Genomic DNA, 144179 nt, shown 5'->3' on the forward strand with positions numbered 1-144179 from the left:
AAAAAAGAACATTGAAGCTGGGTTCTGGTGGCTTATGCCTATAGTCCTAGCTACTCGAGAGACTGGGATCTGAAAATCATGATTTGAAGCTGCTCCAGGCAGAAAAGTCTATAAGACTCTTATCCCCAATTAACTAACAAAAATCTGAAAGGTCCCTGCGTGAGAGCCGCTCGGGGTCACAGTGTCAGCTCCCGAGTCTGCACTGTGTCCCTGGCGGGTCAGTTCTCCATCTACTTCCCTAATAAATTCACCTTTTTATATGAAAAAAAATCTGAAAGGTGCAGTTATAGCTCAGGTGTAGCTCAGGTGTTAAGAGTGTCAGCCTTGAGCAGAAAAAGTCAAGTGAAAGTTAGAGGCTCATATTGAAATATTAACATATGTCACCACATGGATAAATCTTTAAAACATGCCAAGTGAAAGAAACTAGTCACAAAAGCCACAATTTATGATTCAATTTATATAACATAACCAGAACAAGAAAAACTAGCTGGGTGCGGTGGCTCACACCTGAAATCCTAGTTACTCAGGAGGCTGAGCAATGAGGATCAAGATTCCAAGACAGCCTGGGCATAAAAGGACCTGAGACTCTTATCTCCAATTAACCTCTAGAAAAGCAGGAAGTGGGACTTGGCTCAAGGGTAGGGCAGTAGCCTTGAGCTGAAGAGCTCGGGGACAGTGCCCAGGCTGAGTTCAAGACCCATGACCCCCCTCCCCCCCACAAAATCCATAAAGGCAGAATGCTAATTAGTAGTTGGAACAATAACTAAAGAGATCAGAATTACTGATGAAGTATTGGAGCTGATGAAAATATCTAAAAGTACCTTTGGTGATGGTCGTGAATATCGATTATATGCTAAAAGCTATTGAATTATCTATTTAAAATAGATGAATTTGTGGTGGGTGAGTTACATCTTAATGAAACTTTTATTTTTAAAATTTTAATGGATGGGGAGGTTTAGGGAGCATGATGGGAAAGGAGTGCCTGATCAAGGTACATTGAATTCATACATGAATATGTCAGATAAAATCCCTATGTACAACTAATTAATGTTAACAATATAGAGAGGAGCCAGGCGCCAATCGCTCTTTTCTGTGATGCTAGCTAATTACTAGGAGGCTGAGCTCTGATGATAGCAGGTTGAAGACAGCCCTGGCAGGAAAATCCGTGAGACTCTTATCTCCAATTAATCACAGAAAAAGCTAGAAGTGGAGTTGGAGTTCAAGTGGTAGGGCACTAACCTTGAACCAAAGAAGCTCAGGGAGGACCAGGAGTTTGGCCTAGTGGTAGAGTGCTTGCCTGGCATGCATGAAGCAAAGGGTTCAATTCCTTGGTACATAGAAAAGGCCGGAAGTGGTACTGTGGCTCAAGTGATAGAGAGCTAGCCATGAGGAAAGCTCAAGGACATGTCATGCCCAGGCCCTGACTTCAATCTTAGCCAAAAAAAAATAGAGGAAAACAAAGAAGGAGGATCCTTAAGATGTTATCTGAAAATATATTAATAGAGATCAATGATCTATGCTTCATTATCTCATAGTCTACCATATGCATAATTAGTGTTCCAGGAGGAGATGGAGATAGAAATATATTTGTATAAGTAATTGCTGAAAATTTGGCAAACATAATTAAAACTAAAAAGTATAGATCCAAGAAACTCAGCAAACCTCAAGACAGATATAATTGAGAAATCAAACATAGGTATCTCATAAACACATTGCTGAAAATTACTGATAAAAAAGGTGACAAAAAATGATTCTGGAAAAAAGGAAACTCTACATCCAAGAGAACCATGCTAAAGATAACACAGACTTCTCAACCAGAATAGTGCAAGTCAAATTAAGTGACCTCTTTAAAATACTCAAAAAAACCTAAACTACCAGAAATGCTAAACTAAAAGTAAAATCAAATAAGACATAAATAAAGTAAAAATGATGAATAAAGATATATCAAGCATACCTATATTCATTTCAAAATAAGTTTTAGGACATGGGACATTAGATCTGAACACACTGATTATGATGAAAAGGTTACTACATTAGAACAATACAGCAATCTTAGATGTATGTGTTACCTAACAACAACCATCAAAATACAGAAAGCTAAAAGTAACAGAACTAAAGTGAGAAATAAAAAATACAATTTTAGTTGGAGGGTATTGAGATTCTACCTCATTCTAGTTAGAATGGCCAGTATCAAGAAAGGTAATAATAATAGATGCTGGTGTTAATATGGCAAAAAGTGAATGCTACTAAACTGTTGGTGGGGATGTCAATGTGTTCTACTACTCTGGAAACAGTATGGAGGTTCCTCAAAAGACTAAACATAGAGCTCTCCTATGACCCAGCAATTCCACTCTTAGGCACAAACCAGGCCACACTGAAGCTACCAGCACAGCCATGTTCATTGCAGCATTTTTTTAACCATAGACAAGAAATGGAATCAACCCAGACGCTCCTCAGTGGAAGAATGGATAAAGGAAATGTAATATACATACACAATGTAATTCTAAACTTACATTAGGAAGAATGATTTTGTAACATTTGTAAGGAAATGAAAAGACTTGGAAACAAATCATATTAAGTGAAGTAAGGCAGACCAAAAGAAACAGAGGTTGCATAGGTTCCCTCATTTTTAGTAATTAGAATGTGCCTATAATCTTCAAGTAAACACAATGGAAGGAAAAGATAAAAAAAATTACATCTGGTCATAAAAAAAAACAAAACTCTACAGAGTCACACAGTAATAACAAAGGAAGATATTCTTATTAGAGAATCACAAAGGCTCAATAGCTATATATATATATATATATATATATATATATATATATATATATATGATCATATAAGATGATGGGTATTGGGGCCGGGAGTTTGGCCCAGTGGTAGAGTGCTTGCCTAGCATGCACAAAGACCCAGGTTCGATTCCTTGGTACCACATACTTAGAATAAGAAGGAAGTGGTGCTGAGGCTCAAGTGGTAGAGCTCTAGCCTTGAGAAAGTCCAAGGACAGTGCTCAGGCCCTGAGCTCAAGCCCAGGACTGGCAAAAAACAAATAAATAAATAATAAATCAAGGGAGATTAGAAGGTTTTTTTTTTGGTCGTGGGACTTGAACTCTGGGCCTGGGTACTGTCTTTGAGTTCTTCAGCTCAAGGCTACTGCCCTACCCCTAAAGCCACAGCACCACTTCCGGTTCTCCGGTGATTAATTGGAAAAACAAGTCTTTGCAGATTTTTTAGTGCCCAGGCTGGCTGTGAACCGTGATCCTCAGATCTCAGCCTCCTGAGTAGCTAGGATTACAGGCTTGAGGCACCGTGCCCGGAAGAAAGTATTTTTAATTAATAAAAATGAAGAAAAGGCATAAAATTTGAAGCCAGCCCCGGCAGTAAAGTTAATCTCCAATTAAGCACCAGAAAAATGGAAGTGGCGCTGTATTAGAAATGAAGAATTATCTCACATCAATAATCTCAGCTTCAAATTTAAAAAACTAGAAAAAGAAGAGCAAGTTAAATCCTAAGCAAATAGAAGAAAGAGAATAATAAAGGCAAGAGCAGAAATCAACCAGCAAAATAGAGAAAAATAATAAAAACAAAATTGGGTGCTAGAAAATGACTGATTAAATTAATCAGCTTCCAGCTAGACAGTGCTGATTACCAGTTGCACAAAGTCCATTGAATTGTCTACATATAATAGATGCATTGTATTGCCTACAAGTTACTTCCCCAAATGGACAAAAGATTTAAACTGACAACTCTTAAAGGAAGACATACAAATAACACATGAAAAAAATCTCCATATCATTAGTTACCAATATAATGTAAAGTGGCCATGGGTGGGCAGTATACACAGAGTAGAATGTCTGGAAAATAACAATACCAAATGAATATGAAGTAAAATAACTCTCTTATGCTGCTGGCTATAGTATAAAATGATAGAACCAAGTGCAGCAATCAATGTGGCAAGTTTCTTATAAAATTAAACAGAACCCAATACCTGCAATTACACTTTGAGAAGAAAGGCAAATACTCACAACAAAACTTAGAAAAATGTTTATAGTAGTGCACTTTCTTTTATTTTTATTTATTTATTTAGTGGAGTGTGTGTGTGTGTGTGTGTGTGTGTGTGTGTGTGTGCAATGGAGTACGAATTCAGGGCCTTGTGCTATTGATCAATAGGGTATTGGGGTGAGCATGGGAAAAGGGCTAGGCTGTTTCAGGGGATTTGAACTAACAAGGGGACGAAACAGGAAGAATATGGTCAGAATTCATTAGTTGCAGCTATGAGATAGGGCAATGAAATCTGTCAAAATTGTTTTGGGAAGGGGAAGGGACAGTGATGGAGGAGGTCACATCGGTTGGAGTACATTATAAGCATGTGTGAAAATATAACAATGAAATCCTCTTTCTTCTCTGTAACTAATGTTAGCTAATAAAAAAAATAGGACAAAAAGAAATAATGGATTACAGTCTCCACTGACTCAGGCATACATACAAGATCCTATTGGAAAAACCATCAAAGGCAAAAGGGCTAGGTGGTGCATAAGGGAGAGCACCTGCAGAACAATCACAAGGCTGTGAGTTCAAGCCCCAGCACCACCAAAAATGTGGGTTGATGGTAGCTTTCTAAAGTGAGGGGGAAGTTCTCCCATATCAAACTGAAAATTCCTCTAGCGCAGATACTATGTCTTCAACCCAGTACCCTCTGGAGTTAAATGAACGAATAAATCAATAATTGAAAATACTCTCCCTTTGAGACCCTTTAATGGGAAACTTCAGTGAACAGTGGTTTCTTTACAAAGAGTGACCTATTAGCAAATAAATAAATCCTAAAAATAGGATGAGTAGCCGGGAGTTTGGCCTAATGGCAGAGTGTTTGCCTAGCATGCACAAAGACCTTGGTTTGATTCCTCAGTACCACATACATAGAAAAGCCGGAAGTAGTGCTGAGGCTCAAGTGGTAGAGCTCTAGCCTTGAGAAAGTCCAAGGACAGTGCTCAGGCCCTGAGCTCAAGCCCAGGACTGGCAAAAAAAATAGGATGGTCCAGAGAAGAATATTTGGTCGTAGATTATGCAGACAATATATTAGGCCTGGGACTTGTATTTGTGAGATGGCCAGGTCAGTGCTCATTCTATGGCTAGTGTTAGGTGTTGTGTATCCATTGTCATCATCATCATCACCTCTAATTTTTTTGGCAGTACTGAGGTTTGCTCTCAGAAACACACACTTGCCAGACTAGCACTCCATGTGTATGCCACACCTCCAGCCTTTTTTTCTTTTTCAGATAGAGTCATTTCCTGCCCAGGAAGTGGGCCTGCCTAGGATTTCAAATGCCATTAGCAGGGGGCTGGGGTCTGAGCTGACATAGCTTAGTGACCGTGTTTCCAAATTTGTTTTCACCTCTTCCTTCCCCAGAATCCACTTCCCCTACCACACACAGAGAGAAGGAAAAAGCCAAATAATTGACTCATACACCACAGCACAGTTGTCTTGACTTTGTTCACGTAGGCTCAGGGACAAGAAGCTCTTGCCCTAGCCTTGGGAGGTAACCTCAGCTGGCACCCAGAGGAGCCACTGCATTCTTCCCTTATTGTGCACATAGAGTAAGTGTTTTGCTTTGGAAGAAGACAGTTAGTTATGCAGAAGTTAGCAGAGGCTCAAGTTGGAAGTCAAAGGTGATTCCTGCCATGTGAAAGGGCACTGGTGGCAATGAGCAAGTCTAGCCAGGTGGGTCTTTGAGACTCAACAGAAGCAACATGAGGAAAATCACTCTTCCCAGGCTTGTTACATTGCTAGCGGGGCAAAAGACATGGCATTTAGAGGCTGGACTGGGCCATAGTACAGGAGACACGTATGGTGACTTAGTATGAGGTCTGTGACAGAGAAGTGCCTACATTAGAGACTGACGCAGAAAGGAAGAAAGAGACAAGGGACATGTAGAAGGGCAGAACCTCAGATGTCACCTCTGTGAGTCTGAGAGGTCTGAGTGAAGAACAGAATGAGAGAAAAGGAGGGAGGGAAGGAAGGAGGGAGGCAGCGGGGGGGTGGGGGTGGGGGGGAGGGTGGCTGCTGGGAAGTCAGAGAGACGTTCTAAAAGATTCCACCTTGAGATGAGTAATGTGGAGAAGAGTTAGGCTGGCTGGGATATTGGCCTTGGACCACAGGAGAAGAAAAGAACCAGAACTACTTCCAAGAACCCCAGAAATCTCTGGCATTTCCTGGTATAACTACAAAGAAACAGAGAGAGCCCCAGGCTCTCAATAAAAGATGGCTCAAAGATTTGGCTTCCTCTTTTAGCTCATGAAGGAATAGCCTGAGATGCTGAAAGGCAATGAGTGGGGAAGTGAGGAGGTCTGGGTGGAAGACAGTCCTTGCTTCCTGGAGCTTAATCCTTTCTGGGACTCAGTCTTCCCCATCTGTACAATGACGACACAAGATAGAATACAGGAGATAACTAGAATTATGATCTTCAAATTTATTCTACCTTGGAATGTGTTTTTCAAATAAAATCTGAGGTACCAACTCAAGATGAAAGGTGGATGAAAATGGAGCTGATCTCTCTAGACATTCAAGGTTTTTCCTCAGTGCAGCAGTGTTCAGAGGTGGGCCTTGAGGTCTGATTGGATTATGAAGGTTCTAACTTTGATAGTGGAGTAACCTGTTGAACTTATAGCTGAAAGGCCTATTACACAGCATGGTCCAGTTAACGGAAGTAGGTCATGGGGTGGGTTATACCTCGAATGGTATACTTTGTCCCCAGACTCTCCCTCTCTTGTTCTCCGAATGCTGATCATCATGACGTGTGTAACCTTCACAACATACTCCCCCACCATGGTAGTCTACCTTGCCTCACCCTCAAAGTAAAGGAAACAGCTGAGCAGTGACTGTGTTTGAAATCTCTAAAACTGAGCCCAAACAAAGCCTTTCCTCCTTTAAGTCATTTTTTTCTCCAGTATTTTGTCACAGTGACCAAAAGTGAACTATCACTGAGTTGATTTCATTCCCTGTCCTTTCTCAGATTTTTCTCCTCAGCATGTCTCTAGCAGTGTAGGGAGATCACTGCATTACATATCGGTGGTCCTCAAACTTGACCGTGCATCAGCTTTGCCTGGAGGCCCACTACTGAGTTTCTCTCTCTCTCTCTCTCTCTCTCTCTCTCTCTCTCTCTCTCTCTCTCTCTCTCTCTCTCTCTCTCTCTCTCTCTCTCTCTCTCTCTCTCTCTCTCTCTCTCTCGCTCTCTCGCTCTCTCGCTCTCTTGCTCTGTGCCAGTACAAGAGCTTGAATTTAGACTGGGAGTTTGGCCTAGTGGTAGGGTGCTTGCCTAGAACATATGAAGGCCCAGGTTCAATTCCTTGGTACCACATACACAGAAAAGGCCAGAAGTGGTGCTGTGGCTCAAGTGGTAGAGCACTAGCCTTGAGGAAAGCCCAAGGACAATGCTAGGCCCTGAGTTCAAGCCCCAGCACTGAAAAAAAAAAGAGCTTGAACTTATAGCCTTCCACTCTCACTTGGCTTTTTCCACTAACAACTGATGCTCTAACTCTTCAGCCACACCTCCATTTCCCACTTTTTGCTGACTAACTGAATAACAATCTGCCTCATTTGTCTGCCAGGCTGGTCCCAAGCTATATCTCAGCCTCCTGAGTAGCTACGATGACAAGCATGGGCCACCAGTAGAGAATTTGCTCGGTCCTTCCTTCCTTCCTTCCTTCCTTCCTTCCTTCCTTCCTTCCTTCCTTCCTTCCTTCCTTCCTTCCCTGAGCTTGAACTCAGGTCCTGGGCACTGTCTGTGAGCTTCTTTTGTTCAAGGCTAGCATTCTACTATTTAAGCCACAGTGCCACTTCTGGCTTTTTTCTATTTATGTGGTACTGAGGAACTGAACCAGGGCTTCATGCATGCTATGCTAGCACTTTACCACTGGGTTCCTTCCCAGCTGCAGAATCTGCATTTTTCTAACAAATTTCCAGATGATTTTGAGGTTGCTGGTCTAGGGACCACACTTTTCATCTTTCTTCAATCATCAATATTTACATGAAATTCACCTCAGCTAAATTTTCTATAATATCAAAGTTGTATGTACCGGGTAAACAGAAAGTGCTCAGTGAAAGCTGGTAGGATCTGAGTTTAATCAACCTACCTAGAAATCTCTTGAGGTATATAAATCCACTGGCCCAGGGACTGTAAGAGGCAGAAGCCTTTCCCATAATGAGTTTACAGTCTGTCATGGCCCTGTCATCCTCCACTCCTCTGCAACACCCCCACTAATTCCACCATTAGAGCTTATTTCATATTATGCTTTTCAGATATTTTTCCACCCCCTACAGGAAGGGGCTAGTTGTTTATTCCCTGATCTCTCAGAGTTTCTCAGCTGTTTTCCCCATTGGTAGCGAACGCATCCTCAATTCGCTTTGAGTTTTCTTGGGGACAAGAATCTTACCTGTGTCATTCTTCTAGCCTCTCCTTTGGTGCCTAGCCTAGTGCTTGTCATGATCAACCACCCAGTGCAAGTTAGTGGGCAGAAGGAAGCATGTGGGCCTCAGTTTGCCCACGTCAACTACCAGACCCTCAGGATGGTCCAGTCCATGCACATGAGAACTTTGGGAGAACATGTGGGGAGAACAGGATCCCAGCCACATTCACCTAGGATTCTTGCCCAAGGAGCTTTGACAAATTGGCTTCAGGAATACTCAGGGTCCTTCCACTCCCCACTTCCTCCTTGTTAGCCTCACCACTTTACTTAAACAAATTGGCACTGGCCCTGGTGACAGGCTTGATCATTTCCCTTTGCTTCATGATTGTGCTAAGTGACTGCCAAACTCCGGTTCCTGAATAGTCAGCACATTCCTCAGGACAGCAAGTGGGAGCCCATCTGCTCCCGGAGCACTTCCTTTCCTTTCTTGTGCTATTTTGGTTTCCATTTCCCATTTGGACAGGAGCATCTTCCAGCCAGTGGGGAAGGGAAGAGGGTGGAGAGAATTGTTACAACTTTCCTTCATTGCTCATTCATCTCCTTGGTTTCTTTGAAAAGCAATCAACAAATAGGAGACCATGTGCCAGCCACTGCTCTTAGCTCTATACCTGTGTCCACGTTGGTAATTCTGTAATACCCCTGTGAGGAAGGTAGAAACACTACTTATATTTTCTAGATAGGGAAACTGGGGCAGAGAGAGGCAAAGCAACTTGCCCAAAGGCACAAAATGTGTGGCAGAGCCGAGAGTCAATCCTAAGGAGGCTCAGTTGTTCTTATGTATTCTCTCTACCCCATCCCTATCAAAAGGCTTAAATTCTTGAAGATCTAGAAGTCTGGTAGTGTCTGAGGCTATAGCCATTGCCTTCATCACTATCTGACAGCAGACTGGAAGGTCACTTACATTAAAAGCAGAATTCCTTGTCAAGAGAAAGATTCCATCCCTTACCACTGGCTCACTCATTTGATGCACTGTTCGAACTTGAAGCTCGAAACTCCCAGACCATCAGGAGAATGAGGACTCTACCCTCAGGTTTGCCGTTAGTTGCTAATAAAATAACCCCAAGCAAAAGACCGGGTTTCAGTCCTTGGTAGCACATACATAGAAAAAAGCCACAAGTGGTGCTGTGGTTCAAGTGGTAGAGCTCTAGCCTTAAGAAAGCCCCAGGACAGTGCTCAGGTCCTGAGTTCAAGCCCCAGGACTGGAAAAAAAATAATAACCCCAAATAGGTACCAGGAATCTAATACTCACTGTGCACTCTTTGTCAGGCATAGCTGCATGGCTCACATCAACCCCAGAGTAGGTGGTTGGGGATCTGAGGTTCAAAGAACTGAGCCAACCACAAGCCGAGTTCTTGGGCACCATATTTCTCTACTAGGCGTTAAATAGTGGGGAATCCTCACTGGGTGACATTTATTGTCTAAACAATTTTCTGTATTAGTTCATCAAATGTTCACAGCACCCTGTGAGGTAGGTAGTATAATTATCCCTATATTTTATTTCACAACTGAGGAAGCTGAGCCAGGAAGTGGTAGATCTGAGATATAAACCTAGACTGTTGACTTAGACTATGAAATTCCCAGTGTTTGACCTTCACTCAGAGTACTTGAGGTGCCATGTTTCTATAACCCTCTTCTCTTCTTCTCTTTGCTCTTCCAGATGGACTCGATCTTCCTGGTAATCTTTTCTTGGTGGTTTGAGAATACAAACTGTATCTCAGCAACTTACCAGAAGGGTAAGCTCTATAGTTCCTTGTGCCTTGGTTTTCTGATTTGTCAAGTGGGAATGCTAATGCTAATGAACTCTTAAGGGCATTTAAGTAGGGTTGATTCTCCCTTTAGCACCAGCACCTCCTGCAGCATCTTCTCCAGCCCAGCCCCAGTATCCTGCAGAGGGAAATCATGTTTCACGCCCTTTCACTTATCAGTCTCACCCATGGCTGTCTCTTCCTGTCCCAAAAGAAAAGCAGCCCTCATTTATGCATTCCCTGGGCTTTTCATAACTTGGTAATTACAATTCCTCCCAGGAGATCAGAGAAACCCATTTCCCTGGCACTTAAAGCAGGAATTCCCATTGTCATTTCAGAAGTCAAATGTGACCCAACCCATCCCCTTTCTTCCATACTGTTAGCACAGGCAGACAACAGATAACTTACCTGGCACATGCCCCAGGGCACCCCAGAGCTATACTCCTGGATACACTTGTGACTATATCAATGAGCCTCTCCTCCCCCTCCTCCCCTTCCTCCCCCTTCTCCCCCTGTACCCCCTCCTCCCCCTCCTCTTCCTTCTCGTCCTCCTTCCCCCTTCCTCTTTTCTGCTTCTACCTACTCGTCTCCCTCCTACCCCCTCCTTATTTTTGTCCTGGGGCTTCAATTCAGGACCTGGGCACTGTCCTTGAGCATTCTACCACTTTAAGCCACAACATCACTTCCAGTTTTCTGGTAATTAATTGAAGATAAGAGTCTGACAGGATTTTCCAGTCTGGGCTGGCTTTAAACTTTGATCCTCCAATCTCAGCCTCCTGTTTTGCTATTATTACAGGAGTGAACCACCAGCATCTGTTCCTCTTTTCTTCTTTACACAAAGGGTTTAAGGTCTGGACAGGGAAGATGAATGACCAATATCTTTACCTATCTTCCTAAGTCTCATTGCCCTGTAGTTCCAGTATCCTCTAGTTACTACTCATATTGTGGGCCTCAAGCTCAGTAGGATATGGAAAAGAGCAACCTGTAAGCAACCAATCAACATTAGAAAAGGAAGCATTTTTGTTTAGTTCTTTATCCACAGACTCTAATTCGACTGAGCTCTACCTCTAGTCCTTAACCCTGTCCATACAGTGAACCCTGATAACTGGTGTCCTTCATCTCATTCAGAGGTTCAGTATATAATTACAGAATGAGCTGGGCATGGTGGCTGACACCTATAATCCTAGCTACTCAGGAGGCTGAGATCTGAGGATCATGGTTCAAAGCCAGCCTGGACACTAAAGTCTGTGAGAACCACTAGAAAACTAGAAGTGGTGCTGTGGCTCAAGGAGAAGAGGGGTTGCCTTGAGCTGAAGAGCTCAGGGACAGCACCCAGGCCTAAATTTCATGCCCCATGACCAATCCCCCCCACAAAAAAAATAGGAAAGAAAGAAAGAATAAAAAAAGGAAAAAAATTATAGAATGAAGCTAGGTAAGGTGGCTCATGCCTGTAATCCTAGCTACTCAGGAGACTGAGATCTGAGGGTCAAGGTTCAAAGCCAGCTACGGCACAAAAGGAGACTCATCTCCAAATAACCTATGGAAAATGAGAAGTGGGGCTTAGCTCAATGGTAGGGTGGTGGCCTTGAGCTGAAGACCTCAGGGACAACACCCAGGCCAAGTTCAAGCCCCATGACCCACAAAAAGAAAAAATATAGAATGAGAGGACTCAAACCTAGAGAAGTAAAGGCCACTTGGCTAACATCACTCACCACCAAATCCTCTCTCCTTCAAAGCCATGTACTAACCCTGTACTTCCACCCAAATTTTAGCCACTGAGTACAAGACTACAAGTATGTGGATGTAGTTGTGTAAAGGAATCCTTTTTACTGAGGTTTCAACTCACGGGCAAGTGAGTGGACACCGCATCTTTGTCTCTGAGGAAGACCCAGTGTTCCAGTCTTCACAGAGTATAGGAACTATTAAAAAGAAATCTTGCCCAGGAAGAGTGATTTGTCTGATGAAAGAAATCAATAAATTGCTATTGAAAGCAGTCCAACCTCACTTACTCAAACTAATTGAAGATAGCCTTTCAAATTAGTGAACCATCTGTATTCTAAGTTACTTATAAAGAAATGCAGCTTTGAAATGATTGCTTTGAATAACTCACAATAACTCGAAGTATACTAACAAATTGTAGCCTAATCAAAGTCTTGGGAGACTTGCCTTAATGAAATAAAAGGACTCCACAGCATCAGTCATTTGTATGCAAATGGTCCTGCCGAAGGAAGGACACTGTTTTGAGCCTTGAAGTTAAAAATCCCAGGGCTCAAGGCCCATTTATTCAATGCATTTGTTTGCTAATCATAATCTAAGTAAGACCTGCTAGAGCTTCTTCAGTACTCAGAGACGGTCTTATAATGAGGTTTTACTGTAAAAGGAAATAATTGGAGACAAGCCTTAGAAGTAGCAGGTGCACTCCATCCACTGATGGAATGAAAGATGGTTGAGGAATACTGTCACTTCCTTTCATTTTTTTCCTAAGAAGATATGAGGGGGAAAAAGTTACCAACATAGTCATGTACCTCAGTGCTTTGTCAAAACCGGAACAAACATTAAGGGGAAAAACAATCTGAAGGTCGAGGAAAGGAAATAAACAAGAAGAGTAAGTAAAACATGAATCATCCATTACCACCTGATGGCTCCTGAATAAAAATAAAACTACAAAAGGAAATCGAGTCCATGCCACAATGTGGCATTTTGATAGAGGACCTGGCACGTATTTGGGGCCCTTTAATTCCACAGAAGGAACTGACCTTTGACTTCTGATTTGTATTACCTTTTCCTCACAGCCTTATAGAGCACAAGCTCAATAATGCTCACCCAGAACCTTGTCTTCTGAAGAGGGAGGGAGGAAGGGGGAGAGAGAGAGAGAGAGAGAGAGAGAGAGAGAGAGAGAGAGAGAGAGAGAGAGAGAGAGAGAGAGAGAGAGAGAGAGAGAGAGAGAGAGAATACTAGGGCTTGATCTCAGGTCCTAGATACTGTCCCTTAGCTTTTTTTTTGCTCTAAGCTAGCACTCTACCACTTGAGCCACAGCTCCAATTCCAGCTTTTTGCTGGTTAATTGGAGGTAAGAGTCTCATGTACTATCCTGCTTGGCCTGGCTTTGAATCATCCAGAGTAGCTAGGATGACAGGTATGAACTACCAATACCCAGCTAATTTTCCATTTGTGTATTAAAGTTTAGTTGCCCCATCCTATCTCCCAAGCACTTTGAGGTGTTTACAAGAACAACACAATCACAAACTAGAAACAGATCATTAGAACCATGGAAAATGGCAATATAATTTTTACAATCAAGTGTTGAAGAATTGATAGGCCAGGTAAATTTGCACTGTAAGTTGATGAAAAGAGGAACAGCTGGAGTAACAGACCTTCCTTGTGAGAGAGCACAGCCTCCTCGGTGGTGGGCCTCCATATACATCTGGTCTTGGGTTAGATAACTAACTTTATTTTGTCTCTTTTCATGTATGGATGGTGGGCATAATACATGTTGTGCTCTACTTTGTATGGTGTCTTGGGAATTTGATGAGTATAAACCGTCTGATAGAAGACAAATGGTGGCTATATGGACAAATGTGATCACAGCTTCTTATTGGGAAATGCAAAGCATTTCTCCATGATGGCAACTTGCTTGATCCTCACACCAATTGGTCCTTGGGCCTAGGATCACAGAGAAGGGAAAGAAGACTGAGGAGAAGTACTGTTGAAGCTTCTGAAGACCAGGGTGGGTTTGAGATTTATCTGAAGGGGAGATGCTGACATCATATGGGGGACAGCCAGTAAACCCTCCCATGCCAAAAGTAAAGGGAAAGGACAGGTAGGAAATAGGTAGGACAGAGGAGAGGATTGGGCAGGACCAGATCTTGGAGCTGTTTAGATTTGTCTAGATGATGGAGTTTGGACGTCACTTGACAGGAAATTGGGGAGTCACTGAAGGATTTTGAGCATGTTAAGCTGCCGAAGGATGTGACATGTTGAAAGGGATGTTTTCAATAGGTGGAGTCTGACTGCCCCTGTCTGCTATTTGCAGGATGGTGTGGGGGGCTGGGAGGAACCAGAGGACAGGCAGATCAGCTGCAGTGATTCAAAGAAGTTGAATAAAACTAGCCCAAGGTAAGGCAATGGAGGTGGAGAAGATGGGTGACTCCCAATACCAGCTGAGGATAAAGGATAATTCAACATTCTTCCATCAGATGCAAAAGTTCATGATGGGAAGATTGTGCATACTGGGTTATTTGCTATACTCCCAGGATAATGTTTGGTACATGATTTCTCATTCCTTCATTAATGAATAAATGGAAGGAATGAATGAATGAATTCCTCCATGCAGACACTAAACACAACAATGGTAGAGGGTTCATGATCAAGAAGATTGTATGCACTAAACAGATTTGTTAATAAAATAAAAATGTACTAAAATTAAAATGGCTGCTTAATCAATAGGCAACAGCACACAGAAATCAAAAATATAAAATTGTCTAAAAGAATCTCATCACTGGCATTATTTCACTGACAAGCTGGTAGAAGACGGCAACCCAAGAGAGAACCAGAGCTAGCTGAGAAAGAAGCCATCCAACACAGAATACCAATCCTTTGTCCCCCTAACAGTTCACAAAATACAGAAACATCACAAAGCAAGAAAATTACAGATGAGAGAAGAGAAATGCTGGCACAAAAGGATCACTTGAGGATCCAGTTAGTGTATCAAATTGCCTTTCTATTTTGTTTACTTTGGGACTGGGATTTGATTTACTAAATTTAGATTTCTATCGAGGTCAGTGTAATGGCAAAATCCTTGATTTGGGAGTCTAGAATCCTAATCCATGATCTTAACAAGGAAAACAACGTGATGGCTAAGAACTCAGGCCCTAGAGTCGAGATCAGTAGGTACACACTCTGAATGCAATGCCAATTAACTATGTGGCCTTGGGCAGATGGCTTAGGCTTCCTGAGTTTCAGTCTCCTCATCTATAAAACATCATTGGTAATACAATATCCAATTCTGCCTCACGAGGTTATTGTGAGAATAAGTAATGCATGTAATGTGTTCAGCTACCTGTAAGTTCTCAGTAGAAATTAGCTTCTTGATTCTAACTATACAAACTTAAGGAAGACATTTGTCTCTGGGCTGTGATTTCCTCATGAGCCTGAGACCACATGCCTTAAGGATATGCATCCTACCTGTACTATAAACCCATCATCTATGGCACATAAAAACACCTATATCTGCCATCCTCCACTGGTAACTGGTAACTCTGCTCTTAGAAGGACTATTAACACTACTAGAAAAAAAAATAAGGCACAAACAGACAGGAGATTACTTACAGATTCATGTTCCTTATTATACTTCGCAAATATCCTAATTGTTTCTCCCTTAAATTCTAATCCCTTTCCCATTATCAAAAAATATCCTCCTCCTCCTCCTCCTCCTCCTCCTCCTCCTCCTCCTCCTCCTCCTCCTCCTCCTCCTCCTCCTCCTCCTCCTCCTATCCGTTTTGGGGCTTGAACTCTGGGACTGGGTGTTGTCCCTGAGCTCTTCAGCTCAAGGCTACTGCCCTACCCCTTGAGCCACAGCTCCTCTTCTAGTTTTCTAGAGGTTAATTGGAGGTAAGAATCTTAGGGTCTTTAGTGTCCAGTCTGGCTTTGAACCTTGATCCTCAGATCTCAGCCTCCTGAGTAGCTAGGATTACAGGCGTGAGCCACTGCGCCTGGCTTACCCTACAAGAAAGTGAGCCCCACAGCACTGTTATCCTCTAGAAAGTTCTCCTAAACTAGCCTCCCATTTAGAATTAGGTTCTTTGGTTAGGTTTCTATTCTGAACTCCCCACTCCAACCTAGAGACTGCAATCACATCAACCTCTGCTGTCCTCTGCTGGTGGGTTTCAAAAGTGCTGGTTCCAGTTGGGAGAGGAAAGTCAGCTTTCAAAGACATACATATCCTATGTGCTACTTACTTGCCACTCTAATCTCTGACACATCGTAATTGTCTTCTGCAATATGTAGTCTCTTCCTTGATGATCACAAATGCTAATTTTTTTATTCAGATTTGATCATCAAGCCCCGACTGTTGTGGACCTTGAGAGTAGAGCTATTATTTCTTCAGCAAAGGCAAGCTACTGTAGCCATCCGTATGCTAAAGCCTCTTTTCAACCATTCCACATGCTTTATTGTTTCCTATGTACATAGCACTGTATCAAATGCTGTACATGCATTATTTTAGGAGATGGTAGATGAAAAGGAGTGAAGTAAGGGGGCAAAGAAGTAGCTAGTATGATGGTATGGAGGGAGTTATTTGTTTGCAGTTATTTGTTCTATATAGTGAAGACTGTCTTCAGACTTGGGATTCTCCTGTCTCTGTCTCTGTATTTCTCCCTCTCTCCCTCTCTCTCCCTCTATCTCTCTCTCTCTCCCTCTCTCCCTCCCCCCCCCCCCCGATCTCTCCTGACTGCAGAATTACAGGAAAGTATTTCAAAGTCTAGCCAGACATAGCCATAGATGTAGGGAGAAAGCTAAGGTAAGAAAGTCCAAGAATGGGAGAAATTCAAGGAGGGAATACATCTATTACATTAATTACCAGACAGAAATCAGTACCCTTAAAAATAGTCTGTTAGATTTTATAATCACAAAGCTCTTTTGGTTACATATCGCAATATAATGGACTCTTAAGGTCTCTTAACAATATAAATCATTGCATGACTTTACTCTCATGGTTCCTATGGGTTTTGAATTGAGAAAGTTGAGCTGGATGACCCAAGGTTTCTCACATGGTTTCAGTCAAACAATAATGTTCCTGGCTAGAGCAGAAACACTGGGTGTGGTGGTTGAAACAGCTGGATATTGGGTAGGCATATCTTTTATTCTTCCTATGGTCTCAAAGTCTCTCCAAACCACCTCTCTCATGGGGTACCTTGAACTTCCTCACAACCTGGAGGCCCTAGGGTAGTTAGAGTTCTAGCATGGGAACTTACAGCTTCAGGAGTGAGGATCCCATGTGCTATGGACTGAATGTTGTACTTCCTAAAATTCATACAATAAAACTGTTGTCTCTAATGTGATATTTGGAGATGAAGCCTTTGGGCAATCATTAGAGCTAGATGAAGATAGATTCTTATGATGAGGTTAGTGGTTTCTTTCTCTATGAGTGTGTTTGTTAAGGCATTTCTTGTTTCTTTTTCTTTTTTCCAATGAAGGGCTTGAACTCAGGGCCTGTGCCCTGTCCCGGAGTTTTTTCACTCAAGCCTAGCACTCTACCAATTTGAACCACAATGCCACTTCCAGTTTTCGGGCAGTTAATTGAATGTTAAGTATAGTATGGACTTTCTTGTTGAGGCTGGCTTTGAACCACAGTCCTCCGATCTCAGCCTCCTGGGTAGCTAGGATCATAGGCATAAGCCACCAGCACCTGGCTTGTTAAGGGATTTCTAATTAATGCTTTTTTTTTAAAGAGAGACCACCACAAAAGTCACTGGTGACTTCTGCAACAGGACCTTTAGTGGGTTGAACAGTGCTAAAACAAGAGCACATATGGGGGAAAGGTGAAGACGAGAATGGAGAACATCATAGAAGGATATAAAATAATGAAATCAATGAAAAGACCTAGTTTGTTCCAGGACTTTTAAAAATTCCACTTTTACAATGGTAGATATTCTTCTGAGGTGAATCCAAGCATGTAAAGCAGTCTCCATTAGAATCTTTTTTTTTTTTTGCCAGTCATGGGGCTTAAGCTCAGGGACTGAGGATTGTCTTTGGGATTTCTCAAGGCTAGAGTTCTACCACTTGATCCACAGCACCACTTCCGGCTTTTTCTATGTATGTGGTACTGAGGAATTGAACTCGGGTCATCATGCATGCTAGGCAAGCACTTTACCACTAGGCCAAACTCCTGGCCCTCCATTTGAATCTTAGAGGACTTTATTGGCTGGTTGTCTAAAGAAAATATGAAACATCACCAAGATGTGTGTGGAAAAAATGGAGCCAAATGCTTACACTGTCAATTACTAAAACATCACACAAACTACAGTCAGTGAAGCAGTAAAAAAATGGCACAGTAACATAGTTCAATGGAACAAAGAAGTACAGCCTGGTGGGTATGTGAGTTTTCAACACACACCAAATAAGGCATTGAAAATCAAGGAGGAAAAGCTATAACAATCAATAAATGGTGTGGGAACAATTGCTTCTCAAAATGGGAGTATGAGGAAAGAAGGCCTAAGGGCATTGTTGCCTCTGTTCCTCTTATCAAATCCAAACAGAAAGTCTGCATGGGTTAATGAGCATGTAGGCACTCACAAAAATAATCTAAAAGCCAATGATGAAATCTAGGATATTTCCTTTTGAAATAAGTCACAAATTCTAGTAGTATAAAAGCATCTTGATAGATTTTTGGCTACATAAGAATCACATGTCTAAAATTAAAAACAGATGAATGAATTGATAGATATGACTAGGTCAAATTAAAAAGGTTCTGAAAGGCAAAATAAGCAATTACCAAAACCAAGAGATAAACCACAGAATGGAGGAAAATTCTTGCCAGCTATTCAGAAGATGTTAATGTCCAGAAATATACCAAGAGCCTACAAAATTGAGCAGCACATTATGTTTTCACTGATTTGTGGACCTAAAAAGCTTATATTCACAGCCATGTATATTATATATATATATGCCTACTATATAATAAATATTTCTACTACATATACACTCACACATGTTTGCCCATACTTGCATGTACTTGCACACATATATGGAACATGACTCTATCTTTGAGACTAATTAGGAGACTGAGAGGAAAGCAAGACAGAAAAGAGAGAGGGTGAGTAATTTTGCAGTATGTATGAAGATTGCATAGAGAATCTCAGTGGAAGTTGTGGCTCAGCAGGAGATTGAGGGGAAAAGGAAAGAGAAAGCAATAGCATCTTCTGGGCTAAACATAAAATGTGCATGTCTGGAATAACAAAAGGAAACCTCTTTGTACAATTAATATACACTAAAAAGAGAAGGAAAGAGAACGACAGGAAAGTAAAGCAGGTATTAGGTTATGAAGTGGAGTGAATGAGGATGATTATGGTCTAAGTAGTTTGCACGTATATAAAATTGAACAATGAAGCCAGATCCTGCCCTAAAACTTAATGAAGAAACACATCTAATCTATACTAACACATTTTTTAAAAAAGAAACCAGTATTCACCCTTCATTGGTAAAATGTTAAAACACTGGTGACATGCAGTGCTGATGAAGTTCAAGCAGATGTTTTCATTCCTTATTGGTTCAGACTGGGAACTGGTTTCACCTTTCTTGGAAGAAAATTTGGCAGAATCTATTGTAATGAAAAACATGCTTTTCTATTTCTAGATATAGATCTTAGAGAATTCCCCCTACAGGTCCACGGATTCTCATTGCACTTGTTTGTAATAATACAAAGTCAGGAACAACTTAAGGGTCCATCATGGAATAGAGTAGGGGTTTGAGGACACTGGTAACAGTCTTTAATTGCTAGTGAGGGCCATAAGAAATAGACGGAAGCAGAACAAGGAAAAGGGTTGCCAAGCAGCACCAAGCGGCCTGCCAACTTTGGACACTGTGATTTTGAATTGACCCCAATCCACTGAGCTGGAATATATTGTCCCATGGAAAAAACAGATGGTTCAAATGCCCTGAGATTTAGTCACTCATTCATTTTTTTGAGTTGGATACCTACTAAGTACCAAGCAATGTCCTAGATCCTGGGATATACGAGTGGACAAAAATAAACAGTTATAAAGAGAATAAAAATAGGATAAAATAAATTGAAATGAAAAATAAATAAGTAGCTATATAATGCAATACCAAGTAAGTGCTGTGAAGAATAATAAATGAAACAGAATACAAGATAAAGGCATACTGTTTAAATAAAGATCAGGGCAAGTCTCTCTGAAGAGGTAACATTGAATAGAAGTCAGCATGACATATTAATTTCTGGAAAAAGAATGCTCTTAATAGTAACAAAAGTTTGACAGTGCTCACCTTGGGGATAGGTATTGGCAGATGGATGTAATGGATGGTCAAAGGAACAGGAGGGTTAAATGTGTTTACAAAAGGAAGTTTGGACCAAATTGGTTTTTCCTAAAGTTCTTTTTTTAATGGTTGTGACTATTATTGTAACAAATCATATATTTATTTTCCCCAAATGTACCACTCAAAAGTTATTTTAAGCACAAGATAAGCTAAATAAAGGAAAGAATCCCACAAATTATTTCTTAGTCCTAAGGCTAAGAGTAAACATTCAATACTGGTACTGCACTATAAACAGCTGCTATCACGAGAAACAAGACAAAAGTGCAACATTAGTTACTTTTCACTTCCTAAATCTCAAAACTATCCACTTCATTTCTAGCACCATCTCCTTAGTCTCCTTACTCAGAGTGTTTCAGAGCCTTCTAATGGATCTCCCTAAAATCTCTCTTCTCATCTCTGACCTACGAATTCTATTGTGTATCTGAAGAAATTTGGGAGAGAAGAGATGCTGGGGATTGACTAGTCCAGGGGCCTTACACAAACTAAGCACACATTCTACCACTAAGCTATATCTGAGCCCTAAAGTCAACTTTTAAAAAATCTAATCCATTCTGTATTCTTAAAATTTCTTTTTATAAACTATCATAGTACCCATACTTCCTTCTTAACATTTATTGCTTCATGAGGAGCAAAGAAGCTTGATTCGTGGCTTTGCACACTCCCTGGGCTTTTTTTTTTAATGGCTGGCACTCTACCACTTGAGACACACTTGGAGCAAAGTGGGAGGCAAATTATCAAGAGAGGCTTGATAAATGGAGATGTCAAACACATAATGAGAGAAAGGAAGATCTGCTGAGGCCTGAAGTTGAGGTTATCGGAAGAGAAGAGGAGAAAAGTTGAATGAAGAATAAGAGACTGTACTGAGAGAATGGGAAGTTGGAATTCAGTAGGTCAGAGGACAGCAATCCCAGGCAATGACCAGGCTTGAGACGCTGCTTAAGGTATTAGGGTTGAGAAGGAGTAGAGAAGAAAGGGCTAGGGATAGATATTAGACAAGTCATCGGCAGGAACCTTAATGTCACCCAGGATAATGGTGGATGTCAGGGAGCACCGAGATCTCATTACTATGGTCTTCCTTATGACTGGAGAAGCCTTGAAAGGCATATGATAAGATCTGTAATCAGATCCTGCAACTAGAGGAGTGAGAGGGAGAGTTCATCTAGCTAAGATATCAGACAGGTCACTGCCAGATTAAGTGAATCTTGAGGTGAGACTAAAGGAGAAATTTGTAGGGCCAAGAGAACAAGGAAGGATATGTTCCAGGTGGAGTGAAAAAAAATAAACTAAGAAAAGACTTGTACTAGAGGTGTGGCATTGAAAAGGACAGAAGGGATAGTATGGCAAGAAAGAAGAAAGCAGAAAGCACAAGATGGATGAAAAATAAAGAGATCAGGCTACTCAAGACAAAAGATGGCTGGGAGAAGGCCTAAAGACCACCAAATAGAGGCTTGAGTGAAATCAGCTAGAACCTTGGCAAGCCCTAACTGTGCTTGAGTCATGCCTCCTTGCACAGTTCAGGGTCCTCGAGGTGACAGCACAGATTTGGAGCGTGCCTGGCTGAGCGTAAGTCTTAGCTGGAGCTCAGGATCTGACTCAGCCTCTGACCAGAGAACAGAACCCAGCCAAATGGCCCACAGAGTCTCCCTAAGTTTCTGGAACATAATCAACAACTTAGTCCATAAGGAGGAGGAGGAGAACAAGTAGGAGTTGAAGAATAACAGAAAGAGGAAAGAAGAGGAGCCAGGAATAGAGAAGAAGTTTCTCATTCCATTGACCAACTGTGGTAAAGGGACAATCAGGCCTCCTTGTGAGAGGATAGACTTCTGCTGCCTGGCTGTCTGGATGGGGAGGGAATGGGTCCCAAACTACCAAAGACCAACTTTCTTAAAATAAAATCATGTGACCACTGACCACTACACACATACACACACACACACACACACACACACACACACACACACACACGAGAGAGAGAGAGAGAGAGAGAGAGAGAGAGACAGAGACAGAGACAGAGACAGAGAGAGAGACAGAGACAGAGACAGAGAGAGAGGAAGAGAGACAGAGGAAGAGGAAGAGAGACAGAGAGGAGGAGGATGAGAGGAACGGGGGAGGGGGAGGGGGGAGGGAGGGGGAGGGGAGCAGCAGCACCATATCCAGGACTTGACATTTGCTAGACAAGCGCTCTATCACTGAGCTATATCTCCATTCCTCTTTCTTTCTTTCTTTCTTTCTTTCTTTCTTTCTTTCTTTCTTTCTTTCTTTCTTTCTTTCTTTCTTCCTTTGTTGCAAGAATTTGTGACAGGGTCGGACTAATTTGCCCAGATCAGCCTTAAATTGATGATCCACTGGAATATTAGGAGTGGGGGTGCCACTGTGTCCAGCAGCAGGAAGCTTCCATCCAGTGAGGAGGTATGATAGAAGGTACAACCATGAGGACCACAGCAGCTTTCTGGAACTGGAAAATCACTACCACCTGCCATTCACGACACTACTGTCAGGAGGGGGGTGGAGAGGCTGTGCCACATACTGTTGGAGTTGAATGTCAACTCCAACAAACTGCTGTTGATCCCATTATGTTCAGGTAGCTTTGTCCTGAATGCTTTGGTGAATCCAAATATCTGTAAAAGCAAGGTCTTGCTATCCAGGATGAATGACCTAAGAAGGAAAAGTCAAAGAAAGTAAGGGCTTAATGAGAGGCCTATAAAATATAGGTGAAAACAAAATGTTACAAGAGCCCCTGAGACGAGGGTTATGAATTTGAGGTGGTCTGGGGCTTGGTGTATGTAGTGACTCAAACTAGACTTTGGTGGATGGAGAGAATATGAACAAAAAGAAAGGGATCACGGAATGTATTAAGGATGAAGGCTTTGGCCGCTAAGATGCAGACATTGAAGCCATGGAAACCATGGCTTTGTAGTACATAGAGTAAGAGCCATGGAGAAGCTTCTGCTAGAAATAGCAGTGAAGACTAATGGAAGGAACAGACCCATGTCTGAGTTCCAGTTCTACCACAAGGTCATCTTGGACCTAGGCAAAGCTCCTAGTCTATATTCTCCTCTGCCAGTTAGAACTCCGATCGTCTCTGAATGTGGCTAAGCAACACAACGGAAAAGGAGGAGACACCAAGAGAAAAGGTGCTAGCATTGTCCAAAAAGAAATGTACTCATGGCTATGAATATGGCTTAGTGGTAGAGTGCTTGCGTAGCATTCCTGAAGCCCTGGATTCAATTCCTCAGTACAACATAAACAGAAGAAGCCAGAAGTGGTGCTGTGGCTCAAGTGATACAGTGCTAAATTTGAGCAAAAGAAGCTCAGGAACATCATTCAAGCCCTGAGTTTAAGCCTCAGAACTGAGGAAAGAAAGAAATGTACTTATTACCTGACATGTAACTGTCACCCCTCTGTACATCACCTTTATAATAACAATTCTATTTTTTTTTTAAAAAAGAAACACTATGCAAGAAGGAAAAGGGATTGGAAACTGGGGTCACATGTCATGCCCCAAAAGCAAAGGTTCTCCGAGGTCACATCATCAGTTAGGCCTAAAGTACATTACCTCGAAGGCCCCTTGCCACCTGCAGAACTGTAAGACCTTGGGGATCCTCTTACAGATTCCGTCTTCACTGAGCTATTCCAGCGAAGTTCCACTGGATCTCTGATTGTCCCATACCACAGCTCTCTTAAGCTATGGTGCTGTCCAAATGTGCTTTTTTTCCTCCGGCTGCCCCTGATATTGTTCTCACCATCTGTCCAAAGGCTAGAGGGTTCCATATGCCTACAGTGTCATTTCTGGGCCACTATTGCCAACATTCATGGCCTCTTGATCCTTACCTCCTTCTTCCTGGGCTTACCCCCTCCAGTTCTTCTGGCCCAGGGTCTCCCACAGGAGAGCAACTGTGGTCCTGGTGTTAGAGCTCCGTGCTTGCTCACTTTACATGCCTTTTCTCACTGATATATCTAATGGGTTGCTGTTTTTTTTTTAAACTATGTTTTGTCAGTTGTGGTGCTTGGACTCTGGGCCTGAGTGTTCAGCTCAAGGCTACTACCCTACCCCTTGAGCTACTGCACCACTTCCGGTTTTCTAGAGGTTAATTGGAGTCTCAGGGATTTTAGTGCCCAGGCTGACTTTGAATTCTGATCCTCAAATCTCAGTCTCCTGAGTAGCTCAGATTATAGGTGTGAGCCACCGCACCTGGCATTAAAACTTTTTATTAGCATATATTGGTTGTACAACAAAATGAAATTAATGGTGACACTTAGAGGTGGAAAGACACAGGAACTCAGTTGCTCTATTCCAAAGGAAATCCAGAGCAAAAGTCAGGATGACAAGCCTTGTGTGGACTCAAGATCAAAAGAAAAGATAAAGCCTGCATCAGTGGCTCACACCTATAATCCTAGCTAATCGGGAGGCTGAGATCTGAGGATTGCAGCTCAAAGTCAGCCCCGGCAGGAAAGTCCCTGGGGCTCTTATCTCCAATTAACCACCAGAAAACTGGAAGTGGTGCTGTGGCTCAAGGGGTAGGGTGGTAGCCTTGAACTCAAGAGCTCAAGAACAGTGCCAAGACCCAGAGTTTAAGCCCATGACTGACAAAAAGAATAAAAATAAAAACATGGAGAGGAGAAACCCTGAAAATCAATGTCTCCCCTTTCAGAATTTGACCTTTAAAAGTGAGAGGCAGAAAAGGTTAACTTGCCTTCGTGTGCCACAGTGAAATTGCAATGATTCATAGGCCTTCCAAGCAAGTCTGTTACAAGAACCTGTGGCCATTTACCCTGCTTATTCCAAATCATTCCTTTGGCTTCAGGCTTGTTGCCAACTTGAGTTCAAGTCCCCAAACTGATGAGCATGGTTTTGAGATAAGGAGATAAGGGAGGAGCTGAAGTCACCATCCTCACCAGGGCCAAAGCAAGGACCCAGGGGAGGGAACTGGAGGAGAGAGCCCTGTGTAGAGACCATCCCTAGGCAGAGGTCAGATCATGGGGGAGGGCTGTTTGAATTCTTTGTCTCAAAGTCCTGTGCACACGGGGGCCCCCACCCCGCTGAGCTTGACTTATATTAACTGCCATTTCAGCAGTGTTTGATGCCAAGGACAGTGAGGACAAGGTGCACATGAGACTTGCTTAGGTTCAAGTTATACATTTGTACTAATAAACACTTATAAACATTTAGCTTTTACTTTCTATCAGGAATGTTGTAGGAGCTTCCTAAGTATGAACCACTTAATCCTCATCACATCTCTGACACCTGAATATGAGTGTGCCCCACTTGAAAACCAAAAAACCTGAGGGCTCAAAGAGGTGAAGTCAGCTTTCAAGACCATGCAGTTGAATGGAGACAGAACTGGCATTGAAATGCAGGCAGTCTTGTCCTTGGAGCCTTTTTTAAGCATCCCTTCTCTGCCTGACCCCAACGGTTCTATTTCCTTGCCATTTGGGAGGGTGAATACAGTTGAGATGCAGGGCAAGGGCCTTTGAAGAAACAGTCCCTCAGTCCACTGAGCTCTGTGAATAACCTTATCATCAGTCCTGGAAGAGGTGGGAAAGTGTAGACAGGGCAAAGACAAGTTTCAGCAGTCACAAAATGACAACAGAGCTCATAGTCTGTGAGATAAGGCTCAGAGCTTCTGTCTTCTGCTTTTATTTCTGAAAGTAAAGTTCGCAAAACGTCCTCACTCATTTTGACTCTTCCCTGTCATGGAGTTCCATAAAGGTCCCCTTTCCCTCTATAAAACTTTTATTTTTCTTCGGTGGTTGTTTAAAACTGTCTGGAATTCATTACAAATAAGGACAAATATATTGAAAATGAAATCAAAGCCAGACGTGGCAGTAATGCCTATAATCCAAGCACCCAGGAGGTTGAGACAAATGGCAAATGGATGGCAAGTTCAAGGCTAGACTGGACTATATAGCTAGTACAAGGCCACATTGGACTTCATAATTTGACTCTCTTTCAAAAACTAACAAGTAGGATTTAGAGCTATAACTCAAAGGTTTGAGTTTCTCCTGCTGGAACTTCTTCCATTTTGAGTGATATCCCTTGATTCCTTGAAATCTAAGTGCCTATGTGACATTTCCCCTACCCCCAGCTGGATATGACTGTCCCTAAGTAGCTTGGACTTTTCAGCATACAGAATGTGCAGCTGAGGAGAATTCAAAGGCTCTCAAAGGAAGGGCTGATGGCATCTTTCAAGGCAGGTATACACACTTTCTAGCAGCTTCAAGACTGTTAGCTCATTCTGTAACACTGCAAAAAGGTAAACAAATAGACATATAAGTAAATAGGAATGGACTATGTACCTCTACCCTCTGTCTAGGTAAGAATCCATGCACTGGGTCTTTTTGCCTCTTGGAAACAGTCCAGCCTGAGCTCCTAGGAACCCAAAGGTTCTAGACACTGAGTTGGAATTGGTATTGCATGGTGCTCTGTAACACAGCTGAGTAGAGGGACAATGCTGATCTTAGCTTCTCCACTTCCATCACAGACAGCCATGCTGCTTAGGAGCAACCCACACTACAAGACATCCAAGTACCTGTTCTAGAAGCTACTGCAAGAAGCCATCTCCAACTAACTACATTGCTTGGAGCCTCCAAATTCTTCTTGCTGGAACTTCTTCCATTTTTAGTGATATCCCTTGACTCCTTGAAACCTAAGTGCCTGTGTGACATTCCCACCCCCCTTTAGGAGCATAAAGATGTGAAGATAGAACAGGGGGTAACGATGTGAAAATAATAACAATGAATATGATGTGAAGATACTAGAATAATGAATATGATGTGAATACTAAATGGATATGATGTGAAAATAAAAATATAGTGAATAAGATTAGAATGAAAAACAATGGAATGAAATAGAGCTAAAATACTTAAAGAAATATATTGTCAATGCCAACTTGTATCTAAGGGCATGTGGCCATAACAGATAAAACTGCTAGAAGAGGGTGTATGGCAATAACCATGGAAACCACCAGCACCCAGGCACACAGATAGAATAATTGTGAATGGCTAAGTGTCCAGACACCTGGCCATAGGAAATAGATTAAGACACCAGTGCACTCCAATCTGAAAGAGACTTTTCTGGGCCCTAACCAGTCCGAATCAAGCAAGAAGGAGTTTGGGCCAGAGAGGAACAGCCACGGACCACTATAAGCCAAGGACTCAGAAAGAGAGGCAGCATTTCTGCTGGCCTTAACGGAGACTGTGTTTGAGGATCTTTGGCCTGCAGAAGCCGCTCCTTGCCCTAGAGAACTGATGAGGACCAAGACTCGTGTAGCCCCGGAGCTCATGCCCTGACAGGACGGGGAACTGCACCTAACAACTGATGGGCAGGCCCTGTTCGACTTTGGGACTAAGAGATATCGGAGAGGTGAGTCCAGCAGATATGCTGGATAGGCAGGATAGAATTAGGCAAATTAGGACTAGAATATAACAACTAGGATATAGTGTTCACTCTGATAATCTATGTTAAATCAATAAACTATGTTGCATCATATTACCTTCCTGTTGGTTAATTACTTCATCTGCTCATGAACCCCCACCCCCCAAGCCAGGTATGACTGTCCCTAAGTAGCCTGGACTTCACAGCATAAAGAATGTGCAGCTGAGAAGAATTCAAAGGCTCTCAAAGGAAGGACTAATGACATCTTTCAAGGTAGACTCTCCAGGGGGAACTCTCACCAGCTCAAGAACATAACTTCCTCAAAGGGTGCAGAAAGAGAGGTCCCTGGCTTTTCCCTCTGGGACAACCATCTCAGAGAAGGAGGGTCAAATATTCCTTCCAAAGCAAAACTAGAGCTGAACCCAGTGCTTTGTGTTGGGGAACTAATGGGAAAACAGCTTGCTGGAGGGAGGGGGACCGAATCCAGGAATGGCCAGAGCAGGGCTGCTGAATGGGGGCTGGGAGAAGCAGGCTGATTGAGACCAGCTGTTGCTTCTCAGTCAGTCTCCAAGGTCCTTGGACTCTGCCCTGGGGCGGGCTCACGCCCTATCCTAGAAGCCTGCACCGGTTGTCTGGGAAGCCCAAGGCTCTTCCGCCCACTGGGATTCTCTGAGCCCTTCGGAACGGAAGAGGAAAGGGAGACACCTCCGTCCGATCCACAGCCCTGACCACTGTCTCCTCCTGCTCAGGAAAAGCCTGGAGGAAGAGACCAGAGAAACAGCCCTGTCCTCGCTCTCCAAAGCCATCTAACCCTATCCACTCAGCGTTGGCCTCTGGAAATCCCATGGCTCTGGCTCAATGGAGCTGCTGTCCCTGGCTTATCCTTCTCTGGGGTATGTACATCTTGGCCTGTCCTAGAGGCCAGCTCTGGCCTTTTCCTCCAGGGCTCATCAAGGGTTGGATTGAGGGCTAGAACCTAGGTTCTCTTTCTTGTGGTTACCTAGTCTGTCTTGGTATGCAGCCTCTGCAGGGACCATCTTCAGGTTCTTTAAGACCCAAGTTAAATCTTGGGTGGTGTCTTTCTGTTCCTTTCAGTTACTGATAAAATCATTGTGGTACTGGTAGGAAGAGTGACAAAGGCTTTATTAGAGATAACAGGGCCCTGGAGCATGAAGAACAGGTGGAGCTCATCTTTGAACTTGTCAGAGCACCCTGAGGAAATATTTCTAAACCAAGAGTAGCATGAGGAGCCTGGAACATGGGAAGTGAGTTTGAGGAATCATCCAGAGCAAGGAGTTTCCTGCTAAACTGATTGGGTGGTGCAAGAGCCAAGATGATCAGATAGCTAGGGTAGAGGGTAGAGCATGTGATCAGATAGTAGGAGGGATAGGTTAGATATGGGAGAGGGAGATCGAGTCTAAACTAAGCAATGAAGTCATATAGAGACTAAGACTGATACTGAAGGCCAAGGTCAAGACCTTGTTAAGAAAAGGGTGGAGAAGCCTATCTCAAGTCCCATCACAAGGAGCCTTTGAGGAGGACCCTGGTGGCTCCTGCCTGTATTCCCGGCTGTTCTGGTGGTTGACATCTGAGGATGGCAGTTCTGAGCCAGCCCAAGCAGTAAAGTTTGTCACTCTTGTCTCCAATAAACTACTCAAAACAGGTTGGAAGTGATGTTGTGGCTCAAGTAGTAGAGTGCTAGCCTTGAACACAAGGAGGCTCAGAGACAGTGCCCAGTCCCTGAGTGCTTGAGCCCTAGGACTGGCACACACACACACACAAAAACCACAGAGAAAAACATTTTCTTAGTGAATATTGGACTACTATATCCAAATTTGATGTCGAGCCCAAAGTGGCAATTAGGTCTCCATATACTATCCCTTCTATGGCAACTTCCTTTCCATGCCCACCTCACATAGATAGCAGACTAGGAGTATGGAAAGGGTACCCACTCCTTTTCATTGAACCTAGGGCTTGGTGCATACTAGGCAATTGTCTACCACCAAGGTACATTCCCAGCTTCTACTTTTTATATTTCTTTGACCTGGTTTCAAATACTTATTCAATCATTAATTTGCTTTGCAGAAACTTTGGCAAATTAACAAATTACCAGGCTTTAGCTTCTTCCTCTGTGCAAAGTAAATAATAATTTGTATCTCTTAGAGTTGAGTTATTGCAAGTACTAAATGAGATATTGTTGTATGTCACTTAGCAATGGGGATACATTCTCTGAAACATGTCATTAGGCATAACTATTGTCACACAAATATGGTGGAGTGGATTTCTGAAAACTAAGATGGCTGTGATGTCATTAGGTTGGTCATTATAGGACCACAGTGATATATGCTGATCTTTGTTGACTGTAATTGTGTGTGCCATATGGATCAATAGTAATCTTAGCTACTCAGGAGACTGAGATATAAGGATCTTGATTTGAAGTCATCTGGGAAAGGAAAATCTGTGAGACTCATCTCTAATTACCAAAAGAAGCTGGAAATGGAGGTGTGGCTGAAGTGTTAGAGCATCAGACTTGAGCAAAGAAGATAAGGGATAACATCCAGGATCAGAGTTCAACCCTAGCACTGGCAGAAAATAATTGTTTAAAAAAATAGACCTCTAGCCAGCCACTTGTAATCCTAGCTACTCAGGAGGCTGAGATCTGAGGATCACGGTTCAAAGCCTGCCCAGGAACTAAAGACTGTGAGACTCTTGTCTCCAATTAACCACTAGAAAACTGGAAGTGGGTCTGTGGCTCAAGGGGAAGGAAGGGTAGCCTAGAGCTGAAGAGCTCAGGGACAATGCCCAGGTCCAGAGTTCAAGTCCTACAAACAACAAAAAAGGCACATGTGAGCCTTGAATTTAAGTAAACCGTGTGTGTGTGTGTGTGTGTGTGTGTGTGTGTGTGTGTGTGTGTAATCTAATTATATATATACATATATATATATTTAGTGGATCCTCTAGAACATTTCAAAGAATATATGATTTAAAATTTTTCATTTAGGGCCGGAAGCCTGGCCCAGTTGTAAAGTGTTCACCTAGCATGCACAAAGTCCTGGGTTCAATTCCTTGGTATCACATATAAAGAAAAAGCTGGAAGTGGCACTGTGCCTCAAGTGGTAGAGCGCTAGCCTTGAGCAAAAAGTGTCCAAGGTCAGTGCCCAGGCCCTGAGTTCAAGCCCCAGGACTGGAAAAAAAAATAATTCATACCCAATGTTTCTACTTCCATAGACCCTGAAAAGACCCAATTAGATTTGAAGGAAAATTAATTGATGTGCTGACCACTAAAACCTGTCCAAAAGTAGCAATCACTTGTTGATATAACTAGTTACTTTGATTGTGCCACAGGGTGCCATCCAATTCAGCTTGATTTCAGCCTGAAATGTGATTATTTTTGTCCTCAAGTAGAGTTGACCAGCGTGGTGTCTTTCGAAGGATAGAGTCTCTGCAGGGTGGAGGAGGGGAGTGAAGGAGAATGTCCCTGCATTTTGAGAAATCTCTGGTTCCTAAATAGCTCTGGATTTTTCTCCTGGTTTCTAGCTTATGCCTGGAGTCACCCAAAGCCTATAAACCTTGGAAGAGAGGATGTGAGAGACTGTTCAACCAACCCTCCGGTGAGACTCCATCCCTATGTGGCTCTACCCTATGGTCTTCTCCCATTGGCTTGGTTGCTAGCACTTCCAACTATAGTCTTTCTCTTGATTCCACACTGGAAAGTGCTCTCTCGCTCTCGCTCTCTCTCCCTCTCTCTCTCTCTCTCTCTCTCTCTCTCTCTCTCTCTCTCTCTCTCTCTCTCTCTCTCTCTCTCTCTCTCTTTCTTTTTCTTTCTTTCTTTCTTATTTTGCCATTCCTGGGGCTTGAGCTCAGGGCTTCAGCATTATCCTTGGGCTTTCTCAAAGCTAGCATTCTACCACTTGAATCATAGCACCACTTCTGCCTTTTTTTTCTATGTATGTGGTGCTGAGGAATTGAGCCTGGGTCTTTGTGCATGCTAGGTAAGCACTCTTTCCACTAGGCCAAACTCCCAGCCCTGGAAAGCCCTATTTCTTATGAGCATCCCTCCAGAACACTCTGCAGGGTCTCAGGTGTCCAACATACCCTTCAGCTCTCTATGGATCCCTAGCCTCCCTCTCACTCTTCCTAACAGCCTGCTGTTTACTTCTACCCTGACTTGGACCTGGAAAACACCCAGCTAGAGGGAAGAAAAATAAAGGGGTGGGGAGGTCCCTACTGGCCTTTGATGAGTTAAGCAGAGGAAAGGAGGAGGTAGAAGAAAAGAAAATAGAAATTTTAGAAAAATATCTAAGAGTGAAGCACAGAGAAGATGAGGGAGGAAGTCAAGGGACTAGAAGAGACAATGGAGGGGCCAGACGGGGGACCTAGGGTGTGAAAGCCAAAAGGCCTGAAGATTGAAACCAACTGAATGATGTCTGGTGGCCAGCTTCCTAGCTGGGGACTCATAAATTCTTTGTATAGCTAAACTAGAGCTAAAGGACTTCTCCAGGCAAGGGTGTGCCAAGAAGTGTGATGAGTGGGCATGTATAACCCATTTTATAGGTGGGTAGGCAAACCACCTTGCTTTTTAAAAGTTAGTTTGCATTAATTATAGGGAGTTGGATTCCATTGTTACATTTCCCCATATGTTTACAATGTATTCCAATTTCATCCCCTCCTATGGATTTCCTTGCTCCCTTTTACTTTTCTCAAAGCAATTTCAACAGGTTTCATTGTTCTGGTTCATAGTTACACATAATCCATTTCAACCTTATTCAGCCTCTTTCATCCTCCATACTAGCCCCTTTCCTGCTAGTACCCCGTCTTGACACCCAGAAAACCTATTTCTTTTTTCCTATCCACTCTAACCTCTTCCTACCATCACTTTCATATGAATACAAATCTAGATATCTTGTTGAATAGAAAGCCAATCATTACAAATACAAAACATGGTTTTCCTTGTAAAGCTGAAGAGTCTTTTAAAGAAATACTTGGCTTGGAGAGGATAGCTCTCTAGACAACTGCTGGGGTATTGGGGAGGGGGTATATTCATGTACCCTTCTCTGTCATTTGGTACAAACAGGTGGCAACCTGAGAAGGAACCCACAAAGGAGGTTTCCAGACCGAATGTTAGACACTTGTTTGGTTACATTTGAATTTAAAATAATAAATAATATTTTACTTTAAGAATGTTTCAAATGACAAGCCAGGTGCCGAGGGCTCATGCCTGTAATCCTAAAATATTCTGGAGGCTGAGATCTGAGGATTGGAATTTAAAGCCAGCCTGAGTAAGAAAGACTGTGAGATTTATCTCCAATAAACTACTCAAATAAGTTGCAGAAGTTCCAGAAGTTGCACTGTGGCTCACATGGTAGAGCACTAGCCTTGAGCACAAAGAGGCTCAGGAATAGTGTCCAGGCCCTGAGTTCAAGCCCCAGGAACAGCAAATATATACATACATACATACATACATACATACATACATACATACATACATACATTCATATCCCAAATTGTACATGAGACATACCCAGAATAAAAGAGTATTCATTGTTAATCTGAAAGTTCAATGTAGCTGGATAGCATACTATTTTTTTTGCCAGTCCTGGGCTTGAGCTCAGGGCCTGAGCACTGTCCTTGGACTTTCTCAAGGCTGGAGCTCTACCACTTGAGCCTCAGCACCACTTCCAGCTTTTTTTTCTATGTATGTGGTGCCGAGAAATTGAACCCGGGTCTTCGTGCATGCTAGGCAAGCACTCTACACTAGGCCAAATTCCCGGCCCCAGCATACTATATTTTTATTTGCTAACTGTACCCCAAGGTATCAAAAAAGAGAATGTCCTCATGACTTGGCCCAGTACCAGTGTTCAGATTCCTGAGGTTCTCACCCACACTCCCATCCCACACTCAGATCCCATTACTGACTCAAAAGATTCTTCTAACTTTTCAACACTTCCCTCTGGGTTTAGCCCAGGCATCTTGATTACAGACTAAGCAATAACATCAGCTGCCACCCTACCTTTCCTTATAAGAGGCTGGTGGCTCTTCTGGAGGTAAGGGGACTAGGCCTCATTTTCTCTAAACAATGTATGTGCATTTGGGTGTTTTCCTGTCATCTTTTAGCACCTCCCAGTTACTGCGGTCAATACTACAGCACAGCTCACCGCTCTCCGCCAGCAGATACAGGCCTGGAATCTCTCTGCCTACATCATCCCAGACACAGATGCACACATGGTAAGCAACTGCTCCTCTTCCTCTGTGCTATGCTGGGTTAACCACTAGGCGTGGGCCACAAATAGAAGGCAGTACAGACTCAGAAGATGAAAGCAAAGAAAGCATTTCACAGTTAAAGGGACCAAAGTAGAGACCTTGAACGTGGCAGTTTGTTTCTGTTTGATTGTACTGGGGTTTGAATTGTTTATTTTTTTAACTTGCTAGACAAGTACTCTACGATTAAGATTTAAGCCATGCCTTAATGTCTTGTGTTTTTGCCCAAGGCCAGCCTCAGACTTCCATTCTCTTTGCTATGCAACACAGTAGATGGGATTATAGATGTTCACCACTATGCACGGCCTGTACATGATGGGATATTTTGTGTGTACAGGTCCTGGGGCTTAAACTTAGGACTTAGGCACTGTCCCTTACTCTTTTTGCTCAAGGGTAGCTCTCTACCTCTTGATCCACAGCTCCACTTACAGTTGTTTTGGCTGTTAGTTGGAGATAAGAGTCTCACATCCATTTCTGCTTGGGCTGTATTGGAACTCTGATCCTCAGATCTCAGCCTGCTGAGTAGCTAGAATTCCAAACATGAGCCAAAAGCACCTTGCCATATTATTGTTTTCTTTTTTGCCAGTACTGGGATTAAGCTCAGGGCCTGAGCACTGTCCTTGGATTTTTCTCAAGGCTAGAGCTCTACCACTTGAGCCTCAGCACCACTTCCAGCCTTTTTCTGTATATGTGGTACCAAGGAATCAAACCTGGGTCTTCGTGCATGCTAGGCAAGTACTCTACCACTAGGCAAAACTCCCCTTGTTTTCTTTTTTTTAATGATAATTTTAATGCAACTTAAATAACATATTCTGCCAGACATCAGTGGCTTATGTCTATAATCCTAGCTACTTAGGAGGCTGAGAATTGAGGGTTGCGGTTCAAAGCCAGAGAGAGCCAAGAGACTCTTATTTCCAATAAACTACTCAGAAAAAGCCAGAAGTGGCTCTGTAGCTCAAGTGGTAGAGTGCTTGTCTTGAGCAAAGGGAGGCTCAGTGAGTTACACAAGTGTGTACCCTAGTCTAATGGGATAGGCACACAATCTAAAACATACAACCATCTGAATAAGAACTACTTTCCCTAAAGTACCAATCCTTCCTTAGCAGCCCACCCTTTTCCATCACTGGCTCTATCTGCACCCTTTCCACCCACTCTACATCAAGTACCAGCCCAACTGGAAGAACAGACAGTTTAATGTCAGTTAAACTTCCTTAAAATACTTTTCCACTTGATGGGAAAGGCTAAGAACCTTAATCACATATCAGATGGTCTCTGAGATTGCTTTTTGTTGTTGCGTGGGTTTTTTTTTTTATTCTTTTGGTGGTACTGAGCTTCAAACTCAAAGCCTCATGCTCACTCAGTAGATGATACCACTGAGCCACACCTCAACTCTCCAGTTTTCCTTTTTGAAAAAGAAAATGTCAAGATGTGTGTCTTCAAGGATTATAAGTCAATTAACAGTCATCCACAGGAGACTGGCTCCAGAATCCACACAGACACTCAAATGGATGGATGTTCAACTCCCTTATAAAAATGGTGTAGTATTTGCACATAACATGTGCATACCCTTCCATTGCCTTTAAATATGTATAATACCTACTATAATGCACATTGTAAATAGTTGTCATACAGGATTATTTATTGAATAATGACAAGAAAAAGTCTATACATTTTTAGTAATTTTTAAAAATATTTTCAGCCTGTGTTTGGTGGATGCTACAGATAAGGAATCATGAGTACAGAGATCCAACTGGCCCAAAGTTTGTGATGCTCTACAGAAGTTGTTTTCAATGTACCCGATGGGCTAGTATAGACTGAAAAGGAAGAGAGGATATCTGAAGGGAAACCTGAAAGTCAAGATCCTAGATTACCCAGAATTTGCATTCTGGTTATAGGGGCCAGATTGCTTTGAAGAACAGTCTAGTGTAACCTCAAGTCCAGTGGTAGACAGTGGAGTTGAGAGTAAAATAGAATTGTCCAGAGGAAGAGAAGTTAATGGACTGAGGCAATTACAGAGGTGCCTTGTGGGACTGGTTGCAACTGACCACTCCAAAAACTGGGATATAGTTGGGTGTAGGATATAACTCTATGGTGTCCATTTCCTAGAGCGAGTACATTGGCAGACATGATGAGAGGCGTGCATGGATGACAGGCTTCACAGGAACTGCAGGTAAGAGCCATTACCTGCTACCTTTGCTTCTGTTGGGGGACCAACAAGGTCCTAGGTCCTATTTCTGCTGAAGGACCTAGCAAAAATAGTTCCTCAGCAACCAAGACCCCAAGATCTACTACAAAGAAGCCCTTTCTACTCTTGCCCTTTTCAACTTTCTCTTCTCCACCCTGAAACCATCAGGTTCTCCAGGGTACAAATCTGAGTACACTGGCCACATTTCTAAGAGTGAGGCATGCTCACTTTCCATGCTGCTTCCATAGTTAGGTCCAACCCAGCACTCCCTGGGCTCCATTTCTGACTTAGTTTCTACTTCTATATCTACCCACAAGGGATCTATTCATTCCTTCATATGATGGCTCACTAGGAGATAAGTTTTAATTTACAGGTCTTTTTATAGATATCACTTCACATAGCCAAACGAGACCCAGACCCAGAAGCTCTTAATAATGCCTCAGTTTCTGAAGAGGGTCCCACCTGGATTTCAGCCTCTTCAATGAAATCCAGGTTCTTTTGCTGATCCTTAACCATTCCTTCCTGAACATCAAGCTACATCCAGGCTTAGTGTCCTTACTAGCCATCAAGTCTCCAGACCAAGTCTCCTCTTTCCGAAGGGCACCTATATGCAATATCAGCTCTTTTCAACTCACAAAAAAACTACTTCTCCTGCTAAAAGAGTGGCTTCCTGTACAGGGCTACAACACAGAGAAGTCTCACTGCCAAGGTCCTCTTGTTAACACTACTGTCCCTCTTCCATCCAGCGGAGGCGATAAACCCTTTCTAGCAGCCCCTTGAAACATCCTCAGAGTCAGTACTCAATTTCACATCCATCAAAAAAGTCACATTCTTCACCTTCACCTTGCCCCTTAATTCCATATTTCTCTGCTCTGCCCAGGTATTGCTGTGGTGACCATGGGGAAGGCAGCTGTCTGGACTGACAGTCGGTACTGGACTCAAGCAGAGCGACAGATGGACTGCAACTGGGAACTCCATAAGGAAGGTAGAAAGCCCACATGGATTTGTGCCTCTCCCAGCATAGAATCCAGACTAGGTTTGGGAGGGCACAGGTGTGGGACTATATGCAAGGCTACACTGGGCCCATTTGTGAAGCTCTGATAATTTGCCCTCCTAGACTGATGGTAGAAACATGGAGGATTGTCACAGACAGAGACCTGGGTAGAGAAGTCCCAGGCTGGCCTTGGAGATAACCTCTGCATTTCTTGTGTTTCAGTGAGTGCTAATTCCCTTACCACCTGGATTGCTGCTGAAATTCCTACTGGAGGACGTGTAGGTGTGGATCCCTTCCTCTTCTCAGTTGGTATGTTCATCCCTGCATTCTTGGACTTGTCCAGAGAGTGTCTCAGCCTCCTAGGCAGTAAAGAAATGATCCTAAAGGTATCATTTTGAGCTGAACCCTGATGGTTCATGCCTATAATCCTAGCTGGTCAGAAGTCTGAGATCTGAGGATCATGGTTCAAAGCCAGCCCGGGCAGGAAAGTCTGTGAGATTCTTACCTACAATTAATCACCAGAAAACTGGAAGTGGAGCTGTAGCTTAAAGTGGTAGAGCCCTAACATTGAACAAAAATTGCTCAGAACAGCGCCCAGGCTCTGGGTTCATGCCCCATGACAAACAAAAAAAAAGATATTGTTTATATCCTTTTGAAATTTTGGTTGCAGAATATTTTGCAACACAGTTATATGGATGGCCTGTTAAATTGAGACCTGTAGTTGCAGACTATTTTGCTACAAAGTTACATGGATGGCCTGTTACATTGAGACCTATTAAAAAGAATGAATATAGAGTGACATCAAGGTGCATTGTACTCAGAATCTGATGCTTTCAGTTGAAACCGCTTTGTACAATTATTTAAAGATAATAATACGGATAATAGATTATGATTGTGGGCAGCTGATCAGTTCATGCCTCAAAGGTAGAAACCTCCTGAATATGTCAGGAAAGCTTCCAGCTTCCAAACTAACATTTTTACCAGCCTATCAAATATCTGGACGTCACTAAAAGTGGCATCAAATCATGGTGAAAATGATACTCAAAAAAAGGTTCACTCCCACCCATTGACACTTAAAAAAGACAAGGTTAGCCAGTTGACAGTAGAGATCATTGGGGTGAGCTCAGTACATTTAGGCTAAAAAAGTACAGAGAGAAGGATGAGGATTATATGCATTCCACGAGGACTAGACTGGGGGGAGGGGGAGGTTCAGAACAGCTGGAGCTACAGGAGTGGAGTGGTGGGGGGGGGGGGCAAAGTAAAGCAGAACTAACTTTGCTTGAACCAGTTTTCCCTAACTCCTGACTCTTCCTGTTTCTACAGCTACTTGGGACGTTTATGACCTGGCCCTTCAAAAAGCCAACAGACAGCTGGTATCCATTACCACCAATCTTGTGGACCTAGTCTGGGGATCTGAGAGGCCACCAGTACCAAGCCAACCCATTTATGCCCTACAGGAAGCATTCATAGGTGATTGAGTAAGCCCTTCCCCCTTTCCAACTTGTACCACAATGGCTCCCTCCTAATATGGATCCCCACTGCTGCTTCTTTTGACTGAAAAAGTTGTCACAGGGGTAACAACTGAATGAAATCCAAAACTTACCATGTGCCCAAATCACCTAAGAATGCTTGGCTAAAAATTTTTTTTGGTAATACTGAGGTTTGAACTTAGGATGTACAGTAGCTAGGCAAGCAGCATTTTACCATTTGAGCCATGCCCCCAGTCCTGAGGTGCTTGGTGAAAAATGCAGTTTTTAAACTTTTTCACAGAGAATCTGAGTCCATTGAGGCTCAGAACTCTGTTTGGAAAATTCTGGAATAAGTCACGTTGGGATATGAAGCATGAAATATCAGGAAGGGAGGAAAAGAGTGTCAAAGAAATGAAAAAAAACTAAAGAGGAAAGATGTGATGGGAATTGCTTCTCTGGTAGTAGAAATTAGTTTATAGGAAATCATTTGACCCTTTTTGCATCTTGTCCTTCTGCAATAAGGAATGAATTTAGTTTTGTGAGATGACTGACACGGGCAAAAGAAGTGAACAACTAAGGTAAGTCTGTGGCATAGAAGAAGATTTTGGTTTTGAATGGACCATAAAGAAAAGATAATTCACCTGGAAAAGCTGGAAAAGCTAATGTACATAACACTGACCTCAATAGCTCCATCTAAATACATCACAAGATAAGTATGCTCTAGAATTCTTTATGTGCATGTGCGCGCGCACACACACACACACACACACACACACACACACACACACACACACACACACACACACACATCATGGGGCTTCAATTCAGTGCCTGGTGCTATCTCTGACCTTTTGTGCTCAAGTTGCTCTAGGATTCTTGTAAGTAATAATAAAATCCTGACAGGAAAAAAAAAATCCTGACAGGACTAGGCTACTGAATGTGAACCAGTTTCTTGGCTGCCAACCACCCTGCCTTCCTATGAATTCTGAATAGGCCAATTCGTTTGGATTTTCAGTCACACTGGCCAATTTGAGAGGCCCCTTTTACTACATATGTACATTTCTGGTTTTGAAAGAAGTCAGAAAAGCAGAAGGGACATGTCAAAATTGTGCCTATGATGAAACCAGTAAACATTTTATCTAATTTTCTTTATCTGTTTCAATGTTCACTCTTTGTATATCTTGCCACCATTTTAGAAGAACTTGCTCTCCAAGACTGTTTTATCATAAATACAACTCATCATCTTATTCCCATAAGAAAGATCACACTTATGTCAGGAAAATGTGTTGAGGACAGAAAAGAAATATCAGAGAGATTGGTATAGGATTTGCATAGATGTTTGTCACTTCCCACAAGAGATGTTGAATGTTGCAGGCTGCCAGTCATCAGTGGGAAGCCATTTAGATCCAGAGCTGAACCTGGAAGCCTTCTCAGAGATCAGCTTCCAAAAGCTTACACAATGCAGGGCGCTGGTGGCTCATACCTGTAGTCCTAGCTGATCAGGAGGATGAGATCTGAGGATCGGGGTACAAAGCCAGCCTGGTCACTAAAGAATGTGGGACTCTTATCTCCAGAAAACCAGGAGTGGCATCGTGGATCAAGTAGAACACTAGCCTTGGTCTGAAGAGGCAGGGACAGCACCCAGGCCCAGAGTTCACGTCCCATGACTAGGAAAAAAAAAAGCTTAGACAAGAGAGATTTTCTTCCCATCCCCTTGCAGGTTTTAAAAGCAGGGTAGAAGGTGCATAAGACAGAACATGAAAAGTTAGCTACTCAAAGTTAGTGCTATGCCTCAGAACATTTAGGTTTTATTTTTCTCTAAAATGTATTATATTATTGAATCCTGAAGACATAATTCTAAGTGAGAAAAGCCTGTCAGAGAAGGCCACAGACTGTATGATTCCATTTATATGAATCCGCAAGCATTGGTAAATCCATTGACAGAAAATAGATTAGTGGCTTCCTAGGGCTGGAAGGAGGGGGGAATTGGGCCTGACTCCTCAATGGGTATAAGGTTTCTTTTTAGGATGATGAAAATGTCTTAGAATTAGATAGTGGTAATGATTGCAAAACATTGTGATATACTTAAAGCCAATCGGATTGTTTATTTTAAAGAAACTGGGCACTGGTAGTTTAGACTCTTAATCCTAGCTACTTAGGAAGCTGAGACCTGAAGATCAGAGTTCAAAGCCAATCCAGGCAGAAAAGTCCATGAGATTCTTATCTCCAAAAATCCAAAGTGGAGCTGTAGCTCAAGTGTTAGAGTACTAGCCTTGAATGAAAAAGCTAAACAAGAACATAAGGCCCTGAGTTCAAGCCTTAGTATGAACAAATTAAAAACAAGGCTAAAATGATGATGTTTATATTTGTTTTACCATAGGATATCATACCCAAATCTTTGGTTCTTATTGAATACATTTACCAGTTTACATGAAGGCTTAAAATGGCATTAATTTATCAGTTGTGCTCCTATCTGGACCCAAGTAGGACTTTTTTGTTTGTTTGTTTGCTTTTGCCAGTCCTGGGGCTTGAACTCTGGGCCTGGGCACTGTCCCTGAGTTTCTTTTTGCTCAAGGCTTAGCACTCTACCACTTGAGCTACAGCTCCATTTCTGGCCTTTTCTGTTTAAGAGGTACTGAGGAATCAAACCCAGGGCTTGATGCAAGCACTCTACCACTAGGCCAAACTTCCGGCCCTACTTTTTGCTTCTTTAAAGCAAAAGGAAGGGCTAGGTTCATGGCTTAGTGTTAGGACTCTAGCCTTGGCATCCATCCCCAGCACCAAAAAAAAAAAAAGCAAGGATACCATTATCCATTATCCTAAGGGAGAACTATTTCTCAAAGACAAGGTATGCTGCCTACACTTTCTTTTTGGCTTCTTTGCTTCTAGGGAGCACTTGGCAGGAGAAAGTATCTGACATCCGAAGTCAGATGCAGAAGCATAGCATGGCTCCAACTGCTGTTCTTCTGTCGGCACTTGATGAGACAGCCTGTGAGTCTGGATTTATGGGCATGCGTGTACACAAGCTCCTTGAGCCCTAAGCGCAGAGCCCCCTCCCCAAGCAGCCATGTGCCCACCAGTGGCTGTGAGCTCTGTGGCCTATGGGAACTCATGAGTAGAAGATCAGAAGCTCATGTCTACAGAGTAGGGGTGGGGGTGCTGAACAAGCTGCGGTTAGCCACAAGCCATGGGATGAATGGACTGATCCCAGCAGCAGAGTATTTCTGTCTACTTAAGTGGAAGCAAGCCAGCAAATGCCTCCCACCAGCCAAGTCACCAGCCCAGGACACTGCCCTCCAGCTTTGACACCCATGGTTACTGTACTCTGCCTCACCATGGCTCAGGGATTTTTGCCCAATTACTATGGCTAGACTATGTCTTAACTGTTCCATATCTGCATTACTCTGGTGGATAAAAGGTATCTAATTTTCCTCGGCACCCTAAAGACCCTCAAAACAGGCCTGAATTATAATCCCTATAATTCTTTTCCAGGGCTTTTCAACCTTCGCAGCAGTGACATCCCCTTCAACCCCTTCTTCTATTCCTACACTCTGCTCACAAACACTTCTATCAGGTATGGCTTTACCTTGGCAAGTTGTCCTGAATTTCCTTCAAGTTCTACCCTCTCTTTGTCCCCAGTATCCAGCTTTCAGGATGCCCAGAGCTTAATACCTGCTGTACAGGATCCCCACCCTGGGAAATCTATTGGGTATTTTTTAACTCCTCAACCTCTGTTCCTAACAAAGCTTAACGTGTTGTGCTTGACTCCCATAGCTATGCTGGCTTCCTCTGACTGCTAGGAACAGAGTCTGAGTGTGTGCTTGTAGGTTTTTCTGTTATCTTCAACTGATACTGAGGATCCTGCCCAGATTTTCTTTGTACACAGGTTATTTGCAAACAAGAGTCGTTTTAGTCCTGAGACTCTGCAGTACCTGAACTCAAATTGCACAGACTCCACATGTGTGCAAATTGAAGACTACAATCAAGTTCGAGCCAGTGTCCAGGCCTATACTATAGGAAATGTTAAGATCTGGATTGGGACCCAATATACCACACATGGGCTTTATGAAGTGATACCCAAGGTGAGTTTGCCAAGTACCATCCACTTTTCCAGATCCAATAAGTGTTAAGTTAAAATGGAATCAAAGCCTCTCTGCAATTTAGTCATCTGGTTAGTCAACAGATGTTTGTGTATTCCCTTCTAGGCTTCCCTGGGAAAAGATAAGAGAAAGTTCTCTGCTTGTGGAAAGTTCATGTAGTTGTGGAAAAAGCTAGAGACAATATAGCCTGGTCTAGTCAAGCAAAGATTTTAGGGACAGTTGAATGTGACTCTGAACCAACTCTCCTCTGCTGACTGTACAATGATCTTGTATAAGCAGCTTAACTAATGTGGCTATTTGTTTCTTCACCTCTAAAATAATACTAAGAGTCCTGACCTTATAGAAGGAGTTACTCTGAGATTTAAACAACATAGTATCAATGTAGCTTGGTGGCTGACACCTGGTAGGTGTTCAGCAAATGGCAATGAATGCAAGGATATGTACAGGAAATTCATAGTTATAACAGCCCTTGGAGGCCAACGGCCAGGCTCTGAGCAATGGCAGAGTTCCGTAGGGAATGAGTTGTTAATAAGCCTGCTCATTATAGAAGCCTTTCTGGAGGAAGGAAAGGTGAGTGGGTAGGTTGTTCTGGACTTGCATGCATAGGCAAGACCTGCAGAGGCAGGGAAGTAGCAAGCCTCACTTTAGTATGTACCTCTGCTTCATTTTCTTTTTCTTTTCTTTTCTTTCTTTTAGCAGTGCTCAGGTTTGAACTCAAGACCTCATGCTTGCTAGTGAGAGCTTTACCACTGAGACATATCTCCAGGCCTGGTTTATGCTGGCTATTTTTTAGATAGAGTCTTACTTTCTGCCTAGACACGTGCTTAAACCATGATTCATATATTTTTTCATATATTTTCATGTGACTCATATATTTTAGGCTTCCCATCCTAGCTTGGATAACAGGCACATACCAACATGTCCATATTTCTTTCCATTGGGATAGAGTCCAGACTTTTCTTCCTGAGCTTTCCTAAAACTGTGATCCTCTTAACCTCAACCTCTCACATAGCATAGCATCTGCCACTGGGCCTAGCTACCAGTTGAAATAGGATCTTGCAATTTTTCTGTCCAAGCTGGCCTTGAACAAGGTGATCCTATCATTCTTAGCCTCCCAAGAAACTAGGACGGTAGGTATGAACCACCAGTCCTGGCCCCTTTGGAAATATTACTGTGCTCTAGAGGTACTCCTCCTCCTCTTCTTCCATCTCCTCCTCCTTTACTTCTTCCTCCTCCTCCTTTACTTCTTCCTCCTCCTCCTTCACTTCTTCCTCCTCCTCCTCCTCCTTCACGTCTTCCTCCTTCTCCTCCTCCTTCTCTTCTTCCTCCTCCTCCTCCTTCTCTTCTTCCTACTCTTCCTTCTCTTCTTCCTGCTTCTCCTCTTCTTCCTTCTCCTCTTCTCCTCCTCCTCCTTCTTTTTCTTCTCCTCCTTCTCCTTTTCCTTCTCCTTCTTCTTCTCCTTTTCCTTCTCCTTTTCCTTCTCCTTCTCCTTCTCCTTCTTCTTCCCTAACAGGAGAAACTTCTGACAGACAACTACTCCCCAGTGATGGTGACCAAGGCAATGAAGAACAGTAAGGAGCAGACCCTCCTCAAGTCCAGTCATGTAAGCTCATATCCGAGCTAATGCTCAAGTGGTCTTTTGGGAGCTCTTGGTATAAAAGGGTTAGAAGGGGAAGCTTCCAGAGGAGCCTGAAGAAGATTTTCAATGAAACAAAGAAGCAGACAATAAACTCCTGGGTATAGGTCTTGGGCCCAGTATCTGAGGTGAAGCATCAGCTCCACCCACTGTCTAGATCTTGGGCAAGTTAATCTACTTGTCTAGGCCTCAGTATTCCATGTAAAATGTGGGTCAAGAGAGTTATTAGAAGGATAGGGAGAAGAGATGGTAATGGGGGTGAAGAAAGAGAAAGTACATTACATATATATTTTATATATACCACATACGCACATATGTGTATACATATTGTACATTGTATGTACATATTGTACACATATACCCTGATCAAACGTACCCCCTCCATCTTTCTCCCACATGCCCCCTCCCCCCTTTCTAAAACAATTTCAACAATCTTCATTGTTCTATTTTCAAATGTGTTTCTCTAGTACTTTGACCATATTCACTCTCATCCCCCTTTCCATTTCCTCTCCCCTCCCCCATCCTCTGATACTTGCCACCCAATAGAGCCTGGTTTGTTTTCCTGGGATTTATTTCCTTTTTAGCACATATTAAAGTAGGAATTTTAGCTGGGCATGGCGGTATATGCCTGTCATCCTCAGGAGGCTGAGACAGAAAGGTTGACATTTCAAGGTCAACCTGGGTTACATAGTAAGGCCTTGTCTCACAAAAAAGGTAATCTTATAGTATATGGTTATTGTGAAGATTTAGTAAAGTATGTATTGCTTTGAGCACTGCCTGGTACATTCTAAGTGTTCACCATAATGATTTCCTTACCCTAACAAGAAAGATGGCTCACTTTGGGGAAACAGTCTTGGTAAAATTAGGATAAACTACTTCATATTGAAAAACTTGTTCTTAGGGGAAATTTTAAACATATGCTATGGTAGAGAAAATAGCATAATGATCCCCTGTGTCCCCTATTACCCAGCTTCAGTAATCATCAAGCATAGTTTCATTTATAACCCCGCTTCCGTGCCCTGCACTCCCACTCTCGCTGCCAGATTATTCGAAAGCAAGTTCTGACCATCTTATCATTCCTCTGTCAACACTTCAGTAAGTATCTCTAAAGATAAGAATGCTTTTTTAAGCACAAGCACACTATAATCAGATATAAACATAAATGGAAATTCTTTGATATCAAATAGCCATCCTAGTTTTTAATAACATCAAATCCCAGCGTAGCTATGGGATCATCATCTTGAGCCCCTGTGGCTGCCGCTCTGCCCACACCCCCACTGCCTCTCTGCTTCCTGCTCCAGGTGCGGGATGCAGTGGCTGTGATTCGGTACTTGGTGTGGCTGGAGAAGAATGTGCCAAAGGGCACTGTGGATGAGTTCTCTGGGGCACAGATCTTGGACAAGTTCCGAGGGTAATAGATTGATTATCTTTCACTCTGTGTGTCGGGGGGGGGGCAATAAGGGGTAATTACTCCTTTTAATTAGGAGAAAGATCCTCCTTGTATTTAGAAGTCAGTTTGGGTGGTCTGGGAGGTGTGCAGGGGGTGTTGGATGACATCTACTGCCTCATCGAAAAGCGGGACAACCCAACAGCACCCCCTAGCGTGTGCTTCAGACACAGTTCCCTCTCCCTAGGGAACACTGACTTTAGCCAGCAGTCCTAGACTAGAACATTTCCAGGAGGGGTTCCTGAGACACATTTGGCCCAGGCCAAAGGCACACTTCAAGTTTGAGATGTGGTCTATTGGTCCATGGTTGGGGTTGTGCTCGGATCATGAGGAACTAGTTTGATTTGCTCTCATCTTTAAATGGAGTAGAAGAGGGCAAAATGGATGTTCACGGTGTGCCTGCTGTTCTTGATTGCTGTTCAAGTAATAGAACAGAGCTGGCAAAGAAGGAGGCAGAGAGTGGGAGCAAATGGAGTCAGGCTGAGGTGAAGACAGTGGTGGGTCCTCATGTGATCTAGTGAGAATCCTGTTGATCGCCTAGTCCCTAGGCCCATTCATTCACCATTCTTTGCTTTGTATGTCCAGAGAAGAAGAGTTTTCCTCTGGACCCAGTTTCCAAACCATTTCTGCTAGTGGCCTGAATGCTGCCCTGGCCCATTACAGGTATTTCAGGACACAGTTTTCTAGGGTTCAAGGTGGTAATGGTTGTGGGTACAGGGGGATGCACTGGGCCCCGAGTCACATTTAGGGATTGAGTCCTTCAGCTCTGGGCACTATGAGGTTTGAGGGGAGGAGCTTAGTCTAGGATTGGGAGTGCCTTGAAACAAAAAGGTCTAGGTGATTTTTCCCTACAAGATGCTGGGACATATTTATATTAGTCAATTCTCAAGATTTTGCACTCTCTAGGCGGGCAATCTACCTCTGCCCTTTTGCCTTATTTTCTAATAGGGTCTCACATTTATGCCTTCCAAATAATTAGGATTACAAGCCACTGTGCCATGCTTATGCTAGACAATTCTTTTGTTGTTCGTGGTAATAGTTACGGTGCTTGATCGTAGGGCCTGGGCTCTGTCTCTGAACATCTTTTGCTGAAGGGTAACACTCCACCACTTTGAGCCACAACTCCTCTTATGGTTTTCTAGTGGTTACCTGGAGATAAAGGTCTCACAGACTTTCCTGACTCAGTTGGCTTTGAACCATGATCCTTAGATCTCAGCCTTCTGAGTAGCTAAGATTACAATTGTGAGCCACCAGTGCCCGGCAGTTAGCCAATTCTTAAAGTTCATAAGCCTTTATGGTGAAAAATCTTTTCACTCAATCTGACCAGTGATGGTGAACCCAAGATATATATACACTAGCCAGATACTTGGCCCTATAGAAGACAAATCACTGTAACCTTGATAAATAAAATTTGGAGGGATCAGGAGTGTGGCCTGATAGTAGAGTGCTTGCCTAGCATGCAGAAAGGCTTGCATTCGATTCCTCGGTACCACATACATAAAAAAAGCCGAAAGTGGTGCTGTGGCTCTTCTCCTTAGAAGAGCTAGAAAATAATATAGTAAGGCCTTCTTGGCCCCTAAACTTTTGCTCAGCCTCACCCTTAGGGTCCTTATCATTTGGGGGGAGAGGACTCTACTCTCAAGTACATCAGGAAAATAGAGAAAGGATGTAAGATGGAGCATCCAGACTCAAAGAAACCTCTGCCCTGCTTCCTTCATGGCCTCATTCAGGCCTCTTTGCCTCTGTGAGCTAATATGTCCCCATGTTAAGGGAGTGGCTGGACTAGATGTTCTCTAAAATTTTCCCAGTACCTTCCACATCCTGGGGTTATTCCTTTCTCCTTTCCATGAGGACCAAGGACTTGTTCAGCCAAGTGTAAGCTAAATAGAAGTGTGCTGAGTAAAGCAGCAAGTTGAATGTTTTCCCAGGGTCCTGTGGGATAGACTTCCACTCATTTTGCTCGGCAGAGAAACCTGAAAACCCAGCCCCCAGGGAGTTTCTCTGCTTTCATTCAGGATCCCAAATACTAACTTGCTCCCTTCAGTGTTCTCTTTCTTTCTCAGCCCAACTCAGGAGCTGCATCGCAAGCTGTCCTCAGATGAAATGTACCTGGTGGATTCTGGGGGACAATACTGGTATGTACCGTATTCCCCAACTGACTGCCAAAAGTCTGTCAAAGCTTGCCTTTCCTCAGCTATGAGCTCTCCATCTGTGAAAGGAGAGACCTGACTTAAACAAACCCTGAGCACCCTTCTCATTTTCCCAAGTGGAGGTCCCTGTGTAGTGGAAAAAAAACAACATCGGAATAGTTGAGGGGGGTGATATACATCCCTTGCTCAATTTTTTTTGTTTTGTCTGTTTGGTTGCTTAGTTTTCAGTGAAACAACACTAGGGTTTGAATTTAGAGCTGCATATTGTTGCTGGGGTCTCCCTACCCTTCCACACACCATCCCCATATATACTCCACCTTTTTTTCCCCCAGGACTGAATTCAGGGCCTTGCACTTGCCAGGCAAGGGCTCTTCTGCTGAGCTAAATCCCCAACACCATATCTCCACCTTTTTGCTGACTAGTTGGAGATGAGAGTCTCATGGATTTGTCTGTCCTGGCTGCCTTTGAATCTCAGTCAATCCCCAGTTCTCAGCCTCCTGAATAGCTATGATTCTGGGCATGGGCCACTGACACCTGGCAAAATATTTTATAGATATGCAAATTATTGGACTGTTTTGCCCAGCTGTACAAATTCATTCATATTCTCATCCATTCCTGTAGGCCTGGGATATGGCCCAGTACCACCATGCGGTTCACATACTCCCCAGCAAAGCCCTCCCCCTATGGCACAGATGAGGTGACTATGTCAGGTTGTGGATGGGGAGAAGCAATACTTGAGATGTGTTTCCATTGCACAGTGTACAACATGACGTCCATATAGAATAGACTAACCCTATCCCTCTCAAATGTATGCCCAATCATTCAACTATGCCAATCTGAAAGGGGGGAAAAGGGTGGTTTATCAAGAGGTTTCCTTGCTTCTCTTCAGTGGAAATGGTGAATATGCTCAGGGAAAAAAAACCTATTCTTTTGTCATTAGCATGGCTATCAGGAGCCAACATGGCAGGTACTTGGCTTACTTAGTATCTGTGTACTTGAACAGTCCCAGTTTCATGTTGCCTGTACTGGAGATGGCTGATATGCAAAGGGGAAGTGACTTTTTATGAGCATTGTTGGATTGGATCATGCTCAGAGTAATGGGTGGAGAATGGTCATCTCACTTGCTCTTCTCTCCTTCTAAGAAAGAATTTTGTCACGCCCTATGACCTACTCACAAAGAAGAGTTCCCAGGGCCAGGAACAGTTTCTCCCCAGCTTTCCTTCTCCCCCTCCCAGAGGAATACAGGAATCGTGTGGGGGAACAGCTATGAGTAATGGCTCTAGCTTTGACTTTGCTGCACTGGGACTCTGAACAAATCCCTGGGTCAGCCCTGTGCTCACAGTTGAGAGATTTCAATTGTATTATTTGTGAAGTGGGCATTGTGAGACCTGCTCTGCCGTGCTTCCCAGGGAGCTTGCCCATGGTAAATAACTTCAAACATGGGAATGTTGTAACTGTGCTCTCTCTCAGATCCCTAGTTTTCCCATGTATAAGAGGGAGATGATCCTCTGTTACCAAGCTTTGCTGACCTAAGGAAACCCAGAGCTATGAAATCACCCAGTTGGGATATATAGGAGAGGATGTGGAAGGGTCCGTGATTGTCAAAAGAACATAGTGATTTCAATGCGAGGGCTTTGTAGAGCGTCTTCTGTGCACAGACATTGAAGGTGTGGTTTTGATGATCAGACCTGCCTTCCTTTGATCTCCAACTTGTCCCTTACCCAACACTGTTGTTGGAACCACAGCAGAAAATATACAGGAAGCACATGGTCCTGGCCCTTTTCCCAAGTGTCTAGCAGAGCAGGCTGATTTGGTTTTCCTTTTCCATAGGGATGGGACCACAGATATCACCAGAACAGTCCACTGGGGCTCCCCCTCTACCTTCCAAAAGGTAAGGGCTGGGTCTAGGATCTCTTGCCACCCTTCCCTAATATCCCCCCAAAACTAATGCCAAAGCCCTTTCACTTGAGGGGGTAAAACTTAGGCCCAGAGAAGTTAAGTTCTTACCAAAAACCCCAATGCTCTCTGGTACTTCAGAGAGATTTCAGACTACCAACAAAGCTTCGGGCCAGGCTGGTCCTTATCCTATTGTGGAATATCAGTGCAGAAACATTCGTTTTTGCTATGTGTGGCTCTGGCCTACAATGTAGCAGAAATTATGGAGAAGGGGTTCCAAGTGGCGGAAAATGAATAGGCAACACCCAGATGCAAAGGAGCTAGAGATGATAAGGAATCCCCGAGAGCTGCTCATCCAAAGAAGGGCATTGTCTCTGTGCCCTTTAGAGAGATGTCTGGTGACAGAGCAGGGAGCCGTAATCCATGCATACAGCAAGCATATGGTGAATCAGAACGTATACTGAAAACAAGAGTAGGGGAAGACTGGACTGTACACACCTCCAGGAGCTTCACCGTCTGGCAAATTGAGTCCACTCTTTCAGGATATGAGATCCCAAACCTGTGTGGGTGTGAGGTGATGGGACTTGAATTATATCACCAGCAAGCAGCAGTGACCAAGAGAAGCTACCATCAGCCTGCCCTCTTTCTCTGACAGAGGAAGGCTATGCCTGTCAAATAAGCATTTTCAACACAAAATTTCAGGTTTTAAGAAAACTAATGGATGGGGGGCTGGGAGTTTGGCCTAGTGGTTAAAGTGCTTGCCTAGCATTCATGAAGACCCGGGTTCGATTCCTTGGTACCACATACATACAAAAAAAAAGCCAGAAGTGGTGCTGAGGCTCAAGTGGTAGAGTGCTAGCCTTGAGAAAGTCCAACGACAGTGCTCAGGCCCTGAGCTCAAGCCCAGGACTGGCAAAAAAAAAAAAAAAAGAAAACTAATGGATGGTCAAGAAGGAGCCTCATAGTAAGAGTACTAGGGTTTGCTTGAGAATATACTCACCACATAACACTCATTCTAAGTCCTCCCCCTCCTGTTCCACAACCTTAGGCACTAGGTACTCTTAGTTCCTATCAATACTTAGTACACACCTAGGACTCTCCTAGCAGAGGATCACAATAGCTCAATAGCTATGTACATATGGTTGTATAGGATGAGACTAAATGAAATGAACTCTAGGATATGGAAACAAGGTTTATCTTTGTGGTTGTTGATCTCAATGTACTATGTGTAGTTATTTCTTTTCTCTTTTTTCCCCCTTATGGTTAATCTCATGTGGTTACTGTATCTGACTTTATTACCTGATATACTATGTATATGTTTATTTGAAATATGGAAGGGAAGGGGGAAAAACAAAAAGATTTGGAGGGGCTGGGGGAAGGAAAAGGGAACAAAAACATGAGAAGGGGTATCAATGTTCAAGAAGTAATGCACCCACTACCTGACAAATGTAACTGTAACCCCTCTATATATTACCCCAACAACAAAATTTAAAAAATGAAAGTCAGTAGTCTAGGATCTCAGAATTTGAATGGCCAAGCTAGAATTTCAACCCAGAGAATCTGTCTGCCACCCCCTACTGTCACCATCCTCTACAAGAATGTCCTCAGTTCTCCACACATTATGACTTGTGTAGACCAATTAGAACCTGAATAACCACCTATGAAAATGTGTTTTCCCTTCTCCCTCCCCTATGTATCTGAGGCCTATACTCATAGCCCTCCAGGTCAAGCAGCCAAACACTCCCCAACTTCTTGTCCTATCTTTCACTTCACCTCTTCCTCTCCCTACCAGGAAGCATATACCCGTGTGTTGATGGGAAACATAGATCTATCCAGACTTGTCTTTCCTGCTGCGACATCAGGTGGGTTTCAGAAACCAGGCTGGGTGCAAAGCAGTGGGCCTTAATTTCATGGCACTACCATTTCATGGCAGACCATTACCCCAGGAGCCTAGAAGGGGCAAAAGTTATGTCACATTCCTCTCTCCTATAGATGAAAAAATGGAGTCAGTATTCCTATCCTGGACTAACTTCCTCACAAAAGGATAGTAGACCTGGGTGCTGGTGGCTCACATTTGTAATCCTAGCTACTCAGGAGGCTGAAATCTGAGGATCACGATCCAAAGCCAGCCTAAGCATGAAAGTCTGTGAGACTCTTATCTCCAGTAAACAAGCAGGAAACTGGAAACGTGGCAGTGTGGGTCAAGTGGTAGAGCACTGGCCTTGAACTGAAGAGCTCAGGGACAGCGCCCAGGCCCAGAGTTCAAGCCCCATAATTAACCAAAAAAAAAAAGAATAGTAGGAAAGCCAGGCATTGTTCTCAGGTCCCTTGCTTCCAGTGCTAACCAATACTGTCTCTCAGAGGTGCGGGACTGCTGCACAGTGGGCTGCAGCAATCATGAAAGATTCCTGGAGTAAGTAGGTATCAAAGCACTAAGGCCTAATGCATGGAAAGAAATTGTAATAGAGCCATACAGGCAATTTGTGCAAGGTGCAATGTGCAATGTGCTGGAGCTAGTGAATGGCTTTGTTGGCCAGGGAGCTACTGGTTTCAATCCATCTGCCCCTTTCCATTCCACTTCAACATCACTGTGTCCTTTCAGGAACCCCATTCCTTAGGTATGGTAGTTAAGCAGGAAGGGCCAAGGTAGACAATCTTCCACCCAGCTAAACAGAGCGATTTCTTTTCCCTTCCAGGGCGAGTCGTGGAAGCCTTTGCCCGCAAAGCCTTGTGGAATGTTGGGCTCAATTATGGTCATGGGACGGGCCATGGCATTGGCAATTTCCTGTGTGTGCATGAATGTAGGTATTTTCTCAGCTCCTGCCCCAGGATTCCTCCATTTTTCTGACATCCCTACACCCTCCTATGAAAGAGAAAAAGAGCGTTTAACAGGTATGGAAATGACCAACCACATGCACAGAGGTGTATGACCTACTCAAGGTCACCCAGCTGATGGGAAATGATGCTCTACAGAGTAAGGAACGCAGACAGCTAACTATTCCTCCTGCCTGCTTGGCATCTCAGAGAACACGGACAGAGGATCAGTACCCCCAGAGAAAGCAAAGCCATAGCATGTCTTGTGTGTGCAAATGCTTGTAGAAATGCCATGGGACCCCAATTACCTGCTCTTCCCTAGAATCTTCTCAGTTCCAAGCTGATGGGGACAGGAGAGCTGACACCATGCCTCTATCTTCCTCTACAGGGCCAGTGGGATTCCAATATGACAACATTCCTATGGCCAAGGGGATGTTCACGTCCATTGGTATGGTTCTTGGGCCCCTCCACCCTACTACACAATCCCAGAGCTAGGGACGGCAGTCTTGTTCCCTTTAAAGAGCATTCTAGGCACAGCCACTCTCCCCATTCCATCAGTGTACTCCCTTACCTCTGTACTCCCATCCCTACCCCAGCTCCAAATGGCTTGTCCTACCCTTATGCTCACCCTCCTTGACCTGTGACCTTTTTTTATTCTTGGATCTTGGTTCCCAGTTAGTATCTGTCTAGACTGTGTGTCTAGACTGTGGAGTTGCCAATGAAATGTCCTGGGATAACAGGACAGTGAGTGGGGCACATAGGAGGCTGAGATATGAGAATAGCGGTTCAAATTCAGCCCAGTCATGAGAGTCTTTGAGACTCATCTCTAATTAACCACCAGAAGTGGTGCTGTGGCTCAAGTGGTAGAATGCTAGCCTTGAGCTGAAGAGCTTACACACAGTGCCCAAATTCTAAGTTCAAGCTCCACTACCAACAGAAGAAGAAAAAAAAAAAAACAGGCCGGGTGCAGTGGCTCACAACTGTAATCCTAGAAACTCAGGAGGCTAAGATCTGTGGATTGCGGTTCCAAGCCAGCCCAGGCACTAAAGACGGTAAAATTCTTATCCCCAATTAATCACTAGAAAATGGGAAGTGGCGTTGTGGCTCAAGCAGTAGGGCAGTAGACTTGAACTGAAGAGTTCAGGGATAGCACCCAGGCCCAGAGTCCAAGCCCCATGACCCACAAAAAAGCGGGGGAGTTTGACCTACTAGTAGAGTGCTTGCCTAGCATGCATGAAAACCCAGTTACGTTTCCTCAGTACCAAATACATAGGGGAAAAAAAAGCCAGAAGTGATGGTGTGGCTCTAGCCTTAAGAAAGCCCAAGGACAGTGCTTAGTCCCTGAGTTCAAGGCCCAGGATTGGAAAAAAGAAAAAAGAAACAGAACAGAGGCACACAGGTCAATGGGAGTATCTCCAAGTCCCAAATGGCTCTTCAGTCCTCCCTGCTGTATTGCAAGGCAGGGAGGATAAAGCAGGCATTGCCTAGAAGAGATCTGAGGCCTGACATTGTTTGTGCTTAGCCAATGAGCACTATCTAATAAACTGTGGGTCTGACAGACCCAACAAATCACAGGCAGCCAGGCAACTGGGTCCTCCAGCTACTTAGATTGGTCCAGGAAGCTTGCGCCTGCTTAATGCCATTAGCATCTTTTTTTTCCCAGAACCTGGCTACTATCATGATGGAGAATTTGGGATTCGTCTTGAAGATGTGGCCCTTGTAGTGGAAGCAAAGACCAAGGTAAAGTGCCATGGACTGGAGGTGTTGATAATATGGCGGTGATTTTGGGCTATATGGCATGAGGGAGGCCAAAGGAGAGGGTGTGAGCATGAATTTTAGAGTCTTCCTTATTCCATAAGAATTCCATAAACCAGTTTTCTCAAACTGTACATTAAAATTATCTTGGAACTTTGTTTTCTAAATACCAATGCAAACCCTCACTCAACCAGGAGAATCATTGTCGCTGCCCTAAATCGTATTCCCTAAGGCACATGATAATCACCAGGGGAGCTTGTTAGATATAAATGTTTGAAAGTAATGCTAGTTCCTTAGGAGGCTGAGATTTGATTATTGTGATTTGAAACCATTCTAGGCAGGAAACTGTGAGACTCTTACCTCTGATAGACCACCAAAAAGTACAGTGACTCAGATGGTAGAGCACTAGCCTTGAGCTAAAAAAAGCTCAGGGACAGTGCCCAGGCCCTGAGTTCAAGCCTCAAAACCAGCCTACAAAAAAGGAACAAACATTTGATAGTATAGCAACTAACAAAACTAAATACCCATATATATCTTTAAAAGATTTACATGGGGGTCGGGAGTTTTGCCTTGTGGTAGAGTTTGCCTAGCATGCACCAAGACCCGGGTTCGATTCCTCGGTACCACATACATAGGAAAAAGCCTGAAGTGGTGCTGAGGCTCAAGTGGTAGAGCTCTAGCCTTGAGAAAGTCCAAGGACAGTGCTCAGGCCCTGAGCTCAAGCCCAGGACTGGCAAAAAAAATAATAAAAAGGACTTACATGGAGAAATTCTTATAAGGGACATAAAAAAGATTTATGTAAATAGCGCTCTCTGGGAAGAAGCCTCTAGATTATGAAGATACCATGTCTCCCTAAATTACCCTATAAATTCAAGACAACCTCAGTATCAATGTTAAATGGATACTTTTATAACTTCTAAAACTGGAAGTGAGGGTTTTTTGTAAAAAATATAATAATAAATGGGCAAAGACAGCTAAGTAGCTAAGAAAATTCTGAAACAGGAGCAATAAGGAAACCTACCCCTTTTAGATATTAGCATAAATTACTACATTTAGAACAGGGTAAAACTGAACATGAAATACACAGCAGGAAAAAAAAAGAAATACACAGCAGGAATAATGTAGCAGAATAAAGTACAAAGTACTTTACACCCTCTAATTCCCATAAACAACATGAGAATTTGTATCTAATAAAGTTGCCGTTTCATAGGGCGCCTCTATAATACTCAGAAGGCTGAGATCTGAGAATCTTAATTCAAAGCCAGAGCAGTCAGGAAAGTTTGTAAGAATCATCTCAAAATAACCACCAAACAGCCAGAAATCAGAAATGGAGTAGTGGCCTAAGTGCTAGAGCTCCAACCTTGAGCAAATAAGCCAAGCACACACATACAATTCTTACATGTGTGGAAGATATTCAACTTCATCCTTAAAATAATAAAGTAGCTGGGTGCTGGTGGCTCATGCCTGTAATTCTAGCTACTCAGGAAGCTGAGATCTGAGGATCATGGTTCAAAGCCAAATCAGGCACTAAAGTCCCCGAGACTCTTATCTCCAATTCACCACCAGAATTCCAGAAGTGGCACTGTGGCTCAAGGTGGTACAGCAGTAAACTCAAGCTGAAGAGCTCAGGGGCAGCGCCCAGGCCCAGAGTGAAAAAAAAAAAAGAAAAAGAAAATAAAGAAAAAGTAACAAAGTAAATAAAGTAAAAGTGCTAATAAAAGAATTAACCAAAACAATAAAATATGTTTCATATAACAAATTACCAAAATTAAGAGGATTTGCAAATACTAGGTGCTAGCAACCGTGGTGAAATGAGCACTGTCACTTACTGTTGGGATGGCAGTTTGATAATATCTGTCAAAGTACCTATTAAAAATTATGTGCCATGGAGCCACGAGTTTGGCCTAGTGGTAGAGTGCTTGCCTAGCATGAATGAAGCCCTTGGTTCCATTCCTTGAGAGAGCCCAAGGACAGTGCCCAGGCCCTGAGTTTAAGCCACAGGAGTGCCAAAAAATTATGTGCCTAAGCTGGCTGTAATTCTAGCTAATAAGAATGCTGAGATCTGAGGATCACAATAAATGGGTGGAAGGTACAGAGAGAAGAATATGATAGGATCCATTTTGGGTGATTTTTTTTTACTATTTTAAGACTATATTTTTAGAATAATTTTAAACTCACAGAAAAATTAAGAAGTCAGTTTTTAAATATAGAGATATTTTCTGCATAAGTCTGAAATGTTTCCAGGAAGGAAACTGGTAAGAGAAGAGATTCCATTTTTTATTATGTACCTTTGTATAGTTTTAGTTTCCAAACACAAATACTTTTTGGAAGTGGAAATCGAGGGCCATTTCCCCCTTTTCCCCTGTATCTAGAAATAGGTGAAATAATAAATACACACAGAAATGAATGCACAGGTAGGTAATAGGTAGATAAACCAATAAATGAATTATTTTTATTTTCTGTGCTGGTCCTGGGGCTTGAACTCAAGGCCTAGGCTCTATCCCTGAGCTTCTTTTGCTCAAGACTAGCACTCTACCCTTTCAGCGATAGTTCAACTTCTGACTTTTTGGTAGTTTATTGGAGATAAGAGTCTCACAGACTTTCCTGCCCAGACTGGCTTTGAATTGTGGTCCTCAGTTCTCAAACTCCTGAATACCTAGGATTATAGGGATGAGCCACATGCACCCAGCTAAACAGTTTTTTTTTTTAATTTTGTTAGGATAAAGGTGAGCACATAAGTTGGAAAGAAAGAATAGTACTCTTTTAGACAATGTCACTCCTCCTTCCCTTGCTCTCTCCCAGTAACAATTTCCTCTTAAATATGGGTTCTAACCAGACATCAGTACACCTTTCAAGAATCCAGAGGGGAGCAGAAAGATGAGGGTACTGAGTGACAGATAAGAGGCTTGACCAAGGGAATAGACTTAGAAATGATTAGACCTAACCTGGAGTGTCCAGAGTAGAAAAACTGCTGTCTATGACTTTTGGGTAGAGTGTACCTTCTTCCCTTCAGCCTAGCTCCTCCATCCCCTCACTTTCCTGATCCCCCATTTTCCTGTGGGCTCTTCAGTATCCAGGATCCTACCTGACCTTTGAAGTTGTGTCCTTTGTGCCCTATGACCGGAACCTCATTGATGTCAGCCTGCTGTCTCCTGATCAGGTAAGTGCCTCGTCTCCATTGCCTACTCTTCAGCTTATGAACCAATGCCTTCTCCCCTGCCCTGGGCGTTTCCTGCCTCTACTCCCTATTCCAAGACCATCCATCCTTGCTTTTCTTGGGAGGCTCCACACAAGTGGCACTGTAGGCCCTAGAGTATATCTTCCCAGCTCATCAGAAATCCTGAAGTTTCTAGAATTTTCTAGTTAGACTAGCCTACCCAACCTCAACCCCTGGGAAGTCTGAGACTTGACTTCTGAGCAGTGTCACCGGACAATCTAGAACTGTATGCGATTCCTTCCCTTCTCTGGGCCTCAGTCTCCTGTCAAATGGGATTCCTGTCCTGGTTAGTTACTCCTACTCTCATGAGCACATTATTGGCATTAAATATCGATTATGAGGAACTGCCTCTGGGAAGCCCAAGTGAATACATGATGCCTGAATGTGGCTGGTTACTTGGTCCAAGGTAGGCAGCTGTAATATCACAGTAGATGCCTGGATGATCTCAAGAGATAAAGTACCAAGACCTCGACTTTTGGCAGCTATTTCAAGCCTTGCTCCCTTTGCAGCTCCAGTACCTGAATCACTACCACCAGACCGTCAGGGAGAAGATGGGCCCTGAGCTACAGCGTCGTCAACTGTTTGAAGAGTTGGCATGGCTACAGCAGCACACAGAACCCCTGTCTGCTAGGGCCCCACGCACAGCCTCCTTAGTCTCTGTGTTGGTCGCCTCTACTCTTGCCATTCTTAGCTGGAATAGCTAGAAACTCCCAACACCTCTGCTGATCCCCCATCCGCATGATGGCTCAAAGCTCGCTGTCCCCATGCCGTGCTGTTTATGCCCCCCGCAAAGATCATGCAGGCCTGTTGCCTGGTAACTTTTTCTCTCAGCTTCCTTCAGTACCAAACCTCAAGCAGCGCATTTCCCCTTCTTCCAAGGCCTATACACCTTACCCTGGGTTCACACGATAATAGAACTCAGTGGTCATACCCTAATCCCCTGCCATAGCTGCTCCTCCTACACCAAATAAAAGAACCATAGGGCAGCATCCCTGCTCTTAGGGGCCCCATGGCCCAGGAAGTATCTTACCCTATCACCCCTTTCCTGGAGATGGATCGGCAGAGCTGTTTCCACACATAGTGGTGTGACTTGGTGGTATTCCCACACCCTAAAGGATGCCTCTGGCCAATCCCAGAATTCCCAGCCCTATAATGACCTTAGGCTATAGCCCACAGGGTTTTAAGAAACTAAGTTTTCTCCACATTGCCTGCTGTACCTATAGAGGGGGAGTGGAAGAGTCTTCTGGTTGCAGAATGCCATCCTAGGATTGAGAATAGATTAGCAAAGGGTAGACGAGATCTGGAGCCAGAGACCATCCAGGGATGTGCACTAGTCCCTTTGCCCACCTGTGAGTTCCTAACCCTCATGCTGAGAGACAGCATGAAGAATTAGGGTGCAAGAATTTGGCTATGGGCTAGGCATGAACTGTGGCAGGGCAATTTGGAATTCAGGGAACAACCTAGGTAACCACATGGAGTCACTTATCCCAAGATTTTTCTGATACCCAACCTGCCCTTTTAACTTTGTAAGTACAGTCACAGTACCAATGCTATTAAATTGTCCCAAGTCCATAGATGGCCCTTAACTTTGAATGGATAATCTGATTTCCCCATTTTACAGACAGGAAAACTGAAGTCTAAGCAAGAGGTGGAGCCTGCCCAAGGACATACAGCATTTTGTTGGGAGGGGCAGATGGACCAGCAGTCCAGCTCCTTTTCCCTTCAGCACCAAGCTGAATCTCTTCACCTATCCCCTAGGCTCCTCCTCATTCACTGAGCCCACTCTTTGAAGAGAAGAGTTTTATCTAGTCTTGACCGTTAGCCACCTGGGCTCACATCCTGCTAGATGCTTAAAACAGCTTTGCGAAGACTCCTGCCTCTGGTTTTGCATTGTGTTTGCTGTTGCTGTGTTACCAGAGGTTACTGTTACCTGTGGCTTTTGTGGTAGGGGAGGCAGAGAAGAGGCTAAGGTGGGGGATGGGGATGTGAAGCTCTCAGAAACTCAGTAGGGAAGCACATGGGCTTGAGAATGTGTATGTGAGCATGCGTGTTTGTGTGCATGTGCTTGCACTCATGGGCATGCGCTCTATGTCCCTTGTGGAGGGAAACCCTGTATTAGGAAACTTGCTAAAAATGATCTATAAAAGTTTGAGCCAGGGCTGGTAGTGTAGCCTAGTGTTAGAGTGCTTGCCTACCATGCACAAAGCCTGGGTTCAATTCCTCGGTACCACATGCAGAAAAAGCCGGAAGTGGTGCTGTGGCTCAGGTGGTAGAGCGCCAGCCTTGAGAAAGCTCGAGAACAGTGCTTAAGCCCTGAGTTCAAGCCCAGGATCGGCAAAAAGAAAAAAAAAGCTTGAGCTAGCACCTTTTCCCAGGGGAGCACAGAAAAAGTGGGAGGAGGTGAAAAACAAGACTCCAGGGTCAAGGTGCTAAGTCAAAGTCATGGGGCCCAGAAGTTCCCAGGGCTAGATCAACCAGGCCTAATTTGCTGTATGTGAAGATGGCTTATGACAGTTACCACATCCAAGGCCCTAGCCCTGACGCACCCCCACCAAGAAACCTGTAACACTGGACAGTGGTGGCGCACACCTGTAATACTAGCTACTCAGGAGGCTGAGATCTGAGGATCACAATTCAAAGCCAACCTGGGCACAAAAGTCTTTAAGGCTCTGATCTATAATTAACCAACAGAAAACGGAAAGTGACTCTGTAGATCAAAGTGGTAGAGTGCTAGCCTTGAGCTGAAGAGCTCAGGGAGAGCACCTAGGCCCAGAGTTTAAGTCCCATGACCACCACCACTACCACCAAGACTTGTAGCACCCATTGCTGGGCCTGTTTGCTCTCTCACCTGTTCACCCCACAAATAGGTACACTAATAAAATTAGTCATCATCATCATCATTGCTACATCACTATTACATACCATTGTTCAGAAAGTTCTACAAGCTCATTTAGTCCCCTCACAATGTGTGGAAAGGTACTACAATTGTTCCCATTTTATAAGTCAACTTGTTCAATAATTATTGTTCACCAATAAATGAAAAATAAGTCAGGCTTGAAAACAGATAACTCCATAGCTCATTCTCTCAAAAAAGGGCAAGTAATATGATATCATTTTCCAAATGAGAAAACTAAGGGTCACCAGGCTTACACAGGTGGAGGCCATGGGCATTGAGTGAGACTCACATGTAGACCATTCAAAGCAGAGGCAGCTGTGTTCCCCTTTCTTAGTTCCAAACCCAGGACCCCACCTGGTCACAACTCACAATTAATGCTGCATTCTCTAACCCTCCATCTTGGGCTTGAGATCCTCACCCAAAGAAGCATGGTTGCAAAGTAGGTGGCAGCTAGCACAAAGTCTCTCTTTCCTTGACTCAGAGGGCTGACATTGACCATTCCTGCTTTAAGGGGCTCATTCTAAGTCCATTGGGAAATACTCAAGTCACATCAGGACTAATACACACAGGACTAATACAGCTCTTATGACATCATGTGGAAATGAAGATTCATAAAGGCCTCTCCTGGTTTTTAGACTGGAGACGAGCTTGGCAAACCTCTTCTGCCTTCTGATTACAGTTATGGAGCAGACTATATAGAAAAGCTCCTTTTCCTAGTAATTAGGATTCAGGGGTTCTAGTGCCACTTGTACTGGCTATGTGGCCTTGAGCAAGTCACTTCACATCTCAGTGATCTCTTTTGTAAACTACCCATACTGCCTTCCCGTGAAGTTATGGAGAGAAGGCCACAAAATAGGGATGTGACAGTAGTCTGTAAACCAGGAAACTTACAAACAAAAAATAATACTGGTGATATTGATTCAGCCTGTGTTCAGCTCTTGCTTTGCCATCGAGGGTAGAAAAGAAAAAGATTGGGAACTCCAATTTATACAATTTATATATCAATAGCTAAAACTGAAAGGGCTGTGAAGCAATTATCTCATTTGGATATTTCCATCTATACTCCCTGAAACCATGCTACCTCAAAAATGCCACAGGGGCCAACACAGAAAGCTAAGCCCAGCCAAAAGTACCCTTATGGGCTTCTTAGATCATTAAACTTGAAGTAGTTACTGGATCAGGTTTGGGTTATTACCTGAACAGGCACTTAGGCACTTGGGCTTTGAGAGGTTCCAAGGTGAGGTTCTACTGATGGTGGGAAGGAAGGTTTCCAGGGCCCTGAACTCAGGTGCTAGGCACTGTCCTTAAGCGTTTTTGCTCAAGACTCATTCTCTACCACTTGAGTCACAGCTCCAGTTCCAGCTTTTTGATAATGAATTGAAGAGTCCCATGGACTTTCCAGTCCCTACTGGCTTGACTCTCAGCCTCCTGAATAGCTAGGATTTCAGGCATGTGCCATCAGTACTTACCCCAAGGTGAGTTTTAATATTCTCTTCCTTTCCCCTGGCTTGTAATTCTTTTATTTTAATGGGAAGGGAAGGTAGTACTAAGATTTGAACTCAAGACGTCACACCTGGTAAGCATGTGCTCTACCACTTAAGCTATGCTTGCAGCATCTACCTTGAAATCCTTCATCTTTCTAAAGAGGACCTTACAAGAAGGCCCTACAAATTCCATATCCTGTCTATCTAAATAGTTGCTGGATGACCACAAAAACAAAAAGCATCCAATTGAAACCCCAAATAAACAGATGGACAACCATTCATAGCAGGCGAGATTGAAGAAAGGACTTGTCCCAGTCACATCAACCAGTGACGCTGGAGCAAGGGTTAAATGCACAGCATCCTAGTCCAGCTCTGCAGTGGCTCCTGTATTACCTGTAACAAGCAGAGGCCCCGGAAAGCCTGTTTGAGGTCACATTATCTATAACAACAATGGGTGATGGCTCACATACTACCCTATTCAGCTCTGAGCTACATTTTTTGAGGCTTTCAATACTTTGTAGATTAGAAAATGCAATGGAAAAGATGATGGATATATACATACCGAGAGTTTTAAAAAAAAAAAACTAAGTCAGTCCTCCGTCATTTGTGAGTTAGGTGACATTAGCTGGTTTTTTGGTTGTTTGTTGTTGTTGTTTTTTCCTAATGAGTTGAGGCCTAGGGAGTGGCTGGGCTGTCTACAGTTCACCATCTAATCCACATCAGCAAGGCATTTTACCAAGTCATTGGGCACTTCCTCAAATCAACAGTTGGGCATTTTAGTGCTCCAAAAAAATAGAACCATGAAAGATACAGTAGCAACTGCTTCCTCCAAGTCCATCCTTCCTCCCATCCTCTAAGGCTCATGAGAGCTGGGAGTGGGAGGTGCTCCCTACCCCCTGAACTTCTACCCAGCCAGCCCTTCCTGAGGCCCGCCCAACTCTTCACTTCCTTGTTTCTTTGTGAAACAGGAACTTAGCGAGCAGCTCCAGTGGGGGTAGGATAGGTGGTTGAGAAAGCCCCAGTGGGCCATGACAAGGCTATGAAGCTGAAAACCTGGTTTCTAACACAGTGGGTCCCATGCAGCTTTGGGTCCTGCTTGTCACATTTCCTGTATTCTAGAGTTGCTTGGAGTGGAGATACACAGAATATGGGCCAAGAGGGTAGTGTAGCAGAGAGGACTCCCTCTGTGCATGTCATCTGAGTCTTGAACCTGGTCTCTGTCACCTACATAAAAACTAGGCCCACAGGATTTCTGTTTACTGTGTTCACAAAGGACCATCACAAGTTGTCACTTGCCCAAGGTTACTCGGTCAATTGGTGATTACAGGAGAATTTGAATTGGGTTTGTGGGTTTGGTCTGTCTTTTTTCTGGGAACTGTTTAGCTCCTCTTCCACTCTAGAACCATAAAGAAGTCTTGTTGGAGCCAAGGACTCACTGCTCAGAAACTTGTCCTCAAAACCTTGGGACAAAGTCATTGGCTGAGCCAAAGCAACTAGTCCCACTCCCTGTAGGTAGGCCGTCCAGTGAATCTTGAGCAGGTTCTGGTATGAGCAGTGAAGTCCCGCCTCCTCTTCTGAGGGGAATCGCCACAACCACCTGCAGGTGGTTTATTATTTTTTTTAAGCCGAGACATTATCGTAAAGTCAGAGCTTCAGAGATGACTTTCTTTGCCTCTTTTTGTGGCTCCAGAGTGTTTTTAGACTGAAAACTATGTACCTTTCAGCGTGTGCCTGAGGAATGGAGGCACAAGCCTCCTGCCCCTTGTCTTCTAGTCTCTTCCAGCCTGCTTCTCTCCCCTCTCCCCCACATGCTCCATATGTTCCATCTAAGATGACCACCATGAAGTTTGCTCATGGCTTCTAAGGTAGACTACTTGTTAAAACCTAGCTATTTCATGGAACTACGTGGTCTCTGATTGGATATAAGAAGATTACTAGCAGGGCTGAATTACTATGATCTGAATATCCAATGTTTCTTCCTTGGAACTAACCTAAATCCATTTACCTGTTTCTGGTCATTCCAAGCCACACAGATGCACTCCATTCCTCCACATAATTGTTGCAAGTCAACTTGCATCAAATCTGCAAGGGCAAATACCACATGTGTTTAGTCATTCACCAAATGAGGGCTTACCTATACATCATTCCCACTTAACCAGTCCACAACTACAGTGCTGTGAACATGATGTCATTTCCAGATGCTCTTGTCCTGTTTTCTCCCCTCCAGACTTGCTTCAGCACCTAGCCTAGCATTAGACACTAAAAGGGTAGTGACAGAGAACTCCACAATTCTTTTATCCCCAGCATCAGAGACACCTTAGATGGGGGGTTAATAGCATAGGCCCTGGACCAAAACCTGACCTGCATTTAAAACTCAGCTCCCACCACTTACTGTCTATGCAGTCTTGAACAGTTCGTTTTAACCCCTTAATGCCTCATCGTTCTCCCTACAAAATGGAGATGATACTAATACCCAAGTTAGATGGATGTTGTAAATATCAGAGAGTTATTATAATTTTTCAGCTGGAATGTGTATAGGATTGTGGGTAGGAAGTAGGAGAGAGGAGGAATCTCTTGGGGAGATTTTCCAGATAAAGATATGTCCTCATAGCCAAAATCTTCATCTCAAAGCAGAAATGTACCCATTAAAAGATGTAAAGGATGGTTTTACATGTGTCCAGATTCCACCTGCCCCAACCGCCATCCGTGAGCATCTACCAAAGGAGAATATTCAGGGCCTCGCTGCTCAGGGCTGCTCTATAAGAATGCAGTCAACAGTGGTCTTGATGTCTTTGGCAATCCTGTACCCAGCCTGAGAGTGCAGGCTGATTTTGCTACCAGTGGTAACCCCACAAACACACACATACCACAATCTTGCACTAAACCAAGTTCTCTTGCCTGGCATTTATACTTCTGGACATATTTTTGCAATCCATATCCAACTTGACAGCTATCTTCCTGAGAGAATTGTGGCAGGATTAAGGAAAGTTCCTGAAGTCTCTAAGGTAGTACTTGAAAATGAACAAGAAGTGCTAGGCAAAGGTGCAAGGAAACTTGACAGTGATTTATTTCTGTGCCTACAGTAAGCTCCTAGGTCCTGCCTGCCAGCCCATTGTCAAATTTAAAGTTGTTTTGTTCTCTGAACTACTATCTTGGGCCACCTCTTTAACTGAAGGCTCTATGTAATTGGAATGGAACCTATAAAATGTAAATGAACTGCCAGGACGTAGAAAGGAGACCATTAAACAAGTGTTTCGGGCTCATTAGCTCACTGGGGCTTGACCCACTTGGGATTCCAGCCAGCATCACCTGTTGATAGAATAAGGTTGAGGAAAGGCAAGTGTGTATTAAGGAGACCCAGGACCCTCAGACCGTGGGCTGCTGATCTGAAAAGGAGAAAGAAAAGCAGGACTGAAAACATTTCTTCTCTGTCCAGGGGTCTGTCACCTCTCTGTATTCTCTCCCAGGTGCCTTCACCTCCACGTTCCTGCCTTTCCCCCCAGGCCTCAGCTACCCAGAGCCCTGGTTTTCTGGTGGCTTTTGAAGTCCTTGCGGTTGGTATGTGAGCTCTGCTTAATGCTGGGGCTGAGCAAACAGGAAGTGGGCACATCCTGCCCACTTGCTGAAGACCAGCCGCTAGTTGCTGCATGGACTAAAGAGGCTTTGCAAACTGCTCCCTCTCTTTTGGCTACTGGCCACCAAAACTGTAGGCTTTGTTGTCTTTGGCAGTCCTACACTGAGCCTCATCCCAGGCCCAGACCCAGGCTAGTCTGCCCTCCCACCTCAGATCACAGTGGGCCCCCAAGGTCTGATGGGTCTGTTTCTTTCATGGGTGCTAGATTCCTGCATGCACAGGGCTGCAACGCCTAAATCAGCCACTAAGAGTCTTACCCAAGGACTTTCAGGCTGGAAAGTGAAGCCCACTGAAATACAATCTGGGGACCAGCAGTTTGGCCTAGTGGTTGAGTGCTTGCCTAGCATGCACAAAGACCCAAGTTCTATTCCTTCGTACCACATTCACAGAAAAAAGTTGGAAGTGGTGCTGTGACTCGAGTGGTAGAGCTCTAGCCTTGGGAAAGTCCAAGGACAGTGCTCAGGCCCTGAGTTCAAGTCCCAGGACTGGCAAAAAAATCAACAATTTGGATCTGAAGCCCCACATCTTGCTATAAATCTGCCTTGCAGGTGGAATAGATGGAACCAAATGAAACAGGGTTTCAGCTTGGGAAAGAAGGACCCTATCTTCCTGTAGCACACCTCTGTCCCACAGAAGTATAGTCTGATGGGATTGGGTAGGGTCAGGGAAGGAATTCATTAGAACATCTTGGGAACAGGGGTGAGCTAGGATTTCACAAGTGCCACAAAAGTCAAAAGCCTTTAAAAGATCCATCTCTGAGAGTGCTTTATGATGCACCAAGAGGTTAGGAATCAAAGTTTGAGATAGATCATGAACCACATCGGAAGACTTCCTGTAGCAAACTTCTCGTTGAAGATGAATACTTAGGTTCATGTTACTCCATGTTTATTTCTCTTTTGTTATTTTTTTATTTCTTTGGCAATACTGGGGTTTGAATTCAGAGCTTTGCACTTACTAGGCAGGTTCTCTAACACTTAAGTCACACAGCCAGCTCTGAGATATAAATAAAAGTGTGTGTGTGTGTGTGTGTGTGTGTGTGTGTGTGTGTGTGTGTGTGTGTGTACTTCCTTATAGCCCAATAATTCCCTTTCTGGACATGCTTCCTAAGAAAAGAACTAAATGTAAATGAATATTTAACTTAAGGATGGTCAAGAAATAGTTAAAAAACAAACCATCGAGTTCATCAGCCTGGTGAAATAACCATACTTTTCCCACCCAATCAGCTGCTCAACAGCCAACAAATAACACGGCCGAATGCAGCAATAATACTCACTAGATACAATGCTGAAAATGGACTATACAATTTGTGGGTGAGGATAGGAGGGAAAACCTGGGAGAGATTGAGGGAAATGGTGACATTGTCCAAAAAGAAATATGCACATTACCTCACTTATGTAACTGTACCCCCTCTGTACATCATCCTCATAATAACAATTGAAACAATAAGTATGGCTGGGCGCAGTGGCTCACACTTACATTGCTAGCTACTCAGGAGGCTGAGATCTGAGAATCAAGGTTCAAAGCCAGACCGGCACAAAAGGACCTGAGACTCTTATCTCCGATTAACCCTTAGAAAACAGGAAATGGGGCTTGGCTCAAGGGTAGGGTGGTAGCCTTGGGCTAAAGAGCTCAAAGACAACGCTCAGACATAGGGTTATGGTGGTAGCCTTCAGCTGAGGAGCCCCATGACCCGCCAAAAAAAGTATGCCATTGGAAAACATCTCAGAGCATGAGAAAATATTGAGTTCCATGTGAAATGCAGATAATGATAATTTCCAAAGTATGTTTTATTAAAAAAATTAAAACCTGCTTTATTAAGGTGTAATCAACTCTCAATAAAGTTCACATTTTAAAGTATATAATTTGAGAAGTTTTGACATATAAATGCATCTATGAAATCATAGCCATAATCAAAATAGTGAACATATCCATCACCCCCAAAAGATTCAATGTACTCTTTATGATCTCCTCTTCTCCTCCCCTCCTTACCTCCACAAATCAATCATCTGCTGGGAGTTTGGCCTAGTGGTAGAGTGCTTGCCTAGCGTGCACGATGCTCTGGGTTCGATTCCTTGGTATAGCACACACTGAAAAAAAAGCCGGAAGTGGTGCTGTGACTCAAGTGGTAGAGTGCTGGCCTTGAGGAAAAAGCCTATGGACAGTGCTCAGGCCCTGAGTTTAAGTCCCAGTACTGGCAAAAAAAAATCTTCTGCAGATAATCCCCAAAATGAGCAATAGCATGTAGGCATCTGGTAAGTTCTTGTGGAAGTTGGAATGATGTCTGTAGAGTGTTGGCTGCAGGAAGGGATGGTGGTTGTAGAAGTGATGACTGTAGTAATGAGGGTTGGAGAGCTAAGAATATTATGCAGCTGGCTATGATGTGTGAAGATGATAGAAGCAGTGCTGATAGCTGGGTGCCAGGTGTAGAGGTGATGACTACAGGTGTGCCAGTAGTTGTGGGCATGGCTGCAAGGACGATGAGTGTGGGGCTGATGGTTATTGGTAGTGGTGGCTCTCTGGTGATAGGAGTGATGGTAGCAGTGGTGATGGCTATTGAGATGATGACCATAAGGTGATACTAATGATAGAGTAGTGATGACCTTGGAGATGCAAAATGATCAGGAGCGCTGATTCAGGGGCAGTGTGATTGTTCATCTTCTGGTTTCTGGATTTTCATTAGTGAGTATAAGGCTTGAGTAGGAAATTCTAGAAGGATTGATGATGATTGACAGAAGACGACGGGGCAGGGGCTTTTCTCTGATTGCTTAGGCCAAAGAGATTCTGTCTGTATCAGAATCTCTGGAGACTGAAGCTGGGACTTCCTTCCTCCCTAGGGGCCAGCAGGGGCTGCAGATTGCTGTAAGAGCAGGTCACGTGGCAGGGCTTCCTGTATGCTGTTGCTGCCGGGTGTCCATGGCCTGCACCCTGAGGCTGCTACTACAACAGTCAGAGTAGCAGCCAGAGGCTCATTCCATGCTGTGCCCCCTAGACAGTGCTGGCAAGGCTGAGCCAGAGGTCTCTGCATCTTGATACCTAGGAGAGCAGGACTAGAGTTCGACCAGGGTGGAGAACCATGTTGCGCCGTAAACCCTCCAACGCCAGCGAGAAGGAGCCTACTCAGAAGAGAAAGGTGAGGAGCATCTTTGGGAGCTTACTTCTTCCTTCCCCTCTCTGTGCTGTCCACCTGTCCTGTCCAGAATTCTTAAGAGGTAGAAAGAGCAAAAGACCATATGTTCAGCCTGTAGGTGAGGACCATTTTCCCAGGCGGCAACCAGGCAAGAACTCAAAAATTACTACAGCAGTTGAAATAGTAAAAGGACTTTTAAAACTGTGAAGTAATAGAGCTACAGGGTAGAATCCTAAAAGTCTAAAGTTACAGAATTTAGCCCTACCATGATGGAATAAAGAACTCAAAATTAGGACTGATAATCTCAGACTAGAATCTGAGAATTACAAAATACAACCATCATCTCGAATCCTAAGACTGCACTTAATTCTTACTCCCGTACACTTGGTTTTTGCTACCATGTTTGCCCACGCATGGCCACTCAGGAGCCATCCCACTGTCTGGACGGCTCCACTAAATCATGCAGACCCAGAACCTGCCCAGCGAGCTCAGCTCTACTTAGCTCCAAAGGAGATAGGTGGGGTCTGAGGTGATTTCTACACTCAGGGAAAGGGAAGAACAAACTAAGTGGCATGCAGGGTGACTCTCCAGCCCAAGGGGGACCTTGTTTGAAAGGAACAAAATATAAAGATGGTGAGATAGTGAATAAACATGAGTGCTGAAGAGGGGGAATCAGTGTATGGGGATGTAGACTTGAAAGGCTATGAAAGAAGGCATCTGCCATAGGCCATTGAGATGTTAGCTGTCCTGGGACATGAGGCTGGACTGGGAGATTCTTGAAAGCTCTGCCAGATGTAGGCTTCTCGAAGGTCCTGTCAGATGTCAATTACTCTTGTTGAAGTTGAAGGTTTGGCTTCAGGGTAGGATTCCCCAGGCAATCAGTCAGAGCATCCTGCACATCTAGCGGGACCACAGGACCACTCTAAAACAGCAGGACGGGGCCAGATTCAAAATCTCAAGCCAAGTTCAGACTCCACACCCTCATTCTGCCCTCCCTGTTTCCCCTGGAGTTCACACCAGGTGCTCTATGGGGGAAGCCCCTATGTCAAAGGAACAGCTCCCAGGCAGTGGCTGAGACTGAGTCTCAGGGCACTGGGGTGTGCATCCTGCCCCATCTCTCAGGTCCTGGATGGCTGCCACTTCCGGCAGTACTCTCCCCACCCCAGTTGCTTCTCTAAGGTTGCAGTGGTAGGGGTAGGGGTGGGGGAGATTCACACATCTTCCCATGGGCCCTGTCACCTCTGTCTAAACTTTGCACAGTGCTAGGTCCAGCAGGCCTACCATTGGCTGCCATTCCTCAGCAGTGACTGGGGCCACTTCCCCTTGCTCTCTGGATGAGGGAGGGTAAGGGGGGAGGTGGAAACAGATACTGCTGTACAGACACTGCTTGGCCCCAAACCACAGGGGAGCTGCTGAGCTGGAGGAAAGAGTCTGAGAAAGAGCTGACACTTTGACACTGGGACCCTGTACCACCACAAGCAAAGGTGTTCAACGATCCAGAGAATCAGATGTCATCTTCCTTCTTTCTTGGTTTCCATGACCTAGATTTCGTAGGCCTTTGAAATTTCGCCTATGGCTCTTCCAGGAAAAAGCAAAATCCATGTGACGGTCTGGTCAATGTCCTCTAGAGGAGGGTAGTCCAGGCAAATTCCTCTTCATCCCTACCAGAGCCTATGCCAGCCTCTGTAAGCCAAATGAAGGTTGACTCCACATACTCTAAGCCACAGAATGGTGCAAATGTTCCAGAAGGGAGAGAGCACTCCATCACCACATATGGGATGACTGTGGGCAAGTAAGTTGCCCTCCTTTGGAGACTGACATGACATGGTAGAGGAAAAACAGAAAGGCAAGGGAAGTCCCTCTCGATTTTGCCAAATGGAGAATATGCCATGCAGGCAACAAGAAAGTCATCTTAGAATCCTATCATGTTTTAGGTATAGGGTCTTGGACAAGTCACTCATTGGTTAACTTCCTTTGGACTTCATTTTCTCCGTCTCAGAAAGGAGAAATAACTTCTGATATTCCTACCTCAGGAGTTTATGCTGATGACCAAAAACGATAGTTTGAGTGTATGCTCACCTGTACTCATGAGGACAAGGTGGGACATGCTTTGGCATAGATGAATTAGAGAGTACACGACAAAGAAAAGCCATGGTCCCAGCTCTGAGGTGAAGGAAATAAGCCTTAACCATCTAGGAGCCACAGTGAGAGAGTTCCTCAAGTGCTAAGCACTGTGCTGTGTCCTGTGCCCATCTCTTAGCTCTCAGACATCTCACCACATCCTGGCAAGGTGGAACAGATAACGTTACTACCTTATTTTATATTCAAGACTCAGGTGGGGTTTTTCTGAGGGTCACACAGCTATTGAGCTGCAAAGCAGGGACCCAGGTCAGGATGGATTGACTACAAAATTGCTAAACTCTCACTACTCTCTTGTTCCTCTAATGATTTCCAAAGCAGTTAAAAGAGGGATCAAAGGCATGGCTCAAGTAGAGCCTTTCTAACAAGCATGAGGCTCTGAGTTCACTCCCCATTACCACGAAAAAATTTTCCCTCATTTGTAATAATTAGTAGAAATCTAGGATTCTCCTAGCAGAGGATCACAATAGCTCAAAAGCCATGTATATATGGCCATATAGGATGAGGCTAAGTGAAATGAACTCCAGGATAGGGAAACAAGAGGTTTATCTTTGTGATTGTTGTTCTTAATGTACTATGTGAAGTTATTTATTCTTTTTTCCCCTTATGATTTGTCTCATGTTGTTACAGTATGTGATTTTGGTACTTGGTATATTGCATATATGTTTATTTGTTTATTTGAAATAGGGAAGGGAAGGGGGAAAACAAGATGATTGGGAAGGGGTGGGAGAGGGAGAAACACATGGAAAGGAGTAACAATGTTCATAAAGTAATGCACCCTGTCCCTGACAAATGTAATTGTAACCCCTCTATACATTACCCCAACCATGAAATAAAAAAAGAAGAGACACTGAAAAAAAACACAACCCTCCAACAAACCACTACTGCAAAAGTTGTGCTAAGCATAAAATACTAAACCCAATAATAGAAGATGTTCAGTGTAGATCCAGATGGCAGTGGGATAAGAGATCTTCCAGCCAGCAGAGCAATGGAGGGATTAGGACTTCTCCAATGGTGGGGTCAGGATGCAGCACCTACTGTAGATAATGAAGAACTAGGGTAGCCCTGGGGTCAGAACATATGTCCCTTATCTGCTCATTGGAGTCTTGAATTCCCTTCAAGTTCTCACTTAGTCTATTACTTCTGATCTTATTTCAAGCATAGACCAGTGCTGGGTATAGGAAATGGCTCACCCCAGACTTGCTTCCACTGAACATGGCTCTTTTCCATTAGATCTTTACTTTCCAATTCTCTCTCAGACTTCCTACCAGGGAAATAGAACAGAATGTAGGATTCTGTTCAAGTTCTCACTTGCTTCCTCCTTCCAATCTCTTCTTTCCTCTATGTTTCCAATCTAGAGCATTACATTGCTCATGGTCTCTTGCTACAGCACACTTCTATGAAGACAACCTCACCAGCATATGCTTCATATGTTCAGTACAAGTGGAATATCTAATCTAAAATCTCCAAAATCTGAAACTCTTTTGAACACTAACATGCCACCGCAAGTGGAAAATTCCACATCTGACTTCATGTAACGTGATAGTTAAAATGCAAGCATGCTAATTTATTGTACAAAATTACTTCCACAGCTAGGCATGGTGATATACATCTATCAGAATTCAGGAGGCTGAGTCAGAAGGATTAAGTGTTCCACGCCAGCCTACATTACCTTGTGAGACTTTATTTAAAGAAAGAAAGGAAGAGCCGGATGTTGGGGCCTCATACCTGGAACCCAAGCTACTCAGGAGGCTGAGATCTTGAGGATCTTGGTTGATAGCCAGCCTGGGAAGGAAAGTCCATGAGACGCTGATCTCCAATGAACCACCAGGAAACCAGAAGTGGAGCTGTGGCTCTAAGTGTTAGAGCAATAGCCTTGAGCACAAACCTCAGGGACAGCTCCCTTACCCTGAGTTTAAGCCCCATGACCAACAGAAAGAAAGAAGAAAGGAGGGAAGGAAGGAAGGAAGGAAGGAAGGAAGGAAGGAAGGAAGGCAGGAAGGAAGGCAGGAAGGAAGGAAGGAAAGGAAAAGAAAGAAAGAAAAGTGGGAATGGATAAACAAAGAATGTAAGGAAGGAAGGAAAAGAAAAGCAAAGAGAGATGAGAAGGAAAAAATATTTTCAGGCTATATATATATGGAGTATATGAAAAATGAATGAATTTTTGTGTTCTGACTTGGATCCCATCCCTAAGACATCTTATTAGGTATATAAATACTACAAAAAATTAAAATCTCGAATCTGAAATACATTTAGTCCTAAATATTTCAGTAAGTGGAATTCAACTTGTAGCTCATTGCTGCCCACAATAATCCTAGGAACTGCTTGCAAAGACTTTCCACAGTCTTTTATTCTCTACCTCTCACCGCAGCTACTGGAATACCCAGCACTCCACTATACCAATCGTACCAAGTCCTCATTCTTGTTCCAGCTCCACCTGGAGATATCCTGTCTTTCCTACCTGATCCAGCTCAAATACACGTCATCCTCTGAGCTCTTCTTTTGCCATTGCTTCCCACAACTCTCCTGATAACTCCAGTCCAACTCCACCTGCAGTCAGCATTGCACTCAATCTCATTTCTCTCTTGGGGTGAGGGCGTCTGTGTGAGTTTGGAGGTGGCACAGCACACCAACATTCATGGCCTTCCAGAGCCACCTCTGCATTTGAGTGACTGTGCTTCTCTTTCCACTATAACCTGCCTAGAACTCATCATTCTCTGCATATCAGTCTTTTAGATGAGATGTACTGAACGTGAGACACACTGACATACGTGTAGTGCTTGAAAGTTTGTCAGTCACGTGATTGGTTAACTTTTCATTGGCAGATCTCTCTCTCTCTCTCTCTCTCTCTCTCTCTCTCTCTCTCTCTCTCTCTCTCTCTCACACACACACACACACACACACACACACACACACACACACACACACACACACACACACATCCACAGCACTGAGGGAACGAAGAGGGTGGCTCAGGAGATGCTTGGGAGGCAATGACAGCCAAGGCAGTGCGGAGTTTGCAGTGATTGTAGACTGCTGCCTTTTAAACTGGAATGGAGGGGCCGGGAGTTTTGCCTAGTGGTTAAAGTGCTTGCCTAGCATGCACGAAGACCCGGGTTCGATTCCTCGGTACCACATACATAGGAAAAAAAAGCCAGAAGTGATGCTGAGGCTCAAGTGGTAGAGCTCTAGCCTTGAGAAAGTCCAAGGACAATGCTCAGGCCCTGAGTTCAAGCCCAGGACTGGCAAAAAAATAAATAAACTGGAATGGAAACCCTTTCTGTTGAAGTATAACATCCATGCAGAGAAGTGCATGAATCATCAGTGTACCACTTAATGTGTTTCCATAAAATGAACACCCCAATGTAAAGCATCCAGACCAAGAAACAAATTACTTCCTAAAGCTTCTCTCATGTCCCTGGCAAATCACTATATACTCTCTTACTCCAAGAGTACCCAGTTTCCTTATTTCAAACAGGACAGATTAGTTCTGTTTGCTTTTGAACTTGGTGTAGTTGGAAGCATATCACTTATATTTCAGGGGCTGGCTTCTTTTGCTCAACAGTGTATTGATGACATTCATCCATATTGTTGGGATAATTGCCCTGTCTCACTGACTGGTACTCTTCTCTTGTAGGACTCTTCCACAATCAATTTATCCATCCTATCATTAATGAGCATTTGAGTTGCTTCCAGTGAAACTGGAAATTGGAGGAAGGAAACTATGGTAGGATTTTTCAGATGGAGAAAGGCCCAGGGTATGAGTCTGGATCTTTGTCACTGTGGGCCCTGGCTTCAATTCCCAGTGTGTTGGAGGCGGATCACACATAAGGTTAAGCATAATCTAACATTGACTGCTGTGTCAGGTGATATTTTTAGCACTCTGTATGTGTTCATTCATTTCACACTCAACAGCCTAATAAGGAGCATGCTTTGGTCTTCCTTTTATTGATGAGAAAACAGCACTAAAGAAAAATTAAATAACATACAGCTGGGCAATAGTAGAACCAAATGAAAAAAAGTGGGGTTCTAGAAGGTTGACCAAGTCTCCTAAGGCCATACATCTGCAGTTAAATTTGGAAGGGTCTAATGCCAGAAATGTAGCTTTCCAAGAGGCCATGTACTCCCCTTAGTCTTGAAAAGGGGGTCAACATACTTTCATGACTCCCAGTGAGTACTCCCCACAAAGACAAAATAGGTACAAAACCAAAATGAGATAGCGCAAGGATTTCAACCCAGCCCTGAGTGAGAGTACCCTAGAGTCAAAGAAAGGCATTCATAGTTTCTGTGGCTGCCTCTGAGATTGGAGATGGGCCTGGGAAAAGGCAACCCTCACTGACCCTTGCCATTAGTGAAGAACGAGTGATAATCCTTTCCATCATCCTTGGGTAAGGCCCAACAACCATGTCAGAGGCCTTTTTAGATTGTGTCACTTGCTTTGGCCTAAAGCTGGGATAGAGGGGCCCTCTCACCAGGGCTCATGAGCCAAAGGCACCTCCTCCCAGCCCCCAGACTGTAGATTAATGACAGGAAAAGGTCTGGGGAAAGAGTTGCGATTAGAAAACAGCCAAACCATGAGCTTACTCTTCCCTAACAAAGCCTGCTTCCGGCCCACGCCTGCCCTTCTGCTTGCCTTCCAGCCTCACCAGTCCCTAGGGCTTCAGGGGCGACTCTCAGCCTCCTGGTCTGCAGACCTGGCTAAAGAGTAGTGGACGGAAGACCACAATAGGCCCCATCACCCTATAAATAGTGGTCTTGCCTACCCTCATTGGGCCCAGGCCAGCCTGGTGCCCACCCTCTCACTGTTCCCTCTCTTCCATGTAATAAGAAGAGGAAATTATCCAGGCAGCTGCATCCTACCATACAAGAGGGGGAAATGAATGGAAGATGTAGGACACAGTGGGGAAAAAAATGGAGAGAAGACAGAAACAATAATAGAAGAGGGGGGGAAAAGGAAGGAGGATGGAGGAGATGCATGGGAACCACAGCACTCAACTCATAGTCCTTTGGTGACCTAGTTTCGGGTCAACTACCTCGAGGAATATGTGACTCTTGACTACCAATTGCTGACTGAGCTTTGATCAAGACCCGGAAAGGAATATTAGACTGTTCTACTGCAGTCCCGAAAAGTTAGCATCAATTGTACATGTGCTGAGGGATAAGTGATACTGCCCCTACTTGGGGGTCTACCACTAGACATACACCTCATTTAGTAGGAAAGAGGATGTGAAACTTTTGGCTTTGTGTGGGTTTGGGGCTTCAGTTCCTCATGGCCCTATCTTGAGTGTCTGTAGACTATCCTGCTCTATCTGTCTGGCCATCTGTGAACCCTAGTTCCTGTGTGTATCTTCTAGTCTTGAGTGTTTATCTTGATACAGGCTCAGCTTCATCTTATTGTGTCTAGGGCTTTCCTTCCTTACCTGCCTTGCCTTGGTTTCTGGCTGTTAGCTTCTCTTGCATATATAGTTAAGAAAGATCATTTCCTGAAAGTAATCTCATCAACATAAACATTTCATACTTGAAAGCCCAAATACCAGTCAACGTGCACAGTTGCTAGCTCATTTCATCAGTGCTTAAGGCTAAGCTGAGATGAATAAAGGGAAAATGGCAGCATTACTGGTCACTGGTAGCTCACGCCTGTAATCCTAGCTACTCAGGAGGCTGAGATCTGAGGATCACAGTTCAAAGTGAACCAGGACATCAAAGTCCATGAGACTCATCTACAATTAGCCACCAGAAAACAGGAAGTGGTGCTGAGGCTCAACATGGTAGAGCGCTAACACCCAGGCCCCGAGTTCAAGCCCCACAATGAAGAAGAAGAAGAAGAAGAAGAAGAAGAAGAAGAAGAAGAAGAAGAAGAAGAAGAAGAAGAAGAAGAAGAAGAAGAAGAAGAAGAAGAAGAAGAAGAAGAAGAAAAGAAGAAGAAGAAGGAGGAGGAGGAGGAGGAGGAGGAGGAGGAGGAGGAGGAGGGGGAGGAGGAGGGGGAGGAGGAGGGGGAGGAGGAGGGGGAGGAGGAGGGGGAGGAGGAGGGGGAGGAGGAGGGGGAGGAGGAGGGGGAGGAGGAGGAGGCGGCGGCGGCCAGAGCCATTGAATTCAAGGGCAGAGGAGAGGGAGGATTTGTTCTGTTAATTTATGGTGATGTTCTCATATGTGCATTCAATCTTTCACATGAGAATCTGGGACCAAATTTCAGGTACTGGTGAGGTCTTAGGCTCTACAGGAAGAGGCTCGGTCTGTGGTCAGGGATAGGGCCAAGAACAAGATGAAGCCATGTAGTTCCAAGTACATCTTGACATTTCACCTCATTAGCTCTGGGGCACTCAGGACACATGTGGCTCTGGCTCTGCCCTGGTGTGCACTGATCACTCCTAGGGCAGCCATTTTAACACCACTGATTGAGACACTCTGCTTCTTCCAGCTCTCTCTACAGCGCTCCAGCAGCTTCAAGGATTTTGCCAAATCCAAACCCAGCTCCCCTGTGGTGAGCGAGAAAGAATTTAATCTGGATGATAATGTGAGTTTCCCTGCCTCCTGGGAAATCTGGCTGTGGGCCCTGGGATAAGAAGTGGGGGTGGGAGAAAGGAGAGGAGAAAGGAGATGTTAGGATTGAGGAGAAGACAAAGCCCCCTCTAACACAGAAAACCTCAGTTTTCCCATGCACCAAACTTCTGAGCACTCACTTGCATTCTTCCAATTATAAATAATTTAGCAGATTAATTATAAATTAATAAGACTGACGAGAAGGCTGGAGTTAATGAGGAAAGAAATGGGGGCCTTTTAATCCCATTTCTTTTATCATCTTCAGAGCCCCCCAAACTTCATATTCCAAGTCCTGCACCCAAGGAGGTTCTCCAGTGGTTCTGGATCTCCTCTTTTGTTTATTGTAGATTCCAGAAGATGACTCGGGTGTCCCTACTCCAGAGGATGCTGCAAAGAGTGGTAAAAAGCTGGGAAAGAAATGGAGGGCAGTGATTTCCCGTACTATGAACAGGAAGATGGGCAAGATGATGGTGAAGGCCCTATCAGAGGAGATGGTGAGTCTGGGACCCATGAAGTGTAAGGACCTGGGGCCTAGGAGGCGACTCAAGCAAGGCTGACAATGAGGACCTGAGCAGCCACTACTTAGGCACAAGAAACCTGTTCAGTGCAAGCAGAAAAGTCACATAGGGCAGAAAGGCACCAGCATCCATGAACAGAACAGCCAAGAATTCATACTGGGGACAGAAGGCTGGCTGGAGAAGGGATGGGGGTTGAGGAGGGCTGAAAGTCTGGGAGACTGAAGCTTTGTGCAAAAGCAGGCCTTTGGGGGATGGAAAGGTGAAAAGGAAATGAGAATACCTCAGGCAAATACAGTCACCTCAAAGTTTTGCTTGGAACTAGCCCCGGGAATGGGAAGGTCTGATTCCAGAAGGAAAAATGCAGATGCTGGTCAATGTACCATGGATTTATGTCCTGGTAAAGCCATCATAAGTGGAGCCTGTCCCACGTTAAAAATATATTGACTACATTTACTTACTGAACATCAGAACTTGGCAACAGAGTAGTACCCTGTTGAGTGTCAGTTGTTTCCCTTCACGATTCTGTGGCTAATGGGGAGCTGTAGCTTGGTTGCCTGGTATCACCAGACAACACCACACTGCACAGTGCAAGTCTGGGAAAACATCCAAGTTCTATCGCTTTCACAACATCAGCAAGACAAATGATTGTAAGTCAAACCATTGTTAAGTTGAAGAATGTAAAGAAAATCAAGAAACTTGGCTTCAGCCCAACAGACAGCTGTGGGGCAAGCACAGTCCAAGTAGCTTAAAGCCCACAGGGATTCTAGTGTGGTGGGCTGGAGGCACAGAGAAGTAATGTGCTGAAATTAACTTGACCCGATAGTGAGAAGAGCTGGTTAAATTGTCAGAACTCTTGCAAGCCAGTTGTTGAATACAACCATCACTAACAATCAAATTATACAACGTGATGTTTAAATAAATTCTATTGCAAACAGGGGTCATATATATATATATATATATATATATATATATATATATATGAGGTTGTTTGTGTCTATGGTATCTGTGCAGCAAAAATAACTTATTTATCTCTTCCACTACATCTGGTAGTTTAGCTCAAGGATCATAATGAGGGAGTATTTGTAACACAAAAATTGGCAAAACATTGGGGCCTTATTCTCAGAGAGCCAGCTGTTAAACATTATCCCACTGAAATACAGTAAGATGGAAGGAGCTATGGAGGACTTGGTTATGGATTCTCATGGGCCATGGTACGATTACTCTTCATCTGTTAACTCGGGACAACCATATTTCTTATCATCAAGAGTTACTGTGAAGCTTTATTCAAGGAGATAGTAGGCAGGTCTGGCGCATGGTAGGACACAGTAAGTTGTCCCCTGGCACCATTGTGTCTGACTGATGCATAGCAATAGCTCTGCCTCTATGGTCGTTTCTGTGTGTATAATAGCCTCATTTCTGTGTGTATATTGGCACTAGAAAACTGAAAAAAAATTCACTTGGCGTTCTGGTGAGACTCATCCTGTGACATACATGGGACGGGGATTGGAGGTATGGCTCAGTTGGTAGAAGGCTAGCCAATGAGTGAAAGTGGTTTGAAAAAGAAAAAGAAATTGTTAAAAGAAGAAACTAAGGCCTGGAGATGACAGAGTTCCTTTGCACTTGGGACTGGCGTATATGTACTCCAGTGACGCTGCTCAAGGCTTCTACCCATCTCTCTGCAGGGAGACACACTGGAGGAGGGTTCAGCATCCCCAACATCTCCTGACTATGGCCTGGAAAGCCCTGGACCGGAGAAGATGGCCCTGGCCTTTTCTGAGCAGGAAGAGCATGAACTCCCAGTACTCATTCGCCAAGCCTCAACAGGTGAGTTGAGCACGTAGGAGAATACCTGCCACATTCGGGAGAAAAATTAGAACACTGCCAGTGGGATGGTAAGAAAAATGAATGTTTATTGTCTGCATGCTAGACCTTTCCCAATCTTCACATTAAATTATCCTAACAACTTCATAGGATCATATTGTCCCCACTTCATTGATATGGAAAACTGAGTTTCACAGAAGTTAAGTGACTTGTCCAAAGTGAGCTAGTCTTCTAGTCTTCAATTCAGGTCTGCCGTAGAGTAGTTTCCACTTGCTGTCCTCAGGCCTTGGAGGAGACCACAGGGGAAGCACAGGGAGAGGAGAGGCAGAGGCCTCCAATGTCCTACACTGGTATAGGAGCATGGGGTCTCCAGCTATAAAGAAACATTATCATCTTGGCCCCACACTTTGGTTTGGTGGCTTAAGGCACCACTTGGCATTTTCAATAGTGTGCTGTTTAACAGCTGGCTCTCTGGGAATAAAAACTTAATGAGCTTTCCTACCAGAGGATAGGCTGTGAGCTCTGCATGCAGCCTTGAAGAACTACTGCTTTTTGTTGCTGTTGTTGTTGGGCATGGGGCTTGAACTCTGGGCCTGAGCGCTGTCCTTTAGCTCTTTAGCTCAAGGGTAGTGCTCTACCACTTGAGCCACAGCACCACTTCCGGTTTTCTGGTGGTTGGAGATAAGAGTCTTAGGGACTTTAGTGCCCAGGCTGGCTTTGAACCATGATCCTCAGATCTCAGCCTCCTGAGTAGCTAGGATTACAGGCTTAAGTCACCAGTGCCTAGCAGTACTGCTTCTTTTTTCTTTACCCTCAGACCCATTCCAAATTCTCCTCTTTCTCTGGACCTACAGATACTTCTGTGCCCCCCCAACAAAAATCCAATTAGGATGTGTCCTTCCCAGGAAGAAAGAGCATGTCTGGGTTTCTGTGAGATATTATAACTAAAATTGAAGGTTACTAAATAGAGAAAGTTAAAAATATTATTGACTTTCCTGAGTAGAAGCAGCACTGGAATGGGAGTCTATAGGGTTAGTCTGACAAGTTTCAGAAGAATAAAAGGCTTTGAGAAAGTCACTCAGCCCATCTGTACCCCAGATTCCTTATCTGGTCATGGGGGTGTGAGCCTTTTGGGCTTCCAGAGGCCCTCTCAGCTTACTCATACTTTGATCTATGAGTAGTTCTCTTCCTATCACTCTTAATTAGGCAGGACCCCAGAGGTGAAATTGCCCTTCTCCACGATGGCCAAAGGAATGGGTCTTACTTCCCCCATTCCTCCTCCCCTAGCTATGTGAGGCTTGGTAGAGTGTTCTTCTCCCGCCTGGGCCCTAAAGATTTCCAAGGAAAGCACCTGTCACACTCTGTCTTCCTGCGATGTCCTAGGATAAAGCTGAGACTGCTCTACTCTGTATCATATCTCCTGCAGGTAGTGAACTTTGTAGCCCCAGTCCAAGCTCTGGCAGCTTCGTGGAGGAGCCACCAGTCCCCCAGTATACAGGGCCTTTCTGTGGTCGGGCACGAGTCCACACTGACTTCACTCCTAGCCCCTATGACCACGACTCACTGAAACTGCAGGTAAGATTGGCATCCAGACCTCTTAAGAACCTGGAAGGCTGAAGGCATGAAGAAGGCTAAACTGACCCAGAGTAGCTCAACATCAACAGAAGCCACAGGATCATTCCCCTCTTCTTTCCTCTCTCCTCTCCTCTCCCCTTCTTCCCCAACAGAAAGGAGATGTGATCCAGATCATTGAAAAGCCACCCGTGGGCACATGGCTGGGCCTGCTCAATGGCAAGCAGGGTTCTTTCAAATTCATCTATGTGGATGTGCTGCCTGAGGAGACCGTGGGGCCTGTCCGCACCAGTCGCCGCCAGAGCAAGGGCAAAAGGCCCAAGCCAAAGACTTTGCATGAGCTGCTGGAGCGCATCGGCCTCGAGGTTTGACTTTGGATCTGCACTAGTATCTAGAAACAAGGGAGGCCCACTTGCTCCTAAGTTGGGGATCTAGAGCTATTGCTTCCTGTAGGGAGAAAGTTTTAGGCAGGGATGGCTTATAAGCAACACTGTTGGTGGCTTGCCTTTGTCCCCAGGAACACACATCCACTTTGCTGCTCAATGGCTACCAGACGCTAGAGGACTTCAAAGAGCTGCGGGAAACACACCTCAATGAGCTAAACATCATGGACCCACAGCACCGGGCTAAGCTGCTTACAGCTGCAGAGTTGCTGCTGGACTATGACAGTGAGTAGCTTTAGTAGAAAAGATAGACATGATGGTCTGTGGGCATTCCAAATGACAAAGGATTGCCCTGGCCCTGAACCCTGAAAATATACTCTGCCCAAGAGCCCCTCTGCAGTAGAAAGGCACTTTGTGCACTTGAATTTAAATATCAGGGAAACCGGGTGGGGGAAAAGGGGAAGGAGGGGAAATTATATTGGTGATTGGGCCCAATTCCCTTTTGGACCAAAGGGGAGACTAAGGTTGGAGAAAGTAAAGCATTTATGTATAATGGCAAATCTGGGTAATAGAGCAAAAATTGAAGTCCTAGGACAGTTTGATCTCATGGGCCCGGAAATAACTCCTACCTGCTTTTTTAGCTGCAAGTGGGGAGAAGAGAGGCAGAGGTGGTAGAGAAGACCAGAGCAACCTGACTGTGTACATGACATTTCCACAGTCTCTAGCTCTAAGAGGCACCCCATGGCTTCCTGACCTCCCCATATTCTTTTTCTGTCATCCCTGGCAGCTGGCAGTGAGGAGGCAGAAGAGGGAATGGAGAGCAGCCAGGAGCCGGTGGCACACACAGTGTCAGATCCCAAGGTGGACATCCCACGTGACTCAGGCTGCTTTGAAGGCCCAGAAAGCGGCCGAGATGATGCAGAACTGGCCAGTGCTGAAGAGCAATTACATGGTCTTTCCCTGGCTGGAGCACCTTGACATGAAGAAGGCACAGGCTAAGGCTGGGCCTGAGCTACAGAGGTCACAAGAATTGACCCCGTCTCCTATAATGGCCCGGACCCAGAAGACTAGTGGAAAGACCTGATCCTTGTTTCCCCTGGGGGAGCTTATGGCCAATGGCCTGGGCAGAGTGCTATAGGCTCAGTGAAATGGATAAGGAGTTGTCCAAAGGCATATCTCACCTACCCAACCATTCTATCCACCAATGACTGACAGCACAGCCCCTCCTAGAGTCACCCACTCCCAGGCTCTGGCCATACCAAGTGGAACACCAAGAGATTTGTGCATGTCCCTTGCTACTAAACACCCCAAACCCTCCTCATTCCCACTCTGCTGCTATTTTTCTGAGTCAGTGTTTTAAGTCATTCTCAAAACCCTAGGGAAGCTGGCCATTATATAGGACACTTTTTGGACATAGGTAAATCCAGAGTTCCCAAAAATCTGAAGAAAGCTACAAGTATCATTTCCATGAACTTCTTTAACTTCTTAGAGGTTTGGCCACTGCATCACTCTGAGACTTGAACCAAATGGTTATCCCTTGGACTTCTGTATGTAGGACAGGCCGGGGTTAAAAATAAGTAGACATCAGTGGACTTGCAAGCTCTGCATCTTTAAATGTCTACCCTTTTGTTACCTTTAGTCTGTGACACCAGCGGGGATTGTTGAGGAGTCTGGTGCAGCCTTGGGCTTTCAAATGAAATGGCTTCTCCTCCTCATCTTCTCATTGTTGTTGTTTGCTGGTCGTAGGGCTGTAACTCAGGATGTGGGCCCTATCCCTGTGCTTCATTTTTCACTCAAAGCTGGTGCTCTGCCACTTGACCCACAGCTCTACTTTCAGGTTTTTCTGAGTAGTTTGTTGGAGATAAGAGTCTCATGGATTTTTCTTCCCGGCCTCACTTCAAACCACGATCCTCAGGTCTCAAACTCTTGAATAGCTAGGATTATAGGTGTAAGCCATCAAGGTTTGAGCACAGGGCAAGCCTCAACTTCTCCCAGCTTAAAAAAGTATTCATATCTTGTTCAATGTATGCCTCCCTTCTTTCTGTTCTTGTCCCCCTCAAATGAGTTTTCCCAGGTAATGGATGGCGTAATCTTGCTTCTAAAGACACAACTCGCCCTCAGAAGCCAAATGAAGGTATGGATACAGCCTTGGCCTGGATCCTCACAAGCAGAGAAGGCACTGTGTTCAACAATGGGGAGTTTGCTATCTTCAACATTGCTTTGCTAAATATTTTGGTGATAATTAATAACTGTAGACAGTGGAAAGAGGATCTGTTGGTGGGGTCTGTTTTATCCCACCAGCAGTCTGTGCCATCAATCATTGTGATAATTCTCCCTCTTGTAGGACAAACACTGCCAGCTCCATCTAGGGCTACCTAGATGTGTGCATGCTTGTTGGCCCTACTATCATAAACTTTGGTAAAAGCTAGCTTCGGAGAAGGGGTTGGATGTAAATATAAAGGGAGTGGAGTGAGACTTGTTCATAGCAATAAATGTAGGTACAACTAATTTCGTAATTCATGTATTCATTCATTTATTCATTCATTTAGTCAGTCAGTCAGTCACAGAACTTGAACTCAGGGCCTGGGCACTGTCCCTTAGCTTTTTTAGCTCAAGGCCAATGCTCTTCCACTTGACCCACATCTCCATTTGTGTTTTTTTTTCCCCAGTGGTTAATTGGAGATGTGTCTCACAGACTGTCCTACCCTGGTTGGTTTTGAACTACAGTCCTCAGATCTCAGCCTTCTGAGTAGCTAGGATTATATGTGTGAGCCACTAGTACCTGGCCCTAGTTATCTTTCTTAATGTGAGATCTGGGAAGAGGGGCAAATGGGTCTCTTCAAAGATAGTCTCAGCAAAATATCCTTCCACTGTCTTCTTAGGGTCATGTTTTCACTCCTCAATTATGCCCTTGACTCTGTGGACCTAAAGCTCTATCCAATGCCCTAGCTAGTTATGCCCTTCCCTCCAAGCAGACTTCCTGAGGAGAGGACTCCAGTTCTCGTGGCTATAGGCTTTACTGAGGTCTGAGAGAAGACAGTGAGACAACTGTATTCCTTATCCTGTAACCATCCTGTGTGTGTGTGTGTGTGTGTGTGTGTGTGTGTGTGTGTGTGTGTGTGTGTGTGTGTGCTGGTCCTGGGAACTTGAGCTTCTTTTTCTCAAGAGTATTGTTCTACCATTTGAGACACAGCCCCAATTCTGGGTTTTTCTTAGTCTTTTATTGGAGATTAGACTTTTATGGACTTTCCTGCCAGACTGGCTTTGAACTGCAATACTTAGATTTCAGCCTCCTGAGTAGCTAGGAACCACCAGTACCTGGCATAACCATTCATTTTATTAAAAACTTGGAAGATTTTTCACTATTTCAAAGAAGGGCCTGTAGAGTGAGGGAAGATGGTGGCAGTTCAGTATGAGTCTTTCTGAGCTCTCGCCAAGATACCAGTTCTAGCATCAGAGGGGAAAGTTCATAGTCAAAGAAAGGCCTGTATCGAGGTTGTTCAGGGTGCAAAATGGGGAGAATTGGGACCAACAGGGCTTTTTCTCTGAAAAATGCGGCCCCATTCAGTGCCAACAATGGTTGTAACCATCTTCTGGGAGGTGAAATGAAGACAGAGGTTCCTTGGGAGGGCAGACTGGAGTGGCAGCTGCTATCAGATTGAGGACAAGACCACTGTAGTTCCAAGGCATCTTCTCAGCTACATTCCTCCTACTATCCACAGTGACCATGAGTGTCAGGAAACTGAGCAGTATCCGCACCCAACAAGTAACAGCCCTAATAGTGTTAAATCTCCAAAGGGATTGAATAATTGCTGATTCAGTGAACCCAGGCACTGAGCACTTTCATGCATTATCAGTGTCCTTCTGAGGAAGGTAACCATCATCATTCCAACTTGCAGAGGAGGAAACTGGAGCTCAGGAAATAACAGAGCCAGAAAAGATCTGACTCCCAGGCCCATGTTCTTAACTCCTATACTTCATTGCTTCTCAAAAGGGTTTGCCTATGGGTACTTCAGAGGACAACCTGAACCTTTCATTCATCCTCTCCTCTTCCAAGATTTACCCTACCGAACGAGTCATACAAACCAACACAGCTACATGGACAAAGATCTTCACAACAGCTCTCTCTATAATAGTAAACATTTGAAAGCAACGCAAAAGGAGAAAGAGATACATTCATGGTGAAACTATTCATCATGTAGCCATAAAACATATCATAGAAAGCTATTTCAATGAAATAGGGAAATCTTCATGATGTCCTAAGTTTAAAATTATATAACTAATACCTAGACATTTTATGGTAAAAGAAGCCTGTGTTACATCAAGGAGACCTCTCCAAGGCAAAGGGACAACATGTGGAATCTTATCTAGGGCAAGTAATGTCTAGAAATTAGGAGTTTGGGCCAACCTGAATTCAGGTCTTGGCTATCACTTACTAGCTGTGTAACATTTCTTTTGTGTGTGTGTGTGTGTGTGTGTGTGTGTGTGTGTGTGTGTGTGTGTGTGTGTGGATATTGTGTATAGGAACTGAATCCAGTTTGGGGCATGCTAATCAAATACTCTACCACTGGGCTATTTTCCCAGCCCACTTTGGTGGGTTACTTTAGATGAGTTATGTCTCAGTTTTGACATCACAAGATAGGGATCATATTGCTACTTCCATAGGGCTCTCATAAAGGTTTAATAAACTAACATGTTAGCACAGCCTACAGCATAAATGCCCAGGAAGTGATCATGTATCTGATTGCTTTCATTTGTACTTCCCTTCAACTCCATTTCCATTATTTCAAGGCCCATCTAGTTACTATAGTGTAAAAAAATAGTCTGAAATTCAAATATTTTCAAACTCTAGCACCACCACTTATTAGTTACAGAATATCAGTTAAGTTATATACACATATGTTTCTATTCTATTTTGTAAAATTAGAATAGTCATCTAAAAAATGAGATAATACATGTTAAGTTCCTGAACATCACAGTAAATGGTAGTTATTTGACCTCTCTAAAGTCTTTAGGGTTCTAAGCTCAAAACTGGGTACAGAAGCTATATATATGCATGTCTGCAGATTGATAGTTTCTCCTGTGTCCAAGAACCAAGCTTATCATGCTTCTAGGCGGTGTTGGGCCTTCAAGGATGAACTTAGGATGTCAGCTCTTGTGCTTACAAAGGCTAGTAATAGAAAGTCTTCCTAAGAAATTCAGGCCAGCCTTGACTTTTCTCATTCCTGAGCACAAGACCTCCATCGGGCAACAAGCATGGACATCCAAGGGAGGCCACATTCAAGGTCAAAATGTGCAAGTCCAGCAATTCAGGATGAGCATCAGCTTCCCCTTCTCCTCCCATCAGGGCAAGCAGCTCAGGGCATTGGTACATGCCTGCTGAACCTCCTTTCCTCTCAATTGCTGGCTATGATGTCTCATAAGCCTACCTTATACCACCCCAGACAGGTTCCAATCAGCTCCATAAGGGAACCACTCTCTCCAACCACCGTCAGCTTCTATGGCAATAGGGTCTGATACATGACACTGTCAGTTGCCTTTCAACTTCTCACTCACTGAGCTGCACTTGGCCCATTAGAGGCCAAGGGTATTGAAGCAAAAGCTCCAACTTTTTTTTCAAAGAGGGGTAAATGATACTGATCACCATAGTTACAGCAGTGCCCAACACCTCTGCCCTCCCCACAAGTCAGGAAATTCAGTATGAGGTATGAGGTTTCCAAGCTGGGAAAAGAAGTGGTTCTCTCAGCTCTCCTTCACAATAGAAACCACCTTCACTTCTCACACAAAGGTGGCCACATCTTATATTATTCAGCCAACAACACAATCAAGTGGGAAGGAACTGCCTCCCCTCTACACCCAGCCAAGACTCCTCCTCCAGGAAGGGCCTAAATAAATGGAATTCTATAGTACTTGATATGTAGGCTTCACCTTTTCCTATAACTTCACAGTGACCAATATAGCATTTGTATACCATTGCCTCTGGGACCTGCCAGGGATAGCGTCAGAAAGGCAGAAAGAGCCCCTGGGCAATGATCCTCACAAAGGGACAGCCAATTTGACTGTGGGAACCTGGCAAGGCAACTTCCTGACTTTCAGTGCTAAAGAAATCCCACCATCAGTTCAACCTACGTGCAGGGGTCTAGAGAGAGATTGAAGAGATTTAAGTTTAAAACAAAAACTTAACAACCACCCTTATGGCAGCCAGACTATATATAGTCATCCTTCTGTATACCTAAAATGGCCAGCTCACAAATACTGTTAATCCAAAATGGCAAACGATCCTAAAACTATTTTTTCTCAACGAACTTACAAGACAATGAGGTCACCAGTATAATTTCTCCTAACTCTAGCGTTAGTATAATCAGTATTCAATAGAGATTTATTGAGTGGTAAATAAATGAGAGGCTAATTTCACTCAAATGACATTTGCAATTATTCGGAGTCTTTTTTTCTGTCTATACCTGCTTGACAGGCAAGCAGTAGCTTATGCTGCAGCTCTGGACTGGAAGTCTGTGTATTCTTGTTTCCAATTTTGGCTCTAAGAGTAACTGCTTATGTGAACATGAGCAAGTCACTGTACTTATTTTGGAGAGGAATACAGGGAGAGGGAGAGTAGCAAGGGAAGGAGGGAGGGTGAGAGAGACAGGGAGGGAAGGCAGGAGAGAAAATGAGAGAACACCAGCAAGCAGTATGGATTACATCAATAGATATCAATATGTCAACTATGATTAATATATTCCCTTTGGCTATGTTTTTCATCAGAGCTTGTATATTCTTACAAACAATCCTCATATCTCTTATGTGGGCACAAAACACCAACTCGTTTAGCCAAGTTAGAACAGCTAAATAGCTGTTGATACATAGCGAAATAGATGGGTGATAGCTGGCAGCAAAGATGATGGGAAAAGGGACCTAAAGAAAGGAAAGAGGCATGGATGTCAAGGAGGTAATTCTACATAACAATCCAGAATTCTAAAACTACTTCTAAATCCTAGTCAATGGTAAAGTGTATACTCCATGTTCTCATGCATTAATTGGGTTACAAAAACAAAGAAACCCAATAAAGGACGTGGACAGTTTACAGAAGACATACAAATGGCAATATATATATATATATATATATATATACACACACACACACACACATATATATATATATATATTTAACAGAGTAGGGGTAGAATGTGCAAGTTCACCAAAGAAAAGCAGACTACAAGACACTGAGATATACGTTTATAACTATTAAATTACTGTATAAATGCTTAAATAAGATAGATTGAAGCAGGTTAAGACAGGCTTTCTGTAAGGCAATTGACCATGTTTATCAAGTGTCTTTAAAAGAGCATTCCCTTTGACTAAATTCCATTTCTAGGATTATAGTCCAAGGACATAATCACAAAATATGCCCATATATAAGGACATTCACCCCAACACTATTTATAATAAAAACTTGAAAATTCTAAATATCTGACTCTAAGGGGAAGGAGTTTTGTGCATGTTATAGAATTGTTAAGTATTTTCATATAGTTTCTAATATAGAAAGTGCTAAGTTAATGCAACCTTTTCCACATGTCATGCCTTGCTAAGGCTTCTCATTGGCCACATTCTAAATGTCCAGATACCTAGCTGCTACAGAGCCCCAGGGTAGCTTCTCTAGGGCTCACCCTAGGTAGAATGAGTAGATCTAAAAATGAATGTCACAGAGCCAGGAGTTTGGCCTAGTGGTAGAGTGCTTGCCTAGCATGCACGAGGACCCGGGTTCGATTCCTCGGTACCACATACATAATAAAAAGCCAGAAATGGTGCTGAGGCTCAAGTGGTTGAGTTCTAACCTTGAGAAAGTCCAAAGACAGTGCTCAGGCCCTGAGCTCAAGCCCATGACTGGCAAAAAAAAATGAATGTCACAAAATCAAAAATCACGGTGGAGCCAGGCACTCCTGGCTCATTCCTGTAATCCTACCTAATCAGGAGACTGAAATCTGAGAAAAGTTCATGAGACTCTTATCTCCAGTTAACCACCAGAAAACTGGAAGTGGAGCTGTGGTTCAAATGGTGGAGCCCTAACCTCGAACTGAGAAGTCAGGGACAGTGCGCAGACCCTGAGTTCAAGTCCTACAACCAGTAAGAAATAAATACTTTAAAATACTAAGTAAAACTCAAGGTTAAAAACCATACTTGTAGTTGAATTCCTGCTATGTTTAAACATATACATGTTCAGAAAACAAGAATAACTCAGGAGAAACACAAAGAAGCAATGCCTATGTACCTCTGTGTGTGTGTGTGTGTGTGTGTGTGTGTGTGTGTGTATCAAAATGAATTCCAAGATATAGAAACAATAAAAAAAACTGGCTATTATGTCTTGGTGATGATATTATGGGTGATTTTTTAAATCCCTTTACTTTCCTATACTTTTACAGTTTTCAACAATGACACATATTTTGGATTGTTGTTATTGTTGCCCTTGCACTTGCTCAGTTTCCTTGGTCACAGCTGTCACTCTACCACTTGAGCCACAACCATATCCTGGGATTTGGGGGGTTAACTGGAAATGGAGTCTCATAGACTTTTCTGCCCAGGGTGGCTTCCAGCTTCTATCTTCAGATATCAGCCTTTGAGTAGATAAGATTATAGGCATGAGCCACAGACACTCAAAATCAAATTACATTTTTGTTTTTAGTTCTTTTGCTGGTCCTGAGGCTTGAACTCTGGGCCTGGACATTCTCTCTGAGCTTCTTTTGCTAAAGGATAGTGCTCTACCGCTTGAGCATTAGCACCACTTCAGGCTTTTTCTGAGTAGTATATTGGAGCTAAGAGTCTCATGGACTTGTTTGCTTAGGCTTACAAAGCATAGTTCTCAGATCTCAGCCTCCTGAGCAGCTAGGATTACAGGTGTGAGTCACTAGAGCCTTATGTTTTGGTTTGTTTTTAATTTAGAGCGTACTGAATGTGTGAAGGGAGAGAGAAATTTTTTTCTCTAAGCTTTTCAGATACTTTAAAATAGAAAAGAACCCCTGGGGTAATCTGGTCCAGTGGTTCTCCACTCTAGCAGCAAACCCCAATGTTCCCTTGCTACATATAATATTTCTAATGCACCATTTGCCACCCTGAAATGAACTTTGTTTCACTGTTCCCCCACTCCTCTGAAGAATATTTGAGTTATCTGCTGTTATCAAGTCCCTTATGTAAAATGATATAGTATTTGCATGGAGTTGTATGCATATGTACACCCTTCTATGTAGTTTAAATCATTTCTACAGTAGTTATAACATCTAATACAATGTAAATATTATGTGAATGGTTGTTCTACTGTATCTTTTAAAAAATGATAAGATATTTAGTACAGGTGGAATTTTTAGGGTGCCAGTACTGGATATTGTACTCGACCTCATGCCCTCTCTTAAGTTTTTCACTCAAACCTGACACTCTATCATTTGTACCACAGCTCTACTTTTAGCTTTTTGGGGGTTAATTGGAGATACGAATCTTATGGACTTTCATGTCCAGTCTAACTTCAAACCGAGATCCTCAAGTCTCAGCCTACTGAATAGCTAGGATTACAGATGTGAGCCACCAATGAGCACCTGTAATTTTTTTGTCAGTTATGGGGCTTGAACTCGGGGCCTTGGCACTATCCCTGAGCCTCTTTGTGGTCAAGGATAGCACTCTACCACATGAGCCACAGTGCTACTTCCAGATTTTGAGTGTTTATTGGTACTTTTCTGCCTGGGCTGGCTCCAAACAACAATCCTCAGATCTCAGCCTCTGAGTAGCTAGAATTACTGGTGTGAGCCACAAGTGTCCAGCTTATACGTGTGATTTAAAAACTTCTCAGGGCCAGGAGTTTGGCCTAGTGGTAGAGTACTTGCCTCCCATGCACGAAGACCCGGGTTTGATTCCTCAGTACCATATACATAGAAAAAAGCCAGAAATGGTGTGGAGGTTCAAGTGGTAGAGCTCTAGCTTTGAGAAAGTCCAAAGACCGTGCTTAGCCCCTGAGATGAAGCCCAGGACTGACAAAAATTCTCAGGAAGTGGAGCTGCAGCTGAAGTTGTAGAGTGCTAGCCTTGGGCAAAAAGAAAGCTCAGGGTCAGTATCCAAGCCCTGAATTTTCAAGTCCCAGGACCAGCAAAAAAAGGAATTTTCACACCAAGGTAAGTTGAATCTCTGGATATAGAGCCTAAAGATATGGGAGTCCAAGTATACTAATTGTACCATAGAGGAAAACAAAAAGTAAATTATAAGATAACATTTTTTCAATATACAAATACCTGGGAAATATTATAATGAAACATAATAAAGTATGGCAGGTTTCTACCTATGTATAGAATCAGATGAAATCACTAAAAACAGACTTCTATAGGAAGGCAACTTAAATATCCATGGATGGCACTGTTGGCAGTGGCATGATTTTTCCAAAGTCATGAAGAATTCAGTGAATTCTGAACAAACTAATACCATCTTTGCCCAATTTATGTAGCTGTTGTATTACTGAAATCAAGCATACAGTAATATGAGTATTATGTTTATAAAAATCTAGGCCCAGCTAATTTTAACAGTTGTTTTCGCCTATGTTCATTTTTAAAGGACATTTGCAAGTTTTACAGATAGATTTATGCTGCCCATTCTCTTTTCCTATTTATCCAAAACATGAAATCTACAACTTTGTATGTGTATGTATGTGTGTTGGGCTTGCATCCTTTAAAACGAAAGACAGAGTTTGAGCCCCTGAGGCTATTGCTAAAACTTATTACCTAAAGGCTACAAGAGATTTCTAGAATGTATTCTTGAAAGTGACACAAATGCCTTTTGCATTATTGAAAACATGGCTCTGCTTCAGTAGCACCAAAACATGAAAATAAATTGTTATTTTCAAAAATGTACTGTGATCCCTTGGTGATTTTCCTTAAATTGTCTCCAGCTTCCGGAGTATTAAATGACCTGGGATGGAGGAACAGGGCCTGACTGGCCATGGGAGCAAAATGGCAGACTAGGTTGCTAGGTCACCATTTGAGCCAATCCAAATGGTCTCAGAGTGGTATTAGATACAGGACAGGTCCCTCTCTCTGGTCCAGTATATTGAGGGCTCTCTCAAATGAAGGCAGTCAAAGGTGGGGGAGGTGCTCAACCATTCACACCTGGCACAAGAAATGAGGCAGAAACACAAAGAAACAGATAGCCCTGTATTTCTATAACCATTCAAGTCTCCTTCATTAATTGTCTTCCCCCCGAAAGAAAGATTTCTTTATTAAGAAATACCAGAGAGTGAAAAAACTCCAACACATACACATTTGTCAGCTCACACAAAAGTGCAGAGATTTACATATTAAATTGCATTAAGTCAGAAAATAGATTTAAAAACAAAATACTTTTCCCACAAGGTAAAGAGATTAGTTCAGTAGGAAAGGGGGGGTGGTTCTTAGGAGTAAAGGCAGGATGGTCAGAACAGAAAAATGGAATTTAGCTGCTATAGAAGTAGAACCCACATCTAACCCCACCCCGCTCCTGGGGAAAATGCAAAGGGGGAGATGATGATCTTAGCTATGGCCACAAGGACCCCAGAGTCAAAAGAACATAAATTCCACCCACTCCCAGAGGTTTTGGATCTGGGCCAACCATCCTTGTCTGGGGAAATAGGGTGGATACATAGGAAGCATGAGGAATGGGGAGGAAGGGGGAGAGTTGGAAAGAGTGGCAGCCATTGAAAAGATCAAACAATATATGACTTTTTTTCCCTGGGGAAAGATCATTTCTTCCACATCTCCTTTGATTATAGCCCAGACTAGGGTATATGGTATGAATGGGACAGATCTTAAGGCCAAGGTCTTAAATATCAAAGATTTATGTAAAAGAGCAAGGAATAAAGTAGAAACTTAATATCATTTTGCATTAGAAATAAAAGATTTCCATATTAATCTTTCCTGTCAGAAAGAGAAAGCTCTTCTGACTGGTCTAAAGTATAGAAAATGAGTAGCTGAGGTAAGCAGAGGGAGGAGAGAATGCCATCCTGTCTTAGGAGAAATGGACTGAGACAGAATGGACTAAAGACTGGAAAGGGGTTCATATGAGTGACAGGTTGACTGAAAAACCAAATAACTTCCAAACTCTCCAGGCTTGGTCTTATTATGAGTTAACTTAGAGAACAAAACTGACAGAGGCAGAAATAGAATGAGAAAGAGCAGCAGACAAGAGATGAATCTGAGTCAGTCTCCCAATTTCTCTTCCAATATTCCCCTTCTCTCCTCTCTCTCCCTCCTTTTTCCCCTCCATTCCACTCTCCCTACCTCCCCCCCATGCTAAACTCAAATCCTTCTACAAAGAAAACAGGAAGACACATAGAAAACTTGGGAGCAGCCAAATTTTACCAATTCCAATTAACTGGGAAGAATAAGCTAGTAGTTGGTAAGGAGTCTTGATTACAGACCATTTGAAAAGAAATATATACCATCACTTGTAAAGATCACTAATGAAATAGTTCCAAGGGGCGGGAGAACCTAGTGAGTCTGTTGTAATAACCAAGATTTATTTGCAATTAACAGTGCCCATCAACCTAAGAACTTTCCCTAAACAATTAAAATCCCTCTACCTCCTGATCTTGTTTACACTGTATGTATTCTTTCTTCATAATCAAGAATAAGATAAGTTTCGGCCCAGAATATGGTATAGATCAATGGAAAGTTGGAGAGCTATCTCTCCAACCCAAGGGTACCCTGGAAAATGGAAGTATGGATAGTAACAAGCAACCCCTTCCACCCCCCACCCCTCACCCAACACACAAACACATTCACAACCCCATGGTGGCTCTTGAAATAGAAGGGGAAGGAGGAAGCCAGCAATCTGCATTAGACACAGTTTAATCACCTTCAAACAGATTAAAAGTTCTGGTTTACACCCGCACATACCCCTCCCCCATCCCCAAAAATCATCCAGACAGGACCCTGGCTTAGAAAGAGAAAAAAACACAGGTACTCTAGGAAATATAGCCACATATAATACATAAATCTTCTTCCCTGAAATAGTGCAGGTCCTGAGCAGAGCTGACTGGGGGAGGGGGCACAGCATACTCCCCAGGGTGAAGTGGCTCTAGGACTCTGCTGGTGGAAGTGCTGGAAGAGTGGGACTTGGAAGAAGCCCCTAGTGTGGTTACCATTGCCCGCGGTGGGCTGAGGCCTTGGAGTGGATTACCCGGAGGGCAGCAGTGCTGGGCTTTCCCTCACTCAGCTGAGGCTTAATGGAAGTACTGGTTAACCTTTATTTTCTTTTTATTTTCAGGGGACATAGAGGAAGAGGAGAGGAGAGCCTCTCTGTGCCTTGGTTTCCCCAGTTGTGCATTCAGGACCATTGCAGGCCTCACACAAGGAATCTGATGGGGTAGTGTTTAAGTGAGCACTTGGGCTTCCTCTGAGGAAAAGGAATACCAAAGCTCAGAGTCTTATTACTGCCATTCCAGCTCCTAATGGGAGCAAGAGTCAAAAGAATAAAATTAAAGTGGGCTAATGAGAAAGGAAGACAGATGAGACAGAGTATGAAGGACTATGCTGTTGGCATCATATCAGTTCTTATTGAGAATAGCACAGGTATTGAAGTTTCTGGAGAATCTACAAGAAATGTAAATACTGTTATCTGTACTACAACTACTTACATATATCTAGTGGGGAAGAGAGGGGATTGGATGTTAGAAAGTTGACGAGGAACAAGGAGAAGCTACACGAATAAATACAAGTACAAGGTACCTGCCCTATTCCTAAAAGGACTGGCTGGCAATGCTTGCATTTTATGGCCAGGAGAATCCTCCACCCTCACTCTTCAATGGTCATCAGTTTTAAAGGAAGCAAGAATCCAATTAGGATTCCCTGGCCAGAGGTCTCTGAGACAGCCCCTGGACTCAGGACATGTACCAGCTTAAAAGGATTTGAGGCAGTCTCAAGAATCTTTAGCCCCAGAATGAAACCAATGACCCCAAGCAGGAGAGCTGAGATCTGAAGGGAGGCAAAGGGAATTCAGGGATGTGCCATGAGCAAGGCCATGAAAAAACCAGTGCCAGGGCCTCAGAGACCCATTTGTACAGTTGTCACAGGTGACTGACATCTTCTGTCACTGCCTTGAGTCCAGAAATTTAAAAAGCTTGCAGCAAGAAAATGTCAGTGTGCAATTGGGTGATTAAAGACCAAAGAAAAACAGTAAAAGCTTATTTGTTCTCTGTCTCAGGTTTTATCTTCTCCCCTGAAATCTCTCATAGCCCTAATTAAACACAAACAAAAGTCTCTTCCATAGATAGACTACTTCTCAGCATCAGGTGTCTCCTGTGGTGGCTCTGGGGGCTCTGGAGGTGGCATCTCTTCCGGAGGGCTGTTGTCCTCTGGCATCTCATTGGAATTCATATGATCTGTTGAGGCCTGAGAAGGAAAAAGGACATGATGTTCAACTCAAGCTCTATTCCAAAATCCAGTGCAGAAGTCCACAGACACTGAGGTCTTCCTCTAAAGCCCTTGACCAGAGAGATGCTAAAGATGTGCAGCTACTGTTGCCAAACTCAAACCAAAGACCAGGCTATCAGCAGAATATACCTGAAGCTTATTTGAGTTATGTCGTTAAGTGTTCACAATATTCCCCAACATTGAGGGGGAGGGAGAGAGGACAGGAGGGGAAGGGGAAAGGAAGATGGAAAAGGCTGGCTCAGTATATGTCAAAAATGAAGAAATATCAATCGACTTTGAGGACACAAAGAACTGAAGGCAACATCAGGGCAGAAGCAAAGACAAGGAAGCAGGAGAAATTAGTATAAAAAATTGTCTAATTCTATTTCGAAGTAGTAAGTCTAATCTGCATGCTATCATTACTTCAGTCATAAAGCAGTAACACTTACTGGGCTGTGTGGCAAAAGGCTGCTACTGGTCTCTTGAGTACTAGGCGGTCGACTTCCACTCTCCTCCAATGGTAAAATACCCCTCCGATCCAACACACTGAAAAAGACAAAGGACTTGATCAAGGACTCGCCACTGGCTTTCCCCCCTCCTTCCCTCTAGCCCACAGAACTTTGCTGTGTATATTGAAAAACATGAATATGTATTTTGACAAAATTCCTAACACACATCTCCTATCTTGCATTCACTTTTTATTCTAAAATCAGTGACTGCCATATTAACTACAGAACAAACAAATGGATGTATTGTCCACGTGGACAATAGTACCATAACAATCCCTAGGAAGATGTATTTGACAGTAGGAAGCCCCATTCACAAATGGCTTCAACCAGGTAAAAGGATGGGATTCCTGGTATCCCAGGACTTTTTTTTTTATTCTGGGCCTGGGGCACTGTCTCTAAGCTCTTCAGCCCAAAGCCAGTACTCTACCACTTGAGCCACAGCCCCATTACCAGTTTTCTGGTGGTTCATTGGAGACAAGAGTCTCACAGACTTTAGTGCCTGGGCTGGCTCGGAACCGTGATCCTCAAATCTCAGCCTCCTTACTGGCATGAAAGTGCCTGGCTCAAAATTTTAGGGATTTTTTTTTTCTGTCAGTCCTGGGGTATGAACTAAAGACCTGGGCAATTGTCCTTGGGCTTTTTTAAGGCTAGTAGTCTACTAATTGAGCCACATGACCATGTCTGGCTTTTTTGTTGTATGTGGTACCAAGGAATGGAGCCCAGGACTTTGTGCATGCTAGGCAAGCACTCCACCACTGGGCCATGCTCCTGGGCCCTCCAGGACTTTTCAGACCCTGAAGTACCTGGGAGGCAAGGGGCCACACAGCACTTCACAGCAGTTCTTCACAATGTTGCCATGGCTGTAGGGATTCTGCACACGATTCTTCCCTGTCCAAGATCCTTTGATCTACAAAATAAAAGCCAAAACTTACATTAAAAAATGATGTTGAAGAAATCCATGCTTCATGGGATAATGAAAAAGATCAAGCAGATAGTAGCAATAATTATACAATAATGTAAATGAATTCAATGTCAACAAGCAGTATATTCTAAAATGACTAAGATGGTATATTGAGGATATTTTATTACAATAAAAATAAATACATGAGCCGGGCATGGTGGCTGATACCTGTAATCCTAACTACTCAGGAGGCTGAGATCTGAGGATCAAGATTCAAAGCCAGACCGGGCACAAAAGGACCTGAGACTCTTATGTCCAATTAACCTCTAGAAAATGGGAAGTGGGGCTTGGCTCAAGGATAGGGCTATAGGTACAATGCCCAGGCCCAGCAGTAGGGCAGTACCCTTGAGATGAATTGCTCAAGGACAGTGCCCAGGCCAAGTTCAAGTCCCATGACCTACAAAAAAATAAAAAGAAAAAAAAACATGAAGGCAGAGGGATAGAATGAGTAAGATTCATTGAAGTATATTATAAATAGATAAGGATTGCTGGGCATGGTAGCTTGTGCCTGTAATCCTAGCTACTCAGGAGGCTGAGATCTGAGGACTGAGGTCCAGAGCCAGCCAGGCACTAAAGTCCGTGAGACTCTTATCGAAAGTTAACCGCCAGAAAACAGCTAGTTGCACTGTGGCTCAGAGGTAGGGTGTTAGCCTTGAGCTAAAGAGCTCAAGGATAGCACCCAGGCCCAGAGTTCAAGCCACACAACCGAAAAAAAAAATAGATAAGGAGATGTCACAATGAAATCTCACTGTATAATTAACAGATAGAAATAAAAAGAAATACATATATGTATATGAAACTATGTTTACAAGACAGAGAAAACCTCAGATGTATGAGTATATATTTTCATTAAAAATATCCTGTATAAGCTGGGTATAAGCTGGCTCAACCCTCTAAAGTTAGCTTCTTGGGAAGTAGAGATTAAGATATCATGGTTTATGGCCATCCTGAGAATAAATCTTTACAGGACTCCATCTTAACCAATGGCTGAGACTGAGTGTAGTGGTGTAAGCCTCTCATATAAACTACTGGGGAGGCAAAATTGCTGGGTGCTGTGACATATGGTTCTCATTCCCACTGAAACAGAGAAGTGTAAGTAAAATGATCACATCCCAGGATGGCCCAGGGATATAAAGCAAAAAAAAAATCTAAAAAATAATGAAGGTAAAAAAGAACTGGAGACATGATTCAAATGGTAGAGTCTTTGCCTAGTAAGCTCAAGGACCTAAGTATAATCCCTAGTACCACAAATAAATATATATACACACACGTACAAATCTAGATGATACCCACAAAGTAAAGTTACAGGTATTTATTTTCCTTTATATGCTCCTGTGTATTTTCTGATTTTCTACAGTGAATTTGAATGAATTGGTAAATTTTTTAAAGTAAAGATTTATTCAGTGAAACTATCCTTCTCCATTCCAAATCCAAAAGCTTCAACTAGCTGCTTTTTGGAGGAGAAACTGAATCAGCATTTTACTATATAAAGTAGACTGTCCTTGAGCTCAAATTCATGATCTTCCTGCCGCAGTAGCTCTGACTACAGGCATGCATTACCACATCACACTTTCAGCTAGTCTCTGAGGATCTATTAACAGTTCAAGACCATCTAACTTTTAAACTTCTTCCTAGGGCCCTAACAAATATTCAGCTCCAAACAAAGAAGTCTGTCCCTCATTTCCACATATCTGATTTACCAACCTCTCACATCAGTCTTCAAACTTCCAGACCCTAGGGACTTGATTCTCTAACAGGTAACCAGAGAATCGGCTTTGGGGAAAATAATATATGGTACAAATAATAGAATGTTGAACTCACGTCTTCATTAGTTGTCTGGTTGAGAGCCACAAGGAAAGTGTGAAATCCAGTCAGTCCAACAACAGACCAGAGTGTGAAGAAGCAAATGAGAACTTCTAGAACAGTGAGGTTAGGTTAAGGAGTTTTGAAGCTATCACACTAGGGAACTTGATGTATCAATCCACCAAGTTGTACTATCCTTACCTCCTAGAATAATATCACAGAAGTCAAATATTCATATAAAACAACAGATGAAGTCTAAACTAGTCAGATACTTTTTTTTGCCAGGCCTGGGGCCTGAACTCAGGGCCTGAGCATTGTCCTTGGGCTTTCTTAAGGCTAGCGCTCTACCACTTGAGACACAACACCACTTCTGGCTTTTTTCTATGTATGTGGTACCAAGGAATCGAACCTGGGTCTTCATGCATGCTAGACAAGCACTCTACCACTTGGCCAAACTCCTGGCCCATCTAGTAGATTCTTTACGAAAGTTAACGGCTTTCTGTTTATTCAGTATAAATTAAGTTCTTGCATCTCTACTGTATGTTTAAGTATTTGCCTATTTATTCACCATTGGCCCTTTAAAGAGAATACTTAGGAAGAGGCAAAAGCTAACCAATGTTGACCATCACTGCCAATGGAAATTCCATCAGTGGCTTACACCTGTAGACTTAGCCTCTCAGGAGACTAAGATCTGAGGATTGTAGTTTGAAGCCAGTCTAGGCAGGGAAAGTGTATAAGGCTCTTATCTTCAATTAAACAAAAAAAAATGCCAAAAATGGTGCTATGGCTCAAGAGTTAGAAAGTTAGTCTTAAGCAAAATTGCTCAGAGATAGCGCCCAGGCCCTGAGTTTAAGCCCCACTACCAGCACACACATGCACACACACACACACACACACACACACACACACACACACACACACACACAATCCAGACCCTGATTTTGAAGCCCTAGGTCCAACAAAATCAATCAATTAATTAATTTAAAAAAATAGTGGGGGGCGGTAGTTTAGCCTAGTGGTAGAGTGCTTGCCTAGCATGTGGGAAGACCCGGTTCAATTCCTCGGTACCACATACATAGAAAAAAGCCGGAAGTGGTGCTGAAGCTCAAGTGGTAGAGCTCTAGCCTTGAGAAAGTCCAAGGACAGCACTGAGGCCCTGAGCTCAAGGCCAGGACAGGCAAAAAAAAAATATAGTGCGAGCCAGGCACAGTGGCTCACACCTATAATCCTAGTTATTCAGGAGATCTGAGATCTGAGGATTGAGGTTCAAAGCCAGCCTGGACACAAAAGAACCTGAGCTTATCTCCAATTAACCTCTAGAAAATGGGAACTGGGGCTTGGCTCAAAGATGGCGTGGTAGCCTTGAGCTGAAGGGCTCAGGGACAGTGCCCAGGCCGAGTTTAAGCCCAATGACTCAAAAAAAATAGTAGGAAAGAAATAGGATACAGTTCTCTTCTAAATACCCTTTTTAGAAATGAAGTCACTCTATAAAACAAGTCCTAGTGGGGCTTCTAGTAAATGACACACAAGGTGTAATGAGGCCCACTAGAGAGACATAAGTGTGAACCTGGGAGAAACTTGTGAGTAGGCAAATGAGAAGGGACAAGGGAAAGGCCTTCCTTTTAAGTCCTATCCATCTTCTAGTCTGGCTGCTACTGTTAGACTATATTTCATAAATTTAGGCTTTGGCACATTCTGATGTCTAGAAACCTAGAAGGTGGAAGAACTGCAGGGAGAAAACATGCTTCAAAGTAGTTTAAGAAAACTTCCCAAGGACATATTGCCAGGGGAGGATATGTTCCAGGAGTTTCTTTCAGCGTCTCCAGGAAGCCAATTTTCAAGGATTCTGTGAAGTTAGAAGGAAGAATAGATAGAAAAATTAGTGAATTGAGTCTAAACTATAAAGCACCCTACTGCTTACTCATTTCTTTTCCTCCCTCCCCCATGCTATTTTTACAAGCAAGAGCTCTCACTGGGCCAAGAGTGAAGCATCTTGCCTCCACGCAGGCAGTCTCATGACTGAGGAGCTTGGGTTTCCAATGCATGGCCACACACAGGATTATATCTGGGCATCGGCCAAAGTTTGTGCTCACTTCCCTTTTTCCAGTCCCCAAATATAGATATGTAGAGGGATAGTAACAAATGAAAGAAGCCAGAAATAGTCTAAAAACATCCTCTCTTTACCTGTCTCCTTCATCTTAGGCAAAGTCAACTCAAAGCTCCTTTCCAGGAAACTGTCTTTATCAAAATTGTTCCCTTTAGTTTACGTTGCATCTGCCCCTAGCTTGTCTGTGTGTCTAGTCTGTGTACATGAATACATGGGGGTGTGTACTGCCTACTCTCAAGTAGACTATGAGCTACTAAAAGGCATTTCTCTGGTTAAAAAAAAAGAAAAAGAAAAAACCTTCTACCACCTCATACAAGTCGGTCTTACAATGCAGAAGAGGAAAGGTTATGCAAAGGGAAAATACTCCTCCAAATTTGCGGATCCGAAATGCACAGTTCTCTGTGCAGCAATTAGGGTTCCAACACATACAGCAATTACCTATTGACATGAGCTGAAGTTTACAGTCCAGCTTGAAAGTGGCCAGTACTGTTCATTTCTAACTGGTCCTGAGTTATCTTCCAAAGAGCAAGATCTCACCAGAATCTCAAATGCCCCCATACTCCACCCTGAAGTCTTACTCCACCTCACTCCCACTCTTACCACAAACACAGCCCTCCATACTCACTGAGGGCCACATAGACGATGTTGAAAGCGAAGACATAAATTGTGAGGAGGGAAAGAGAAAGAATAAAGAGGTAGAAGTAGCGGTAGTTCCTCTTCCCAACACAATTTCCTACCCAGGGGCAGTGATGGTCAAAGCGCTCTGTGAGAAAAAAAGAGAATTCAATGACAAAGGCTCCATAGCAAAAGCAATCCCACCATCCACATACTATCTAATTCAAGCACCCCAGGGTCAGCATCTACTTTAGTTATATAAAATATCATCATTATTCATTTTCAAAATGTGTTCATACCATTTCATTTGATTCTCAAAAATGCTCTGAGTTAGGCAAAAGGATATACTGTTCCCCATTTTACAGATGGAAAAATTAAAGCTTTGAGGAGTTCATCTGCCTTACTCAACAAAGGCATTGTTTTTACAAATAAAAACATTCACTGTGCTGGAAGCAATTTCTTGCACAAGGACTTGAATTCAAATCCCAGTACCACTAAATTGAGTAGCGTGATCTTTCTTGACCTCTACATATTAAAAATATAAATCTACAACATTTCTTTTTTTTCCCCAACAAAGTTGTAGTACAGAGCCCAGACTACCCTCAAATTCACTATGTAGCCCAGACTGGTCTTGATCCTCATGCCCTCAGCTTTGCATTGCAGACATAATCCATCACATCCAGCCCTCTATGTATCTACAATGCCCTTAAAATGGTTTGGTACAGTACAACGAAACAAAAAGAACAAAGACGACAGAAAATATAATAAATTGGGGCCAGGAGTGTGGCCTACTGGTAGAGTGTTGGTCTAGCAAAAAGCCCTGGGTTCAATTCCTTGGTACCACATATACAGAAAAAAAACAGAAGTGGTATTGTAGTTCAAGTGGTAGAGCACTGGCTTTGAACAAAAGTACTCAAGGATTGTGACCAGGCCCTGAGTTAAAGCTCCACGACTGGCAAAAGGAAAAAAAAAAGGAAATGTAAAAATTTGCTGTCTAATAAGCACAATTGTACAAAATGAATTATTATTTTATAAACAACTCTGAGAGGAACTAATTATTATAAAATAAGGTTACCTTTTTTGTGGGTCATGGGACTTTAACTCTGAGTCTGGGCACTGTCCCAGAGCTCTTCAGCTCAAGGCTATCACCCTATTCTTGAGCCATGCCCACTTCTCATTTTCTAGAGGTTAACTGTAGATAAGAGTCATGGGTCTTTTGGTGCCCCGGCTGGCTTTGAACCTTGATCCTCAGATCTCAGCCTCCTGAGTAGCTAGGATTACAGGCATGAGACACTGTGCCCAGCTAGGGTACCTTTTTTGCTCAGACTCTTTGTCAAAAAAAAATCATGGCCAGGCACAGGTGGCTCATGACTGTAATACTAGCTACTCAGGAGGCTGAGATATGAGAATCACAGTTCAAAACTAGCCTGGGTACAAAAGACCATGAGACTCTTATCTCCAATTAACCATCAGAAAACCAGAAGAGGCACTGTGGCTCACTGGTAGAGTGCTAGCCTTGAGCTGAAGAGTTCAGGGACACTGCCCAGGCCCAGAATTCAAGCACCACAACACACACACACACACACACACACACACACACACACACACACACAACCTGCTAGATATATTGAGTTACAGGTTAAAAAATTAAAACCACAAATGACTACAACAAATGAATACACTTCTTAGTATAGAGTACTTTCTAAGCACAAAAGTAAATGAAGAAAACACTTGACTGTATGAACTTTAGAAAATATATTTTAAAATAATCCTATAATCCAACTTACTCCAGATGCAGAGACTGGAAGGATGGTTATTCATGGCTAGCTCAGGCAAAAAATTAATACGATCATATCTTAAAAAATAAATGGGGGGCCGGGAGTTTGGCTTAGTGGTAGAGTGCTTGCCTAGCATGCACAAAGACCCAGGTATGATTCCTCGGTACCACATACATAGAAAAAAGCCGTAAATGGTGCCAAAGCTCAAGTGGTAGAGCTCTAGCCTTGAGAAAGTCCAAGGACAGTGCTCAGGCTCTGAGCTCAAGCTCAGGACTAACAAAACAAAACAAAAACAGAGTGTAGTATTACCTGTAATATCAGCTATGCAGGTAAGAAGATCAAGGCCTGAAACTTGCCCTGGCAAAAGCAAGAACCTACTTAAAAATAAACTCAAGCAAGAAGAGCTAGAGGCATGGATCAAGTAGTTAAAGTACATGCTTTGCAAGCATAAAACTCTGAATTCAAACCCTAGAACTATACAATAAAATGGCTTCTGTATGTTAAAAAAAAGTATTAGAACTGGATGCTGGTCACTCATGCCTGCAATCCTAGTTATTCAGGAGGCTGATATCCAAGAATCACAATTTGAAGCCATTCTGGGCAGGAATTGACCACTAAAAAGCCAGAAATGGAGTTGTGATTCAAGTGATAGAGCAGTGGCTTTGAGTAAAAGAGGTCAGGAACAGTGCCCAGGCTCTGAGTTGAAACCCTAGTAGCAGCGCGTGCGCACACGCGCGCGCACACACACACACACACACACACACACACACACACACTCCTTCAAGAACATTATCAAAGATTACTTGAAATTTACTGACTAGTAGATCTTAGGTACCCTCATAAATTTAAGAAATTTAAGTTCAAGACTGGGCACTGGTATTTCACAACTGTACAGTAATCCTAGTTATTCAGGAGGCTTTGATATGAGGATCAAGGTTCAAAGCCAACCCAGGCAGAAAGCCTGTGAGACTCTTATTTCCTATTAACCACTCAAAAAAGACAGAAATGGAGCTGTGACTCAAATGATAGCCCATTAGCATTGAGCAAAAAGGCTCAGAAACAGTAGCCAGACCCTGAGTTAAAGCCCTAGCATTGACACACACACACACACACACACACACACACACACAATCTAAGTTCAATTTTTCTTTTCTTTCTTTTTTTTGTTATTTTAGGGGCTTGAACTCAGGGTCTACTCACTGTCCCTGAGCTTTTTTCTCTGAAGACTAATACTCTACCACTTTGAGCCAAAGGGACACTTCTGGCTTCTTCTCAGTAGTTAACTGGAGGTAAGAGTTTCATAGGCTTTCCTGCCCAGGTTGGCTTTGAACCACAATCCTCAGATCTCAGCCACCTGAGTTGCTAGGATTACTGGCATGAGTCACTGATGTCCAGTTAAGTTCAGTTTTGTTGGTTTTTTTTTTTTGCCAGTCGTGAGCTTGAGCTCAGGGCCTGAGCACTGTCCTTGGACTTTCTCAAGGCTAGAGCTCTACCACTTGAGCCTCAGCACTACTTCCAGCTTTTTTCTATATATGTGGTGCCAAGGAATTGAACCTGGGTCTTCATGCATGCTAGGCAAGCACTCTACCACTAGGCCAAACCCCCGGCCCAAGTTCAGTTTTTTTATTCAAAATTTTATTCTGGTAAAATATATATAATATGTAAGTCTCCATTTTAACCATTTTAAATGTACAATTCAGGGCATTAATCTTACAATGTTATTTTTTGCCAGTCCTGGGACTTGAACTCAGGGGCTGGGTGCTGTCCTTGAACATCTCTTGCTCAAGGCTAGTGCTCTACCACTTGGGCCATAGCACCACTTCTGACTTTTTCTGTATATGCAGTATTGAGGAATTAAACACAGGGCTTCATACATGCTAGGCAAGCACTTTACCAATAAGCTACATCCTCAACACAATTGTACAATGTTATACAACCATCATCACTATTTCCAAGACTTTCTTTTAATGAACCCAAATAAAAATTCTATACCCATTCAACAGTAATAATTCTCCACTCTCCCTATGGTCCAGTAGTTTTGAGTAATTGTCAAACTTTCTTTTACCAGGCTAAACCATTTTACATGAAGGTTCCAATTTTTCCATAACCTTAAGCTTAATAACTTTCATTGCAGCAGTAGAATCATGAACAAAACCATGAAAAATATCTAATAGTAGATTGCCTAAATTATCTAGAATATAACCATATGATGCATTAGTCACTAAACTAATATACTAAAATATTTATTATAGATGTAGAAGATAGTTCAGGATATAAAGCTAAGTGACAAAAGCAGGATTATTAACTCTTAGGTGTGGCCTCATTTCAGAAACAGAACTAGAAGAAAAATCAAAATGGACAGTAAATTTAGGATTAAGTTTTCTTTATATCCTCGTACCTCCTTTATTTTCTTAAAACAAATATGATGTTCATGAAGTTCAGGAGTGTGGTCTAGTGGTAGAGTGCTTGCCTAGCATGCATGAAGCCCTAGGTTTGATTCCTCAGTACCACATAAACAGAAAAAGCCAGAAGTGATGCTGTGACTCAAGTGGTAGAGTGCTAGCCTTGAGAAAGCCCAAGGACAATGCCCAGGCACCGAGTTCAAGCCCCAGGCTGGAAAAAAAAAACAGTGTGCTATATAATGGTTAAACACACAATTGTAAGAATGATGTGTTTTTTGGTTAAAGAGAAGTGAAAATAAGAAAGACATGCTCGGGGGGCTGGGAGTTTGGCCTAGTGGTAAGAGTGCTTGCCTAGCATGCACGAAGACCAGGGTTCGATTCCTCGGTACCACATATGTAGAAAAAGCCAGAAGTGGTGCTGTGGCTCAAGTGGTAGAGTGCTAGCCTTGAGAAAGCCCAAGGACAGTGCTCAGGCCCTGAGGTCAAGCCCAGGTCTGGCAAAAAAGAAAAGAAAAGAAAAGAAAGACATGCTCAATGGTTGGGGTTAGGTCTGGATACAGAATTGCTAGTCTTAAGCAAATAAATCTCAGAGACAGTGATCAGGCCTTGAGTTCAAGCACCAGGACCAACACAAGAAAAATCAACTTTTATGAGTTATTAGTATTTAAGAATATGAATAAGGAGAAATTATTCTTTATTAAATCTTCACATAAGACATTCCTTATTTTTCTGATGCAATTTAAATGAGTTTTGATTTGTAAACTTCTACCTACATTATACTATTCACCATATATACTGAGATGCATCTCCCCAAATTTTGCCAAAGAAATTGGCTAGTAAGAAGAATGTCAAGACTCTGGCCATGGTACACTCATACAGAATGTATGAAAGTATGGTAGAATTGAAAACATCAGCTAGGTCATACACCTGCCAATCAAGAAGTACAATTATTGCTCATGTCTCACTTTCCCAAGATTTAGCACACAGTATGCAATGTGTACAACTAAATTGAATAGATGTGGTATTCAGTACAACTAAATCAGCCATGCTTTACATTATCAACAGAGAGAAAAAAATCTAAAGGCTTTGCAATCAGATCTCTTCCGGCATCATCTCATGCTAATCCCATTAACTTACAAAAAAAATGGGTTTACTAGTTCCTTATCTGAAAATGGGGATTTCAAGGCGTGTTGCAAGTCTTAAATAAGGGAACAACAATGCCTTAGCACAGTGCCTGCTATATAGTGGAAATTCAATGAATGCTAGCACCCATTGTCTTCTTGGGAATACTACATGTTATATAGACCTTTCTTCCTCAACACTGCCCTCCAGTGGGCTAGGGTTCTCCTCCCTTCTCCCTTAGGTTAGATGGGACCCATATATCATAAATCCAGTAGAAGACAATATAGATTTCACAAACAGGTAAGTTTAGTTTCTCACTTACCAAATAGTTTTTTTTTTCAATTTTAACCCGAGGGCCATTTAACTAACGTGTGATTTGATCTACACATCTACAGAAGTACTTCTGGTTCTGAAATTCAGGAACCATCTAAATCTATTTTGTTAATAATCTGAATCTAAAATCTCACCTCTTTTGACTTTTCCCAAAAACTTGTAACCTTCCTGTTCAGCTTAGCCTTTCCCTCAAGCAACATCCCTTTGGTTTTACTCACCCACACAGTTGTCACAGATGCTGCAATGAGAGGCCCGAGGAGGTCGAAAGATCTTGCATGTATAACAGTATTTCAATTTCACAATCTGGTTGTTTATCTGGAAATTCTTGATACGAGGTGGTGGTCGCTGGCCCTGGGGAACTGCACCATTGGTAGCTTCTGTAAATCAGCAAAGACAGTTTCATTCATTGCTGGACATTATTTGAGTTCAGTCTTACCACCTTTCCAGAAGCAATGAGGAGAGGTGCTCACCAAACATTCCCTAGTTCCAAATGTCAGTAACTCTGGCCTGTAATCCTATTCAGGAGGCTGAGATCTTAGGATTCCATTTTAAGCCAGCCTGAGAAAAAAAGCCCATGAGATGAAGCCCAAGAGGATGAAGCCCTGACTTTAAATCACAGTACCAGCATAGACAGACAGACAGAGACAGACAGACACACAGACACAGACACACACACACACACACACACACACACACACACACACACACACACACACACACAGAGTATTCTCTGGGTCCAATGTCTGCTTTTTTTTTTTTTTGAAGATTTTTAAGACCATTTTTATAGTTGTCATAAAGGTGATATATAGAGGAGTTACAGGTACATATGTCTCAGTTAAAGATTGTATTTCTTTTGGGATAGTGTCACCTCTTCCCTTGCCCTCTCCTGCCCACAAATTGTACAGTTCATTTTCAACATAGTATGTAGTGAGGCAAATATCTTCTTTAGAAGAGCATTTCAAGAGTAGTATCTCAGCACCACCCAAAATTCCACTGAGTGCTGGGCAATTCTGTTATGTATAAGTAAAAAGGTATTTCCTACTAGGTGCGGTGGCTCACACCAGTAATCCTAGATACTCAGGAGGCAGAGATCTAAAGATTTTGGTTCAAAGCCAGCCCACACAGAAAAACCATGTGAGACTTTTATCTCCAATTAGCCACTCAAAAACCAGAAGTGGTTCCGTGGCTCAAGTGGTAGAGCGCTAGCCTTGAGCACGAAGAGGATAAGAGACAGGACCCTGGACCTGAGTTCAAGCCCTGCAACCAGCAAAAAAAGTGTTTTTACAAAGAAAATCATCCATAAAAGAAAAAAATGCCAAAAACATATAAAATGGCCAATTTTACAAATAATCAGAGAAACACAAATTAAAAACAAAACATAGCATTTCCACTTTAAAGTTAAAATATTAAAAGAATAGGGGCCGGGAGTTTGGCCTAGTGGTAGAGTGCTTGCCTAGCATGCACGAAGACCTGGGTTCAATTCCTCGGTACCACATACATAGAAAAAAGCCAGAAGTGGTGCTGAGGCTCAAGTGGTAGAGCTCTAGCCTTGAGAAAGTCCAAGGACAGTGCTCAGGCCCTGATCTCAACAAAAAAAGAAATGAAAAATACCCAGTATAATCTAGGGTAGCAAATGTAATTCTCGTACCTTTCTAGAGAACAATATGGGAGTAGTTAATACAGTACTCTATAATTCAGTAGTTCTACCACTAGAGGGCTTTCAAAATTGCAAAAATGTTTGTTCAAGGATATACAACGTCATCTCTTTGGTGTCCACTTGTCCTGGGTCTGGGTGCTGTTCCAGAGCTTTTTTGTTATTTTGCTCAAGGCCAATGCTCTGCTGGTTGAGCCACACCTCCACTTCTAACATTTTGGTGGTTAATTAGACATAAGATTCTCAAAGACTTTCCTGCTTGGGCTGGCTTTCAACAATGATCCTCAGATCTCGGTCTCCTAAGTAACTTGCATTACAGATGTGAGCCATCAGCACCTGGTTTAAACTTATTATTATTATTATTATTATTATTATTATTATTATTAGTCACAGGGTTTGAATTCTGGGCCTGGGCATTGTCCCTGAGGTCTTCAGCTCAAGGCTACTGCCCTACTCCTAGAGCCAAAGTACCACTTCCTGTTTTCTAGTAGTTAATTGGAGATAAGAGTGTCAGATCTTCAGTGCTCGGGATAGTTTTGAACCACAATCCTCAGCCTCCTGAACAGCTAGGATTACAGGCGTGAGCTACCATGCCCAGCTTAAAATTATTTTTTGAGCTGAAAGGTAAAGATTGAGGAGTAATATACCAAGTTGCTAGCATTAAAATAGCCATATTCCTAATAAAGAGAAAATAGGAGGGACACTTTTAATTAAAGTCCTTCTTTAGTAACTTGTATTAAATACTGAGAGTATGTCTTTTAGCTAAATTCTCAAAGAATCCTTAATTTGTCAGGCACCAGTGGTTCATGTCTGTAATCCTAGCTACTGAGAAAGTTGAGATCTGAGATCTGAGGTTTGAAACCAGCCAAGGCAGGAAAGTCCTTGAAACTCTTATCTCCAATAAACTACCAAAAAAACAGGAGTGGAACTGTGGCTCAAGTGGTGCAGCAGTAGCGTTGAGCAAAAGAAGCTCAAGGAGAGTGTCCAGGCACTGAGTTCAAGCCCCAGGACTGGCACACACAAAAAATGAATCCTAGTTCCTAGGTCAGAAAATATGAACCCTTAAAGCTCATAAGGGTTTAACGGTTTATAGACAACAGACTGCTTCCCAGACAAAACTGTATAAATTCCAGGACTGCCTATCCACAGCATACGAGTGTGCTATCTCATTGCACTCATGCTATGCAGTATAATTCTAAACACAGAATATTTTTCAGTTCACTTTGATTTTAAAAATATCTCCCATATGGAACATTTTTCCTTTTTTACAGAGTTGGGTAGATGCTGTGAAATAAAACAATAACAGTGTGTCACAAGTCTTAGCTAATTCATTAGAGGATAACGTAAGTATCTGCAAGCCATCTTAATGTTTCTTTGCATATTCTTTGCATTATGGTACCTGGGAGACAAAGATCATGGTTCACTCTCCCCAAAAGACACTAAGACACACACACACACACACACACACAAACTCATGCAACTTCTTATCTTCCCACCCTATAGAATATCAAATATTGGGCTGAATATAAGCTGACAAAAACTTGCTAGTATAAATATATTAACTAAGAATATACTCTTCTACACCAGGGTACAATGCCTGTAATCTTAGCTCCTTGGTAAGTAAAGATCAGGAGATCACAGTTTAAGGTCAATCCAGGCAAAAATAAGTTTACAAGGCTCCATTTCAACCAGTACCTGGGCGCAGTAGTACACATTTATCATTCTCAAGCAAGAGGATCGCTGCCCAGGCCAGCCTGGTCATAAAGTGAAACTCCACTTCAAAAAGGAACTAGAGACATGGTTCAAGTAGCAGAGCACTCTGAATTCAATCCCCAGTACCATCAAAGCAAAATAAAACAAACCAAAAAGAAAATATTCCTCTATTGAAAGTGCTACGACAAATGCAAAGGTGACAATGTGACAGCTTGCGTTTGAGTCACAGGTCCAGTAATGTGTAGAAAACAGCTAACCATGTTAAGAATCTGCTGTGAGATGCAAAAGACAAGTCAAGGTGCTGCTTTGACCTTTAGTTTCTTCATATGTGACTAGAACTAGCAGTCTATAAAATAATCCAGATGCAAATTATAACAGTATATACTGTTATTCAGTATATACTATGTGGAAAATATATATTATGTGGAAAATGAACTGTTCAACTTGTGAGCAGAGACAGGTAGGGGAAACTGGGGGAAAGCAAAGGAAGGGATGACTGTCTAAAATCAAGAAATGTATGTGTTACCTGATGTATGAAATAGTGATCTCTCTGTTTAATGCCTTAATAATAATAAACTTTTATTAAAATAAGAAAGAAAAAGGAAAATTTAATTGTAATATTTACATTAAATTTTACATTAAAAAAAGGAATCCAAATGGAGGGAAAACAACTCAAAATTCTCCCTCATATACGTTGTACTTAATTACCTCCAATCTTACCCTTAGCTTTCCCCAGGACTCCATTTACACCTGGCTTCTGCTTTCTCCCCAGTACACCCTTCCCACCCATTCAGTTCATATATATGCAATCGAAATTCTCCTTAACTTACCTAAAATGGTTTTAAATTTTTCAAAAAGAAATATGCTAATAACCAGGTGCCAGTGGATAATGCCTTCAATCTTAGTTACTTGGGATGTAGATTGGGGATTATGGTTTAGACTCCATCTCAACCAAGAGCTAGGTGATGGCATGTACCTGTCATTCCAGTGACATGGGGAAGTTATAAATAGGATCACAGTCGAGGCTGGCCCAAGTATAAAGCAAGATCCTATTCAAAATGCAGGCATAGTACATCAAGTGATACAATGCTTGCCTAGCATGTGTGAGGCTCTGAGTTCAAGCCACAGTACTGCTAAAAAGTACAAAAAAAAACCCTAGATGTCTTCAAAGCATCTCAAATAAACATAGACTGGTACTCCACTAGCACAGCTGCTCAGCCTTACGAGTCATGCTGATTCAGATACTAAATCAAGCTAATTGGGTGCAAAACCATTTAGACAGACACTGCTGCTAGTTAAGTAGGGTTCCATACTCTCCTAGTACTTGGATCACAGACTTCTTTCACACGGGAAGCAACCAGGATATCCCTCTCTCTACTATTGTGATGTTCTACTTCAAATCATGAAGCTATCATAGCTTCAGGTAGTATAGCATTTCAACATCTGTTCCAAAGAGCCCCCTCTGCACTACAGAGTGTACATTTCTGAGCTACTATTACCTTCTTTATCACTCCTAGAATTTTGAGTTCTTCCAATACATAGCTGCCCCTTTTCACCTCTCATGTTCCCTAAAACAGGAAATCTTGGTCAAGGGACCTGTGAATGTGCTTCAGAAGATGTATTGGTGGGGCCGGGGAGTTTGGCCTAGTAATAGAGTGCTTGCCTAGCATGCACAAAGACCCAGGTTCGATTCCTTGATACCACATACATAGAAAAAAGCCAGAAGTGGTGCTGAGGCTCAAGTGGTAGAGCTCTAGCCTTGAGAAAGCCCAAGGACAGTGCTCAGGCCCTGAGCCCAAGCCAAGGACTGGCAAAAAAAAACATATTGGTTTCTGAAATTACATTTACAATGTATGTATGTGCATGCATATAATATTTAATGGGGAAGTTTATGGCATTCATCAATAAAACAAATGTGTAGTGACCCTCTCCCAAAAAAGTAATAAAAAAAAGATACTCTTGGAAACAATATGGCTAAACCTTAATTAACAATGCAGTGGAATGCAGTGTAAGACTTTATAGGCTACAGTACCAAATTCATACAATGGTCATCTTCAGACCAATGGTTATCTCAGACTCCAGATCTTAGAGAGAAAAGGCTCATAGGCTGTGAATCCACAATTACTTTTATGACTCCATTCCTTTGTTTTTACTAGTCCTGGGCTTGAACTCAGGGCCTAAACACTGTCATTGGGCTTTCTCAAGGCTAGCACTTTACCACTTGAGCCATAGCACCACTTCTGACTTTTTCTGTGTATGTGGTACTACAGGAATCAAATCCAGAGCTTCATACATGCTACGCAAGCACTCTACCACTAAGCTGCCTTCCTAGTCCTCCATTCCCTTACTTAAAAGGCCCCCACATGCCATGCAAAGGTTGCCAGCTGCTTAGGAGACTTACCTATCTCCATTTCTATGAAAGCTGCTTCATCAGGTAGGGCCCTAGGAATCACTCCAGGGTCGCTGAAACTGGTCCTCAACAGTGTGGCCATAGAGAAAAGGAACAGCAAGGCAGCAAACACAGGAATGGCAGGAGACAGCTGAGCAGCCAGGTAGCGACACCTAAAGAAAACAAGCAATAAAGAAAACAAGCAATTCAACAGTTCATTATACCAGCCCTATACTATTCTCCAAATGTTACAAGAATGCCCATCTGGTCTATACAACAGAATCAGTAGTATATCAAAGACAAGGGACCATGATATTTACTTAATTTTCCAAACACCTAACAGATGGTTTTGAACATAATACAAGCTCAACACATACTAAATGACTGATGTCACCGATAACATACACAGACAGCCTCAGGGAATCTACCTCTCTTCCTCAAGTTAACCTATGCCTACTATCAGCCTACTGGGAACCACATTGTGTCTTCCTCAGGAAAGGCTCACATCTGCTAAGATTGCTCTTACTCTGGGAATGCCCAGGGATTTTCATACCCACTCATTTGGCATTAGGGTTGAACTTGAAGAGAAGAGAAACCAAAAGAAGAACAATAAGGACACAGGCTCACACGGTTGGACAGAGGGTATCTCAGCATGCTTTAAGGCCAATGAAAAGATTCAGAGCTGCACATTGACTCTGTAACATCTATTCCTCATCTCCTCAATTAATTCAGCTAGTAGATGACTAAAGACCATCAAAAAAGGAGTAAGGCCATCTTAGCCAGGCACTGGTGGATCACACTTGTAATTCTAGCTACTCAGGAGGCTGAGACCTGAGGAGTATGGTTCAAAGGCAGTTCAAGCAGGAAAGTCTGTAAGAGTCCTATTTCCAATTAACTATCAAAAGCCAGATATGGGACTTTGGTTCAAGAGGTAGAGCACTACCCTTAAACAAAAAGGCTGAGGGACAGCACCTAGGCCCTGAGTCTAAGCCCCAGAACTGACAAAAAAAACCTATCCTGATTCTGTATTTCCTAGACTCTAATATAAGTAAGGGAACAAAGATAAGTAAATCAATAAATACTTACTGATCTAAACTGAATATCAAAGCAAATGAATGCGACTATGTAATAAGACTAATTGCTGACCTATTTTTATCCTTGTTCTGAGGCACATTTCTCCTTGAAAACAGACATCTTCACTGGGGGCAAACTAAGTGGATGATCAAGAAGCAGAGAGAAAGTAAGCTAGGAAAAAGCTTACCTCATCAGCATAGGGAGTAAGCAAGCTGCAGTCTATTCAGGGCAAACGTTTAACCCTGGATTGTATATTTGATGCTGTTTCAAAATAACCCTTATGCAATTCTTCCCTGCCTCCTTGCCACACACAACTGCATGTGGAGATGAGACCAACTGTGATATTAGACTAGGCAGTTTGTGATGAGATGAACATATTTGTTGAATCTACAAGGTAATTTTAGTAGCTTCTTTGTTTGCCTGTTTGTTTGCCTTCTTGCTTTTAACACAAGCTTTTGTCTTAGCTTGCTTTTTAATGATTTACTTCCTTATCCTAAAAGCCAAGGGGAGGAAAGAATTTGATAACTGTATGATCTGGCAGCAGACTTCAAGATAAAGCTCATACATATCACTAGCTTGTGGATTACCCTCCTTTCCACTGCTCCCCTTCCTGGACATGCATAAACAAAAATCGAAGGCAGAAACAAAAATCACCACCACCTACCAGGGACTCCCAAGTATATAGAAGAAGCAAGAGGTTTTGTTTCATATGGAAACCATGTGAAATCACTACACTAACAGAAAACAGTCATCTTCCTATGGACTGCCCATCCATAAAGTCTCTTGAAAACAAAGAAGCAATGTCCCTGAGACATGCCACTACTCAGAGTACAGGTTCTAAAAACAAAAAAAACAAGAGCTAACTGATTAGCCACATTTATTTCTTTTCATTAAAGAAAAGATATAGAATAAATAAAGCCACCACCATAAAAAATTCGAAAATAAATGTTGCCCCCTGATCTGAAGAATCCGTGCTTAACTAAGTCCAATTCAAACACCTGCTTGTAAACCAGACAAAGAACAGCTTAGATTTGAATTAAGCTACACTATCAAGGATAAAGGTCTCTGTAATGTCCACACAGACCATCTTCTGCACCTGCTACAACAATCCACTCTGTATGTCAACAAGTACACAAGAAGCCCATTGTATTCTTCTCCAGAGATGAGGCTACTACTGGCAGCCAGTTGTCTCTAGTGAATGGGTGTGGCTGGAGAGGCCGATGTGGGGCTAACAGTCCTTTATACTTAGAATAAGAGAAAATCTAGAGCCAGCATTTAAGACTATTGTAAATTACAACCCATGGTGTCTGTCTTAAAAAAAAATTCCTCCTAAGCCAAGCATGGTGGTATACACCTGTAGCCCAAACTACTCTGGGAGCTGAGGCAAGAGGTTCACTGGGGCTCATGAACTCAAGACAAGCCTGGGAAACACAGAAGAATCCTATCTCAAAAATACTTACCTAGCCAGGCACAGTGGCTCACACCTGTAATCCTACCTACTCAGGAGGCTGAGGTCTCAGGATCATGGTTCAAAGCCAGCCCGGGCACTGAAGTATGAGAGACTCTGATCTCCAATTAATCACCAGAAAATGGGAAGCAGGGCTGTGGCTCTAGGTGTAGAGTGGTAGCCTTGAGCCTAAGAGCTCAGGGACAGCGACCAGGCCCAGAGCCCAGAGTTCAAGCTCCATGCTCCACAAAACAAAACAAAACAAAACAAAAATACCACTGATAAATAGACACAAAAGTTTAATAAGAGGGGCCAGGAATTTGGCCTAGTGGTAGAGTGCTTGTCTGGTATGCACAAAGACCCAGGTTTGACTCCTCAGTACCACATACATAGAAAAAGCTGGAAATGGTGTTGTGGCCAAAGTGGTAGAGTTATAGCCTTGAGAAAGCCCAAGGACAGTGCTCAGGCCCTGAGTTCAAGCCTAGGACTTGCAAAAAAAAAGTTCAATAAGAAAGAACCAATTCATGAGTGGCAGGGGTGGGCGGAGGGAAATGGGGACCAAGACATGAGAAAGGTTATTAATGTTTGTGAAGTGATGCACCTTCTATCTGGTGAATATAATGTAACCCTTCTATTAATTACAATAAAAATACATGAAAAAACATTTTTTCTCCTAAAAAACAAAAAAAAGGAAAAATCAATTCAGAGCCAGGCACAGTGGCTCATGCCTGTAATCCTAGCTAGTCAGAAGACTGAGATCTGAGGCTCGAGGTTCAAAGCCAGCCTGGGCACTAAACACTGAGAGACTCTTATCTCCAATTAATCACTAAAAATGGTAAGTGGGGCTATGGCTCAAGGGGTAGGTTGGTAGCCTTGAGCTGAAGAGCTCAGGGACAGTACCCACACCCAGAGTTCAAGCCCCGTGACCCACACACAAAAAAGAAAGAATAAATTCAGGAGACTCACTGCACATAACAGTGACTATATTTAATAATAATGTACTATAAACTGAAAAACTGTTAATACTAGATATTAAATATCCTCACTACAGAAAGGTATGTATGTGAAATAATGTATATGTTACTTTCATTTGGCCATTCCGTAATATATACATCAAAACATTATAGCCACCAAAAGTAAATAGTTTGTGCATTTCAATTAAAAATTGAAATACTTAGCTGGGTGTGGTGGTTCACGTCTGTAATCCTAGCTACTCCGGGGGTTGAGATCTGGGGATCAAAGTTTAAAGCCAGCCCTGGGCACTGAAGGGCACTAAAGAATGTGAAACTCTTTTACTGATAATTTTCTCTCTTTTTTTTGCCAGTCATGGGGACTGAACTCAGGATCTGAGCATTGTCCTTGGGTTTTCTAAAGGCTAGAACACTACCAATTGAGCCACAGCACCACTTCTAGCTTTTTTCTATGTATGTGGTACTCAGGAATCAAACCTGGGTCTTTGTGCATACTAGGCAAGCACTCTACCACTAGGCCAAATTCCCAGCCCAAGGATATGAGACTCCTATCTACGATTAACCACTAGAAGATGGGAAGTGGGGCTCTGGCTCCAGGTTTAGGGCAGTAGCCTTGAGCTGAAAAGTTTACGGACAGCGCCAGGCCCAAAGTTCAAATCCCATGACCCCAAAAAAAGTTCAAATACTCCATATGTTAGTTCTATAACTGAAGTAAGCTGGAGGGTCTAAGAGGAATAAATTTTATTTGAAAATCTGATAGCAATTCCCAAAAATCAGGGTATCCTCTAATATCCCTAATATGTCTTAGAGAAAGACTAGGTCTGCCATCCATGAAAGAAAGCTAATTGGTTCTGAAATTCCCTAGTACTTTCCATCTATATTACTTCTTGGAATAATGACATTCATACACTTCTGGAAACAGAACTCTCCTTTGTCATCCAAGTAGCAAGAGGCCTTTCTCCTTCCAAGTAGTTAGAAGTTCCCGTTCTCCTTTTATAAATAAACACAGTCTTCCTTTTTGCCACCTGAAGAGATATCATTTTAAGTCATCCTCTACCAACTTCTTCACTTGCCTCTGGCTTCCAAAGCCGGTCTAGAATCCTATATGTCCCAATATGCCATGTAGTGGCACTGACCAGCAGTAACCAGCAGTGCCAGGCTAGGTTAGTGCGTCATGGCCCATCCCCCACTGCAGCATGCTAGTTCATTAGAGGGATGATAATGACACAGACTTCAATTCATATGGGGGGAAAAGAACCCACAAAAGATTCATGGTGTTGCTTATAAGGGAGGAAGCAGATTCCATGGCAGTGCTATGCTTCAAATATTAGAAACTTAGATTGGTGTTCTATATGATACTCTGCCTCTTACTCTCCCTAAGAGCTTTCTTGTTGGGTTTTTATATGTTGTTTGCTCTTTTATCAGTGCAACCACTCAGCCAACAAGTAGGCATTGGCATAATAAAAGGAGACAATAAAAAATATCAAAAAAAAGAAGAGGAGAAACAGAAGTTGATTTTACTGGGAAAAACAAAACGTATAAAACAGCTAAAGAATAAAAGAAGCCGAATAACCAAGTGTTAGAATAGCAATTCAGACTAAGCACTGTAAGTGGACAGAAAAGAGCTCTCTTGGGGAGCTGGTGGCTGCTCCAACTGCATCTGTTAAGGAGAGCTTTTAGGAAAAACTGTGATATGAATAAGATTTTGCTTAAAGTCCTCCTTGACATGATTGGCTGTTTATCTACTTACTACTACGTATTATAGGATGAACACCTATGCTTCCACAAAATTCATGTAAAATGTTAACTACAATGTGATGGTCTCTGGAGATAGGGTGGGACCTTTTGTAGATTATTATGTCACCTAAAAGTTTCACCTTCAAGAATGGGATAGGATTACGAGCTGGGAGTTTGGCCCAGTGGCAGAATGCTTGCCTAGCATGCACAAAGACCAGGGCTCGATTCCTGTACCACATATATAGAAAAAAAACAGAAGTGCTGCTGAGGCTCAAGGGTAGAGCTCTAGCCTTGAGAAAACCCAAGGACAGTGCTCAGGCCCTGAGCTCAAGCCCAGGACTGGCAAAAAAAAAAAAAAAAGAATGGGATAGGATTAGTAACGCACATAAAAGGGATCTGAGAAAACTCCTTTGCCCTTTCTGTGGTGAGGACACAGCAACATGATAGCCATCTCTAAACCAGGAAGTAGGTCCTCACCAGATACTAAATCTGACAGCACTCTAATCTAGGACTTTCCAGACTCCAGTACTATGAGAATATCTTTTTGTTGTTTACAAACAACCAGTCTATGGAGGTTTCTGATACCAGCCTTTAGAGCAAAATAAACACACAGAATCATTCATAAAAAACACTTATTCAAACCTTTATCTAATAATGTAAAAAGTATTTTATATTGAGCACTAGTGGCTCATGCCTATAATCCTGGCTACTCACTGTACAAAGCCAGCTCATGTGGGAAAGCCCTTATTTCCAATTAATCACAGAAAAAGCTAGATAGTGCTATTATGGCTGAAGTGGTAGAGTGCTAGCCTTCACCTAAAAGGAGCTCAGGGACAGTATCCAAGCCCAGAGTTTGAGCTCCAGGACCATTAATAATAGTAACAACAACAACAACAATAAACATGCATTCTCATTGACATAAATTAAATGTAAAAAGGCCAAGTTTAGGCCAGGCACAGTGGCTCATGACTGTAATCCTACCTATTCCAGAGGCTGAGATCTGAGGATTGCAGTTCAAAGCCAGCCAGGGCACTAAAGTCCGTGTGATTTTTATCTTCAATTAACCACTACAAAACCGGAAGTGGCACTGTTGCTCAAGGGGCAGGGCAGTAGCCTTGAGTTGAAGAGCTCAGGGACAGTGCCCAGGCCCCATGACCACCAACAAAAGAAAAAAAAAGGACAAGTTTATGAAAAAAAAGCATGTATTCTGCTTGTCACTGGTGGTTTATGCCTTTAATCCTAGCTAATCAGGAAGTTGAGTTCTGAAGATCATAGTTTAAAGCCGGCCCCATCGGGAAAGTCCATGAGACTCATCTCTAATAAAGTACAGAAGAAGGAAGAGGAGGAGGAGGAGGAGGAGGAGGAGGAGGAGCAGGAGCAGGAGCAGGAGCAGGAGCAGGAGGAGGAACAGCAGCAGCTATGCCTCAAATGGTTTAGCACTTGAGCAAAAAAAAAAAATAATAAAGCTCCGACAGGACCCAGGCCTTGAATTAAAGCCCCAAGGACCAGCATGCACACGCATGCACACCCACACACACAGACACAGACACAGACACACAGACACACAGAAACAGACACACACACACACACACACACACACACACACACACACACACACACGATATTTTGAGCTTCAGGTATTGACCTCCAGTTCTCATAGAAAAGAGAGGAGAGTGGAACAGGACAAAAGTTGAAGTCTTCCCAACTCTGTAGAAAAGTGTAGCTCCAGGGCCAGGTGTTTGGCCTAGTGGTAAAGTGCTTGCCTAGCATGCATGAAGACCCAGCTTCGACTTCTAGGTACCACACACAAAAAAGCTGGAAGTGATGTTGTGGCTCAAGTGGCAGAGCTCTAGCCTTGAGAAAGCCCAAGGACAGTGCTTAGGTCCTGAGTTCAGGCCATAAGACTGGCAAAAAAAACAGTGTGGTGGCTCATGCCTGTAATCCTACTCAGGAGGCTGAGATCTGAGGATCAAGGTTCAAAGCCAGTCTGCGTACAAAAGGACCTAAGACTTTTATCTCCAATTAACCTCTAGAAAATAGGAAGTAGGGCTTGGCTTAAGGGTAGGAAGTGGTGCTTGGCTTAAGGGTAGGGCGGTAGTCTTGAGCTGAAGAGCTCAGGGACAACGCCCAGGCTGAGTTCAAGCCCCAAGACCCACAAAACAAAACAAAACAAAAGAAAAGCATAGTACGGTCATAATGTATGTTTGGCCAGGAGTTTGAACTGGTGGTAGAGTGCTTGCCTAGCATGCATGAAGACCCAGGTTCGATTCCTCAGTACCACAAGTGGTAGAGCTCTAGCCTGGAGAAAGTCCAAGAACAGTTCTCAGGCCCTGAGCTCAAGCCCAGGACTCGCCAAAAACAACAAAAAAAATTGTGGCTCCAGGCACGGTGTTATACTAGAATACCAGTGTCCTATAATTACTCTTTCTATCCTAGCATCCAATCCCTAACTCAGATTCTTTTCTTCAATGGAGAAGAAACACTTAAAATTTATACAGGAACATGATACATAGTAGCCATGTATAACAGGCAGCCACCAAAGCAAAGAATGCTGAAGCCTGCTCTCCTGCTTCTTGGCAGGAAGGGAGGTACACAACTCAGCTTCCTCCTCTTTATTCTCTTCTTCACTGTCTTCTTCAGAAACATTACCAGGTGTCAGCACATGCTCTGTATCACCTTCTTCTTCTACTTTGTACATGTGGCTAGACCAGACTCAGCTTTCTTTCTTTACTTAAGAATGCTAAGGCAGGCTAGGCACCATGGCTCAGGTCTGTAATCCTAGCTACTCAGAAGGCTGAGATTTGAAGATAAGGTTTAAAGCCAGCCCAGGCAGGAAAGGTCCATGAAAATATTATCTCTTATTAACTACCAAAAAGCTACAAGTGGAGCTATAGTTCGTGGTAGAATGCTAGCCTTGAGGGGGGAAAATTGTTCAGGAACAGCATCTAGGACCTGACTTCAGCCCCAGAATCAACAAAATAAAGAATACTAAGTCAACAACAATACCACTGGTCACAGGATAAAGATTCTCTGCAAGTCCCAACCCAGATAAGCACAAAGCATGAAACACAAGGTTCTTCCGAGAACATTCGGAGTCTTGCTGAGAGAAAAAGTTCCCTTTAACACTAAACACATGACTTAAAATCAGCCTCCAGAGTTACTGCTATGTGAAGGATTAAGAGAAATTCAGAACCCTCTTTTGATTTCATAGCAATGAAGAAAATAAACCAATAGAGACACTTTCAATTCTGAGGCGGTAAGAGGTCCTCTCTCAGAGGAGCTTTGTAACATATATCCATGCAAATCTACTCAGTAGTTGCCAGGTTTCAGTTATAATAACAAATTTCAAATTCAATTCAAATTCAATTATAGAATACCTCTAATTAATTAGTCAGAACAATTACCTGCTGCCAACTACATTAAACTCCCAAAGTCTACATGCCAGTATTCTATGATTTTTCATTGCTTTATCTAATCATCACTGTAAGACCCTTATCTTCTCACTGCTCCATTTCCAAAATATCTTAGTGATTATCCTGAACTAGCCCAGGCCAAAAACAAACAAACAAACAAACTATAGGAGTCTACAGTTCGATGAAAGGAAACTGAACACAGTGTCATACACTTTTCATCCAAGCAACAAAAGGAAGCCTAAAGTAGGTGGATATCAGTCCATACATGTGCCCAGGTAGGAATTCAGACACTATCTTTTTTTGCCTGTTCTGGGGCTTGAACTCTGGGCCTGGGCACTGTCCTTGGACTTTCTCAGGGCTAATGCTCTGCCACTTGAGCCACAGCACCACTTCTGGATTTTTCTCTTTATGTGGTAACGAGGAATAGAATTCAGGGCTTCATGAATTCTAGGCAAGCATACTACAACTAGGCCATACTCCCCACCTCTCATACCCTATTTGGAGGTATGGCTCACTCTTCAGGCACCTGGGCCTTGTCGCTATAAACACTAGTATTCTGCCATGTCAAAGTCTGACTTTAATCTATATAATCCCGTGATTCCTCAAACCTGGTAACATTGTGTTGTAAGATCTTCTTTTTCTATTGCATCAATTAATGAGGACACCATTTTCCTTCCATCAAGGTATTCTACAAAGTAACAAAGTAAGGAACACATGATTCAATTTTTCTCCCAGTCATCACCTTGGCAATGGGATCTAGGAGTAGCTGCAGCAGCAATCCTTACACTAATCCTTACACTTGTAACTTCACAGTTCAAGACAGATAACCCTACTCCTCCAGGAAGGCTACCAGAATGCCATGTCAGAATGCTGTCCATTTTCCACAAAGATATCTCCATTTTCTAGAAGCATGAGTTTGGGAGACCAAATAACTGAGGCAATATACACAAATACTAGCTGGAAGGAACCCAAAATATGCTGGTCCACATTTGACTAGTAGGCACAGTGTTAGTAATCTGAATGTATTTCAGATTTTATAGCCAACGGTGACAGGCACTAGTAGCTCACGCTTGTAATCCTAGCTACTCAGGAGGCTATGATTTGAAGATCACAATTCAAAGCCACGTGGGCAGCAAAGTTGATGAGACTCTTTCTCGCTTGTGGAGCTTGGGCCTTGCCGCTGTCCCTAGTGCTCTGTAACTTTGAGCCACAGTGCCACTTCCAGTTTTCTGGTGGTTAATTGGAGATAAGAGTCTCATGGACTTTCATACCTGGACTGGTTTTACCTGGACTGGTTTTGAACCGCAGTCCGCAGATCTCACCCTCCTAAGTAGCTAGGTGTGAGCCCCCTAGCACCCAGCTTCCATGAGACTTTTATTGCCACTAAACTACCAATAAAGTTGAAGTCGAGCTCTGGCTTAAGTGATGGAGTGCTACCCTTGAACCAAAAGGCTCAGGGGCAAAATCCAGGCCTTGCATTCAAGCCCTAGGACCAGCTCAAAAAAAAAAAAAAGATGAAAAGTAAATAGTGTAGTGTCCTTCAGAGATACTGGATGGTAAACAGACCTTGATGAAGTAATCTCTCTTCCACAGGCCTGGTTTCTTCACCCACATATGGATGAAGCAAATCTCCAAAGCCCTTTAAATCTCTACTGTCCTGTGATTCTATAAATCACAAATGTTAATTTGTGTGTGTATGTATGTGTGTACATAATCATGGGCGCACACGTGCACATGTATGTGTGTGAGTGTGTGTGTTGGTCCTGGGCCTTGAACCTGGACTTTTGCACTGTCCTTGAGCTTTTTTTGTTCAAGTCTAGAATTCTACCACTTGAGCCATAGGTGCACTTCTGGCTTTGAATGGCAATCTTCAGATCTTAGCCTCCTGAGAAGTAGAATTATAGGTACAGGTCACTAGTACCTGGAAAAACTGTTAAATTTTAAGTGTATCAAGAATGTATTCTGGAGCTGGTCACGGTGGCTCATGCCTATAATCCTAGCTACTCAGGAGGTTGAGATCTGAGGATCATGGTTCAAAGCCAGCCCAAGCATGAAAGTCCATGAGACTCTTATCTCTGATTAATCACCAGAAAACTGGAAGTAGCCCTGTGGGTCAAGTGGGGAGCAATAGCCTTAAAGTGAAGAGCTCAGGGACAGTGCCCAGGCCCATAACCAACAATAAGAACAAAAGACTATTCTGTCAACAACATTTATTTTCTACTTACTTTATGTAAAGCTTGGAAGAAGGTATGACAGACACTACAAACATAGGTGGTAATCTTAGTTCCTGAAAAAGCTTATCTCCAGTTGTGGGGGGGGGACAAATAAAAAGTAGAATCACTGTAGAACTCAGAAATGCAAGAAGTGTAATAGATTATTTGTTGTAATGAGTTATATGTGTAATTAAAGGAACCTGAAAGGGACAGAATTTGGATGGGTTAGAAGTGGGACAATTACTAAGCAATGCTATAAAGCTTTATTCAGTTCATCTAATTCAATGACTCTTCTGCCAGTATGCACATGAAAAACACCCATGGGGACCAGGCTAACAGAAACTGGTCTAAGTGGTGCCTTGGTATGATTTCCTCCACAAATGTTAAAGTGATAGTGTAAATGTTGATCATAGAAACAGGCTACTTTCTATTAAGAGCCACAAGAACACGCTGTTATTGTATCTGACTTCGTTTTCTGGTATATTGTATATACATTTATTTGTGTATTTGAAATAGGGAAGTGAAAGGGAAAAAACAAGAAGAGTGGGATGGGGTGGGGGGAGGGAAAGTGAAAGAAAAACATGGGAAGGGGGAACAATGTTCAAGAAGTAATGTACCCCTAATAACGAATGTAACTCTAATCCCTCTACATGTTATCCCAACAATAAAAATGGAGCCACAAGAAATTCTTAGGAGTTGAACACAAAGGCACAATGTCTATGTGAATCTGATCATACAAAATAATATTTATCAAAATTAACACCAAGAAATGGAAATGAGATATTTTTATTGCTGTTTATGTTTTCTTTTCTTTGTGCCTTTTGTTTTTTGTCTATTTAACTCTGAGAGAGTAAGGAGGGGCACAGAAATGGAGGGACAAATGTAGCTGTGGTACTCATTAGCTACTATGTTGAAAATGAACTAGATAACTTGTGGGAGGGTGGGAGGGAAAAATTTGGAGATAGCGAGGGAAGAGATTACATTGTCCACAAAGAAATGTACTCTTTACCTGACTTCTATTAACTGTAACCCCTCTATATATCATCTTTATAATAACAATTTTTTTAAATTTAAGAGCTACAAGAAAAGTCTGAAGACCTTGATTGTACTCAAAGTATGGTCATAAAATAAAAAGAGAAAGTTAGGAAGCCAATTCCAGAAGAGAGTGTGCTTAATCCTTTCCAGAGAACTATGCTTTGCTAGGAAATAAGTTTGGCCAAATACAATAGTCCTCCAATAGCTAGACATCTCACAGTTTGTCAGTGTCATTCTGCTATAGTGTCCGGAGACTCTATACCAAATTGGTGGTTATGTGTTCACCATATAAACTAGATAAGATTTGAGCAGAAAGGCCTACAAATGGTTCCTGTGTGTAAAGCTAAAATGGGCACATACATTCACATTTCCTAAGTCATTACCCTCAAAATTAATTAGGAAATCCTTGTTCTTTAAGCATTGTGTAATTTTCACTCCACTTTTAAACTTAAATACATTTACCATGAGGAAAATTACTTTTCAATACTGTTATCTACTGGCAACCTATGTTCTCCTTTATGTGTTCTACACTCTTCCAGTTAGACATAGCTATAAAGACTTTCAGATTCCCAGAATCTTGAGAGGTTTGGTTACTAGATCGTCCAATTTCTCTGTGATAACAGTCCTGAGGGATGGCCACCCAGCTTCTTCAAAAACACTTTGAGCAATTTGGAGCTAACTGGTCCCAGTGGAAAATCTTTTATTGTATTATTGTGTTTTATGTATTCAACATATATCCCGTCCACTGAAAATTACATACCTCTCTTTTGAAAAGTCTTGATTTATAAAGACAAAATCTAAAATTACAAGGCTGTGCACTAGCAACACTAACACTGCATGTTTTTCATAAAGGGTACACACATGCCTGAGCAGACTCCTCAAGCCATCTGGCTGACCCAGAACCGTGCCACAGGCAACCTTAAATCAGCTCACACTTGTACCTAAGCACCTGCTGCAAGCAGGACCTTGTTGCTAAATGAAAATCCAGATGTATCTGAAAATTTGAACTATCTAATCATAGGCAAAAATGTAACAGCCAAATCTGCCACCAGTGGCTCATGCCTATAATCTTACTTACTCAAGAGGCTGAGTTCTAGGATCCTGGTTTGAAGCCAAATCTGGCAGGAGAGGCTCTGTAAGACTCTCATCTCTACCAAACTGGTGGAAATGAAGTTATGGCTCAAGTGGCAGCATGCTAGCTTTGACCAAAGGAAGCTCAGGAATAGAGCCTAGAACCTAAGTTTAAGAACCAAGACCTGCATACACACAAACACACGCACACACACACACACACACACACACACACACACACACACACACACACACACATACAACAACCAGAGGATGTGGATTCTGTACTCCTGGACAATTTAAGAATGTAAACAGCCAGCCATTCACTACTCAGATGCCCTCACCTGTATATACATATATCTACATGAATATACTTGTACATTTATTTACAAATAGAGACTGCATCATTTTCAGTATAAAGGATTCATCATGAGGGTCCTTCCCAGTTTGATCAGATTTATATTTTTCCATTCTTCTCATAAACTAACACATTTATTTACTTATGTCTTCCCTCCCCCAGCCCTATCTTCAAAATATTCAGATAGTTAGAACTGTCTTCGGCAAGTTTTATAAACAGCCTCCCTCTTTATACCTAGAAGCAAAAGCCAAGAAATAATTTGGGGGCAGGGAAACATCTTGGTAGAAAACTCAACCTGACTCTGTCAAATAGTAACTTTCTAATTATAAGCTTTATTCTCGTGGGTAGTTTTCTTCAGAGGCCTTCAGGGCCCCATGTAGAACAGATCCAAGTCAGAGTCTCTCACTGGCTCCCGCATATATAGAAAAAAATGTTATTATCAGACAGCAATAGCTCCAAATTCCAAATTCCCCTGGCCAGTGAAACCAGAGATTTCCTAGGACCAGAGCTACCAATCCACTCAGAGCCTGGAAACAAGTCACATCTCTTTCATGAATGATTCCAATCATAAAAATTTAACAACAAGGCAGTGAGTGACAAAAAGAGCACAAGAAAGGAAGAAAGATAGTAAAGTTCAGCTTTGCATTTCCTACAAGAAGCAAGACAGGAATGAAGCAAAGAAACCTTGGAGATAGAGGTGAGAAAAAAAATGAACTGTCTCATGTTATGTACATGTCTGCCTGCATATGCTCATTCATACCACACAAAAGGCCCTGATGCATGAACAGAAGCATGTATACACACTTAATCATAAAATTCAGACTGGTGAACAGCTACGAAGCCTTCAGTAATCTGCCTGTCTCCACAAAATGAATAGTAACAACAAAAGCACCTTTAACAAAGAACTACTCTGACCATACTTTGCTAGGCCTGTAAGAAATGAGAAACCCTCTCTTGCTCTGATGATACTAAAGCCTACTGCAACCATTAAAAAAGTTTGACAAATCAGTCCAAAAATCATTCTGAATGTACTAAAAAAAGTCTATAACCCTTATAGAAGGGCCAAAATGAACCCCAGTTGACCAAAGCTTACTTTGAGTCAGTGGGCCAAGGAGGCCCTCCTATCTGCCCTGACCACACCCCAGCATGGGAGTTCCATTTCCACATCACTCATATACATGAACCACTGCAGAATCATATCAGGTGTGGTTCTCAGTGTACACACACATACACACACACACACACACACACACACACACACACACACACACACACAATTCTTGGTTCCTCAAGGCCCTCCCTTAGTAATCCCAAAACAATTAGCACTGTTCCTATCCCTAGAGTGAAGAGCATTCTCAGCACACCCAGCAGTTATGCCACAGTGTCCTAGAATCCAACTGGCCACCTCCCCTACTATAGTGACCTACACACACTTCAAATACTCAACATTACACCACAGAAAAAAAATTAAGTCCAAGGCTAGCACCAGGCATACACACAATAGAGGGTTTTTTTTTTACATCGAGTGATTTTTGAGTAAAAGAAAAAGAAACTCGCTTTAAAAAAATTTTTTTAAAATGTGTGCTATATATACAATTAGTTTGTGGTATAACTTGGATTGGAACCAATTTGCAAGTTCCCAATTCAGTTGGCTTTTTATTAAACAGCTAGGTAAGAGCTAAGGCTTAATGAAATAAGACCCAAAGTAACAGTAAATATTGTTGAGTGGTATTGTAGCAATTCAGGGCCCTTCCAGACTTAGAAGGGCTAAAGAGAGAGGAGGAAGTTTGCCACTTAGCTTCTGTTACTGAGAGGAAGAGATACATATTTTGAAAGTAACTCCTTTTATATTTCCAAAATTTGTCAGAGATAGCCTTAAATTGGTACTTTAAGTTTGCTACCAAAAATCTTGGTCTTTTTAGCAAGTATATATTCTGCTATAACCATAAAATAATGAATTCAGTTGTCATGACCAAAAAACGTTTCAGGAAACTCCTAAGAAAGATTTTTCCACAGGGGTGGGGGGAGGGAAATGGGGACCAAGACATGAGAAAGGGTATTAATGTTTATGAAGTAATGCACCTTCTATCTGGTGAATATAATGTACCCCTTCTATTAATTACAATAAAAATATATGAGAAAAAAAGATTTTTCATTAGGCCCAAATAATCAGTGTAGGACTTGCTAGTTCACACCTATAATCCCAACTACTCCAAAGCAGGGGCAGGAGGATCAAAAGATCAAGGCCAGCCCCATCGAAGTATAGTGAAACCAGACTCAAAAACAAAATACAAAAAAAAGGACTGAGGAATTACTGTAGTATTCTTGATATCCCCAAAATCCTGGGTTCAATCTCCATGTACTACAAAAAAGTATTCATAATCAAATAACTCATTGGAAACTCACTCAAAAGCGAAGAAGAGGGTACATGTCCCCAGAATGAGGAAGAGGGTCAAGTAGAAGATGCCCTTTTGCCGGGCCATCATGACACGACCATCACAGCAAAAGGTGTTTCTGCCGGGGAGTTTCTCCCATTTCCGTGTCACCTTCTTTCTCACCACCATCACAGACATGATTGGAGTCTTGGTCCAAGACAATCTTTGTGGCTACAGGAAAGCAGAAATGGAAGCTGAGCCCAGCTGTGAAATCACGTTGACTGTTATTGCTGCTACAGGGTAAACCATCATCAAAAGTTGAATTTCTAGTCCTAAGAAAAAGAAAAAAAATATATGAGGCAAAAATAAGAAATTACAATTGAATTTTCTTTTCCCAGAAATAAAAAGATGAACTGTGCCTGAAAAGAAGGGATGGGAAAATTCCATTTTTAATCTGTTTGCACTCTGCAGAAGAATGAAAAATTCTTCAGAAAAAGAGAAGGGGGTCAGTATTTCTTAAACAAATCCTGTTTCCAAACTAATACTGATGGTTTTGTAATCCTAGAACCTTGAGACCAGAGCAAATTTGAAACTAACAAGTAGTTTATTCTGTAAATTAGTAAAGAGAAAGGAAATAACTTATTCAGGGTCACATAGCAGCAAAGCTAAGACAAGAAAAAGATGCCCAGGATACTTTCCATTACACCACAATGTTCTTTAATCTTCATTAAGAGGGCTCTAAAAATAATGTTTCTGTCCTTAGGAGTCACTTCCTCCCCTCTTCCATTCTATACCTTCTTCAATTAGCCACTCAAATATGAATCATATCAAGGAATAAATCACCTTTGGACAGGGGCTGGTTGCTCATGCTTATAATCCTAGCTAGTTAGGAAGCTAGGTCTAAGGCTTGCAGTTCAAAGCTGGTCCAAATAGGAAGGTCCAAATAGGAAAGTCCGTGAGTATGTTATTTCCAATTAATCAGTAAAAAACTGGACATTCATTTGAAATATGTAAAAATCAATGTTAATAAATTCTTTAATAAATTTTTTTAAAGAATGAACATGGAGCAGGTTCAAAGAATACAGCACCAACCTTGAGCAAAAAAGCTAAGGGACAGCTGAAATGAAAGGCTGACTTTAGCAAGAAAGATTCTGGAATGGTCGGCAATTGATGATGGGTGGAGAAAAGACGGCAGCTAAGACAAGTCAAAGGGCACCTTCTGGGAAATTTCTTAAGTAACATCCTGAATTCCCAGGCCTACCCTTTCTGAACCAAGGCTATCCTCCTGTTGTCAGGTATGGGGGCTGTGGCCTCTATTTAGTGACACCACATGCCCCACGCTGACAAAATGAGGCCGAAGGCTGCAGCCTGACTGACAAGAGAGAAACAACCAAGTCAAGATCATCCTGGGCGGAAGAGGGCAAAGGTCCAAAAAGGTACTAACCACTGAGGGAGGAAGGTCTGAGGCTTGGGAAAGGGGAGGGGACACTAGAGGTGCAGAGAACACTTCCTTTGTGTAAAACTAAGCAGGAAAATAATCCGCTGCTCAGGAATTGACCCAGTGAGAGAAGAGAGGTCGGAAGGGGAACCTGGCCTGAAAGAACAAAAATCAAAATCGATAGGAAAGCCACCATCAGCCAAGTATCAGAGGCCGAGTCCGGCCCAGCCTGCGGGTGCGGCCTCCGGAGGCCCGCCCTGCCCCCGCCACGCAGCAGACCACCGCCCCAGGCAGGTTGGGACACATGCCACAACCATACACTCACGTTTCCACACCCTCTACACACTCACACCCACCTCGCCACGTGTAGCCACCCCAAGGCCAGGGCTCTGCCTCGGGCGAGTTAAGAAAGGCGGTGCCAGCCAGTGTCTCCAAGTCCCCACACACAGCAGAAGAGGACACAGCCCACCGCGCAGCCGAGCCCAGGAGACCCCCGCCCCCACCCCTTGTTACCTGAATAAGGAAGATCGAACTCGGCCACAACTGATGGCAGGAAGTAGATTGTCCCAGGGGACCGTGTCAACTGCCAGAAGCGGCAGTGGACTTCTCCTCCCAGGCAGGGAGGCTGCCTCCTCCTGACAAGGGGCCCAACGGTCAGGGCCCTAAACCAGCTGTGGCAACCGCCCACCGCTGGCCGAATGGAACGCTCCTCACGTCACCAGGTCGCTCCAGTAGTTGCTCGTTCTCCATTGGCTCAACAGCCTCAGAGCCCCCGCCCTTGCCGCCCCAGCTTTCAACTACCATTGGTTACTCCAATCGCCACTCAACAATGCCTCCACCCTCTCCCTCCTCCCCTCTCCCTGCTACATTCCCACCTGCCAAGCCTCTGCCAACCTCTCCGTGGGGCTGAGCGCCAGTGTAGGAAATGCTTCCTTCTATTAATATACTTATGCAAAGACAGAGGCTAAGGGTGGTGCCAAAGGACAGGGAGGAACCGGACCAACCACCTCCTACATACACACGTGGTGAGATGCTGAAGCAATACCAGCTCCCAGATATGGATGCTCATACTGAAATATATCTGCCCTGGGCCTCCCCAGTCCTACTTGCATTAAAAATCAATCACAGTTCAGCATTTTACTGCTTATAGACATAAAGTCAAGTCCTAAGCCTCCCTACTCCCACTCAGTAACCAGCTTCTCCCAATTACCCTGCCCTGCATCTCCAAGGCTTTCAGAACAAAACATACATTTAAAAAGAGCTTGAAAAGGATAACTGTTCCCAAGAACATAGAATCATATTTTAATGTCATAAACAAATACATGACATTAAGACAAGTATTTATTTACTTAATGTATTGAATTTATGTCAATTCCATTCTAAATGACAAAAAGTACTCCATAATAAAGTAAAAATTGCTCCCCAAAAGGCTGTAAATTCTGATTACAGATGAGATTATGATAAGTAGTGGTGGAAAGAAATCTAAAGCAAGATTCCCATCCACCAACCAGATTGATTATTTCCTTCTGCCACCACCCCCTGCATGCTACCAATCCTAGTAAGACCAGAATAGGAAAACCAATAGCTATGTACAGTATTACAATACAGAATAAATGTTACAAGACAGTAAATCTACTATGACACTTATCTTCCAAATAATAGAAAAAACTACTAGTAGAGACAGTCTAGGTTTTCCTGAGGTGACAAGTTTCCCTAAGGTGAAGGTATCAAGAATTAGTATATAAGAGATTGCCAAAGCTCTTCCCAAGGCAGTTTCTTAATATTTTTAATACACAAAGATTATTTCTCCTTTATAATATTTGGGTTTCATAAAATATGAAACAAAAAGTACATAATAATAATAATTACATTTGATGTTTTATGGCATCTTTCAATCAAAAGTAGAACTTAAAATTATGAACTAATGGTCTTATGAGACGTTTTATAAGAAATGTGTAGAGGAGGGCCGGGAGTTTGGCCTAGTGGTTAAAGTGCTTGCCTAGCATGCATGAAGACCCGGGTTCGATTCCTCGGTACCACATACATAGAAAAAAGCCAGAAGTGGTGCTGAGGCTCAAGTGGTACAGCTCTATCCTTGAGAAAGTCCAAGGACAGTGCTCAGGCCCTGAACTCAAGCCCAGGACTGGCAAAAAAAAAAAAAAAAAAAAGAAATGTGTAGAGGAAACTATGTTTTTTGTTTTGTTTTTGTTTTGGCAGTCCTGGGCTTGAGCTCAGCGTCTGAGCACTGCCCTTGGACTTTCTCAAGGCTAGAGCTCTACCACTTGAGCCTCAGCACCACTTCCGGCTTTTTTTCTATGTATGTGGTACCTAGGAACTGAACCCGGGTGTTCATGCATGCTAGGTAAGCACTCTACCACTAGGCCAAACTTCCAGCCCGAAACTATGTTTTTATAACGCTTATTATTCCTGAGCACTACAGCTGATTACAATCATTGGTTTATTACTTCTGAAACATATGTTCAGTATTATGACCTCCAGTGTAACCCCTTTGGAGTCTGGAGGGTGCTAGTATGTGGAAAGGTTACATATCTTACCCCTATCAGCTCTCTGGATTCCTAAGCCTGTGTGTATCAGATGCCATTAAGAATCACATGATCAGCACAGCTGCCATCCCTCTGAGTGTGAGCAATCACAATTAAGCACCCAAACATACTTTGTCTATAGCTCAAGTACAGGTGAAGGCTGAGAAGCCCTGCAATACATGTATCATGGCAACACATTCCTGAGTTCTGCCTTTCCCGAGCTTGGTTTACATTCCCTCTGAAATTAAGGGGCTATGTAAGTCAGGTTTAGTTTTATTTATTTATTTATTTATTTATTTATTTATTTATTTATTTATTTATTTTGCCAGTCCTGGGCTTGAGCTCAGGGCCTGAGCACTGTCGTTGGACTTTCTCAAGGCTAGCACTCTACCACTTGAGCCTCAACACCACTTCCAGCTTTTTTTTTTGCTATGTTTGTGGGGTACTGAGGAATCGAACCCGGGTCTTTGTGCATGCTATGCAAGCACTCTACCACTAGGCCAAACTCCCGGCCTCCAGTTTTTTTTTTTTAATTTTCCAATCCAAATATTTCATAGCATTTCATTCAATTTAATTATATAATATAAAGTCTTATTATGACCATAAACTGATATTCTTTTTCTTTTCTCTCTGTTTTTCAACAAAATTTTCACTATATCTATCCATCTAAATCAGTGTTGACTCCTCTGAGAGGGAATTATAGTCATTCAATGAGCATTAGAAACACCATTTCATAAGACAACTCATACCACAATGACATATATTCTGATGTGCTTGGTTAAAAATCTATCTGCATTGTGTGTGTGTGTGTGTGTGTGTGTGTGTGTGTGTGTGTGTGTGTGTGTGTAAAGTGTTATTGAAGGGCCTCATATCCTGAATGCTATGACTTGGTTAGAACATGCCTGTTTCTTGCTCCAGAGAGACTATTCAATACTACAGTCAAAACTAAGAGACACAAATCAGCCTCTACCCTGTATTTGAGCATATGATGGCTCCTTTTTTCTTTATTTTCTCTAGCCTTATCCCCTCATCCTTCTTAACCTTCCCACATTCCTTTCCCACAAAGAAACCCCTTCCTACTCCACCTATCTTCCTCACACTCCTCTCCCTAATTTCTGGTTGTAAATAAAGCATGTATTTGTAGAAGGAATTGATAGGCAAACAGTGGAATCTCCTGCCCACATATGACCAATCAGTATTCTTGAGCAATACCTGCTTCTCAGAGGACTGAGATACTGTTGCTGACCTAGAAGAGGCAAAATGATATGCAGCATAGAAAGAACCTAAGTCATACAGCCACACAGATTGAAGTTCAAATCCTAACTCAACTACTTAATACACTGTGCTGCCTTTGGCAAGCAATTTATCCAACTTGTGCTTATTTTCCAATCCATAATATAAACCTATTACAGATCGGCCTATATAGCAAACAATTGCAGATCAAAAATTATCTGGAAGGAGCCGGGAGTTTGGCCTAGTGGTAGAGTGCTTGCTTAGCATGCACGAAGACCTGGGTTTGACTCCTCGGCACCACATACATGGAAAAAAGCTGGACGATTGGGTAAATGCCAAAAAGTGGAATTGCTGGGTCATAGGGGAGCTCTATGTTTAGTCTTTTGAGGCACTGCCATACTGCTTTCAATAGTGGTTGAACGAGTTTGCACTCCCACCAGCAGTGTAGTAGTGATCCCTCCTGGCCACATCCCCTCCAGTATCTGTTGTTGTTAGTTTTCTTGATCCTGGCCATTTAATTGGAGTGAGGTGGAATCTTAGAGTTATTTTGATTTGCATTTCTTTTATGACCAGAGAGGTCGAACATTCATTAAGTCTATAGGCCATTCTTATTTCTTCTTCAGAGAAGATTCTCTTTAAGTCTTTGGCCCATCTTTTAATGGGATAGTTGTTTCTTTGGAGATTAGTTTTGGAGTAATTCAATTTTTTGAGCTGTTGATATATTTTAGATATGAGGCCTTTGTCCGTTGTAACAAGGACATACTAAATCCACTAGCACAATGATATTCATCGCAGCACTATTTACTATAGCAAAGATATGGAACCAACCCAGATGCCCCTCAGTTGATGAGTGGATCAACAAGATGTGGTATTTATACACAATGCAATTCTATGCTGCTGTCAGAAAGAACGACATCGTCCCATTTGTAAGGAAATGGAAAGACTTAGAAAAAATCATATTAAGTGAAGTAAGCCAGACTCAAAGGAACATAGGCCCAATAGTCTCCCTCATTTGTCATAATCAGTAGAAACCTTGGGCTCTCCTAGCAGAGATTTACAATAGAACAAAATCTAGAGACATTAGGCCAAATAGTATGACACTAAATGTAAAGAACTCCAGGAAACAAAAGCCATATAATGAGTGAGTATTGTCCTTAATGTACTATGTTATCTCTCATCTCTTTTGCTGTCCTTTGGTTATCTCATATTGTTACATTATTTCACTTTGTTATCTGATATATTGGATATATGCATATTCGGTTATTTGAAATTGGATAGGGAAGAGGGGAAAACAAGATAAGGGGTGGGGGTGGGGGGAGAGAAATGGGGACCAAGACATGAGAAAGGGTATCAATGTATGTGAACTAATGCACCATCTGTCTGGCGAATATAATGTAACCCTTCTATTAATTACAATAAAAATATATGAAAAAAAAAAGAAAAAAGCTCGGAGTGGGGCTGAGGCTCAAGTGGTAGAGCTCTAGCCTTGAGAAAGTCCAAGGACAGTGCTTAGGCCCTGAGCTCGAGCCCAGGACTGGCAAAAAAATATTATCTAGAGAAATTGCATCTGTACTTTATATGTAGTTTGTCATTATCCTCCAAAGTATATGGTATAATAACTATATGTGGGATGTATATTCTCTATTTACTATTATAAGTAATCTAGAGATTATTTAAAGTATGTTTGATTGTGTTTATAGGTGACATGCAAATAGGACTCATTTTACATGCGCATCTGTGGATTTTAATATCTGTGCAGGTACTGGAAGCACTGTACTGTGGATACTGAGGGACTACTATACCTATTTCAGAAGTTGTAAAGGGAATTACAGATAATATATGTTAAACATCTAGCATGTAGGAGAAATACAATAAATGCTAAATGCTACATAGTATCTCTGGAACTGCCATATTTCACCTTCCTTCTTCAGTGACACTGTTGACTGAGGGCAGACAGGTAAGAAGAATGAGATTCTCTGGGCACTGGTAGATCATGCCTGTAATCTTAGCTAATCAGGAAACTGCTATGAGAGGATCAAGGTTGGTTCAAAGTGAGTCTGAGCTGACAAATCTGAGTCTCTTACCTCCAATTAACCAGCAAAAAGTAGGAAGTGGAGCTGTGGCTCAAGGGGCAAAGGAAAAAAGATAAAAAGTGGTGGCTCACGCATTTAATCCTAGGTACACAGGTGGTTGAGATCTGGGAATCATGGTTCAAAGCCACCCTGAGTTCTAAAGACCATGAGACTCTTATCTCTAATTAATCACTCGAAAAACTGGAAATGGGGCTGTGGCTCAAGAGGTAGGGTGGTAGCCTTGAGCTGAAGAGCTAAAGGACAGTACCCAGGCCCAGAGTTCAATCCACATGAGTGACAAAAATAAATAAAGAAGAAGAAGAAGAAGAAGAAGAAGAAGAAGAAGAAGAAGAAGAAGAAGAAGAAGAAGAAGAAGAAGAAAGGAAAATGAGAACATTCTTCATTCTTCTCTTTGCTAGAGTTAGCATCATACACGTGCCATCTACCCTGATTTCATGGCCTCTAAGTTTATCACTGAATTCAACCGTTATCTGACTGCAGCTTGACTCATCTCACAAACCCTGATTAGGAAAACCTTGTGCAGTAATCTTGTTCAAGTAGAATGCTGTTCTTTAATATCATCTCAATATGCCCTTAACATTGTTGCCACATTGTTTCAACAGGTGAAGGATTCAGAATTGCTTTTACAATGCACAGTATTCACAGCACTGTGATGTACTATTGGCTCCTCTCTGAGAAAAACTGTCTTAAGATGCCTATACAAAAAAGCCAAACATATAAAAAGCCAGTAAAAACTACCTGGCCCAGCAGATGATGGCTAAAGTCCATAATCTTAGGTACTCGGAGAGCTGAGACCTAGAGATTTAATGTTTAAAGTCAGCCTGGGCAGAAAAGAATAGGAGATTCCATCTCCAATTAACTAGCAAAATACTAGACTAAGGGTGTGGCTTAAGCTATAGAGTATTAGTCATAAATAAGTCAAATAAGAGCATGAAGCCATGAGTTCAAGCACTGGGACAGACACAAAAACAAAACAGTGTGATACAATGCAACTGAAGCTCTGTTTCAGGTTCCAGAAACCAAATCCCAGCTATTGCTTCTGATACCTAGGCTGCTCATGCTTGTTCCCAATATGACTTCGACTGTGGCTCAGTTCTCCCCCCCCCCCTTCATTTTGTCAGTCATGGAACTTGAACTGAGGGCCTGGGTGTTGTCCCTGGGCTCTTTGACTCAAGGCTAGTACTCTACCACTTTGAGTCACAGTGCCACTTCAGGTTTTCTGATGCTTCACAGGAGATAAGAGTCTCATGGACTTTCCTGCTTGGGCTGGCTTTGAATCATGATCCTCAGAGCACAGCCTCCTCAGTAGCTAGATTACAGGCATGAAAAACTGGTGCCTAGCTGGGATTCTGTGTTTCTAACTTCACCAGGAATGGTTCATACCATGCACAAACGCTGAACCATCTCCTGAAGATTATGTTCCCATTAATCACAATCATGAAAACAACAATAGAGTCCTTTTAGTAAGAATCTTCTCTAAGCCAGGGATTGTACTAAGTGCCTTACAGAGATAAGGTACCTAGTTTATGATCTAAATTTGATGTGTAAGTAAAAGCATCTGATACCTACTTGACACATCTCTAGTATCTGACTCTGTACCACCTGTCATTCCAGGAGCTGACTTCAAAACATTGTGCAGCTCAAAAATATAAACTGGTTATCAATCATCAGACATGAATTGAACACCTACAATTTGCCCAGAATGAACTAGGCATTATGGGAAATACTAGTGGAGAATATGATCCAAGCTTCCAAGGAACATCAAATACTCTAAGAGAGAAAATACTACTACCGGTGTAGTCATTAAAGGTAAATAAAAGAAGGTTCTGACATTGTGACTATAACTCATAAAATGTAATCAGGCCTTTTTACTAAAAGTAATCTGGCTTTTTACTAAAAGATTATTTACATACTCATAGTAAACACTTTATTTTCAACTTTCTAAAATATAAGCTATGGGCAGGGAGTGTAGACTAGTGGTAGAGTGCTTGCCTAGCATGCATGAAGCCTTGGGTTCAATTCCTCAGTAGCATAGCACATACACAGAAAAAGCCAGAAGTGGTGCTGTGGCTCAAGTGGTAGAGTGTTAGCCTTGAGAAAGCCCACAGATAGTGCTCAGGCCCTAAGGTCAAGCCCCAGGATTGGCCAAAAAAAAAGAAAGAAAGAAAAGAAAAAGAAAATCGAAGCTAGAAGTTAAAAAAAATCACAAGTAATTTAATCATGATCACAACGAATGTAGCAAAAGATATATCCCAGTTATATCATAGTTCACTTGTTGTGGCTTCACTGTATCACAGATTTCTTTTAAAAGAGACATAGTGATCCCTCTCCTATCATGAGAGTTATGTTCCAGAGACCCCCACAATAGGTGAAAATCTGCAAAGTAGCAGTGTTAAATAGTCGTCCTTCACTATATCGAGGTTCATCTATTGCTTCTTTGTTGAGTCTATCCCAGGAGTCTCTAGATCATAACTGGTGGTAGGGGACGGATCACCATATTGCAACACTCCCCGGATTTCCCTGCTCTCACCCTTGCCCTCTTCTAATCTATCACCAACACAGCAACTACAGAAATTCTTTTAAAACTTAACTCAGCCAGGCTCCAATGACTAATGCCTTTAATTCTAGCTATTCAGGATGCTGAGATCTGAGAATCATAGGTCAAAGCCAGACATGGCAGACAAATCTTTTGAGACTTTTATCTCCAGTAAACTAGCAAAACTTTGGATATGGCTCAAGTGGTAGATCAGCAGATGTGAGAAAACAAGCAGAGCAAGAGTGAGAGGTTCTGAGTTCAAGCCCTAGTCCAGTACAAAATTAAAAAGAAAAATAAAGAAAACTAGCCAGCACCAGTGGCTCACACCTATAATCCTACCTACTCAGGAGGCTGAGATCTGAGGATTATATTTAAATCCAGCCTGGGCAGGAAAGCCCAAGAAACTTATTTTCAATTAACCACCAAAAGTTCAGAAGTGGGACTTTCTCAATAGCTAGAGCCTCCCCCCTTACCTCGAGTGAAAAAGATCAATGACAACACCCAAGTCCTAAGTTCAAGACCCAGTACTAGCACCAAAAAGATAAAGTATGTATTTCTTAAACCCTCTCATCTAAATGGGGAAATAATTAGGTAAAACTGAATCCCTGTCAGGCAATCTACCTATATTGCTATTCAGTCGCCTCTCTGGCCCTCTGATTATGTGTTGCTATTTTGAGTTAGATGGCTATCTCAGCATTTATCACATTTATCTGCAGAAATTTAAGCTCTGGTATTGAAAAATGTACAAATCATCTCTTTACACTTACAAAGTCTATTCTCTAATTGGTTGTGTATGTTCAGTAGCATATTAGTCAACCCAGGAAGCCATAACAGAGTACTACAGACTAGGTGGCTTACCCAACTTCTAGAAGCTTCAAGTCCCAGATTAATGCACTGGCCATTTCCATTCCTGGGAAGAGATCTCTCCCTGGCTTGCAGAGTTTCTCACATGGCCTTCCTTTTGTGATGCTCTGAAAGACAAAGATTTCTCATGTCTCTTCCTTTTTTTTTAATTGCTTTCTGATTAGGATCCTACCTCTATAATCTCACATAGCCTTTTATTACCTGCTCATGAGCCCTGTCCAAATACAGTCACATTGAGGTTAACTTAAACATATGAAAGGGGAAGGACACAATTCATTCAATGAGAACTAGTTCAACCTCAAAGCAAAATTTGTCATTGTTTAGTAAACAATCTGGTTATCTGAGATATATAGGGACCATAAATGTATCCTACCTATATATGAACATGTAAAGCAGATGGTTTGTAGTAATCAGTGGGAATGATGTCTAGAATGCATTTTGGGGAAAGAGGAAAAATGTCAGGAAGGAGTAGGTGAAATCATGTGATAGAATAGGAAAGAAAACAGTAATACTTTGAACTCACAGACTAACTGGGCAGTGGTAAAATGCTACCAATGTCTTATGCCAAAGTAAATAAATTCCACAAGACTGAGTGTGCTTCTTTGCATTCTCACTCCCCATAATAGACATTGGGTCAAAGCTCTGCCTTGGTGACCAGAATAAGAACATAGCCTAACCTGTCCCATCCTGATTGCAGGCTCACAGGAAAATGGCAGCTATGTCCATTTAACTTAGTCTCTCCAGTATTCTTGGGCAGAGAAGCATTTAAATGCTTTTGATAGTGATGATTATAGAGCAAAATGGATTACAAATGGCTGCTGACAAGTTTCATTGTAACAACTTTATAACCCCATTATTAAAGAGATAAATATCTTCATATTCCTAAACAAGAGGTAATCACATGTCTAAAGCCTCTTTGCCCCTCACTTATCTTGTTAAAATGCTATTCTCATTTATTCTCTATCTTTTCCTCCTTGGTGTGCATTAGTTACTATGGAAACATCAGGATACCATAGTTTGAACATATCAACATCCTCAAGTTCTATTAGAGTATGAAAGCGATTTATAACAAGGTAGGGGGAGGGAGTTATTGCTGAGGTTTGCAAATGAATGCAAGACTAAGAAATGCATAAAGCTGCCAGACACAGGTCCTACTCACAGAGAACCAGAAAAGGGTTAAAAGTCATCTCACCTACTTTGTTTTATGCACCAAGATCATATTGTCAGTGAAGTCTCCCAAGTAAATACATTTATTTATAACAAGTAAATAAGTTTATTCATGTCAGCTCAGAACTTTAGAGGGATAGTTTCAAATTATTTTCAAGAGTAACTGACTAACAGTCATACTATGGAATTAGTTATATGTATATTATAGGAAAATTGACTTTATTATGAACAAATACAATATACATACACACAAAATACATATCAACTATAAAGACCATATTCCAACCATCAAGTTAACCAATCTACATATATCTGTAAGTATTCTTTCTAGATCTATGGCTCACATTTCACATCTAGCCAGGGAATAAAAGTCCAGTGAGACTCTTATATCCAATTAGCCACCAAAAAATTCGGAAGTTGCGCTGTGGCTCAAACTGGCAGAGGCATAGCCTTGAGCTAAAGAGCTCTGGGACAGTGCCCAGGCACAGAGTTCAAGCGTCACAAGCAATGACAAAAAAATCTTCCATGCAAGATAGTGATCTCTGGGACAAACAATCAGGGAAGGCCGCGTTCACAGCTGCCTAAGGATGCAGTACTGAATATAGCCACTACCCTAAGGTATTTGTGTGTGTGTGTGTGTGTGTGTGAGAGAGAGAGAGAGAGAGAGAGAGAGAGAGAGAGAGAGAGAGAGAGAGAGAGAGAGAGAGAGCATCCTGGGGCTTGAACTCAGGGCCTGGGTGCTGTCTCTGAGCTTTTTAGTTTTGTTTTTCTCAAGGCTAGTACTCTACTACTTCCAGCCACAGCTCCACATCCAGCTTTTTGGTGGATAATTGGAGATAAGAAATTCACTGATTTTACTGCCCTGCCTGGATTTGAACCGCAATCCTCAGATCTCAGCCCACTGAAGTGGGGCTGTGGCTCAAGTGGTAGGGTGGTAGCTTTAAGCTGAAGAGCTCAGGGACAGCACCCAGGCCCAGAGTTCAAAGAATAATCTTTAAAATCATTCTATATTGTCTTGGTAAAATAGGACATCAGTAACAAGAAGGATATTCCTTAAGTATTGATATAGAATAATTTTTTTTGCCAGTCCTAGGCTTGAACTCAGGGCCTGAGAACTGTCCTTGGACTTTCTCAAGGCTAGAGCTCTACCATTTGAGCCTCAGCACCATTTCCAGCTTTTTTCTATGTATGTGGTACCAAGAAATTGAACCCGGGTCTTCGTGCATGCTAGGCAAGCACTCTTCCACTAGGCCAAACTCCTGGCCCCTAGAATAATATGTTTTAGCCGGTTCTGAGACTTAAATTTAGAGCTTGGGCTCTGTTCCTGAGCCTCTCTGTGCTCAAGGCTAGCATTCTACTACTTGAGCCTCAGTGCCACTTCCAGCTTTTTCTGTTTATGTGGTAGTGAGAAATTGAACCCAGGGCTTCAAGCATGCCAGGCAAAGACTCTACTGCTAAGCCACATTCCCAGTCCCTGATATAGAATAATTTTTTTGGTCAGTCATGGGGCTTGGACTTGGTGCCTGGACGCTATCCCTGAGCTCCTCAGCTCAAGGCTACCACCCTACCCCTGGAGCCACAGCACCATTTCCAGTTTTCTAGTAGTTAATTGGAGATAAGTGTCTTATAGACTTTAGTGACTGGGCTGGCTGATCTTCAGATCTCAGCTTCCTGAGTACCTAGGATTACAGGCCTGAGACCCCACGCCCAGCCTATTATTTAATTATTTTAAGCAAGGAAAAAAACAGGGGGCTTGGCATGCTGTCCTTTTATCATGGAAAGCCTCTATAGGGATTTAAAATAATTTAAAACTTGGATTGCTTGGGGGTATGGAAATGTATATTTAAGGCACAGAAATGAAAAAAATAATTCTATGCATTTTCATTTTGGAGTAATATATGGAAACAAAATAAACAGTAAATGCAAAAAAAGAGGAAAGCTTAAAAAGAACGATTCTACATCCACACATCAAAACCAAAGTCACAGGCGCTCACAGTTGAAAGCCAAAGAGAAAATCCTGAAAACAATATACAAAGGTACCATTAACTTTCCATGTGAACAAAGGAGCAAAGCAGTAACATGGCATATTTAAAGTGTTGGAGAGCTGGCCAGGAGCATAGCCTAGTGGTAGAGTGCTTGCCTAGAATGCATGAAGCCCTGGGTTTGATTTCTCAGTACCACACAGAAAAAGCCAGAAGTAGAGCTGTGGCTCAAGTGGCAGGGCACTAGCCTTGAGCAAAAATTGTCCAAGGACAGTACCCTGGCACTGAGTTCAAGCCTCCGGACTGGAAAAAAAATAGAAGGTGCTTTTAAATCGGGCATGGTGGCTCACACCTGTAATCCTAGCTACTCAGAAGGCTGAAATCTGAGGATAGCTGTTCCAAGCCAGCCAGAGCACTAAAGACTATGAGACTCTTATCTCCAATAAATCCCTAGAAAAGGGGAAGTGGGGCTGAGGCTCATGGGGCAGGGCGGTAGCCTTGATCTGAAGAGCTCAGGGACAACGCCCAGGCCCGGAGTTCTAGACCCACCACTGACAAATACATAAATACATACATACATAAATAAATAAATAAATAAATAAAGTGTTGGGGAATGGATAACTGTCAACAGAAAAATTTATGGCAGCAAACATCCAACAAGAATGAAATCAAGAAGGGGGAGGACAGAAAATTGAAGAAAGGAAGAAAAGGGAAGGGAAAAGAGAGTGAAGACGGAAGGTAACAGAGAGGAAAGGAAATGAAGAAGATGGAATGGAGGGAAAAAGAAAAAAGTGGAAAGTAGAACATGGAAGGCAAAAGAAAGGTCTCCCAGAAACTGCAAAGTCTGAGGGAACTAATTGCTGGCCAATCTGCCTTTAAATATATATATATATATATATATATGTATGTATATATATCCAGGCGTGGTGGCTCACGCCTGTAATCCTAGCTACTCAGGAGGCTGATATCTGAGGATCATGGTTCAAAGCCAGCCTGGGCACAAAAGTCCACGAAACTCTTATTTCCAGTTAAACACTAGAAAGCCACCAGAAGTGGCACTGTGGCTCAAGGTTCTTCAGCTGAAGAGCTCAGGGACAGGCCCCAGGTTGAGAGTCAAGTCCCACAACCAACAATAAATACAATACAATAAAGACACGGC

The 144179-nt window shown here is 42.7% G+C and overlaps 3 protein-coding genes across 3 annotated transcripts; 2 read left to right on the forward strand and 1 right to left on the reverse strand.

Moving 5' to 3' along the window:
* Positions 1-28304: 28304 nt before the first annotated feature.
* Positions 28305-59426, forward strand: Xpnpep2 (X-prolyl aminopeptidase 2). Its single transcript, XM_090325821.1, has 21 exons — positions 28305-28528; positions 31173-31246; positions 33750-33860; positions 36000-36063; positions 36959-37063; positions 37295-37381; positions 38396-38542; positions 41431-41532; positions 42034-42115; positions 42428-42623; positions 44155-44244; positions 45579-45688; positions 46310-46387; positions 47788-47859; positions 49705-49765; positions 51563-51632; positions 52467-52571; positions 52973-53032; positions 54248-54324; positions 57410-57499; positions 58066-59426. Exons 1-21 carry the CDS (start codon positions 28480-28482, stop codon positions 58258-58260), a joined length of 2025 nt encoding a protein of 674 aa, XP_090181947.1. The 5' UTR covers positions 28305-28479; the 3' UTR covers positions 58261-59426.
* Positions 59427-68521: 9095 nt separating this feature from the next.
* On the forward strand, positions 68522-84178 carry Sash3 (SAM and SH3 domain containing 3). Its single transcript, XM_090326053.1, has 8 exons — positions 68522-68700; positions 77255-77350; positions 77724-77870; positions 79577-79718; positions 81142-81290; positions 81443-81652; positions 81805-81955; positions 82458-84178. The coding sequence occupies exons 1-8, from the start codon at positions 68644-68646 to the stop codon at positions 82646-82648; spliced, it is 1143 nt and encodes a 380-aa protein (XP_090182179.1). The 5' UTR covers positions 68522-68643; the 3' UTR covers positions 82649-84178.
* A 9895-nt stretch (positions 84179-94073) lies between these two features.
* On the reverse strand, positions 94074-129384 carry Zdhhc9 (zDHHC palmitoyltransferase 9). Its single transcript, XM_090327234.1, has 9 exons — positions 129196-129384; positions 113483-113643; positions 107933-108091; positions 102090-102227; positions 101155-101203; positions 99376-99478; positions 97397-97500; positions 96534-96630; positions 94074-96063 (listed from the first exon to the last, which is right to left on the reverse strand). The coding sequence occupies exons 1-9, from the start codon at positions 129360-129362 to the stop codon at positions 95947-95949; spliced, it is 1095 nt and encodes a 364-aa protein (XP_090183360.1). The 5' UTR covers positions 129363-129384; the 3' UTR covers positions 94074-95946.
* Positions 129385-144179: the final 14795 nt, after the last annotated feature.

Source organism: Megascapheus bottae, chromosome X (assembly GCF_031878675.1).
Source record: "Megascapheus bottae isolate mThoBot1 chromosome X, mThoBot2.hap1, whole genome shotgun sequence".
NCBI lineage: Eukaryota > Metazoa > Chordata > Mammalia > Rodentia > Geomyidae > Megascapheus > Megascapheus bottae.

Excerpts from the sequence above, each read along its gene's own strand:
- Sash3 (XM_090326053.1), top strand. The coding sequence starts at position 68,644 with ATGTTGCGCCGTAAACCCTCCAACGCCAGCGAGAAGGAGCCTACTCAG. Across the intron at positions 68,701-77,254 it reads AGCCTACTCAGAAGAGAAAG|CTCTCTCTACAGCGCTCCAG; the intron begins GTGAGGAGCATC and ends TGCTTCTTCCAG. Across the intron at positions 77,871-79,576 it reads AGGCCCTATCAGAGGAGATG|GGAGACACACTGGAGGAGGG; the intron begins GTGAGTCTGGGA and ends ATCTCTCTGCAG.
- Xpnpep2 (XM_090325821.1), top strand. The coding sequence starts at position 28,480 with ATGGCTCTGGCTCAATGGAGCTGCTGTCCCTGGCTTATCCTTCTCTGG. Across the intron at positions 41,533-42,033 it reads GGCACTTGATGAGACAGCCT|GGCTTTTCAACCTTCGCAGC; the intron begins GTGAGTCTGGAT and ends ATTCTTTTCCAG. Across the intron at positions 45,689-46,309 it reads ATCTTGGACAAGTTCCGAGG|AGAAGAAGAGTTTTCCTCTG; the intron begins GTAATAGATTGA and ends TTGTATGTCCAG.
- Zdhhc9 (XM_090327234.1), bottom strand. The coding sequence starts at position 129,362 with ATGTCTGTGATGGTGGTGAGAAAGAAGGTGACACGGAAATGGGAGAAA. Across the intron at positions 113,644-129,195 it reads ACCCTCTTCTTCGCTTTTGA|GTGTCGCTACCTGGCTGCTC; the intron begins GTGAGTTTCCAA and ends TGTTTTCTTTAG. Across the intron at positions 96,064-96,533 it reads GCCTTTTGCCACACAGCCCA|GCCTCAACAGATCATATGAA; the intron begins GTAAGTGTTACT and ends TTTCCTTCTCAG.